At 38.2% G+C, this 131,336-nt stretch overlaps 4 protein-coding genes and 1 long non-coding RNA gene across 7 annotated transcripts in view; all 5 read right to left on the bottom strand.

The window, feature by feature from the left end:
• Positions 1-13,491: 13,491 nt before the first annotated feature.
• Positions 13,492-41,350, bottom strand: slc6a2 (solute carrier family 6 member 2). 3 transcript variants are annotated; one of them, XM_040011151.1, is made up of 15 exons: positions 41,141-41,350; positions 40,251-40,728; positions 39,049-39,180; positions 36,456-36,684; positions 29,732-29,870; positions 29,421-29,555; positions 28,701-28,804; positions 23,319-23,443; positions 23,019-23,131; positions 20,511-20,639; positions 19,763-19,862; positions 18,779-18,879; positions 15,936-16,100; positions 14,816-14,887; positions 13,492-14,532 (listed from the first exon to the last, which is right to left on the bottom strand). In XM_040011151.1, exons 2-15 carry the CDS (start codon positions 40,546-40,548, stop codon positions 14,509-14,511), a joined length of 1,866 nt encoding a protein of 621 aa, XP_039867085.1. In that variant the 5' UTR covers positions 40,549-40,728; positions 41,141-41,350; the 3' UTR covers positions 13,492-14,508. The 3 variants fall into 3 exon arrangements, with proteins under 3 accessions (XP_039867085.1, XP_039867087.1, XP_039867086.1); XM_040011153.1 differs by lacking the exon at positions 41,141-41,350 and adding an exon at positions 40,866-41,111; XM_040011152.1 differs by lacking the exon at positions 41,141-41,350 and having other exon boundaries at positions 40,251-41,111.
• A 5,749-nt stretch (positions 41,351-47,099) lies between these two features.
• Positions 47,100-56,382, bottom strand: lpcat2 (lysophosphatidylcholine acyltransferase 2). The gene is made up of 14 exons (XM_040011150.1): positions 56,098-56,382; positions 55,580-55,722; positions 53,610-53,827; positions 52,980-53,092; positions 52,749-52,809; positions 52,290-52,348; positions 51,779-51,813; positions 51,503-51,557; positions 51,209-51,291; positions 50,685-50,810; positions 50,402-50,555; positions 49,630-49,728; positions 48,683-48,824; positions 47,100-48,331 (listed from the first exon to the last, which is right to left on the bottom strand). The coding sequence occupies exons 1-14, from the start codon at positions 56,206-56,208 to the stop codon at positions 48,153-48,155; spliced, it is 1,578 nt and encodes a 525-aa protein (XP_039867084.1). The 5' UTR covers positions 56,209-56,382; the 3' UTR covers positions 47,100-48,152.
• An 846-nt stretch (positions 56,383-57,228) lies between these two features.
• On the bottom strand, positions 57,229-71,112 carry mmp2 (matrix metallopeptidase 2). Its single transcript, XM_040011149.1, has 13 exons — positions 70,766-71,112; positions 70,339-70,565; positions 69,400-69,548; positions 68,616-68,744; positions 67,666-67,839; positions 66,745-66,918; positions 65,722-65,895; positions 65,420-65,575; positions 65,173-65,299; positions 61,556-61,689; positions 60,792-60,951; positions 59,744-59,853; positions 57,229-58,312 (listed from the first exon to the last, which is right to left on the bottom strand). Exons 1-13 carry the CDS (start codon positions 70,916-70,918, stop codon positions 58,209-58,211), a joined length of 1,971 nt encoding a protein of 656 aa, XP_039867083.1. The 5' UTR covers positions 70,919-71,112; the 3' UTR covers positions 57,229-58,208.
• Positions 71,113-116,146: 45,034 nt separating this feature from the next.
• Positions 116,147-121,927, bottom strand: irx6a (iroquois homeobox 6a). The gene is made up of 7 exons (XM_040012125.1): positions 121,417-121,927; positions 120,047-120,322; positions 119,186-119,295; positions 118,671-118,963; positions 117,860-118,537; positions 117,516-117,627; positions 116,147-117,196 (listed from the first exon to the last, which is right to left on the bottom strand). The coding sequence occupies exons 1-6, from the start codon at positions 121,480-121,482 to the stop codon at positions 117,521-117,523; spliced, it is 1,530 nt and encodes a 509-aa protein (XP_039868059.1). The 5' UTR covers positions 121,483-121,927; the 3' UTR covers positions 116,147-117,196; positions 117,516-117,520.
• Positions 121,928-130,158: 8,231 nt separating this feature from the next.
• LOC120721123 overlaps positions 130,159-131,336 on the bottom strand; it is a 7,131-nt gene continuing 5,953 nt past the window's right edge. The window contains exon 3 of the long non-coding RNA XR_005693116.1: positions 130,159-131,336. This exon is cut by the window's right edge and continues 815 nt beyond it. This is a non-coding gene — a long non-coding RNA (uncharacterized LOC120721123).

Below are 131,336 nucleotides of genomic sequence, written 5' to 3'. Positions count from 1 at the left end.
ATGCAGGAATCAGTCATGCAAAAGGTTCAGGAATGATGTCACATATTGGAAACCTTTAGGTTTACTTGTCAGGTTTTATCACAGCCACTTTTTTCCCATGATTCTACCTTCCAAAATTTCTTGAGAAAAAGAAAGCATTTTAAAGCCAAATGTCTGAACAAAGTGATTTCTCTGCATTTTTAACAAATGACTCCAATGGCTAACTGTAATTGATTTTGAAAGCAAAGCACCCCTTGTCTTTCTACCAATGACACTGATTACAATTTTCTAATACTGGGCCTGTTGGGACTTAAGTCAATCCAATTACCTTTGGCTGCCATGATTAGCTTGACGTGGCTGCAGGGTCCTTCCACTTTGTCTCCAGCACTGAAAATCTGGATCTGCGGACAATGAATGTCATGAGGCCTGGCTGGGATTGTGACTAAATACTGGCATAATCTTCAAAGCACATATGCCTGTCTTCTAATTGACAGCAATTTGTGATGATTTCAGTCAGTTTGGCTCTGCAGAAGATCCTGCTCTTATGTGGAAATAAGATTGTAACAAAAAAAACAAAATAACAAAAGTAAAGTATTTGGTTCAAAACTCACTGGGTTTAGAGGAGGAGAAGCCACCCATCGAATCACAGCTTGTTTTCTTTTCATATATTTATGAAAGGGGAAATGCCTACAACAACAACAACAATAATAATAATAGTGATAATAATAATATTGATAAGTACAAGTAACTTGGTCAGGAACACCATGCATTTAGCTGCCTGCTGACCTGAGATCAATTACGTACAATAGAATATATTTTAAAATAGACTCAAAGCCTTTTGTATTCAAGTCTACACTAGGTGTTAGGCTTTTTATTGTTTTATTTTGTTGTTTTGTAATATTTTGATATAATATGATGCCATTACTTTAATATTATAATTGATTAAATTGCCATTGCCTTAAGGCATTTTGTACAAACATGTGTTGTTATATTTTTATGTTTTGTGTTAAGCACATTGAGTTTTTATGTAATGAAATATGTACAAAAAGGGCCATTGTAATTGTCATATTAGGCTTGCAACATGTATTATTCTTTTAAATTGTCAATATTCATTCTTGTTTAATACAACATTCTATTTTTTTTATGAATGACGGGGCCATATGGAGTCAAAAAGAGCATAACAATTGGCATGTTTTACAATGTGACTGCTTTTGATTGGTTACTACTGTATGAGCATGATGTGGGCTATTTTTGTTGTTGTTGCTTTTTTGTCTGTTCAGTGAAGTGAAGAATTCCCAACAGCACAATTCTGGGGGATTATTACTAAAAGAGCAAGTTTGTTTTTATATGTTTGTTTTTGTAACAGACAATCAACTATTTTTTGTTTTGTTTTGGCTACAGCCACATTCATACATATACATATCTGTACAGCACTTTTATTCTGTTTTCCAGCTATCACAAGTTCAGCATTTTGCTTAATGACACTTTGACATACAGAGTGGAGGAGCAGGGGTCTGATTCCCAAACCTTGGTAGACAACCCGCTCTGCCTCCTGGTATCAAACACTCATTTCCATTAGTATGACACTGACACTTCTTTGTCTGGTTCAGTTATCATATACAGTTTCTGGTAAATTGTGTAGGAATTAAATGTTTATATTAAACAATTCAAATGTTTATTAGATGACACAGCGCAAAATTACCATATAATATTACTTCCTTAACACATAATATGGCATTAAATGCAAGTCCGCATTAAATTTTTAGAAATTACAGCCATTTTTAAACACCCTCTGTATTCAAGCTCAAACATAGCTAGACTATTGATAAGCATATAACAGATTATATAAAAAGCTGCAAACTACTGGTAACAAAACTGATCTGGCAGTGCTCCCCAGTGCCGGTGTTTAATGATTAAAAGCATATTGCAAAAGCAAACCAGGAGTTTCTCAAGACAAATAAACTTAAATTTATATTCGTTTGTACCTTTTGAGCCTCTGAAATGAGGCAGTATAAATGTCTTTCATTCCAGAACAGTTATTGCAATGCTTTTTTTATATACCACTTGAAAAGTAAAGTCTACACTTCAGTCGCATCTTATTGTTTCATTTACATTTCACTATGGGGTGATACGACACAAAATTAGAAAAACTGTGTCTCAGTGACATGACACTAGTTCTGAATATTGGTTTCAAGATTGCTGGTGTACCTGGAAAAGAGCTCCAGCCACATTTCTGATAGTGATGAAGAGGCCAGAAGACACAAAGCAAATAGGGGAAAGAACCAGTGTTCCCTTCCCCTGAGTCATATACACATTTTAAATACCTTTATATGTTCCAGGATATTTGTATTTCCCTTTATGTGCCACCTTGTTTCTTTGTAGTTTCTGTGGATTGCATCTTCCACATGCCCTGGATGAGACTATAAATGTGTCTGATGAGAAAACATCTCAGATAATTTATATTGTTTTGTTTTTTGTTGATGAGTGAGTATAGGGGTGGGATTTAATAAGTTTTCTTCGTCCCACTCCTTTTTCAGGCAATTTTTGTTTTTTGTTTTGTGCATTTTATGTTCAATATAGGTATTTGTTGTGCCTGGAAATGAACAAATAAATGAATGAATGAATGAATGAATGAAATTTAGTCAAACGTCTCATCTCACACATGCACATGCTTAGTCTTATCGCAAGGAAAGGGTGGCAAAGCAGGATACCACACACTGATATATTATAGACAGTGCCCAATCAAATTTGTAAAGGAGATTTTAGTGCCAGATATAAGTTATTGCAAAAGTTTCATATACAGTGGCTCGCAAAAGTATTCGTGAACTTTTCCAAATTTTGTCACATTACAGCCACAAATATGAATCAATTTTATTGGAATTCCATGTGAAAGACCAATACAAAGTTGTGTACACGTGAGAAGTGGAACGAAAATCATACATAATTCCAAACATTTTTTTTTTTTTTATTAAACAAATAAATAACTGAAAAGTGGGATGTGCGTAATTATTCAGCCCCCTGAGTCAATACTTTGTAGAACCACCTTTTGCTGCAATTACAGCTGCCAGTCTTTTAGGGTATGTCTCTACCAGCTTTGCACATCTAGAGACTGAAATTCTTGCCCATTCTTCTTTGAAAAACAGCTCCAGCTCAGTCAGATTAGATGGACAGTGTTTGTGAACAGCAGTTTTCAGATCTTGCCACAGATTCTCGATTGGATTTAGATCTGGACTTTGACTGGGCCATTCTGACACATGGATATGTTTTGTTTTAAACCGTTCCATTGTTGCCCTGGCTTTATGTTTAGGGTCATTGTCCTGCTGGAAGGTGAACCTCCACCCCAGTCTCAAGTCTTTTGCAGACTCCTAGAGGTTTTCTTCCAAGATTGCCCTGTATTTGGCTCCATCCATCTTCCCATCAACTCTGACCAGCTTCCCTGTCCCTGCTGAAGAGAAGCACCTCCAGAGGATGATGCTGCCACCACCATATTTGACAGTGGGGATGGTGTGTTCAGAGTGATGTGCAGTGTTAGTTTTCCACCACACATAGCGTTTTACATTTTGGCCAAAAAGTTCCATTTTGGTCTCATCTGACCAGAGCACCTTCTTCCCCATGTTTGCTGTGTCCCCACATGGCTTGTGGCAAACTGCAAACGGGACTTCTTATGGTTTTCTGTTAACAATGGCTTTCTTCTTGCCACTCTTCCATAAAGGCCAACTTTGTGCAGTGCACGACTAATAGTTGTCCTATGGACAGATTCCCCCACCTGAGCTGTAGATCTCTGCAGCTCGTCCAGAGTCACCATGGGCCTCTTGGCTGCATTTCTGATCAGCGCTCTCCTTGTTCGGCCTGTGAGTTTAGGTGGACGGCCTTGTCTTGGTAGGTTTACAGTTGTGCCATACTCCTTCCATTTCTGAATGATCGCTTGAACAGTGCTCCGTGGGATGTTCAAGGCTTGGGAAATCTTTTTGTAGCCTAAGCCTGCTTTAAATTTCTCAATAACTTTATCTCTGACCTGTCTGTGTGTTCTTTGGACTTCATGGTGTTGTTGCTCCCAATATTCTGTTAGACAACCTCTGAGGCCATCACAGAGCAGCTGTATTTGTACTGACATTAGATTACACACAGGTGCACTCTATTTAGTCATTGGCACAGATCAGGCAATGTCTATGGGCAACTGACTGCACTCAGACCAAAGGGGGCTGAATAATTACGCACACCCCACTTTGCAGTTATTTATTTGTAAAAAAATGTTTGGAATCATGTATGATTTTCGTTCCACTTCTCACGTGTGCACCACTTTGTATTGGTCTTTCACGTGGAATTCCAATAAAATTGATTCATATTTGTGGCTGTAATGTGACAAAATGTGGGAAAGTTCAAGGGGCCCGAATACTTTTGCAAGCCACTGTAAGTAGAAATAAATGTACTTTTCACCTTTTAAAAAAGTTAACAGTTGTATCCATGCATACGGGGTGTTTTAACAGCTTGTTATTTTTGTTTTACATGATAATTCTGTTTACCGGTAGTTTATATAGTTTATGTATCTTACGAAAGATTGGGGCTTAACGCTTAAACTTTTGTCCAGGACAGATACACACCCACACATACACCATAACACACACCATCCTCCCAGGAAATGTATTGCTGATGGGTATGATAACATGAGGACCATATTCCTTCTTTGACAGATTGCAGACTATGAATCAACTCAAACAGGATTTCAAATGAGAGAATAAAGGAGACACAGTGAGGAGGAGAGATAAAATGGAGAACATAAAGAAGCAGAAAATAGAATGTAGAAGAGAGAGAAAGAAAACTGAAAAAGAGCCATGGACTGGAGATCTGGAGTGATAGAGACATTAAGCCAGGGTTAGGTGAAAACAAACATTCTGTTCTCAATCACAACAGGACGTTTTTGTTTGTCCTCCTCTTTTCTGCTTTGTCATTGTACACATCCTTTGCACGTCATCCAGTTTCTGAACCGCTTAACACTGTGTAATGATAAAGAACATTGAGCAGCAAAGGCTGCCAGAGCTTCTCAAGCTGCTTGTAGGTTTGGAATTCTTCTCCTTCTTCTTCTTCTTCTTTCATGCACTTATTTTTACCAAATTACCCTTCCATCTATTTACACAGCATTCCTTTCCACGAATACACATTGTTACACTTTGTTCTGCTTTGAAGAGTTTAACTCTTGGCAAATTACATTACAATTTACCACTCCATTAGATGCAGCCTTCCCTAGGTAACTTACTATGTCTTTGCAACATTTAATTTTCCAGTAAGTATTAAGCCAGATATCATTTTTTTGATAGCAATTGAGCTATTTTTGACTACTTAAGTACAGTAAGACTTTTGGATAACCAAATCTACACCAGCTGGCTTAACAAGGTCCATGTCAAGTGTAGGGAACCAGGATATACTAATGAGAAATAATCTAATGGAGCAAGCTATACATAGACAAGGACTAACAATTGATGGAATAGTACTGTCCTGACCAACCCAACCCAAGGAGAGAATTATGGAACACATGTGGGAATTATGGATGAGCAGAAAGCCAACATCTACCCTGACATGATGACCCAACCCTGGTAGAAAAGAGCAATGTAACTGAACTAGATCATGCTCAGCCACCTCCAATCACAGATGCATCTACTGAGCTGATGATGGAGATTCTAGCCAAACTCCCTCAGCTCACTGACAAAGTCCCATCAGCGAAGATGCTTGCAAATGTGAACACTGCTCTGTGCACAATCCCCACAACCCGTATCACTGAATTCAGTGAGTGCATATACAACACTACCACAGTAATACTAGAACCACTTGGGTATAATTTCAAGGATGCATGCAGAAGAAGGCCACCACAGAGAAGAAGCCTAAACAACAAAATCAGGGAATCCTGGAAGGATCTTTGCTGGTTAACTAAGATACAGAAGAGCATCATGGCATTCATGTGTTACAAAGAACACCAGTCCATCAGTTACTTAAGTATTACTTAAGTTACTTAAATACTTTCTATCTCTATCTTACAGAGTGTTTTGTGGATTTACTAAGGTTCTGAAATATTAAGTATTGCAGAAATTTGCTGAAAACGTTAAGTTTTCAATGTAGTGGTCCTAGACCAATTCACATGCAGTTACTTACACAACATACATAATGTTGCAAAGATAAGTAAATGTAACTTTACCCGAAATGTGTCTGTTTAAGTTTATAACTTGCTTTCAGTGTTAATTTGGTTCCTTTAAAAAAAAACATCTGGGGCTAGTCGAGTTTAGATTGGCATAAAATGCCAGTCACTGGTGTAAAGGTCCTTAGCAAATGTAAACTATATTGTACAAACATACTTACACACTCACATGCCTGAATGAATCCATTTGTGTACACTCCTGCCACATTTACATCCAACGTAAATATGCACACAAACAAACAGAGCTGCACTGTTACCCCTTGAGGAGAACCTCATACTATATTATAAGTCACATGCAAAGGATATATTGGAATCACTCCTTTTATTATTATTTACACCAGTTAATCTTTTCAAAGGCAAAATCATGAAAAACTCAAGTGGGAGAAACATTTTATGGGTCTTGCCCCACTTCTATGTTTCTGGCTCATATGTGAAATTAGATACGCCCAGTTGAATTTCAAGACAAGACAAAAGAGCCTCTTGAAGCCATGTCCTAAACCCAGTCCAACCTAAGTCGAAGAATTTCATCTTGAGACATCATTTGGTTCAGTTTTGGATTTAAATCAATGTCATATGTGAGGAGTCTTTGCCAAAAATCTTGTTGATATTAAATTGCAAAGCTTAGGTTTTCTATGTTTCCATGTTTTCTTTATTTAGCCATGATATTTTAGGCTTGAATGTTTGGATATACGTTCATATCTGAACACATCTCAATCCCAATATTATTACCTGATGAGCATGTGCAGGCTGATTGACCATAGCCATCTAAAATGTGTTAAGGACGGTCTTAATTGATTTTGATGCTGCTTTGAAAATCATGAAAATCATGAATTTACATCAAGTCAGGCTTACAAATCACTGAATTCAGTGAAGCTGAAATATGAGATTTTTGCAACCACATTCCGCATATCAGGACACATGAGGTGATGTAACTTGTTTGTGCCAAATAGATGTGCCAGATGTCAAATAAGGTCCAGGCCTTAAAACCACCACATGGTTGCAGGAAATGCCTTGGCCTAATCTTTGCTGTTTGGATCATTAATACATTTTGAGTTACTTCATCAGTCTTGTAAAATGCCTTCTCTCTGGTCTTTTGTTCCTGGTTTGATTCACTTACATTTCTTTGTAAAGCGAATGCAGATACTTCGTGAAATACTCGTAGCATCAGTGTGAATGTAGTAAGAATATAAACTGACATTTGAGCTCAGTATTACTGAGCTCAGACTTCAAACTCACTTTGCTCACTATGTTTTCCGTATGTCTATAACATTAATGTGAATATAGGAACAGTGATAGGAGTGCACACACCTTTGGTGAAAATTTAAGAACAAACAAAGAACAAATATTGGCTAAATTGCATGTAAATGTCATAAAATACAGACATAGAAATATACCGAATGGAAAGAATTGTTGTCCTGTCCCATAGGTGCAGACCAGTGTACCTCAGTTTAAGTGATTTTCCAGCTTACGTTCAAAAGTTACTTCACGTGTAGACCAACACTGTGCCTATTTTTAAACATGAACTCCCAGAAGGATTTATATCAGATTTTTATGGTCTGCATGTCTGGAAGTATGTGCACATGCTTGTCTGCTTGTGTACAGTATGTGTATGTTTCTTTGCTCTTGAGATTTTTTAAAAATTAAAACAAGACATATACTTAAGAAAGTAAAGAAATTAAGAAAATTTATTTCTTGTTCTCAAGGTATACAGAAAGTATGGATGACTTTAAGAGCTACTTAACCCAAGGCAAAACAACCCAAAAACCTAATTTTAAGCTGAAAGCTATTTGTCTTCTATTTGATAACTGGTTTATCACACAGCCGGAAGGCCACAGATCAGTTATGAATTAACATTCTATTAGATAGAATATATATTCTATTGAACATTTACTCTTTTGTTGGTTTTAAACCTGGACTATCAGAAATGTTTACTGTACCAGGAATTTTGAAAAGTAACTATATGTAACCATATCTTAAGTGGGAATCAGATTTTGATGTCTATTAGATTTATGTCTCCTTTTTCTTGGAAGACAGGAAACAGGCACTACTCATTTTAATGGAAAATTTTGCTTCTAAGAATAATAAAAATGGATGGGCTTAAACTACAAAAGTGGAGGAGAGGGTCACATAAATTTTAGAGTTATCTCATTCTTTGGAAAGCAATTTCGATATAGTCCAGGGTTTTGGGGGGGTTTTTGGTACAAAGCTGATGGGGGGGCCCAAGAAATAAACAGGAAATACATCATCCAGAGAAGTGTGCCCTTGGGAGGAGAGGAGTTTCCTGAGGTATGCTGCCCATTGTGCTATGCCCATGCTTGCTCTGCGATTTCTGAATCTCCAAGTCAGCTGTGTGATTAAAGACTTCCAAGCACTTAAGTGACTATTACTGTCTGTCATTTTTGTTACAGACACAATATTACAAGTGTTGGACAGAACTAAAAAAACAAAAAAGGTTTAAATTAATGTAATAATCAAATTTGGCACCCAGCAATGGAAAATACCTAATGGGGCATTCTTTTCATTAAAAAAAAAAAAAAAAATGCCACACGCTAAAGAACCGGGAAATGTTGTTAAAGCTCAAACAGTAAAAGATTATTTTCCTCACAGCTGGAGGTCATGATGGAAAAGTTCATTGCTTGGTGAGTTTCCTTTATATTTCCAAGAAAAACAAGGCATTTTTGCTGCACTAAGGGGAGGAACTGATGTCTGGCATTCTGTTTAACCTTCAACGTCCACAGTAACTGTTAACCTAAGACTTTATCCATCAACACAAATGAGGTTTTCTTCAAACTGTATGCATCAAACATGTGTGAACAAAGAAGAACTCTTAACTTTAAATAAGTTTCTGCATGATTGCCAAGCTAATGTGACACAAAAAAGGGTTGACATTATTAACACTATCTGAAGTCAGACATATTACTGTTTCTGTATTATTATTAATTTAATATTAGCACTTCTTAGCTGTAGAAAACAAAGGTTTTATAATCTGAACCGATGATCTTATAGTGTTTTTGTAGCAGCACAGTCAATGCTCTACTTGTGTCTTCCTTTTTTGAGCTGTCTCCAAGAAACAGAACACTTTCCCTCCAACCAAAAAAGGATTTTACTGCTCAGTCATATGGATTATTTCAAGACAATTGGATTGTGAACATAGAACAAGTCCTCTGTTTGAAGAGCTGGATTAAAAAATGACCCTCCTTTGCTCAAATCCTATTAGTGCTGTACACAGCTGACAATTAAGAAGCAGTCTATGTTGGTCTGGCCTGACTTTTATTAGCTTAACAAATTTGATGAAAGTTTGTGGTTTTGACCTTTTTGCTGCATTAAGGTAGAACTAAAACTATTCAAGCCCATCATCAAAAAATGATCAACTATAAAATGTTCATCATTAAATTATGTCATTCTGAAGCAGAAAACAGTATTTTCTTAGTCGGTGGAATTATGTAATTTCCAAGTATGTTTTCCATTAATCACTACAGTCAAACAAATCCAGAAATTGTATGCACCTTCTAAATGTGTTTGTGAAGTAATTTTTGTTAACATAAACATTGCCATACTGTTGATGCCATTTATTGAATTATCACTGTTAGCCTAAGTATGCAAAAGTAAGCCTTTTGTTGTTGTTCTTGTTGGGGGAGGGGAAGGGGGTTGTTTTTTTTTTTTACTGCACTACAACCCCAAATTCATTCATCTATTAAAAAAAAATCCTTTCATTTTTTTTTCATAACATTGAAATAATAATAAGAAAACAAAACAGTGATCTTTTCTATGTGACCCAGCAGCTTTTGCATAGTTTTGTTACTGAAAAGGCCTTTATAACATATAATCAGACAGCATGTCAAAGAAAAGCATTAAGGACTTTAAAGATCCATTAAATGAAATAAAATATTTTGCAACTCCATTTTAACCTTTTGATGTTCCTTTAATCTTTTTATTCTAGATGTTTAATGTCTCGTCTGGTTATGGAAATGTAGAAATGTATCCCAGGGCATGTCAGTACGCTGTGCAGACAACAGATGGGTTGCATTCAGACTTCATGCAAATGGAAGGTAGAACAGACTCTTGCAGTTCTTAGCCAGAGAGATCAGTGAAAGACTGCTTTTCAGCCTGATGTTAATGGTTATGAGTTCCAGCTTACGCACAGTGCTGTGTCGCTTGTTTAAAATAATACTTAAAGAAAAAAAAAAGTTCCAATTTTTATTTTAAAAATCTGCATTCTACTAGAACTTTTCTATGAGCACTTTTTACACAACTCATTCACACAATGAAGCTAAGCCTTTTAAAATCTCAATGTAGCTGATGATCTCCTGAAGAGCAATATATTCCAGCTAGTGAAAAGATGAATCACTGTTTGATGAATAACAGTCACTTCCAAATGGAGAGTGAGGTTAGTATCATCTTTTCTCTTGATACCACACAAATCAAACCAAACAATATAAACAAACTCACCATGGATATTATGTAATGGATATTAATTTGGGATCATAAATTGCCCTTTGAAGGTTTTGGTTTCTTTGCTTTTATTGAAAATGCACTATTTAGTTTGGTACCTACATTTGCATCTCTGTTGCTGCGTTCTCATTCCTGCCACCTGCCTCCATGACTAGTTGGAACAGTGGCACCCCAGTGCTGTGATCCAGTTCAATTCAACTTAAATTTAATTAAATTCAGTTTTATATTTATAGTGCCAAATCACCGCAATAGTTGCTTCAAGGCTATTTATATTGTAAGGTAAAGACCCTGCAATGTAGAAAACAGAGAAAATCTAATCCAGATGCCATCACTGTACCTGCTATAAACACATAGTGGTTATTTTGTCATATATTGAACACTTAGCACTGTTTCTATTTGTTCTGCGTTCACTTATCAGTGTTGTTAATAGTTTGTAACAAGTCTTGTGTTTGTAAAATTGGCAATCGTTTGTTTGGTATACGTTGGTTCTTTGTGATTGGACTTGCACATGTAAGTAGTAGCTTCTTTATGTAATGAACTGCAGTTACCTTTAGCTTTGCTGCAATATGTGAACCTTGCACCATGAGACTAGGTCAGACTCTAGATTACTGCGTCTTGGCACATTGCATACATTCTTTAAATAAAAGTGTTTTTATTCATTTTGTCTGCTTCATTTACATATAATGTTATGACTGATAGCATTCCTGTCAAGTCAGAGCTGATGTTGGATATTCATAAATGAATAACAAAATAACCACATATTTTATTTAACCATTTATTTTATTTAATCTTTATTTATTGTCTATATAATAATAACATTAGTTTTTCTTTGCATATTTCATGTTAGGAGATGTAAAACATTTTCCTTAAAGATTTATAAGCCTGAATGGATTCACATGAAAATATATACAATTCTTCCATCCATCTGGCTATGAATCACTGTGACTGACTAAATCATGTAGACTCTCCTTACATCACCCTAGCCTTTCACCCAGGTCCTTTTGGTTGATTCTAAATTGTTTGGAGACCTCATGCTCATGTGACATTCAAATAGTACTCCTTAAGACAAAAAAAGGCGACTATTACCGTATCTGCCAATACATGCTGCCCCCCAAGCTCTATACAGCAATTAAGAGCTAAACAATATTAGAACCTTCTGTTTCACCGTGATTCTCATTAACCTATGTGCTACTGAGCCTGTGAATTATCTTAGTGGCCTGCAAGATAATAGGGTAAGGGTGCTGGATGTCCTCCAGCCATGCTTTTACCTATGAATTGAAACTGGTCAAGTTAAGGAGTTCCTTAAAAGTAAGGTATCTTTATGCCTGTCTCCATATCAACTTTGGAACAAGTGGGTGCCAGTCACAGGGTTAATGTATAGACAGAACCAATTATAGCTATGGACTCTATGGTGTTGCAGTCCAAACACACGAGTAAAGGTAAAGGTAAATGTGCCTTATTCATGTCTACAAATAAAAAAAAAAATCAGCCATGTATTTCTGCTAATTATCTTGTGCAGCTGATTGAAAGGGTATGTACTATTCAGCCCAGTTATGTGTGTGACACAATGGCCAAAGAGGTTTGTTTTTTTTAATTTACCTCTATGTACCTCTGTGTACTATGTACTATTATTTATTCAGGTATTTTTAGTGACCTGAAAAAGATTACTGGCCTGATACCTCCTGTGCAGACACAATTAGACCAGTATCAGGCTCATTAGAGCATCCTTATTCATACATGGTGTATGTTTGGTGGGCAATGAAATACTGAAAATAGTAGTTATGGAAGTGATGGCTTGCTTACTCTCTGGAATCTTTCTTAAGCTTTGTAAAATTTAGCATCACCTTTCCATCAAATTAAATAAGGTTAAAGGTAAACCTTGTCATTTGCAGTATGATTGTGCTAGTATTGGAAACTCAAACCTAGAGTACTGTCGTACTGCTGGATGCAATATTATCCTTTAAATACTCTGGTTGATTTTACTTAAAGCACTCATAGTGACATGACAAACAGATGAAGTTAGCAATAGCTGAATGCTTAAAAACTAAAACAAAATGAAATAAAGAAAGAAAAAGCAATGTTAAACTGTATAGAAGAAATTCTTTATTATCATCGTGTTGATACTTCAGAATTCTTCATAGACATTTGTCACTCACGATCAATAGGACATTGGTGTTGTACATAGCATTACTCTAAACGTAGTCCAGTAAAGCCAGGGTGGGTTTTTTTTCACATTCATATGTGACAAAGTAGCCCAAGGTTACATGGAATATAATTTTTTTTCTTAGCTATACATCAAACACTATATTATGACTATGGACAGTTACGTTTAAAATACTTTACATTCACGGTGTGCTATAAACAAGTTGATAAATACAATATTAGATATAACAAAAGAATATATTCATATATTTCTATATCTTCTTATATATTCCACATATATTTGTTTTTTTCTTTGTGGCTTTATTCCTTTTTCTGTTATGATTCAAGGTTAGACTCCTTCAACTTCATCCCAATAAAAAAACCAAAAAAAAAAAACACAACAACAAAAAAAAAACAAACAGGAGAAGATAAAAAATATCACTAATACAAATTGTTGGCACTTCTATGATGATGAAAACAGGAACACTACAAGTCATGTTTCAAATGAAAATATAAGTGTTATAATCAAATAACATAATCATTAATATACAGCACAAGAAAGCGAGGCATTTGATTGTTGTATTCTGTGTAATGTGCGCTAACAGCATATAGCATGGTTTGCAACATAATCCCAATACACAACTCACACACACACACCCTCACACACACACACACACACACACATGCTCTCACTGTCCTTTCTCTCATTGTCTCCTTGAAGGAAAAGCCACAGAGATTCTTTAGAAGCACTAAACAGACAAAAAATGGAAGATAAAAGTCACACAACACAAATACAAAGCTGTTTGTAACAGTTACGCCATTTGTTTTGGTGAATTTTTTCCCCTGCACCTTAAGTGAGCAGCCAGAGACTAACCAGGTTATAAATTAGCCATTCTTTGAGGCTAAGATTTAATTATAAGTTTTTCTTATGCTTCTCAAAGCGTAAGAGCTGAACGAAGCCTGCCACTGTTCTTTGAAGCTTTGGAGTGATACATGCATTATTCCCTTTACTATAACACAGTGTGACACAAAAGGATTGTTTCGTCTTGGTTTTTCATTTGATAAGGAGCTTGACCTTGATGCACTGTTGACTCCCAGCTCTTTGAAATTTGTGTCAAAGGACTAGGAGATTGCCATCCACAAAGCGGTTGGATTTTAGTGGGTTCCTGAGTTGACACAGTGTATTTTATTTCTTTGTCTGTGAACTGTAAGAAACATAGAGTGTCTTGCTTGATAAGGCACTGACATAGATAAGTCACTGTGCACACAGAATGGTAAGAATGAAGACTTTCTTCCAATAACAACGCAATAATAAAGAATCTTTAAAACAAGTTTAAAAGTTATAACATTTTTAGTCCCCTGTTTAGTAGTATACAGGGAAATGGGATTGCTTCTGTTTTAGGATTTATACCTTCCAAGAGATAATGAAAAGTGTACAAAATGAAAACTAAGGTGTATAAAAATCATGAGCAAATAACTGTAAATTTTTCCCACAGTGTGATCCTCCCTTGGTAGTGGAAGCTGTAGAATGATTTCCAAATGTTAGCAGGCAGGCTCTTGAATCAAAATGCTTGAAGCCACTGTTGACAACAAAGGCCTTGGGTGGTAAATGCAGAGAGAAGAGGGAGGCTGCTGAGAGAGGTTGGAGCCTACTGTTCTTCTTGTCTGTCTGACCACAGGTGGCACACAGGAACTTCAGACACCAGATGTGAGGATGGATGATAGTATTCTGGGTACTGTATTTGTGATCAGATGGCCAACCAGTGTCTGAGCTGTAACACAATAGATATACTCATCCATACTTTATTTCTTACTCACAAGGGTCTGTTTTATCAACATGCTCAAAGTACCTTATTATATTTTGATATTGTTCTCTGTTCAGTAAAATGACATTACATTACATTTGTAAGTCTACCATACATTTTGTTTGCCTCTCATGCACACTTTGAGACAACAGTCAATAGTCAATAGTTAGTAGACACACCTGTGTTGAAATCCAAATTAATTACAGCCATTTAGCCAGTTCATATTTAAACAAAAAAATGTGAGCCTTACTCTGAACTGCCGGACTTTTCCTTCAGCAACCAAGTGATGTTCATATTCTGGAGTGATGCAGTAAGCTATCCTCTGCAAAACAAGTAATTACGACAAATCAGTTCTAACAGAAGCATGTCCTCTATTAAGTACACACACACAGATAGATAGATAGATAGATAGATAGATAGATAGATAGATAGATAGATAGATAGATAGATAGATAGATAGATTGATTGATTTTTTGAATGACTTCTTCTAAAGAACATGCAAAATACTTTATCATGAGGAAACTTCTGCCAAAAAAATAAATAGGCATCATAATAGTTTTCAGCACATGCCCTGAGAAACCTGAGAATAATATTTATCACTGAGGATCAATGGGAAATGCCAGAAGGATGAAGGAATTGTTACAATGGAGTGGCGTTAACAGTAGTTAACTGCTAAGTGTTAAATATAGGTCTCAGGAGTTTAACAAAAGCAAATTCACACAGCATTAGTGTACACCAATGGAAGTGACTGAATCTAGCTACTGTTATTTAAGGTTAATTTTCACTGTGTTTGATGCTCTATTTTATGTGTATTGTATACGTATGAAGAGTGATACTTTTTTCACTTTAACCAACTACTTATTTATACTTCTAGTTGCTCTTTGCACTAAAAAAGAAATAATAATTCTGAGCGATGATCCTTCAAATCAAAAACAGGTTAATCTAAGCAAAAAATGATGTTTGCTTTGTGTGCGAGATTGAGGTCCATGGTGAAATATTGGACTAGCAAATGATCAGAAAGATTTTTTTTTTCCAGTGACAGATGAGACCCATGAGAAAATATCCATCAAAGAATATAGATAAATTAGATTTTTGTTTTAAAATGTTTCTAACAAAGTGCTTCCTACAGTGAAAACGTCTTTTATATTTGCTTCTTTTCAATGATCAGCCTGCTGAAAACCTGAGTCAATATATATATGTCTTGATACACACTTAATCATCCAGGTGAGGAAATTCAAGAAAGTTGAACCTGTTTATCTGGAAATTGTGTTTTCAGTGGGAGAGACAAACTGAAGAAGTCACTTGGATGAGTCACGAAATTAATACAGTTACTTTTAAACGTTGTGTGCTGAACATATCTTGATACAAACCTCTCGGAAGGTTCCTGATAGACTGCAGAACTTATACATCGCATAAGAAGGAACCATCAGCATGGAGGACAATGCCACACCCCAGCCGATTTGGTTGGCCCATTCAGGGAAGACGTAGTTATCATAGCTCAGGTCTGATGATGTCAGACTGGCTATTACCACAAACTGTTGAAAATAGAACAGAAAAGAGAAGAAAAAGAGAATAATAGACACAATATAAAGGTAAGATCTATTTGGAGTGATAATGGTCTTGATGTCTGAAATAAAACATGCATAGAATTGTAAAACATGCAACAAAGGCAAAAAAAAAAGGAAAAGAATAAAAGGCAGGAATGTAAACAGAAGAGCAAAATAAAAGCTCAGCCACCAATAGGGATGGGAATTGAGAATTGATCTGATCAGTTCTTCAAAATTGTTAAATTGCTTGCCTGTTGATTCCCCTTTTCATTTCCACTTAGCACTTGCACTGCTACAATCAGCTGATTTCATTTCTTGTGGAGTGTAGAGTGTGGATATGACCATTACTTTTAAAAGGACGAGAGCACGATGGTAAAGTGAAAACCAGGACAGAAACAACTGCATTATGTTGTTAACCCTAGCTTTTTGCAACCATCTGCACAGACACTGTGCTAATGCTAAGCTAGCCAAAAACCCAGACTGATGTTAAAGCTGAGTGCTCAAAGCTGGCAGCCCAGCAGCCAGACCCAAAATTTCAAAAGGTAGCAAACAGATGAGCAATCAGGCTGCAGCCTCCACTTATACCTGTCCATGTTTCTAAAGTAGAATCACTGCAGCAATCACTTTAAAGTCTCTTTGTGTCCATCTTTGCTTTGTGTTGTTGGGTTTGTGGTCATATCTCAATACTACGATAAAGATCATATACTGTATGTGTCATTAGGATAGAGATTTGTGTTGGTGTATGGGACTATAGCCCATAGATTTACATTGTTAAATTGTAATTTAAGACAATGTGTTTTGGGTCATTTTACAGAGAAATGCAAAAGTAATGTAACAAGTAATATAATTAATTACTTTCTCCTCAAATTAATTATGCAAAATACTCCATTACACATATTACACATATTACACAAATTTGTAATTTGTGTAATAAATAACTTTTTTTGAGTAACAACCCCAATACTGATTACAGTAAAAACAGTAAAGTTCTCCCACATGCACAAACATTTGCCCACACAATAGGCAATTAATTTGCATTAGTGGAATGCCTTTGAAATGTTGCCTAGTGATGGTGGTGACACCAACAGAGCCAATAACAACCCAGTGAAAAACAAAAAGAAAATCAGTAAGGAATTAAAGCAATAAGACATTGATAATAGAATTGGAATCACTAACTCCTTATCAATTCTTATCCCTAACAAGCAACACACTTCTATGAAACCACACACCGCAAAATATGTGCAGAACATGATTGAAAAATGATATTTATGAAACTAATTTAATCTGTTTAACTGTTTATGCTTCAATAAACTGTTCTCCATCTCTCGTGTACTAATATATGAGAGGAAGGCATGTGATTGATCCCAAATTCTTTCAGCATTCATTGAGACAGTATTTTCCCAAGTCTTGTGAATGAATGAATGCATTCAGATTCTTTAATGAAGTTGGCTGTAAAAAAACAGCAATGCTTCTAATGGCCACAAGAGTTTGTTGCCTTGTAAGACATTTTTGCCTGTAAATCTAAGTTATAGTCCAGAACAAATTATTACTTCACACAGAGAAACACATGGACACTTAAGTGTATTCACTGACTTAAAAAGTAAACACTGAATTCACTGCCATATCGCTGCCATATTACTTATCTCCTAGTTTACTAACAAATTAAACTTTTTAGTTTTCAGGAAGGATATGTATTCTGTTGGTGTACAAAAGCGTGTAACCCGGGGAATTCCCTGTATACGAAAATGTATACATAAACAATGGTAACTTGTTATTATTCATTACAATATGTAATTTTACTAATTTCTGCAAACCACCACGCATATATATTAAAGGAAGCACATGGCTGTCTACACCCACTTTTGCATAACAGTGAATCGAGTAATGCGCTTCCTCTAATGCACGTGGAATAGCGCACTGCTAAATCCACCTGCCAGTGAGGAACTCGCCAGGAGGCACGCTAAGGTTCAAACAATTCTCCCTTATCCCACCCTCCTTCTGTGCTTATGTGCATATGTGCTCTCTCTGGTGTAGTAAATGTTTTTGTTTTTTTTAAGTTCTCTATTCTTTCTCTGTTTTTTATTATTTCTCATGTTACATCTTGCATGAGCTAACCAGTACTGTATCACTGAGAAGGAAACTTAATGCTGGAATGAAATGGACCTGCTGGATTATCGTAGGGTCTTTACCTAGCAATATAAAGCACCTTGAGGCAGCTATTGTTGTGCTTTGGTGCTATATGGCAGCCTCGCCTCTGTCAGTGCGCCCCAGGGCAGCTGTAGCTACAATGTAGCTTGCCATCGCCAGTGTGTGAATGTGTGTGTGAATGGGTGGATGACTGGTTGTGTAAAGCGCTTTGGGGTCCTTAGGGACTAGTAAAAGCGCTATACAAATACAGGCCATCTATATAAATAAAACTGAATTTAATTAAATTGAATTGAACTGGACCTCAATGCAGCTTTCAAACATTAAGAATGCAAGATATTCAAATAAATTAAATAAATAAATACATAAAGTAAATAATAATTCCAAGAAATCCAGTCGCTGATTCTTGAAACATTTTAGTTTTATCTGGCCTTGCTGAGTTTGTGTCTTGGTCTGAGCTCAGATACTATGCCTGTTCCAGAGTATCGGACTACAATCTTTCTTGTTGTTGCCGCTCTCACCAACAGAAAAGCAGGGCTGACATATTTCCAGCACAGCCTCCAGTAGAGTCCTGGCTTGAAGCCCATCATTCGCTCAATATCTTCACTGAAGCGATCCACACCTGGGGCGAGCATAAAAAGTTAAACAGCGAAGGTTACTAATCAGTGTAGGCTTCAGCCAGCTCTTTGTGCCAAGCATGTAGTCTCACTGGACACAAGGAGAAAATGCAACATGGTTTACACCCTCGTAGTCCACTATTATTTTTCATGAGTGACCTGAGATAATCTAAACCTGACATAACCCATCAAGCATCTTATTCATATCATTATTTCAAAGAAATGACCATTTTGTTATCAACATTTCTTTCTGCCTCCTAGATATTTTAATCTATCTATATCTATCCAGTTTTGCTTGTCTACAGATGACTTAAAAGATTAGATAGGTGTGATGTGCCAAAAAGTATTCTATCTTGGACTTGGTTTATTCACTTTTCTCTCTCTCTCTCTGCCTCTGTATATCTCTCTTAATGACACTTTTAAGTCAAGTATGTTATCTTGTTCATCCCTGTGCTGCAATAGTGCAAAATACAAACAAATGCAAACTGGATATGTGTTCCACTAAGGCAAAACTCATCACTAAATTTAATTTTCTGCTTGTTGGTCTTCCCTTGCTTAACCTATGACAGACTGTCTGCTTTTTTCCACCATTTAAATTTCTGTCTTATCTATCCATTTTCTTCTGCTAATCCAATTCAGGTTCACATAGACACACACATAGACAGAGAACAACTAAGTTTTGCACTGATTTGCAGAGATCTTTCCCTCAAAGGAGACAAGTGGACCAATTCCATACCAGTAAAATCCTAACAGGATTTTAATGGGATAAATGTTCATCCTCTCACTTTAATTGGATACCTATCTGTATAATATAGATACATATACAGATATACAGATAAATAACTTAACAGAATATTAAATAATAAAGAACACCATGGGCATACCTACCATAAAACCACGACACTCCAATGGCCTCGATCAACACACCAAAGAGTATTGAAGTCCCTGCTGCATGCCTATCTAACAAGGTCAGGACATACATTCCACCCTACAAAGCAGGAAAGAACCATCATTTAGTGTGTGTGCCATATATAACTGTTTTACTTTGAAGATAATGCAGCTGGTGAAATCAACCAACAAGTCTCTCTCAATGTAAACGAACTAATAGACGGCATATACAAATTTTGTTCTAAAAGATTATTTAAAAAATTGAGTTTGTGGAGTTGGCATCTCAGGATGATATGCCATGCACATTTGACGTAAGTAAATCTTTGATTTGGTCTGTTTCCTTTCTCAAGGATACGCCAAAAGAAAGGCATCATTCACTTTACTAATAATTTTACTGATCTGATAAAGGGAATAAACCATGTGATTCACTAACACAATTTCATCCTGTCTCCAAAGTTTATATTTCCACAGTCAGCATGAATTTTACCTTGCTGGTGATACCATGTGAATGAAAACTGAATATTGGCTTTAATTAAATTATGATTTGTTATCAGAGCTGGTCTTTTCCTTTGAAAGAGTTTGTTTCGTGATGGCATCAAGTCATGAGACTGAGTCCCTTGCATTTTAAATGTCAGCTGTGTTTTACACAGCAAAAGTATATTACAAAAGTAAAATATTTAAAACAATATTCACTATTTAGATATTCATGAATAAGTAAATAAGCAGATAAACATCCAGTCATACTGACGTTGGTAACGCAGAGCAGAGCAAACAGGAAGGTTCCAAAAGCTGTAGCGAAGGTGAAAAGCTTTCGGTTTCTTTTGAGAATCTTAAAGTCATCTGACAGGCCTGTGATGACTGCCTCCATGCCACCCATCTGGGAGGGGACACACAAAAAGACACAAGACACTCAGAACTGAATCTGAGCCATAAGTGAACTCCAATGGCAATCATACAACTGCAACTTTGCAATTTCAGTCAATACTGTTATGGCAGTGTTTTAGCTACAAGAGGTGGCTTCAGAGGAGAAAAACCTTAGTGAAATATCTACATATCACACAAAATGGCCATAGATATGGTATATTATAAAATATTTGGAAATCCTCAAATCTGTACAATATTTTGTGAAATAATAATAATTGTGAAATAGTTATTACTCTGTCCTAAGATTAGAGTGGGATACAGGGATGCAGATCATCTTTAAATATGTTAATAATATCCAAAATACAAACTTTAGGTATTTGGCATGACTGACAGTCTAGATGACTTATGATATAAGAGCTTTTTCATGCAAAAATTCATTTGGTTATAGTGTAACAATATTTCTATTAATATTTATGTTTGTAGTTATGTTAGTTAGTCAATTATCTGTTTATTTTATTCATTCATTTTATTATTATTACATTTCTGTTCTTTTACTGGCATGTTGTTCGCTAATCATTTGATGACACCTGAAGCCACACATACACTATGCTAGTTTCCTTTTGTTTAAATGTACCAACATTTTTCATGTTTTGTGCCAATAAAGAGTCTAATGAAATAAATAAAAATACCGTTATACTGTTTAATATTTTTATTACACACCCCAATCTGTTCTATGCAATAAGTGATTGGATCGATAAGTTAATTTTTTATCTATCTATCTTATCTATCCTGTTGTTGTAGTTTAACTTGACAATGTTAACTTAACTGTCAAGTCGACAATACTGCCAAGCAACATACGACATGTCACACTGAAAGAGAATTGTGTACACATTAAGGTCAAGCCATTGTGGACACTTTTTTGTGTACATAGTGCTAAAGGAACCATATGTGACCTCTGAGTATGGTGTGAGTGGAGCTCTATTGCTCCTCAATGTCTTTTTTTGCTGCATTTACAACAGTGCTTGGAGGTGTCTACTTTTGTTGCATCATTTGTGAACCACAGTAACACATTTTTCTCGGAGTGCATATTATTATTTACACTTTTTTCTCTCTTAATACAATTATTTCTTGTTGTGCATACATAATAATGTATTTCAGCTGTAACATTCACCACACAACTGCTGCCTTATTTTTGTCTTTGGGCTTTTATATATTGTTACAACTTGACATATTTATTTTCCACTTGCATAATGTGTGAGCAGTGTTGGGAAGGTTACTTTTAAAATGTATTCCACTACAGATTACAGAATACATGCCCCAAAATGTATTTTGTAACGTATTCCGTTACGTTACTCAATGAGAGTAACGTATTCTGAATACCTTGGACTACTTAATATATTTTCAAGCTTTATTTTCAAGAAACTACATGAATGTACTATTGCTGTGTGATTTATTACTATCACTGAAGGTTGTTCGCCATACCAATAACAACTAGATTTTTAAATCTTAATATAAAATGAGTAACAGTAGGGTGGACATTAGGTAAGGCTGCACTTTTTGCAGCGATCTCGTATAGAAAACTATTCCACGCGTATATAAAACAGGTCCACGGCTCCGAACCGTAAAGGCATAAAACCGTAAAGGGACCTCTGGCTAATACGTCGGGTTCGTGTTGGGCTCGTAGCTAACTAGCTACTAGCTTTACTTTGTTGTCTGGGTCAACTTTGCTAGCAAGAGACAGAGAGAGGTGTTGAAAGGCTGCTCCAAAGGAACTCATTGTTTCGGAGGAAAACACGAACACAGTGTACAGTTGAGTCTTAATAGCTTACTTACAACTCTAAAGTTGGGTTTTGGGCTCTAAAGAATGTAGCCCATGAGGCTACATTCTTTAGAGCTATGATTGTAAACACTCTGCCTATTGCCTTCATATTAAATAATTTTTTGAACAATAAGTTTTAATAATATTTCTTCACGTCATTATGCGGGCCGCAAGTAGAGGTGACATAGGCATTGAGACACAGGCATTAGAGCCTCTTAATGCGTGTTTTGTCTGGGCGTTGAAACCAAAAATAGAGAGGGCATAGTCTAACATATGAAACAGGAAAAGACCGCCATGTAATCCCTTTATTTCAGCAAAGTAACTGTATTATGAATACCACCTTTTTAAACGGTAACTGTAACGGAATACAGTTACTCATATTTTGTATTTTAAATACGTAATGGCGGTACATGTATCCCGTTACTCCCCAACAGTGTGTGTGAGTAATTATACATTTATATATAAAATATAGAGATAATTGGAAAATAACTGTTTATAAATAAGCGGTCCACTTTCAGTTGTAAGGATATGAGTTTAGTTTAAGGAGCTGCTGTAATAGTCCGTAGTACTTACTGCACTGTCAATGCCTAAAGTCAGCAACATGATGAAGAACACAATGGCCCAAAATGTTGAGCCCGGAAGTGTTGAAATTGCTTCAGGGTAGATTATAAACACCAGACCTGCACCTGTATATACAATGAACAATTCAGCATTCCTGTATGTATCTATGTGTATTCAGTATTAAGTACAGATGATCGAATACTGTATCATTCGTTCCAAAGTTAAAAATCACATATAAAATGCATTACAGCAACATAGGTTAGTGAGTGATGTCAGTCTTACTAATGCTTTTACTGCTATGTGAAAACTTACCCTCTGTTGCCACATTTTCTACTTTCACCCCATGTTTTTTAGCCATATATCCAAGCACAGAGAAGATGGCAAACCCTGAGAAGAAACTGGTAACGCAGTTCACAGTGCTGGTCAAGAGAGCATCCCTAGATTAAGAAAGCACATGCAAAAATAAAAAGTTAAGAAGGAACAGTTTTCTTTTTTTCTGTATACCTTCTATTTTTAAAAGTGCCAACTATCCGACCTTTTCGATCTTTATAGTACACAATAGTTCCAATGAGCTAGTATCATTCGTTCACATTCTATGGCATCAAACATTGTTAAATCACTGCTAATATAAGTGCTTCTCTTTTATGGTAATCTGCATCAAAGTTTGTACTGGGTCAAGAAGGGAAAGCTAAAATGAAGCTGAATGTTACTTGTTATCTTTCAAATGTTTCATGGATTGATTTACATATAATACATAATGAGAAACTTTTGTCCCTTGCTTCTAGTAGGTGGTTGGAAAGGCGATTATGGTGCTTGGTCACTAACTTGCTGCTGTTAGACCAAAAGAACAAATCCAACTTGACCTTGACATCTTTATAGGTTTAGTGAGTGAATCATCTCAACAACAAAAAAAATTTCTACCCCCTAACACCACCCCTTTCGACATTTATTTTTAGTTTATAGGCTGTGAAAAATGTATTTTTATTCAATTATTTGTATTCATTTCACCTCTGTAAATGTATTTAATGTCAGGATCCTGGGTCTCTCGACCCAGCGTTTTGAGTTCCTTGTGCCTTTGTGATTTTGCATTATGATTAATGTCTAAGGTTCTTTTTGTTAATCTTAGTTTATTCCATAGTGTCCAGTGTTCTAGTTTAGGTTGCAGGTTTTAGATATCACCCTGGGTGAACATTGGGCGATTGTGGCTCAAGAGTTGGCAGTTTGTCTTGTAGTTGGAAGGTTGCCGGTTCGAGCCCCGGCTCGGACAGTCGTTGTGTCCTTGGGCAAGACACTTCGCCCGTTGCCTACTGGTGGTGGTCAGAGGGCCCGGTGGCGCCAGTGTTCGGCAGCCTCGCCTCTGTCAGTGCGCCCCAGGGCAGCTGTGGCTACAATGTAGCTTGCCATCACCAGTGTGTGAATGGGTGGGTGATTAGTTTATTACCAGGCCTCTGGAGAACTTCAAGACATGTTGAGGAGGTAATTTAGCCATTTAAATCAGCTGTGTTGGATCAAGGACACATCTAAAACTAGCAGGACACCGGCCCTCGAGGCCTGGAGTTCGACACCTGTGCTGTATTCTCTGTTTAGTTCCCTGTGTATTCAGTAGGTTCCCCTCGTGTACTTGCCCTCTGTGTCTCCCTCTGTGTATCTGTGTTTACATTGTGGTGTTAGTTCTGGTGCCGTGTTCCCACTCCTTGTGTTCTGTGTCCTCATCCCGTCATGTGCTTCTTCATGTTCTCTTTCTCCCTCCAGGCTGTCTCTGTGTGCTTCCTGTTTTAATTTGAAGGTCTGTGTCTCATGTTAGTGTATTCTGCTTTGCTTCTTTGTCTTGTCAGCACTGATTTCTCCAAGCTTTGTTCCCCTCCTGTCTCCCATTGCCTGATATCTCCTGTGAGTATATAAGCCCTGTGTTTTCTCGTGCTTGTTGCTGGTTTGTCTGTGTTGTCTCCCTGAGTCTCCCTGTGTTCCTCTGCATGTCATCCTGTGAGTTTTGGCTTCAGTTTCATTTGTTAGGTTTTTCCAGTTTAGGTTATTTCTTAGTTCCTGTCCTCGACGCCTCCACTTTTGTCTGTAGTATCTCTACTTATAAATAAAAGCTCACTCATCTCATCAAAGTCAGTGCCCGCATTTGGGTCCTCTCTTATCACAATCCCGGGGAAATCATTTACATCTGTCTCGTTAAACAGGTCTCTGTATGTGATCCCCTGCAATTTTCATTTAATAAGACGAATTAACACAGTAATTTTAGACACATAGTTTATTAATAGTTTAATGATTACACAAACATGATTAGATTTTAACTGGAATCTGGTGTGTTTTGATATTAGACTTCCTGTTATTTTAAGCTGTTTTTCTTTGTCATAATAACTTCCTTTTCCATTTGTTAATTGAAAATTATTAGGCTAAGTTTTAGTTAGTAGGACTTTTATTTCATTATTTAATTATCATTATTTTCACTATTTAGCTGGTGTTCTGTCTCTGTTGGTATTCAAACAAAACTCTTTCCAACTTTGCTTGTTCTTCCAGGCTGCTGCCTTTCAAATAGTTCAAATCTGCTCATTTGCCACTAAGGACATAATGCAAATTCCACCTGCCAGCAGTCCACTCACATTTCTAAATGGGACATGAGACGAGGAAGGCAAAAGAGGCCTAGTTTGGGGTTTAGCAAATGTGAATAAATGAGAGAGGACAGGAGAGCAGGGTCCATAATGCATATATCAGAGTGTAGTTAAGATTTAGCTTGGAGGCCTCTGTCATGACTATTATTTATTATCTACTTATTTGAGAATATAAGCAGTTAATAATCATATTCACTTATTTAAGCTATTTTTAAGCAAGAGTTGTCTGCCTGTTGCACAAAGCAGACAACTTTCTCTCTTTCTCACTCTACACACACACACATGCACACACACACACACACACACACACACACACACACACACACACACACACACACATCTTAGGTTGGCCATTCTCTACCACCCTAGAGGGCGTCTCATATATATATATATATATATATATATATATATATATATATATATATATATATATATATAATATTATGGAATGCCCTTTAGGAAAATATTATATATATCCAACCAAAGTCTGAATATATAGAATGAAACTTGAATATACAATGATCTTTTGAATATACAATGAAACTTGATATATACAATGAAACTTGAATGAATGAACTTGAATAGAATGATCTTTGAATATATAGAATGAAACTTGAATATACAATGATCTTTTGAATATATAGAATGATTTGAATATATAGAATGATCTTTTGAATATATAGAATGAAACTTGAATATATACAATGAAACTTGAATATATAGAATGATCTTTTGAATATATAGAATGATCTTTGAATATATACAATGATCTTTTGAATATATAGAATGAAACTTGAATATGAATGAGCTTGAATAGATCTAATGAACTTGAATATATAGAATGAAACTTGAATATATAGAATGTTGAACCTCATTTTTAGAGATGATGTGTTTCTGAATTCTCTGCCTTTACAAAAATGGCATCAGCTGAACTATTTCAGTACTTTTTAGAGCTTGACAACTGTTTTGCGACAGCTGTTCAAATAGCAAATTTCCATAGTCCACTAAACCTAGTTGTATCCTGTGGTTGTACAGTGTTCGAACATTTACTGACAACATTTGAGATATGGCCATCCAACTAAACCCCAAGTCTCGCATGTCAGTCAGCTGAGTAGCTGGTATGTTGTACCTAAAAGAGTTAGAAACAAAAGAAGAAATATGTTAACTTCTTTCTTATTTCTTGCATTCATTATCTTGTTTGCCATCTCTTGACTCTTTCAAGTACCATACACATTATGAATGAATTTGTTTCCATTTTTATCACTTACCTTGGCCTTCTTCTTTGTGATGTAGAATGATATAATGAGCCCATAACATGTGCTTCAGCTTCTGCTCGAAGTGTTAGCTCAGTTGACATCTCCATCAGTGATTGATAAATTCCCTCAAGAAGTGTGCATAATCTTCTCCCAGAAACATTTTATTGAACATATTCATGCACTAGAAATGTTGCAATAATGAAAACGTGTTCTTCAAGGTGACGTAGTATAAATTCCAAATTATTTCTACCATTTGCAATTTGAACAGCTGTCGCAAACAGTTGTCAAGCTCTAAAAGTACTGAAATAGTTCAGCTGATGCCATTTTGTAAAGGCAGAGAATTCAGAAACACATCATCTCTAAAAATGAGGTTCATACATTCTATATATTCAAGTTTCATTCTATATATTCAAGTTTCATTAGATATATTCAAGCTTCATTCTATATATTCAAGTTTCATTCTATATATTCAAAGATCATTGTATATATTCAAAAGATCATTCTATATTCAAAGATCATTCTATATATTCAAGTTTCATTGTATATATTCAAGTTTCATTCTATATATTCAAAAGATCATTGTATATATTCAAAAGATCATTCTATATATTCAAAAGATCATTCTATATATTCAAGTTTCATTCTATATATTCAAAAGATCATTGTATATATTCAAAAGATCATTCTATGTATTCAAGTTTCATTCTATATATTCAAGTTTCATTCTATATATTCAAAAGATCATTGTATATATTCAAAAGATCATTCTATATATTCAAAAGCACTATTATTCAAGTTTCATTCATATATTCAAGTTTCATTCTATATATTCAAAAGATCATTCTATATATTCAAGTTTCATTCTATATATTCAAAAGAATTCTATATTATTCAAAAGATCATTCTATATATTCAAGTTTCATTCTATATAGTCAAGTTTCATTCTATATATTCAAAAGATCATTCTATATATTCAAAAGATCATTCTATATATTCAAGTGCATTCTATATATTCAAGTTTCATTCTATATATTCAAAAGATCATTCTATATATTCAAGTTTCATTCGATAGATCAAAAGATCATTCTATATATTCAAGTTGCATTCTATATATTCAAAAGATCATTATATATTCAAAAGATCATCTATATATTCAAGTTTCATTCTATATATTCAAGTTTCATTCTATATATTCAAAAGATCATTCTATAATTCAAAAGATCATTCTATATATTCAAGTGTTCTCTATATTCAAGTTTCATTCTATATATTCAAGTTTCATTCTATATTCCAAAAGATTCATATATATTCAAAAGATCATTCTATATATTCAGACTTTGGTTGGAATAGATATGTAATATTTCCTAAAGGGCATTCCATAATATATATATAATATATATATCTATATATTATATTATATATAATATTATATATATATAATACACACACAACTGTGATACCATAGGTCAAACTCAAAGTGTTTTGCCAACAACATTTCCCTGTAAGAGGACAACTGCAACCTAATTATGTGGAAAAGATTAGTCAAGTCTCCAACCACATTTCCTACTTTTCCTGAGGAAAAGCAGCATTTAAACAGACCAGTGAACATACAGCCTTTGGCTATTATTTGGCAGCTCTTCCTGGCCTGTACTTTATCTGCTCTGCTAACACCTGTTCATTGGGGTAAATTAGACAGATTAAGATCACCTCTGCAGCATAATCCAATTAAAAGCTGAAAAAACAGGGCAGCTTAAAAGCAGCAGGATAAATTTTGCAGTGGGCTTATTTCAGATTATCACAAATACAATGCAAACCCTTACCTGTAACAGTTGTTGTCAAATTTGTTGTAACTAGAAAATGCAATGAGCACACCAAATCCTGCACCCAGCGAGTAGAATATCTGTGTTGCAGCATCAGTCCACACCTATGCCAAAAGTAACAAGAAAATGTATCAATTCCTAAAGAGAGGGTTCCCACCTAAAATGCCACACAGCCATAGGCTGACGTGAATACACTAACTTTCATTACTTCCCTGAATATCATCTTTGAGAAAACAAATCATTGTCTACCTGCACCTTTTTTTAATCAGCCAGGAACACCAGGCTCTATTTTACAAAACATGTCAGGTATATTATTTATGGATGTTGTGCAAATGTTTTGCAAAACATGAATATCAACCCTTACACACATACATGAGCTCAGACAGTGGAAGATTGTGTCTCAAGATTGTGTGTATAGAGCACATTCATTCATATACTGTACATTCATTCAGTCTGGGAGGCACTAATGAAATCTAGCATTTAACCCTAAGCATGACATACTCCACCCACTACATAACAGTAACTCAGAAAGTGGGCTGTGTAAATCGACTTAGACACTGACATGACTGTTTTTTTGCAGCAGCAGGTTAAGTAATGCACCTGAGAGTTTCATGACCTAACTCCTAACAACAACTCAATAACAACTCAGCATCTGAAAAAAGCACAAAAGTGTAAATCTGCATAGCACTGAAACAGGGAATTTCATAGTCCTTCTCTGACCTCTAAAGTTTTTAGTCGCTTGAAGTCAATAGAGAGGTAAGCTTTGATGCCATCCATAGACCCATCTAAGGTTATGCCTCGGATCAGCAGCACAAAAAGGACCACATAGGGCATTGTAGCTGTAATGTACACCACCTGAGTAGGGAACAAACAGAAAACAAAAAGGAAATCATACTTTCCTTTTTTTCAGTGAACCGTTTTTTCAGTGAAAACATGCAATACAATGAACTGTGGATATGAACAATCATCCCACTTGGTATAAAACGATTCAGAAAAAACTAAGAAAACTGTTTGTTGATCCATGGCTGTACCTTGCCGGACGACTTGACACCTTTCCACAGGCTGAAGTACAGGATGAAGACTACCACGACCAGGCACAAAACCAACTGCCAGCGAGGCCAGCCCAGGTCCTCGATACCACTACTTTCATGAAGATTCAACACACCCCGTCTGCAAAAGATGATAAATAGCATTATATCATGACACCAAGAGGGTTTTTCTTGCCCTTTTCATGCAGTGTATACTTCCATTCAAACAATTTTTAGTATTTCACAAGCTATTTTTGAAGAATTACACAGCATTGTTGGTAAATAACAAAGCCATAAATCATATATCTATTAAAAATTATACAAAACACAAGTGCTATATATCAATATAAACTGTCGTGTAACACTGCTTTTAGCATAGGTTGTCACAGATAAGGCATCTTAAATTCATTTATGTATTTATTTTACACTGAAGCTATATCTTACCAGACATGCTTTTTGATGAATAAGCTCATTCATTTTCTACAACAGTTCGGGTAGTCTTAAAAATAGTAAGTTAACAAGTGTCCTGGGTAAAAACAACTTGTGGGACAAATGTGTCCCAACATTTCCAACTAGTAGCTGATGGTTTCCTTAGTTTGTCACTTAACATTGTTGGCTTGTAAATGTAAGGGGGCTTGATCTGTGTCCCAGCATTTTGAGTTTATTTTGTATTTTTGATTCAGATTCATTTGTGTCAGCTGCGTTTCCCCAGGTTTCCACTTCCCTCATTACCCTTCTGTGTATTTAAGTCCTCTGTCTCCCTCTGTTCAGCGTTGTTTCGTCTGTTCGCCTTAGATCATGTCACATCAGGTCCCAGGATTATTTTATGCTTCTGTTCAGTTTAATGTTAATGTTTTCTTGTCATAGTTTTCATTGTTAAACCTAGTTTATCCCAGTTTAGGTTTTAGTTTAATTTTTTCTAAGCTCTCTTTTCCTTGTTTTTTGTTTTGATAAAAACGGCTTGCTTTTTGTTATACTTAGTTTTTCTCTCCAGTCTCTGCTTTTGGGTCCACACCTCAAACACTTCGGCCTGCCCGGCTCTGACAGTAAATTTAAGGGATGAAAGTTGTTTGAAATTGGATGAAAAAGCATCTAGTTTCCAGGCTTTTGAAGTGAATTAACTGCTTTCCTTTGTCACCCAACTGCACACAAATGCTTTGAAACTGTCAATAAAGACCTATGGCATTGTTCTACTTTTATAAGGCTATTCCTCAAGCCAAATGCTACTGTAAGATTCAAGGTCTTGGTTCAAAGATTCAAGTGCAGTGTTATGACATAATGAAACAAAGAAAGACAAATGGTATCTCTTCCTTCCCTATCTACAGTAAATATTGTTTTCATCTGCTAGGCCATTCTTTGAATGTTTGCTCTAGAGTAATGGGAAGGAAGTTCACAGCGTCAAAAGCTTAGAAAAAACCTGTACACATATTGTATGGTGAAAAGTTCATCTTTCAGGTTACTTAATATGTCATCCTAAAATATTAGTATGTCTTCCAGCACATCAAAAAAATCACTTTTCTTTCATAACACATTTAGAAGCAATAAAAAAAATTGGCAAATTTAAGTTATAGAGGAATTAAATGAGATAACAATGTCTTCATGAGTGCATTTTCTTCTGAATCTTTACAGTGACTTTTCTTGATGTTGGTCAAATTAATTTTGGGCAAAGATTATAAGACTACACACTGGTCATAGATGGATAAACTCGTGAGATCTTTCTTTTATTGTTAACCAAATAGAAATCTTTACTTTTAAAAGTTTCAAAGTGCCACATAATGTTGGCTTGATTAAGAATGTCTTCTAAGGAGCTTGGAAAGAAAGTGAGTGAATTTTTTAAAGATCTTTAGGTAAAGAAGTCCAGTCGTTTTCTTCCAAGCTCCTTAGACTACCATGACCTGAATGAATGAGAACCAACACAGACATAATGAATATCTGTTTTTATACAGTTATTCATTACTATTACTAAGAAATATCTACAGTTTGGCTGAAGAGTATAGAAAATAGTATGATTTTCTCTTTAGATTAAGATAACAGATAAATGCAATGCTGGTTTTGCTGTTTTTAGGTGTGGTTGCAACATTTGGAATTTATTTAAAATAATAGTAATAATAATAATAATTTAAAAATCTTTAGATCTACTCAAAAGCACTGTGAAAGGAGGCGGTTGTTGGAATGCATGAAAAATGCTTTCCAAAGCATCAATTAAAGATTCTGCGTCCATGGACCCCAAGAGATCAGCCTGTCCCAATGAGTGCTTGTGATGGGCAACAACCCAAAAACAAGCCGGGTCATGATATTATAAATTGTTAGATGTTGCTCCAGAGCTGATAAGTACTGGGAGTTGGTTTGATTTTAATTGGATATCATTATCGTGCAGTTAAACATTTAAAAGCACTTTTGTTCCTTTCACATTTGCCCTAAGACTTTCCTCAAGAAAGATAAAATTCAATTGGCATGCAATGTTATGGGCTGATAAGCAGTGGAACTGGATTTGGATCTGATATTCAGGTTGCTTACACAACAGCCCGACACAAGTATCCTCAAGGACATGCAAACTGAAGACTGTTCAGAGACAGACATTTGCTGATCTTTTTCAGATAATGTATTCAAAGCTATATGGTCTTTGGGGAAGAAGATGCTCGTGTGAAGACATCAGTTTATTTGAGGAGAGGGGCTGAGAGTCTCTGCTCTGGCCTGTAGGCCTCGTCTTAGTGTTATGCTGTAATGCCCCAGAGCCTCCTTGCTCATCTGATAGCATTGCTAAAGCACTGCCAGTACATGCGCACTATAACATAAATCCAGGCCCCTTTGGCCGAGTTACTCTAAACACATTTAGTCTAATCGTCACTCACTAAGCCAGTTGTTCTGCTATCCCAACACTCACTGTTACCATTACTCATCTCTGTATATTTGAAGCTAGCACACTACTTTACATTCAGCCTGGTTTTCAAGTTGCTTAAAAAATTTGAAAAAGCACATGTAAAACTCAGGACCAAAGTCCTGAGTGTCAAGTTACACCGCTATGTAATTTTAATCTGCTTTCTTTAATAAATTACATGTGATTCTATCCTTGCTATTTTGGAACAATTATTTCAACAAATGTTAAATTCATGTGTGCGGCAGAAGCAAAGGCAGTTTCTTCAAGTGTCTGTGAAATTAGATATTTTAGTTCAAATGAGAGCTATTTATCAAGTCTAGTTATCCTTGACATAACATCAGATGTGATTGCTTTCAGGCTAGATCCGTAGAGAATAGATATTGTGTATGATAATGAAAGGAGTTAGCGTTGCTGACTTAAAAAAAATATTTCTAGTTGTAACTTTGGTTGATAAGCTCATCATTTATGTTAATAATATACTCTGACAGGAGTAAAACATGGAACATGTTTGTTTTTTTTACAGAATCTGTCTTTAATCAGGTCTAATGAATCATGTCTAATCATGTCTGATTACACTTGTCATCAGGGAGACTTAAAGATGGAGCCTAGTGTGTGCCCAAAGCTTTTGTACTAGGCCTGGGAACAACAAATCTAAGAAAAAAAACAAAAGTGGATTAAGAAGAAAACTGGATTGTGTGAAGTAGTGTAGACACACAACATACAATGTATCATTGGATGCTGGCTCTTATTTTAAATCAACTGAAATAATCCACTAATTTTTCAGCTCTGTTTCATTTTATTACTTTGGCTCACTTTTTACAGTTAGTATTATCTAGCTAGCGAAAAAGTATAGAATCACATCTAATGTGTCAGATATTTGTTTCAGGAGTTGGTAGAGACCGAAAACAGGGATAAAGAGAGAGACTTGTCATTGTGTTCCTCTTTCTGAAAAAAGAAATTGTTGTTATAAGAGGAATCATACTGCAATATCACTGAAAGCTTAAAAACCAACTTACAGCTAAGACCAGATGGAAAAGAGTTTTATATTTCTTACAAGTTTGTTTTTTGTAAACAAAGCCTAGTCATTATGTTATTTTATTAAGAAATTACATAAATTCTAATTTGGAATTGTGTAAGGAGAAAGTGTTTCCCAAAGCAGTTTAGCCATTTAAAAAGTACTTTGAAGCAAACTAGTAGACTAAATATTAAGTGAAAGCCGGTGGTTTTTTGACATGTATGGCTTTAAGCAATGAGACAGCAAAGATACTATGTTTTATGGTAATTGAAAGGATCTGGGTATTTAACATTTGGGAGGTTTCTTTGATCTGATACTGTAAAAGTTATCATATTAATCACAGAGGAATGCCCAGCAAATCTCTTTTTCCCAGGTCAGATTTTTTGGCAGAGATCATGTTTTTGGCTGTCCTTACGTGACTCCTGCAGCTGACGTCTTCCAAGCTAAACCCTTTTACATGATTTAAAATTTACTTTGATATCACCTATATAAGGCCAGGTCACATTGAGCCATACTGCATGTTTGCTGTATATGTAATGTAAAAGCTCTTCCTCTCAACTGACTTGATATAAAAGAAGTGGAAAAAGATTTTTTTTTAAAAGAACATCATCAGGGACATCATACGAGACATCATGCAAAATAATACAAATCTATGAGGAAACTGCAATCCATGCAACAGAATTGGTTGTCTCACCTCTATCTATAAAGAGTCAATCAAAAGCCAAAAGAGGAAATTCTTGTTGATCGACTGATGCAATAGAGGTTCACCACATTTTCAGTTATGTAGTTACAGAAACCTAGCTCTATTTTTTAACCTACTAAGAATGTACGCAAGTATACTTTCTTTTCTCCTTTTTTTTTGCCTTAGTAACATAACATGAATCACATGGTCTTAGTTCAATACTCTTATAAGCCAGATAGTGTAATTGTGTCCGCAATCTGATTTGAGCCATTGGCAAGATAGCTGTCAAGTGGAAAGACTTGGTTCTAGAAGAATTCAGTGGAATAAAATTCCATTGAATTTTATTCAAAATTAACAATAGTTAGAAATCATTATTTTATGCTATAATAAAATTCCATCAAATGTTTCCAGGAAAGGTAACAGTGAGGTGACAAACCTCAAATTAGTTATTATTAAACACTTTTTAGGTCTTTATCAGATATTTTAGTGTTACTCTGAGGGTACAAAGGCTGTATCAATAATCAGACTTTTTTTTAGTTGAAAATAACCAATAAACAAGCTGGTATAGGATCATTAGACCCTACACCAAAGAATAATCAACTGACAGCTACTTCCTAAAATATTTGTCATATCAGTTTAATTGGTTGACGATATGTGTACACGCTTTCTGTCTTCTGCCTATAATGTATTGCACTGAAATGCTGTATTTGGCACTTAGGTTGGTAAACCACGTAAAGTACAACCCGTTTTTTGAAGGCATTATATTTTACAGTTTGTTTTACTGTTGAACTTTGATACACACTAAGTTCGTGTTACAAACTAAGCTCAAAAGGTGAAGCAAGAGAACTGTTGACTCAGTTGGCCTTCCTCATGCTGTGCTTTGGCATTGCTCCTGTGTTCAAAGCTAGCTGTAAGCAGGAGGATTTATTGTCCCCTGCAGTGCGAGATCTGTCTTAAAGTACCCCATTGTTGTCTGTGAATGAAGTTCAATAATACATGAGGAATATATATTCTGAGATGTGGTTTTATGGATCCTGTCTATGCTTTAAGTAATATTGCATCACTTCTTTGAGGATCGGACGTAATCCAAAAGGTTAGAGCCTGCATGTGAATACTGACCTCTTTGTGTTAAATAAAAAGCATTTGATACCTAAAACAAATCAAGTTTAAGGGTTCCTGAAGTTTGAAAGATAACTATAGATACTGATTAAATAAACATACATGCTCAGCCGAATGGGAGTGAAAACTCTAGAAAAGCTCACTGGCTGTGGTGCACGGTCAATGTATTCTGTGCGTCATGCTTAGCATGTGTCCCTTGTATTGTCCAAATCATTTCACAGACTTCCTCTGGATTGCACAGTCAGTCTTCACAGAAGCTGGGGAAGAACTGGCTGTCTTTGAAGTATAAACAGATGGAGTGTTTTCATTCACTTCAAAGACTGCATTTCAACTTTTTATGTTTAAGCTTTTTACAGTGAAAACATTTATAGCTGGACAATTTTGAAGTCTTCTACTTCTGTTTCCATAACTGGTAGTTTCCCTCTATAAGTATTACTTGGGTTATTTTAGCCAGGTGTATATGTTATTCTAATGTTATTGTGAGAACAACTTCAAAACTAGAATGCTTCACTTCAGTATGTCATAGTTAAAATGTAAATTATTATACTGTATTCAGTTTACTGACTCAGGCTAATTGCATCTAATAAAGCAACAATACAAAAAAACCCCAAAAACAAATACTTGAGTTTTGAATGAACAAAACATTTAAACACTGTCTTATGAAGACAGTAAGTTCCTGTTTAAGCAGGCCAAAGCACTGTCATCAATTAAAAAAAAAACAAAACATTTATATACAATACTGTGATGAAGATCACTACATTTTTTACGTTTACTATTTACTGATTTACTATTTAATTTACACTATATACTCAATATACATTTAGCCTTCAGATTTTCAAAACAGTTTTACTAAAAAACAGATGTAGACATGCTTCTGGTTTTTAATCGAATGATTTTGTCACTCATCAAAAAAGCTAGATGCTAGGATGTTCCTTTGCTTTGAATTTAAAACGTCTGCCCGTTTTCATTTTTGTTAAAATCCAGTACTCTAAATAGTTTATTGTCTGACAAAATAATTTCAGAAATCACTTACTCATAGTATTCTGCTGCCGGTGTATTCTTGTTCTTGGCGTATGATGTGCTATTATCGGGAAGAGATCCATTGAATTCAGTGCAGTTCACACTATTCCAGCTGTTCCCACATTTGAGCCATGGCAGCTCAGAAGTCATGGAGGAGAACAGGTAGTGGAGTGACCAAGCAATGATGACATTGTAGTAGAAGCCAACATACAGGGCTATGAGAATCACAGTGTAGCCCACACCTAAGGAACATCGGGTTATTAATGAGAAAGAAATTACGGCTTATTCTCACAATATGGAATTCATGCAGTTGTCAAGTTCTTTTTAAAAAACACTCCAATGTGGTTTTTTTCAAGATAATTTGTAAAAATAAGTGTATAAAGCTGGAGGTATAATAAATAAACTATGGAAAATGAGGTGGAGTTCACTCATTACTCAAGAGAAAGCGATATAATCAACAAACAATGGGTAACACACGCAAATAAGCACTAGAGGTTGCAGACATATCCCTGGGAACAAGTTTTTGTTTTATCGTTTCGCCATTACCATGACCTGCACCTATATTTTTTCATTGGGACTGTAGTAAATGGTAAATACACATATCTGAAAATTTACCATTTTTTTGAAAACAGAAATACTGTCCACACACACACACACACACACACACACACACACACACACACACACACACACACAAATATATCCACTATATTTTCATGGATTCTGGGTGGGTTATTTTGCCTACTCTGGAATGTAATGTCCTTACATGAAAAAGAGAAGCCCATAAACCCATCACCCACTCATTCTACGCAGGAAAAAAAACAAATCCGCCTTAGCACAAAAGCCAACAAAAGCAGCGACTGGTGCTGTTTTAACAGTGGAGACAGAAGGACTTCTCTGGGATTTTTTTTTAAGATACACGTTGTAATACCTCCTTTATTGTTAAACTTTTCAAGTTTTTATACTAACTTTATTTGTACATTTTGTCAAATGAAGTTTAAACAGTTATTGGTTGCATAAGTCGTGATTAAAAAAAGATTAGGTTTCTTCTCAGTTGATTAGTTTTATTCTCCTACATATTTCATTGTCTAAGTCAGGGGTCCCCAATCTCAGTCCACGAGGGCCGGTGTCCCTGCAGGTTTTAGATCTCACCCTGGGTCAACACACCTGAATCACATGATTAGCTCATTACCAGGCCTCTGGAGAACTTCAAGACATGTTGAGAAGGTAATTTATCCATTTAAATCAGCTGTGATGGATCAAGGACACATCTAAAACCTGCAGGGACACCGGCCCTCGTGGACTGGGATTGGGGACCCCTGGTCTAAGTCATCAGGTGCACACTAGCCTACTAATATTTAAAGTCTGCTAGGAGCACAAGTGTAAGTCATGTGTATGAGTATTGTAAAACAAAGTTCTAAAGCTTCTGACACTAGAGTTACAACAATATACGAACATGGAGTAGCTTGTATAAACATTATATGAAAGCAACAACCTACCTCACTGAACAGTAAGATACATAATAACATGTGGCAGAGTAGCAACATGTTGCTACACTGAATTGTTGCTATGAAGATGCAGAAGATAATTTATTGATGCAGGTAATAGTGATGGACTTAGTCTAACAGTGGTTCTTTCACTGTTAGATTGCAAAAGAGAGCATACAAACTTTAGTACAAGGCCTATAATCTATGAAAATGTGTGGCCAAACAGTGTCCACTAGCTATTCAGACTATTTTTTTATTGTAGCATTCTATTGCACGCTGTAGATCTGTTTTGTTTTTAGGTAGTAACTATCCGCGTGTTTTCTGCACTCCTGCTGATTTTTTTTAACTGTGTTGTAATACCATTGCAGAATTTTGCTTTTGCTTTGCAAAGAGCTGTTGAAATCAGCATCTGAAGATTTTGGCACATATTGGCAGTCAGTTATCCTCATAAAGATAACAGTAGGGAATCAGTGCCAGTGAAAATATGGAGGGCAAGACTTTGGGAAAAAAAAATACAAGGAGAGAAAAACAATTCACTCTTACTCTGACAAAATATCTAAATATTTTGAGCGGCTACAGTTGGTTTACATAATATGAAAAGCACTTGTCATTTTGGTGGTAATAAATTAAAGGTTTTAAGCTAGCTGCAAACTCCAGTGAGGTGACTGTCCTTTTCTGTAAATCTAAAATAGACTGGGTTTTATTGGAGTTGTTTCAGTGTTCTTCTGTCGAATATGAGTGATTCAATTGTAATCATCTATTTTCCTTAGCGTACTGTTAACATTGGCCTAGTGTGGTTTTGTTTCACTCATGGAAAGTTGACATTTGCAGAAGGCTGCAAGGTTGGAAGTACAATAGGCGAGGGATTAAAGAAAATACAGAGAGATGAAAGAGCCAATGTGACAGACACTAGTTTAAAGTGACACTATGCACCTCTGAGGGCGAAAGGACAAGAACAGATGGACAAAATTAAAGGGCAAGACACTGAACAGAAGCAAAAACAACATGACCAAAGCAGGTACACAGATTAGGAGATCAGTGAAGGGTGAAGTATATAGACATACATGGCTGTGCAGGTAACTGTAGAGTGTCTCTGTGTTTGGGTGTGTCACAGTTCACCTTTAAAGACGGGGCATATTTTCCAAACCGTAGCTGCTCCTTCTCTGTTATATTGGCCTAAGGCAAGCTCCATGTAGAACAATGGCATCCCGGCAATGAACAGGAAAAGAATATAGGGAATCAAAAAGGCACCTGGAAGGAGAGAAATAATATCAATTAAATATTTTTTTAAAAAAACTAACAAGGGTGCCTGATAGTGAAATAAGTGCCAAACAAAACACAATATCCAAAAAAAAAAGGAGAAAGGAAGTGGTAGGGGGCCACAAACCATAACATACTTGTAAAAGCAGCACACTATAACATATTAGTGGGATGGCTCATGGCTATTTTCATGCTGTGCCTCAGTAGCACACCCACCAAAATGGAAACAACCTCTCACAATTGAATTGTTCTTGACATTGTCCATCACAACTGACACATTATTCACAGTAATGAATACATTTTGCTGAGGGCCTATATGATTGACAAGTCGGCGGTAGAGGTGACCACTGTCAACACAGACCACAACATGTTGATGTGAATGCATATGCAGACAAACATAGGACAGGGCGCACCTTCTAGTGAGCACTCTGTTGTCATTAGTGTTGAAAGTAAAACACCACTTTGTTTTAAATTCCTTTGTTTATTTAACCACACACTGTACTTTTTTTTCTCTCACCGTTGTATAGCATCAATGCAGTGTTTGGTAGTTTTGTAAACAATCCATAGTCCATTAAAGTCCAGTTTACATACATTGGCTAAAGCTATTAAGTACATTTGAAAAAATATATATTTTATGTTGATTATCTTGTCCCCAGAATTTATGACGAGCCACAAGCCACTTTAATTTTTCGTCACTTTCCATTATTTATCTGACAGTTTCAAATCATTAATTTCATGTCTTGTCATCAGCTCATTAAGTTAATTAAAGGATATTTATTTTATTTGCTTAGGAAATAAACATAAATAATAAAAAACAGATTCACACACACTTTACACACACGTCTCATCATCATCCTCATCATCCTCATCATCAATAAAGGAACACCAGTACAGAAGAAAATCTACTAAGGGCACCTAGGGTAATTTGTAGTTCATTTTCGCTGTCCGCTATCTTTGCCGTTACATTACGACTATTTAGTGACAGAATCAGTCTGGTAATTAAAAAAATAAATAAGCATCTTTATATTCACTCGTATTAGAAACAGAGCCCACATACTCACCCCCTCCATTTTTGTAGCACAAGTAAGGAAATCTCCAGACATTAGCCAGGTCCACCGCGAAGCCAATAACCGACAGGAGAAAGTCTATTTTCTTGCCCCAAGTTTCTCGGTTGTCCTCGGAGGAGGATCCGGGTGGACCTACGCGACGACCATTGGTGGGAATGATCGAGGAATTTGTGTACTGGACGCCGTTCTGATCCTTCACTAGAATCAGTTCTACCTCTTTTTTCTCCACATTGCACTGTTTCATTGGGGCAACCGATGAGAGCTTGTGCTCTGGCATAACCTGGATATTCATCTTCTCTGCAGTGAGTACGAAGCACACGCTGGCGCGGCGCTCTCACGGCCCCCTGCGGGTTCTGGTGGAGTTAATGGTCTGGGTCGGTGCGCTTGAATAAGGACCGCTATCCCGCCGGCAAAAAGCGGATACGCAAGTGTTCTCCGCCGACACTACAGGTGATACTCCCGTGTACATGGGCTGAAAAGAAGGGAAAAGAAAAACAGAGTTTAGAGAGATTTGGTGTTTGTGCGTAAAGTTTCAGTTACGCACAGCAGGAAACTTCTTAGAACTGCGAAGATGAAAAAGCGACGTTATTCGTCCTGTAGGAAACAGACCTACTGAATCCGAGTTACTATTATTAGTAAACCATTAAGGAAAATGCCTGTGGAATCTGATGTAGTGAGGAATACGAGGCGACAAGTGAAGCATACTTCAGAGTAAAATCCTCTCTACGTCACAGCGCGCACTGAGCGCATTGTGCGCTGAACAATCTACTTAACAATTACCTAAAACATTAATCATAAGGATAATTTAAAAAAAGATAAATGGTTGAATGCCATTGTTGCTAACGCAATTTAAAGTCCTGCAAATAAAAGGCTTCCCCCCATACTTGGTAAAGTTAAGGACACGACTCTATGACCCGATACTGTTGTTGTCCAGATGCTTCTGAGGGAAGACTGCCCATTCTGAAGGAACTTTAAGGCTCGCCTTCTCCAGCAGAGACGATATAAAATGCGAGCTTTTAAATCGCTTTCCCCTCTCCCTTCCACGTGATATTTCATAATTGAACGCTTTCTCTCCAATTTGATGTCGACTTTTTTTTTTTTTTTTTTTTGGCTTGTCATAGCTCAAGTTTCCATAAATCTGCACGCCTACATCCGACTGTACAGTCGTGGTAAGATTGTTCCACCTGGAACGAAACTTGTACGAACTTATACGAAGCATTGCTTTTTCTATAAATCAAGTATGTGAGAAAAACAAACACACAAAACGTACACAGCACAAACTTGTTAGAATATGTTGATTTATTTGATGTTTAAGTTTTCCGTGACAAGAATGGGGTAAAACGATAGCGCATGTATGTGCATTTCTACTTGGTGTTTGGATTTAACGTTGTCTAAGAGACATATGATCGCTTTACCTTCATGTTTTTATAGCACGTAAATTTCACATACACCAAAACTTTTTTTAATGTTTTCATTTGGACTTTATCTGTTTCTTCTCTGCACTAAACAGATTGAATTACAGTTTTCTAAGAAGCCATAAAAGCATTGTGTCCCATGTGTAATTCAATTCTAAAGCAGCTTTTGCCAGGGGCAATGATTTCTATTAGATATGGTTGATCAGTTCATCCCATTAAAGTCAATGAATGTCCTCTTTGCTCTCCAGTGCTTGTTTTAAAAAACCCTAACAGGGCTGGTTGGAGGCGTTTTGTTTGTGAAGATTGAATAACTGCAGTGATGGTAAGACAAAGGACCAGGTAACAAGGTAGGATAATGTGTTATTACTGCCCTTTTCTTCTGAATTACTTCTATTCTTTTGCACTTTATTTTGTGCCAGTTACATTTGAAAATGGCATCTCTAGGTAAGAATAAAATTGACCATAATCAGCTAAATTGCATGTACTGCGTTTTGTTATGATGTACCTTCAACAAGTGTGTTCCTTCAAATTTTCAGTCATCTTAAATATTATACAATAGCACATTTATTTTAAAGGTAATAGTCCTCACAGTTTTTTGCTGTGCAGGTGCATAATGCAGGTCAAATACTGGGAATGGGCAAATCAGTCTATAACCCTAATCATGCTGTATCCATGGAGTTTTTAAGTCCTCTTCTATCCTCCACTTTTTCCTCAGTCTTCTTTTTCTCTTAAGATTTGGATTCTTCCTGATTGACCTTAGGCTTAAACTGTAATAAATGGAGAGGCAATCTCTCAGCTGCCACAGCATGACCCTCTAGAATTAACCTGAACATTTAGTTAGGGGCAAAGCAAAGACTTTTCCCTTCTAATGCCCTTTAAAACCACACAAACATTTCTTTCCATACAATGCCATATGCACCTATTCTACTTAATAGTTTCAGTCTTGGTAATATTATAAATACTTTCTTAATGACAAATACAGTGGGGCAAAAAAGTATTTAGTCAGCCACCGATTGTGCAAGTTCCCCCACTTAAAATGATGACAGAGGTCAGTAATTTGCACCAGAGGTACACTTCAACTGTGAGAGACAGAATGTGAAAAAAAATCCATGAATCCACATGGTAGGATTTGTAAAGAATTTATTCGTAAATCAGGGTGGAAAATAAGTATTTGGTCAATAACAAAAATACAACTCCTACAAATCCTACCATGTGAATTCATGGATTTTTTTTTTTCACATTCTGTCTCTCACAGTTGAAGTGTACCTCTGGTGCAAATTACTGACCTCTGTCATCATTTTAAGTGGGGGAACTTGCACAATCGGTGGCTGACTAAATACTTTTTTGCCCCACTGTATATACCTTTCTGTCTTACCTTATAATTAAGTTCAAAACAGACACATATGACACAGCTTAAATGAGACTTTCAGGCTATTCTGTAAATCCATAGGCCACAATTTTAACATAAAGGACCTTTGCCCTTACACATAAAAACAAAAATGCAATTCTTACGTGGTCATTCCGCAGACTTAACTTACCAGGTCTTTACTATATGGCAATCAGTTCATGGTATTAGTACTGAGTGGGTTTGTTTTGTTCTGCTCCCCCTTTAAAGCTCTCTGTTTTAAATCTCTCCAGGCCTCACTAAGGGAGGAGTGTCATTAAATTTTCCCCTCTAGGCTTTAGTAGTATCTGCAAAGATTTAACTACTTCAGCAATGTTAAGTCTTTTTCCCTTCTTGCTGTATACATTTGGTAAGTGAAACAGCAGTTTGAGTCAGATGTTTGGGGACAGAGAGCCATGTTCCGAGCAGCACACAGCACATCCTTAAAATATGTCTAAGACAATCCAAACTTGCAGACTAGTAAAGAGAGCTTCAGCCAACACATACACACAAAAGAAAATCTGTAAGAATGCCATTGTCTCTAAAAAGTCCTCCATCAGTCCTCATCAGTATATCAAAAAGACTTTTATCTTTCAGTTGGTCACATCCTTTCAACCCTTCAGTTGTGGGTAGTAATCATTGGCCTGAAAGGGGAAGCCTAATAGCATGCTGATTGACATGATTATGGTTTGAAAAAAGGCTACAGTTGATCAGGAAGTCTTACATAAAATTTCAAATTATAGATTAGAATCAGACTGTACTAACATCTCCTCTAAGAGACACATTTCAATTTCCATCCTCCAACTTCTACTTTTCTATGATGTAACCATAAATACATATTGTGAAACTGTTGTAAACACTGTAACGCATGATCAAGTTTTGTTGGCAATAGGAATCAAGTAGGAAAAAGAGGAAGAAAATGAGTGTCTAGGCCAGTGGTTCTTAACCTTGTTGGAGGCACCGAACCCCACCAGTTTCATATGCGCATTCACTGAACCCCTCTTTAGTGAAAAATAAAAAAAGATTTTTTTCTAATTCAAGACATAGATATGTTTTTTATTGGTGCACAAAATGAGCCGTGCATGTCACGGTGGAGGCTCTGCTGAACCCCTGAGACTGACTCGCCGAACCCCTAGGGTTCGATCGAATCCAGGTTAAGAACCACTGATCTAGGCATTATTTGGGGTTTGTTTGAAAAATAGAAACACTTTCACACCTTTGTTGGCCAGTCTCACTGGCAAATAAAAGACACATTTCTTTATTTCAACCTCATGCTGACCCATCCTCGACTATTACGCAGGAAAAGTTGTTGCCCTTCATTCACAGAACCATCTGGAAATCAGACAGAGATGTGAAACACCCTAAACACTGAGCAAGAAAACAAACTTTCACTGCAGATACTGGTGCAGATACTGGCGCTGGATAACTGATGTTTTATAAGGTTCCCCGAACCTTGCCCTCACCGAGACCTTCACTGTTTCTATAAACCACTACACAGGAAATGAGGCGCAATCACTTTTCTGAGAGAATAATAGGAGAATGAAAATCAACAAGGTGTCATCTGGTGTGATAAGGAAATGTAACAATGAAATTTGGAGGAACTCCCTGAAGAGCTGAAGGAGAAAGACTGCTAAGCTTAAGCTAGCAAAAGTCAAGGGTGGTCCAACATGTGAGCTGTGAAGGTGTGTACTAATGAGTGCACCGATCGCAGTAAAAATGTATTAAATCAAAATACCAGCGTCTAGAGAGGAAACCATCCAAAAGAATTAAATTAAACATTTACACTGAGCTACAGTTGAACCCAGCACCTGTATCACGTTCAGCCTTTCCAGCTGGCTTTAGTACAGCTGAACTGACAGCAGATTAAACAGTGGGTTCATCTTTACAGAGGCCCATAATGCTGCCAAACATTCATAGACTGTTTTTTTTTTTTTTGTAAACTATGCAGCACATCTCAAAGTGAAATCCCATTATGCCATGCCAAATCAGTGGAAAAGATCTCCACTTTACAATTGATACAACCAGGAAGAACAAAGCATTTGTAGTGGACCAGAGATCAAAGCCTTTATCATTTTTCCTACATGTTATCTTTTTAAGGCCTAATTTCAAGCTTGGGTGGGGTAAAAGCGTTAATACCTTTTACGTACTTTCATCCAAACATTTCCAGCATTTCAGCTTGCCAACCTCTTCTTGCCAGAACTTTTGTGCACTCCTCTGACCTGTAAGCTAACGTTAATACTGTGTTTTTGAAACCTTATGTCCATGTTCGTCACTCATAGGAAGGAGGGTCAGACGACTATGTATACACACACCCAGGTATCCTGTTTTTATAATCAGGAAAGTCGATTCTATAGGAACATGAAGTTATTTTGATTTCTTCCTCTTATGTAAGATTCCTAAAACATCCTTGCAATAACAAAGCTGGGGACTTTTCATGTTTGTTTGTTTTTTTTATTAAGACTTCTTAAAGAAGTCCAGACGCTTTTCTTTGCAAGCTCCTTTGACTACGATGACCTGGATGACTGAGAACCTTCACAGACATATTTTTTTTATTAATATTACATAAAAGCAGATGAATTAGACTATTCTGTTGTTTCTGGAGTTACATGAGCAAAATGTGGATTTGGATATGGTGAGCATTTGTAGATGTTAAAACATGATATTTGGGATTGCTTGGACTAGAGTGTTTGCCTTGTATACTGAAAGTCAAACCTGTCAGTGCAACATAAAAATCATCCTTAAACTTTTTGAAATACACTAAATGGATTTCCGATGGATTTCAGTTTGCAGAGTGGAACTCCGCCAAGACTGATTCCTGGTTCTGATTTTGCCTGAGAAGGCAGCTCGGTTAAATTGAGGCCCAAAGTTGAGTCACATTAATTTAGGAGTGAGGCCTGTCGGGTTTGACCTTTCCTTCCAGCTTGGCACGGTGAGTCCCCAATCCGTATGAGGCCTGTGTCCAGCTCGCATCCACAGAGGCTGATCACTCACTCAGGTCCTGAGGAGACCAAATCAGATTACCAACACATCTCTCCCACAATCTACTGCGACAGGATTGCCCTGCAGGCATGGCTCAAATGGATACAGCAATATACAAGAACCATCCAGAGGAAAGTGTGAGGATGGAGGGAGATGGGGCCAAAGAGAAGAGCAGAAGCTGGGGGTAGGGAGGGAGTCACACTGTTGTAAGCGCGGCGACAATGTGATTTAATTGATTCCATGCCACCTCATCAATTTTGATTAAAATTAAATGAGCGTCTGTATGTTTGAAAAGGTTAAAACAAATTGAAGGTGGAAATCACAGCTGGTAATCACAGTTTGTGTAACAGCGGGCTTTCAATGAAGAGGCCGCTCTCCATCGCTCATTTCTGCCTTGTCTGTGCATATAAAGCAAGACTGTGCGTTTTTGTGTTTCTGTAGATGTGAGAACAAAGTAACCAAAATTGTATTAAGACTAAAGTTGCATTTAGTGGTTGTTCTCTGCTGAGATTAGGTGAGGAGGATCACACAGTTGTGCTAAGACGTAAGGTAAACGTAAAAGCAACAGTTTCACCAATCAGTTGACAGATCAATATGTACCAAATGATAAGTGATTATAATCTTTTTTTTTTTTTTAGAAATTGAAAATTCCACAAATTCTTAAATGATAAAAGTGGACACATTCTTTCAAGACATGTAAGGATTTTATTTTATTTGCATAAATATTTCTCTGATTCAAATAATTTTAACATTTAAATCCATAGCAAGTGTAATCAGAAAAAAACCGTGAATCATACTATAGATATCCATAGCTTAAAAAAAATCATCCATGTTGGCCAGTAATGAAGTAAATCTTGCAAACATGCACAACAACATTTATCCAATTTTATCAGTACATGCCTGCCTTTAATTCCTCCCCTAGTTTAAACCTCATTGTCTAGCGCCAACATCAAAGTAAGGTACAGTCAAAATAGACACAAGGTATTTTAACTCACATTGGCAAGTGGGTGAAGAAAAAAGGCACACACAACAGAACTGTAATGGGTAACTACTGACACCTTGTGGTGATTTTGGAAAAACAGCAGTTCAGCTGTAGCCTGTTTATTGCACTTATGCCTTAATAGAAACAAAGTCTATGAAAGTCATTACAAGTTTCCTCTGTGATGAATTTAAAAAAAAATGGCAAAGAGGATTGTGTTCTTGTTTTATTTTAAAAATAACATTTTGCAGTGTTAACAAAAAGCAAAACATAATTGCAATACAACCCACTAAATAAATAACAATGCCTCTAGTTAATCGGGTCTGAAAGCATACCCCACTGGAATATGCTGTTGTGTAGAAGCACCGTTGCCTTTTTGCTCACAAATTGCCCTATTTTCAGTGGTTGATTTGCTTTAGTAAACTTAAAGCTGCACAGACGTGGTGCTGTCTCAGCAACAACAATCTTCAGTAGAAATGCAAATAGATACACATGCAAAGCAAACTTCTGGCTAATTATACAGCTGAGTTACAAGTTCTGTGTCCCTGAGCACCGAGGGTGGGAAAAGTGTAATGCACAGCATCTATGCTCACTGTAGACAAAATTTTAAAACAGAACATATCTGGGTTGCTTACAGTATTCTAATTATACTGTAATAAAGAAGCACAAGGACTCTTTGCTTACATTTAAAATTTGTGTTGATTTGGCAAGATTTCCCACTCTGTTAAAGAAAAATTACAAAGACAAAGGATAAGGTGCACAAGGCTGTGCTCATCTCCGTCAGTAAAAACCCAGCAAAAACCACAGTGATGACTGAAGAATAGGTGTAAACCTTATTTAAAACAATGACCAGTTTTCAGACATATTGTCCTGCTATGACGCACCCCATCTGTGTTTCGTGTCATAGCAAAGCATACACAAAAATACACTGACAGAAAAAATTTGGGGGTAAGTTGCTTTTTATCTATAAGGCACTAAAATCGAAAATTAAAGCTTTCTAAAACTATAAAAATGCAAGTGCTTCACCATATATGACCATTGCTGTTGCAGTGACTTGAATATGCTGACAAGACTGCAACAGCCTTGTATTCATTCCTCTTTTCAGTGAAGTCAAATAAAAGTCACAGTTATGATCTGTCTCAGTCATCTTTTTTGTCAGATGTGCTCTCCTCTGGTTCTTCCCCTGAACTGGGCTGACCAGCAAGTTCCAGATCACCTGGGTTTGCTTCTTGGATAGCTTGATATCTCTGAAGTTCCAGATAGGTGGTGAAGAGCTTGGCATACTCAGGATGGGTTGCAGCAAATTCTTGAAATTCATCTAAAGAATCAGAACAGAGATAAATTACAGGGTGCTGTACACACAATAATAATGAACTATTTTTTGAACAATTTAGTGAGTCTGACCCAGGGCGGCTGTGGCTACAACTGTGGCTACAACTGTAGCTTGCCTCCACCAGTGTGTGAATGTGAGAGTGAATGAATAGTGGAATTGTAAAGCGCTTTGAGGGTCTCGAAAAGTGCTATATAAATGCAATCCATTATTATTGTTATTATTATTTTAGTTATTTAACATTTTCTTGACAAAATATCACAAGGAATCAAATAAGAGGCCTCGAGACATAACGGGAGTTTTGCATTAGGCTTTTCTCTTCAATTCGATTCTACTTACTGAAGGTAATGAAACCAGAGCCATCGGCATCAATCGCTTCAAAAAGTTTGGTCATGTCTACATCTGACACACCCAAAGCAGAGCACAGCAGAGCAGTAAACTCATCATGGGTGACTTTCTCATCTTCATCTGTGTCAAAAAGCTGCATGAAAGATAATAAAAAGTGAGAAATGAGTAACGACTTTCAAGAAAAAGGTTTCAAAATGATCTTGGACGTTACGCGAAGCAGGAGAAAGTAAGTTTTGATTAGTAAGTTCAAATTGCATCTGACTTTATGGCCAGCAAAATGTTCACAGCAGACACACATTGTTAGCCTGACATTATGCAACCTTCTGTGAATTGTATGCTGCCTTTGTTCTTGCTATACTAAAGCTGCTGCTGTGCACAGACAGTAAGGGCTGGGCTGGTTGATTTTGTCTTAACATTGGTCATTTTTTGCATTTAGCTTATTCCTTTTGCAAAGTGTATATGCTTTTCATATTTTGGGGTATATATTTCATATATAAACATCATATATATTCATATTCATAACAGTTGCACTGTTTATACTTCTCACAAATTGTCACAGATTACAGTTTAAGCATCTCAGATATATCCTTCATAGAATAGAATAGAATAGAATTCAACTTTATTGCCATTGCACATGCACAGGTACAGGGCAACGAAATGCAGAATAGCTACTAGTTTATCATGATAGAGTGATAAAACTACTATCAGCAGGAAATGCATGATGCAATAGAAGTAACATATTAGGTGTACAGAAGGGTATTTATACAGAAATGTATAAATACCCTTGAAGGTAATTTGCCTTGCAAAAACCATAGTAGTGCTACCTTGGGCGAGTCAATAAAGGAGCTGTTGTAATTTTTCTTGCTTCACTCCAAGAGATTTGCATAATATTCAGCCCCTAATATGAACACATCAGTATGAGAAATGTATGGTCTCACCTGGAAAGCCATTTTGAGAACATCCTCAGTGTTAGATGGCCTACACAGGATATTCACACCGATAACATATTCTCTGAAGTCTATAGTGCCATCTCCATTCTAGAGAGAGAGAGGTCAATTAGAACAGATGAGCTGTTAAATGTAAAGATTATTATGATGGACAGCATTTAATCATTTATGGTGCAAGCGCTTGTTGTCTGCTGTTATTTGGTGTCTGGTAATAGTGATAATACTATTTGATTAAGTCTTTACTACTATAGTGATTTGATAACAAGTTTATGAACTGCATATGATACAAGGTAACATTCAGTTTTTAGTAAACACATGCTCTCTGACTCATGTTGAAAGTGATGAACACAGATAAGAGAACAGAAAGTATCAAACTCAGTAGCTTTCCCCCTCCAACTGGTGCAGCACTGTGACACAGAAATGTATTGGATTTTCACTTCATTTCACATACCCTATTAGAGCTTTATAAAAATAAATATAAAAAGGTGTTTTATTTTTTAAGGGTTTGCAAGCGAAGTTTTTCTAAAGTGCCTAAACTTACATGAATACTACAGCTATCAGTAAAATGAACTTCACTATTTTACTGATCATTCACATTCAAATGTGTCCATCTAATAAATGTCATTCGCTTGGCCAGGCCAAATACTGGCTGTTTTAAAACCTTGTGAAGTGGTGCCACGCCACGGCGATATTTGAAAAGGGTAATGTTCAGTTGATTTCAACATATAATGTTTAACAAATATTTAACATACAAGTTTCTCACCCTGTCAAACAGTCTAAACAGATCCTCGAGGACTGGGCTGACAGGAAGCTTTAAGAAACTGGCAAATTCCTCAATAGTTATGCGTCCCCCCTTACAGGCGCTGGCCATGGTTGCAAAACCGTCAAGTTCCTTCCTTATATTGTCCCACTTCAGACTAGTTGAGCCAAACATAATGGTGACAGGTTATATCATAATCAACATTAACAACAATAAGAACCCTTTGAAGCTGCATTGGTCAGTACTAACTGCAATTTTTGGTAACGCTCATATTACATGTTCTTACTTGAGTTTGCGACTAATTTTAGTGAACTCAACCAAGCCAGCCTCCATCGGAAGTGTGAGTTCACCAGCTGAGATCATTAAGCGGCAATCTTCATATGTGTGGTCTGTCACAGGAACGCCCAAAGCCCTAAAAATAGAAGGTTTGCAGACATTTAATCAACTCACTATAGTAGTCAAAGGAGGCACCCAAAGATTATAGCAAAGCAATAGCCAGATTCACTGTGCATGGATATAGACCTAAAGACAGTAAAAAATGCAAATTTAGTTTGACAAATTGCACTCACTCTCCAATACTGACCACTTGTTTATTTTCTTATCAGCTTAGTAGCCTTGCATGTGCATAACACTATATTTATGACTTATTTAAACATTTATACAGTACTTTTACTTTCTATAGCAAATTGTTCCACTTTGCATTTGAGCAATATGCAGTGCAATGTGGTTTTGCACAGAACCTCTTTACGAAAAGGCAACATAAATTGCTTTACATAATACATTATACGCTTAAGACTAATGAACACTTACTTGGCCATAGTTTCTCGTACTCTGCTGGCAAACAGAGCGGGGCTTTTCTTCTCTTCCTCTGTGGGGATATGAGGTGGGAGGAACTGGGAAGCATGTAAACAGATGAGAAGTGTATGAGAACAGTCAAACAAAAAGTACACTTAAACCAAAAAGGAAAATAAAAACTCCTGCTAGCCTTAGTTTAAAAGAGTCCTTTTGAGTAAATCATATATCCAAAACAACTAAAACTCTTTAAACGTCTTCATGAGATTATGTTATTATACAAACACTACGAGAAATCAGAAAATCTCTTACCTCAATTTCTACTGTTGTGTAGAGCTGGCACAGTGTCAAAAGCAGAAGTGTTTTCCTGCATAATCAAAAAAACTGTTATACATTCTCATTCATTAGAACTACAGTGTTGTAAAAATAAGGGCAGCCATATAATTGTGCAATAATTATGTTTATTTTCTGGGAAAAAGTGACAGTTTACAAATGCATGCAATTTATAAATATGCATATTTAGACATTCATACTTATAGATCGAGTGATGTATACTGGAAGAGGCAAAACTCTATAAAGCATACTCACGACTTGAATCCTTGCCATGTCCAAGTCACTGTATCCTACAGAGAAAAAACACAAGTATATTATTCATTCATTCCTGAATCTTTAACATTGGTATAAGACAGTCTGCACATAGGACTGTGTCATATTATATTATCCACTATAACACTGGTATAAATTTTAAAATCATTTACAAATATATAGGAATGTCATGCTTTTAGATTTCCTAGTGAACACAATGATGAGACAAGCCCACAATCCTCACGAAAATCTGGAGGGAATTGAAGCTGTGAACTGCCGAGCCACAACCAAAAAAAGGTAAAAGATTTAGAAAGTAAGTCGTTCTCCAATAAAATGAAACTATCATAAAAAATACGACTGTTCATTTGTTTGTGAGCAAATCTACAAATCCAACAGGGAATCCAATATATACACTATTCCTATAGTTTTGCACTACATCACTGAACAGATATTACTGGCTGTGTATGTATATGTACGAAAAATAAAAATCTATTACTGTCACAACCCTACTTACCAGTTTGTTAGGATACCTCAGAAGCACAGGCTGCACAGGAACACCAGGAATGAAGGCACCTAAAAGTGGAACAACAGGTATTAAAATAAAAAACCACACAGCGTGTAGTTAAACATGAAGTGCATAGCTGTAAAACTATATGATTTTACTCTGACTTCTCCATTCTCTCACCACATACAGAACCACTCTTATAGGCATCAGTTAACAAAAAGTTAAAACACAAACCACATCAAATATTGATTAAATGGAATAACGTACGAAGAAGCACTCTCTGTTATGAAATCGATGTATTAAATGGATTTGATTTATGTTAAGAGAAAATACTAAATGTTCTATAATACAGTAGCAGATCTAAGTTTTGTATAGTAAAATGTTGTTATCTTTTTTATTTGCATTTGACATGCTGATAGAAATTAAACTAATGATTACACTACACAAAATGTACATTTTATATCTTACCTTGTTTGAACGTGATAAGACATGAGCGATTTGTACATGTTCCTTCTGGAAATATAAGAACCTGAAAAAAAAAAAGCATCCTTGCTGAATGGTAAAATAATACCCCTCAAAATTGCAAAGATTGCTTTTAAAATAATCTGAGTCAACACTGAATACAGTTTTGCTCCTTTGGAAACAAAGAATAAATTCATATAAAAGTCATTTTTATTGAGAATGACTGCAGTGCCAGACCTGTGGCCACTGGCCTTCTGACTTGGCTCTCTTGTTAATCTCGTTGATTGTGTTCTTCCGGGAGTCTGGGTCTGTTCTAGATACCAGCACTGGCTGGAGACTCCGAAGGAACCCTAAAGAGAGAACAAAAGATTAATGGTAATGAATATACAAAAGAATATAGTAATCTTGATGATATTTTCCACTAATCTGGTGCACAGGCTTTGGTTATTTGCATTCGTTTGTAAGTATTAAATAAGACAGAGTGATATCACTGTTTAACAAATCACATGTGACAGATATGAAATGAAACAAGTTACGTGTTGTTATTACTTTTAAAAAGATGGATGAAAAGGCTTATATTAATCAATGTCTTAGCTCGTGTTTACTTCATAGAGTGCATTTGTAAATTTTACTTATAATAACAAGGATTTATGTCAATGACAACTCCAAAGTACTGGACTAATTGATACCCAGTACAGGCAGCAAGTAAGGTAATGACATTCCATTGTATATATATTACAAGCTCTCCCACGTTTCATAGAGAGTGGGAAACTGTGCATTCAGATGAAGGCAGATGGAAATGGACTATAACAAACACAGTTTGTTCCTACTTTCCTGTTCGAAACAATCATGCAAAAAGTATCTTACTGCCAAAGATGGGTGTGGCGAGGTTCTCGACACGGGAGACAGTGGAGGGCAGGCCAGCTACAACGCAGACAATCCCATCAAAAAAAGTGGAGTGGGGGGCCACAGCCAGGATGGGTGCGTCATGGCTGCTGGCCTGCTTACCCTTGACCACCACTCGAAAACCCATGCTGAAGAAGTAAGCCCTCCCCAAGGCAGCCATCACTCTTTGACACAAAAATCTGGAGATAAAAAAAAAAAAAAAATTTAAATTGCTGAATTTTTGTGAATGAAAAAAAATGTGAATGGGAAGTGACTGTCTATTCTACACAACAGTGCAAGAATCTTCGCATGAGAAAATCCTAAATTCTTTACATAAAAAGGGCTGGTATAATATTTTTAATGGGTTTATTTAGACCTTCTTTGTTTATCAGTTCATTATATTGACTGATGTGTTGTGGGAACAGGATGCGTTTCACAATTTCGTGCTTTTCTTTAACCTTAAAGCGCAAAGTATGTTACTGTTGTCGATTGCTTCCTCAAAAACTGTAGAAAGGAAGGAAGGGGTGTTGCTATGGAGTCAGAGATACAAAATGATGAATGACATTATGAACTTAGTTTCACATACTTAATATGAAACAAATTAAGAGAATACAAACATGAATATTTAAAGATACATTAATCAATCGGCTCTTACAGTAAAACGTTTTAACGTATGCTATCAGTCAAGTTATTATGGTTACGTTTCACTTCCTTCATTATGCAGTGTGGGCTTATGCCCTGCTTTAAACTATCATGTCACACTTTCTGTGCTTCTGAGCAATTTGTCACAGGCTCCGAAAATAGTATACAGCCTGTAAGCTGAAGGATGGTTCATCATTTTACTAATGCAAACAAACTATCAAGACGTGGTCAGTGGTTAAAAAACCTGTGGTTCGACAAAGCAGGGTGGTGTTTTTCACTGGTATCTGCAATACAACATAAATTCACTGATATAAAGCTTTGTAGTAACAGCCTAACCTGTCTGTCAAAAAAAAAAGACAAGATACAAGATTACAAGATTTCAATAGTTTAAACTTATATATTTTTTTTTTCAGTCAGTCATCTGCAATGACTGTATGAAAAATGTTGTAGTCTAAGATCACAAGAACGGTTTACACTTTGAACAAGTGTGAAGGAGTCAACACACACCCACGTAAAATATAGACTACAAAACTAATTGTCATTTTCAGACTATATGTACAGACATACTGTTTAATAAGTCCAGTGGAATGAGTCCTTTTCATACAAGATATAAACAGATATATAAAATTATTATAATTATAATGTCTGTTATTACTTTTAGACATCAGAGGTGAACAAAGTGGCTAAAACATCATTTTCAGTTCCCCTTAACCCCCCACCGACTAGTTCCTTTCTGAAGGAAACTGAGGTGAGGTATTGCTTGTGAAAAGGAATATGATCTAGAAAAGCATGAGTTGACATGAACACAAGTAGCTGCTAATTCATTATTACAGGAACTATTATTTTTTTGGCACGTTTTGCTTCTGTAAAGCATATGAGCGAAAACTGACTTTTTATTCTTCTTCTCACCTCAGTACAATTCATTACTTTTGCAAAACGTAAAGCTCAATATGTTTATTGTTTGATAGATATGTTCAAAGCGTTTAGTAGTAGTAGTTCAATTCACTTTGATAGATGGTGATAAGATGGCGTGCGAGGTGAATGCAGTTGCTTAGCAAACAAAATGTCTGCAGTAAAAAAGGCAAATGGGTTATTGATGTCCCAGATTAGCCAAACAGTAGGCCAAACTCACTTTTTCTGGACAACCAAGTTTTAAAAAAATAAATAAGCAAAAGTAAACAAAAAAAATTGCAAGTAAACAAAACTGATGTCAAGAATAAGCTAAATATATTATTATTGTTTTGCTTTAGGTGTGATAAAGTTGTGGCCAACTCTGAGAAAGACTGGATGTTACTGGTATCCATAGTTACCTTCTCCATCCTGTGCTTGGCTCCACGGCTCCTTTCAGAGGTAGCTTGAAGGTGACAATGACAGACACTGGCCATAACACCATCAGAACCAGGGTTATAAAGATAGCTCGAAGAGGGACCAAGAAAATTCCCAACAAGACACACTGCAGGCAGAGGAGTACATTTATGCACATTAATTACAGGCCCAAACCTCCCTGGTGTTCAAGTCACTTGCTGCCTGGCTGAAAACTGACCTCCCACCTAGCAGAAATATGCACGAGCCTAGAAATCCACATTGCTGGAAAGCATTCTAGAAAGCTCCCAATGGCTCAGTCTGTTGTGCTGCATAGGAGGCTTTACAAGCTGATTGTCAAAGCCGTGTTGGAGAAGATTACAGGCCCTGGATACAGCAGCCTGAGTGCACTATGTCACACTATGAAACACCGTTACCAAACGAGCATTCTTCAAAATCCTGCCTTTGTGCAATCTCTTAAAAAAGCAGAAGAAGAAGAAAAAGAAAAAGAAGAAGAAATACTCACTTTAATTATAGCAGCGTTGCTTAGTTTGGTGTCTTGGACAAACGGGTTGATGACCGCAGGCAAAAGCAGAGATTGTTGCCTCGGCAAGGCACCTACTCGCTGCGGTGGCATCGTAGTCCAGTGAGCGAAATGACAGGCGGCTGATGTTCTAATTTGTAGCCCCGTGATGTTACCATCTCACTTCCTCAACAGAGAACCTGTTCTCATTTGTTGCTGAGTCAAACGGTATCAAGCGCGAGTTACGACGAGTACAAAACTCAAGCACGCGAGAGCAAAACCGGTAGCGTCAAGCTCCACCTCCGCTGTGCGTGCTGTGCAGTGGGGAATTAAGACTATTAAGTGGATGTTTGTACACTGTCACTACATTTGCAAGGTAATGACTTTAGACAGTACCCTTTCGACAGTATCTAAAATATAGTGGTATCCCATTTAGATGCCTCGAAAAAAATTGGTTCAGATAGGAAAAGATTAATGAATTTACACCACAATTAAACAAAAAAAGTAAAAAAAAAAATTCTTTGACAAATTTGGCTTTAATCCACTCAACACAGTGAAAATGGTTTAAAACTAAAAATTCAAAAGACAATAAATGTCCTTAAGACCCTCCAGGGGTTAAAATTGTCTCGTAGGCTGTGTGCTTTGATAAAATAACACTGGTTAGGACTCCCGGGGGAGTAAATGCTAAAGAAAGTTAGAAAGTTATTTGCTCGCGGTGTCACGAGCAAATAACTGATTTTATGCAAAGGCTATACATTTATCATAAATGTCCACAAGATGGCACAGTTTCATAACAAATTATAGTCTTTGCAGGGGTTTAGATAAAGTCCGTTTGCTCTATTCAATGAATTTTATATCTGATTATTTTAAAGTTAGTTAAAAGTTCTATAAGTTGTTACTTATAGAACCTTAAAATTTAAAGAAGTGCCAGCATTACTATATATCATAAAGATGAACTCTATGACAAAGCAACACTGGTGTAAGTTCATAACACAAGCATTATAGATCTACTTTTACCACTAATGTGTTGCAAGAGTATGTATACAGTGCACTAAGGTATATGATCTCCCACTTTTCTTTTTTGGTACCTAGCGGATAAGGATCACATATCATGGCTAATCATTCACAATTTTGTAGATTTATTATATTGACCATCTTTATTGATGACAGTGCAAAAAGCATAAACAAACCATCACAAGGAAAAAACATGTAAAAAAAGATAATTAAGCAATACTACTGCGGTACTCTTGTCATGGTTCCATTATGCATGAAACCTATACAGCCTCTAGAGGCAACCTGTGCCATTAATCTTTCTGTACCATTAGTGTAGGGAAATGTAACATGGAGTTGACACGGGAATAATTTGGTCTTCCTATTGTGCCACTCCCTTGTATAGTCCTAAACAAAGTGCTAATCAAATGAAGGATAATGTGTCTGGGAATACTACTTTTATACATCCAGAGGATACTAAGTAGTCCGATCAGACATAGTTATACAGAATATAATGTATATAGGACTATATGCAAAAAGCGATCTCTAAAAGCACCATTTTCGGTCACATTGTGCAAATTCATTCTTTCAAATGTAGTGCACAACAATGAGAAACGTAATTAAACAGATACAATTATAAAACTGCACTTATTACACTGAAATAATTCTAAGCCAACATGATTTCCTCATATGGTGTTAAAGAAATCAAATTTGTATAAAAAGGCAATATTGACCAGCACAGTATAGCACTGCATTTAAAGCAGTGTGGACATACCTGATGTCTGACTTGGAAAAAAAAAATCTATAAAATAATAAAAGATGGGGTGCATATTGTAATAAATCTGCATAACAGCATAACAAATAAAATGTCAAAGTCACACAGAAATGTAGCAAATATCCAGTTGCATATGTTCAGCCTACGAAGAAGGTTCAGGGGTGGCGTTCTACAAATCTGGAGACCGGTTATACAGGCTGCAGGAAAGCGTGCAGAGTTGCCATGATAGAAAAATTACAACAGTTTTCACTGCAGCGACCTTAAGTTGTGTTCAATACTACAATAATGTCCTCATGAGGCTCAAGAGGTCACCATTACACAAGTTAGTTGTGAGACATTTTGGAAATGTTCAACATCCGAGCCAGTCCTTTGTGATTTCACCCAACTTCACGATCTTCAAGCTGCTGTCTTCTAGTTTGAAATAGTGGTTGCCTTTGAAGAAGTAGCTGTAGTCTGTGAAAGACAAGCAGAATACACATTGTGTTTATAACATTTACTAAGCTGAGAATTTTCTTTATTAAATTTGCTCGAGTCAAACAAACTACCACGCAATAACAGTGAAATAAACAAGCTTCTGTACAAGCGTACAAGAATTAAAATACCCAATCACAAGCCAAAGTCAAGCCTCGCGTTCTCTGAATTATGCTAAGGAGGAGGTACACAGAGGCGCCTCTGTAGAGGGTGAAAGACCTTCTTTATATAAATATGTTTGTTTACGGTGTGGGGAAGGGGCTATGTGACACTTACAGCACTGTCTGTATGTTAGGAGAGAAGCAATGAAAAAATCCCTGGTCGCTTGCCATAGGCAAAAATTTGCTAACCACCTCTGACCTCAAGTATACATGGCTGACAGTGAGAATCTCAAAAGATATTTACTGGTGGTCTCACATTAAAAATTCACCATTTACTTCTCACAGTGGCTGCAATGCACTTTGCACCAGCAGTAAAAGTAAGTGTCAACTAACCTGTGATATTCACTCACAAAAAATGCAACAATTCTGTCATTATAAAACCACTGATCACTCCCTGACTTCAGAAATACTCCCTATGGTCTATTTGCCTTCCTGACATTCTTTGTGTAGCCAACTCCTCTAAACGCTTTTTTTTTTGCCTAGAAGGCGTCACTGTTTGCTCAATTCTGGTATATGAGGAGTTTTACTGACAAAGGCAGAGTGCCAGACTCACTGATAGAGCTGACTGGATTTTCCTGCAATTTTACCAGAAGGAATGCTGCTGTGCAGACAGTAATCACACACACATAAAAACACTAGTGTCGTTATCAGAGCGTAGCAACAGTTGTGTGGCATATTCTTGGCATATTGGAGCCATGGCTCTAGAAGCGGTAGAGTCAGGAAGTTCCCCATTTGCTCAGGACTCCAATATTTCAACAGCTTTCTATATTATCTGGTACAAACATTCACAATTCCCAGAAAATAAGACCTTTTGGGGAACCTGTGACTTTTCCTACCATAGTGAGGTTGATTCATATTTTCCAGTCAAATGTCTTGACATTCCTTTGGCATGGGCTGCCATGAAATGTGGCAGAATCAAACTTCTCCTGCTTAGTTTGAGCTGTTCTTTTTGTTTAGTACTAATTAAAATATGACAGTGTTCTAAAATGATATACCTATGAAACCTTATACTCATATATTGTTTTCAGTGGAAAGAACTACAATGCTCTGTAACTAACAAAGTTGCAGGTGTAGCTTTTTATCCTTTTTCCCTAAATACTGCCATATCTTGAAAGCTTGAAATCAGTTTTGCTTGGAAAATAGAGTACAGCAATGGCACAATGGTATGAATCGTGCAACAAATTCATTCACATACTAATAACTGTTCCTGCCATATTTTGGTCAAATTTACTTGTTAAAAGTATTATTTTACCAATGCCATTAAGACTGAAGGCAGAGTCAATGCCATCTGGGATGCCATTCCAGGAATCCGCAATAAGTTTTGGGAAGCCAGAGTCCATTGTCTTGCTGGTCTCATCATATCTGTAAACACACAACAATGAAATCACATCTGAGGTTTTACATATGACATGTATTACATTAATAGCATTAATTTAGCACCGAACAACTCTATGCTGTGCCAAAAATATGGAGTGTATTGACATTTTTGTCAGAGGATGCCTTCAGAGCTTTAGTAGCTAATCTGACCATCAGTTTCATAAACTGTTGTTCCTTTCTTGCATCATTTAGAGAATAAAAGTAAAAGAAGTAGAGTAACAATCCAGACTGTTAACTAGGTCGCTCCCATACCCAAAGAATTTAAAATGTTTTTTATAATGCACAGTCCTTTTATCAAAGTACAGCTGCTGCTTTGCTTTGCCTCTGTTTTAGCCTGTTAAAAATTGGGTGTGTGCACATCAGCCAGATAATGACTAATATCATTGCTATTTAATAACATAGGACGTTAGTTAGGGCAAACTGTTCTGGCTGCATTGTTATTATGATTTACTCTCAGTTACTCAAGGTTTGTGGCTGTAAATGCACTAAAAAGTCGATTTACAATTGGACAGGGACTGTGGACATGGCCAGCATGCTGTACCTGTTTGTTTAGGTCAAAGAGCCTGCAGACCAGTGCAATATGCACAATAGAAGTGAGATAGCCATGATTTCAATTTTTTTTTTTTTTTTTTTTAAAGACCCTCTGTTGTTGAATGACATTCGTTGGTTTGCATCTTATAAAGTGCATCAGAAACACATGATGGCACTTTCCCAGATAAAACAAACACTACGGCTTCATATGTGCAAAAACTACAAGCTGTTGAGTTACTGTACCGTTTAGGTCACACCAAACACTAACTCAGTTCAGATATAGCACACAACTGCAACAGTTTATGACCTCAATTGCAAGAGCTAGGTCGAGTCACACAGGGCTTTTAATTACATTAAATGCAAATCTTTGCACAAAGTTTAACTCTCCTTACCTCCAGAATTTGTCTCCAGCAAAGAAGTAAGTCTTCCTGTTCTTCCTAAAGTTGAAGGCAGCATCGATTTGCTGCAGGTCAGTGGGGAGGCCAAGGCTGGACAACCTTTTCGGGTAGCCTGTCTCCAACTGATCAGCTCTATAAATCCAAATTTCATTGCCTGGGAGAGAAGAGTAAGTTAAAAAGAGAACTCACTTTTAGGATACATACAATATGTTATTCTAATGAAAATCACTAAACTTTTAAATCAACATTTAATCATTTATTCTTGTGTTGTCCTCGGGATTCCCATATACTTGTTTGCCATTCACCTAGGGGTCAATTTTGACCCAAGGACAACACAAGGGTTAACTCTATGAACCAATTTTGCAGTGAGATAATAAGTCGAACATTTACCAAACCATCTTAATGTCTTTAGAGTTGATGGATATATCATGTAAGTCTCATCAGTATTCAGGAAAGTTGTCATATTTGTAAAATGCTGTGAATATTTCATAAACCACTAATAAGTATGCTGGAAGAGTCCACACTGCATTTAGGAATGTTTGGCCTACATTCTGGTGCCTCCTAAAGTTTCAGGTAATAGAAATGGCTGACCATTAGGGGAAATGCATCCAAGTGGTAAAATGGGGAAGACACATCTTCATTACTCATTAAAAGTAATGCATCTGTTTCCTTCATCACCTTATAAGTGCGGGGTTGTGTCAATATTAAAGCAGATCTAAATGTGCATTTTTCAAAGTCTCTTGCTTTCCTCAGAATACCTGCAAAGAAGACTGTTTTTTCCTCTGGATTTTCATAAGCAGCATCTATCTTGGCGGGCAGGTCGGGCCAGTAGGTGGCCACTAGCATTGGTCCATTGGGTTTGCTTCTAAAGTTGACTGACCTGAACAGGAACCTGCAGAGAGAGTGGGTGGATGAGCAATCATGAGTTAGACAGGCTAGGGAAGAAATAAGAGTGAAGAAGTAAGAGTGAAAGGAACAGAGAGGGCTGATGAGGAGGTGGGGAGCGAAAGAGAGAGAAAAAGCATGTGTGTCTGTGTGTATAAGAGATCAGGGTTTTAGTGCAAGTGCTTCGCTGGCCGAGCCAGCCACAATGGTCTGATTCATGAGCATCTGGTTCTCGTTAGGACTAAGGCTGCAGACGCCAGCGGAACAAGACCCATCTTGCCCGGATTTCCAATACACAGCTGCACAACAATAGCAGCTTACCATACTCTTTTCCACTGACCTATTTTTTAGACAGACAAAGATTTGCCAAAAACAAAGATCAGTTGTCATAATGATAAAGTGAAGATGAGAATAAAACTTTACAAACAAGCATAAATAGAAGTGCGCATACATAACACTTGCCCAAAGTTACATTTGTCAGGATGAAAGATGAGACATATTCCAGTCTGAACCAACCATCTACGAATGTCATTATTTTATTTGTGTTCTTGCAGATCAGTTTGCTGTTCGTGCACTAACAATATCCAGAGGGTTTTCAGTCTGTAGCAGAGCTTTAATTTTATCCTTTCCTCCCTCTCTTTTCTTCCAGTATGCACTCAATAAAAGGAAAAACAAGATCTGCCTAGGGGTGGTAAGGGGAATACGCGTACAGAAAATATTCAAGTGATTTTTCTAAAGCACTCCTGTTGTTTTAGATCTCTGAGTCTGTTTTATTCTTTTTTATTTACCCATATTTTCATACAGGTAATTACTAATAACCCTAACATCTGAAGTAGATAATCCATTGATCTTGGATTTGTTCTTAACAAAGTCCTGTTTGAACTGTGTAAAAATACAGGTTGATGATTATGACAATGCAACTGAGCTTTGTGAGAAATATAAGTTTTTAACACATTGATTTAAATGGCTCAATGTACTGACCCACATTATAAGTTTGCCTAAAATGCATTGTGGAAAAGGCACTAAAATTGTATAACAGAGCAAAAACAAAAAAGAAGATAGAAAGAATTTCACAACTGAAGAAAGAGTAACAATAGTTTCTGTCAGGGAAGCTGGAAAAGGTACACCAAAGTATTTCTTTGAGAGTTATGATGGTAAAACAAAAAGTTTGGTTTGTGGGGTTTAATGCTACATCCTCTCAGACATGGATTGTGGTGTACATAAAAAAGGAAAACATTCGACATTCACAAACCAGAAGAAAAAGAATAAAGTAGATGGAGAACAGATCTTTATCATTTTTGAGTCTAAATATGTTTAAAGTGCACCAAAAAAGTCAGAAAATAATGAAACATTCAAATGCAAAGTTCAGTCACAGGTATTTGGCAGTGTTTGTGAGGCCTATTGTATTTTTATACTGTCATTATTTTTAACTACTACCATTCAACAAAAGTGCTTCTATAAAACAGCAGTCTTTCTTAACAGTTTTTCACCAGCCTCTGCACAACAGTCACAACAATCTCCACTGGTTTTACGCTTCAGAACAGACCTAACCAGCAGGTTGGCCAAACATTTTCTATAAGTCAGACTTTCTAAGTACCTTCTCCTTAAGCCTCGAGACAGACAGACCCACTTATATGCTGAGCTCAGGGAGTGCTGCAAGTATTACTCATTGCATCACGTTAAGATTTGTCTCACAACATAAATATGCTGAGCTAACAGAATGAGAGATTCCACTTTTACAGTGGGCGAGTCAAGTGAGCTTAGCCCCAGAGCCCAGAGGGTACAACTCTTTCTGTAAAGCTATAAAACTTAGCATGTACCAGAACTCTGCAGCATACAACTCTGACATGCCCTTCAGGCAGCTTATGAAGTTGGACCAACAGGCCTGTACTAAAACTTTACCGATCCCAGATTTCAGTGAGATATACTGTTTGTTCACTACAGTAACTTCATAATACTATGTCCTCATTTTCCCACCCTGATCTTCAGAATAACTTTTAAACTTTGCTTGATTAAATTTTCACATAGCAACCTAAAATTCACATCATATTGAATTAAATGTGTTTGAAAACATCACACAACAGCTTAGATTAGTGCAAACAGGAAAAAGTCTAAATATGCTACAGCTCAGCTAAATTTCAGCGTAACATATGTATATGGAACTTTTAGCCACCTTAAACTGAACCAGTTTGCTCTGAATACCATCTCTCTGCAAAATGACAGTTTAATCATCTGTTACATTCTACCCAGGTAGGTGATGCTTAGCACTGCTGTCATCCTATCATTTAGACACAATGTCATTTCTTTTTTAAGATATTATTTTTCCATGGCTTTATTTAAACAACGGTGACCTGAGGGCCAAGGTATGTCGGAAACGTGTTCTTGCCTTTACATTAATGTGACTGTGTGCATTTTCAGACTTCAACAATGCTTAAAGTGAAAATAAAATTTTCACTTTAAAAAAAAATTGTCCCAACAGTTAAATAAGATATATAATGTTTCAGATGGAAGAAAAAGATCATTTCAGCTGACTTGATGACCAACAACTGATCCAAAGTTTCATGGTTCGCTGCACACTCTCTGCTAGAGCCACAGCAAGGTGAAAAATATTGTAACTCCAAAAGCCAAGCTAACTGACTCTTGAGTATTTTGCTGATGCATCTACTCTTAGCTGATTTCCAAATGATTGTGACAGGATATGCAGCTCTTAACGTTGAAATTATAGTGTTTGTGTCAACAATGTCAACAGCTAACCCATCATTTGTTTGTCCTAACAGCTCCTTTTTGTAACATGCCACTGGGGTAAGCTCTTTGTAACAAACTTCAGCTGTTGCAATGAAACTGTTCATCTTTCTACGGGAAGTACCCTGACTCACGAAGACTGTTGACCGAACCACAGGACTTTATGCAACTTCTTTTCTACAGAGTCAGCCAGCAGACACATAGTAAACCTACATGACTTTGGATTCACTGGCGCCGGTGGAGAAGAGGAGTGTAGACTGTTTATGAATGATGACTACTTTGGTTGTCACTGCGTGAGTAGAGGGATAGCTTGTTTTCAACTCTTACTAATTGTCATATCACAAAACAACAATATGCTCACAATCTTCAAGTGGCACAAGACTGTAAAAAGAGAAACCATAATTAACAAGAAACCTCATGTCAAACTGCTCATTGTTTGCAGTGATGTGATTGTGAAATCCAGTTGGTGCAGGCTGCTCTGTTTCAGTCACGCGATACAGCCTGAAGCAGGCAATTTTGTTTTCTTTATCGCTCTTCGCACAGATCACAGACAGGAAATTTAACAGGACTTTGGCAGTGCTTTCAGTGTTCACAAACTCAGCCTTTACATCACATTTAAGACTCAAAAGAGCAACTGGGAACATTACAGCTTGCATATCTAGAACACTTTGCCTGGGCTTCAGACTTTTCTTACATTGAAGTCTTTTTTTTTTTAAAGATACATCAAGTTGCTAACTGAGATGATTACCTGTCTTTGAAGAAGAATGTTTCTCCTCTGATCTGTGCTACAGCATCAAAGATCACTGGCTCATTACAGATATCCATTGGAGTGACAGGACCCTGGGTTGGAGGCAAAGGCTTGTCTGTTGGCACACCTGTTGTCAGATTTACCACAGTATTTATTATTTAAAGGGGTCTGCAAATTATCCACTGACAACACAATCATTTTCCCAAGCACTTATTGGTATTAGACTCTATGTGGCATTTTCTCTCACCATACAACTCCTGGATGCCTTTGATGTCATCATTGGAGAGCCTGAAGTCTTTAGTAAAAGTGTAAACAGGGGCCATCAGTGCACCGGGGTCCTGAGAGTGCTCCAAACCAAGAGCATGACCAAATTCATGGGCTGCTACCAGGAAAAGGCTGTAGCCTAGAAACAAGTTAGTTTAGACAAATATCTATTATCTTTCCACAGTAAAAAAAAAAAAAGAAAAAAGAAAAAGATAGATTCAGTGTCTTCCAATCCACTGGCTCTTGGGAAAAATATCCCCAAATACCACTGGCAAATTCTTTTACCTTGATCAGGACAGAAACCCCATTTGCGGTCATCATCGTAACTCTTGGTGGTAGCGCACCACATTTTGCCATCGCTGCGTCCAGAGGTGGTGCAAGATTCATAAGTGTCTCCCAGGAAGGTGAAAGGGAAGGCACAGGGGCTTCCATCTGCATTGCCTCCCACTGTTGACATTGCTGGTAACAGCAACAAAATGCAAAACAGTAAATGCAAAATAAGCACTGAATTCAGTTGCTTAATTATCTTATAAATTCACTATGCAAAGTGATTTTTTTTTTCTTTCTGGAAAAGTTTGGGTTATTATGAAATGAGTGCAGATGATGTTCAGAAATAGCATGATGAAAGCAGCTGGCACAACACACACGACATCAATAACTAATCCATTAGGCACACAACCAAAATGCACCCATCCAAATTGATTTTCTTTCAAAGAGAGATCATTTTCAGTCTGGCAAGAGTGGTTTTGTGTTAAAAGAAAGAAAGAAAGAAAGAAAGAAAGAAAGAAAGAAAGAAAGAAAGAAAGAAAGAAAGAAAGAAAGAAAGAAAGAAAGGAGTAAAACAAAAAAACAGTATAATTTCTTATTCGGTACAAGTTCTCACACAGTATTCTACAGCAAAGCTTCATCCCTAATCCAATAAAATCAGATGAAAGCACCAACGGTAGTACCTCTCCCTGTATGCCTTTCTCCCTACCCCAGTACCTCAACCCTAAAACAAGCCCCACTGACAGAATGGAAAATAGGCCCTGCTACTGCACATTAAAATACTTTTATAGCTATTCAGCCCACCACGAGCATAACCAAAAACCGCAGCTGCAGAATGCCTGTAGTCCAACATATGGCAAGGCACTATGCACTGCTCATCAAAAAAAGCACCGCTAGTGAAATATTTATTTATTTAAGTGTTATTGCATAATGAAGACCGTGACCACTATGCACACCTAAGTGGACATCAACTTGATGTGATTATCTTTCATTTTGCTATATGTTATGTGAATAAGAGACAACACATGACACACCACTTACCAGTTTCAGGACAAAAGCCATACGTTTTGTCGCGGTCATAATCCTCAGTAGTGGCACACCAGCGGTAACCATCATCTCTGCCCTGAGTGGTGCATCCATCATACTTTTCCCCCTGAAAGTTGAAGGGGAATTTACATGGAGCCCCTTCTGCATTTCCACCCAGGGTGAAAAGTACTGCAAATCACAAACCAAATGAAGTTACAGATGGCCTAATAAATTTAAAAACAGTATTTGTTTTTACATTCTTCTAACTAAAATAAGAAATTCAATTGTAATACAAAACGCTTGATCACTAAGTAGTGATATAACACAAGGGAACACAATAAACTTGAATTAACAAAATAGGTACATTGGAACTGTTTGGTTTTTTTATTACTTCAAAACTAAAGTTTAACAAAATAGAAAACTCCGGTGCAAACAGGCCTTACTCGTGTTTTTATCACATAAAATGACTTTGAACATGTGTATTTTGGCAGTTAGTTGTAATAGCATCTGATCATGTTAGTACCATGGACAGCAACATAACAGAGATAAACAAAATGTTTGACAAAGCCTCACGTTGTAAAGTGGGGCAGTAACTTGGAGAAGAAATGTTCCATAATTCACTCCAAATAAAACAAATTTAAAAAAAAAAAAAAAGCATTTTCCTGGCCAACCTACTTTCTTCATGTTCAAAAACAACAGAACAGCTTTGAGTATAGCTATGATGTGATATTAAGTATTGCTTTACCAGTACTGAAAGACTAATTAAATGTTTTGTCTGGTTCAATAAGATCCAAGTAGGGCACATCACGCCTAAGGTCATGTGGGGCCACAAAAATCACAAGTTTCAAAAGCAAAATGTGCAAACAGACATCACAGCTGCATGTCAAACATATAGTATATGCTTTAACAAAAAAGGGACCCACTGGGTAAGCTTACATTCATGAGGGCAGAAGCCATATTTGCCATCTTCATCAAAGTTGTAAGTGGTGGAACACCATAGGAAACCATCATCACGACCCTGAGCTGTGCAGCTGTTGTACTCAGTGCCCATGAACAGGAAAGGGAATTTACAAAACTCGCCATCAGCATTGCCAAATTTCACCTTCACCACTGTAAAACAAAGAATGCATACATAGAAAGGGGTGAAGATATATGAATATTTGCTCTATGGTGTTTGATTTCATATGATGGTTTCTCAATTCACTATAAAACTTTGTAGCATTAGTTTCACACATGTTTAGAAGGTAACTTTTGTTACAATAATAGCAAGCAAGCTAACATAACATAGCAAGCTTCAACTTCCTGGGAGTTAAAGCAAATATTGTTGTCTAGAATTTGGAAAGCAGTTTCAAAGTAGGCTTTGAAAAATGTCCAACCAAACTGTATAATGCAGGGTACAAATGATTTGTATGTAACAGTATGAACAACAAACACATATTGAGAAAATAAAAGTTCATCCAAGAGATCCTCATCTGTTCATCTGTTTAAGACTAGCACCAAGAGAAATGGAAAATAGGTTTATAGATTATTTCCACACAAATTAAATATCCAGACATAAGGATGTTAAAAAGGGGAAGTACTTGGGAGTAAAACTATCTGGGTCAATGGATGCGAATACAAATGTGTGCAATAGAGATTTTTTTTTTTTTAATTTAGCTTCCAGATGGCTGTAGTTTGATATGTTGTCAGGTGCCAGAAAAAGATGCTTGGAAAATAGCATCTGAAAGTTATATTAGTTTCTACAATTTCAAATTCTCACCTGACAAAGTTTTAAATTAACTTTACATAACAGTCTAAGCAAAAAAAATGAAGAACTAAATAAATTAAGAAATCATCACTGGTGGTTTTGCTGCATACACTTTTTGTAACTAGCATTCTTGCATTACCTTGCCCCTCTCCAAGTGTCCACTGCTCATCATCATCAAAGTGAGAGTCTCCACCAATTCCTGGGCCTGGAGCAAAGGCATGAGCCAGGAGGCCATCCTTGCCATCAAAGGGGTAACCATCTCCATGCTCTATTGATGACATCATTAACCAATCAAAACATGTATACTGACTGCTTAAGACATGATGTGACATTTGTCCATGTATTCAAAGATTTCTATTTCCGAAACAACAATTCCATGTCTTCTTCAGCGGCCGATTTTCGGTTGCGTTTCCCTATAATTACTAGATTCTTTCTGAATATAGTCAGCTGTGACCAGACAGAATGTGGGTAAATATCAAGTGGTTATTTTAGCTGGAATGTTTGGAATGAACTGGGTTAATACCATAATCCCCACTGTCTTTAAAGAATTCCTAAAATACAGGATGGCGGGATGTAGAGTCACTTTGAAAAGAATGTTACTTTAAAAAGATGTATGTTTTTGCTCCTTCAGCATTAGTCTAGAACTCGGTGAGCTTCTGTTTAAATATTGACTTGTGCTAATTATTATAGGCACATTCTTAGAATTTTATCCTGCGGTACAATCTCTTTATTCTATTACAAAGATGTGGCAGATCCAATAAAAGGAGTATTTTGAGGGCTTACAATCGTATTATTATAAAACAAACTGATACATTTCTTTATTAATTGTGATTCTCGTAAACCCACCTGAGTACACATGTACAATAGTTTTCAAATAACAAATGGAATATCTATATAGTGTGATGTTTATACACATAGTATACCATTGCGGCCAAAATTAATCATGATGTCAGCTTCTCCATCCATGATGCGAGTAAAAGTGAGTGGCGTGACATCACTCCATACTTTGAAGGCCCTGAAGAAAGCATCACTTATGACTTCTTCATCCAGATCGGGAGTGTAACCCAGGATTCTACAAATTGAGTAGAACAAAAAAAAACAAGCATGACTTGAATTGTCCAATCAGGACAATCTGTGAGTGTTGCAAATTCTCCTTTCTTTACTAAAGATCCTGGAAAATAAAGAGGCCAATATGAGTAATCTGTAAAAGCACCTCCTGAAACAATGTTCAGCCGCAAACCCATTTGTATGCCTGTCTACACAGTCCTTTTCCTGAAAACAGTCTAAGATCTCATAGTTGTTATTGTCTTTGGCTTCCAGTCTTTCTTATAAACACACAGACAGAGAGGCTGGAATGATCAGAACATGCAAAACCGCTGATATAAATAAACTACATCCACATCATAGTAAACCTCAAACAGAATGAAAACAAAGGACCTGACACATACTGTGTAGGAATGCTGGTGTTAGCGAGACATAAAGATGCAAGCACTTCAAGACTGTGTGGATGGGGGTAGTGTGGAATGGAGGCTGTGGAGAGGGTGGGGTCGGTTTTAGAGGGTCAGACAGGGGCAAATATGTCTCAGTACAACAACTTTGATTTATGGGCAATTGTTAAAGCAACAGATTTTTAAAATAGTGCTGTGCAGTAAACGGTTTCCTAAAGTGCAGCATGCCAAGTAACTCAAAAACTATTAGATCACACCCAGTGGTAATGCCATAACCATTTTGCAGGCAAAGCTGATTAAAACCTCCGCAATTGTTTGAGAACTAATTTGAAGTCACAGTGGATTGGCACTCACTCCCATTATAACATAATCCATAGCCTCTCTAATCATGTGTGTTATTGTTAATTCTCTGACCTGTAGGTGACGTCCTTGTTCTGCCATTTGGGTTTTCTGTGGAAGAAGTTATAATTGGCCACATCTGGGACACCGCAGCGGGGTTTTTTCATGATCTCTACAGTTTTGGCATCAATCTCTCCAGTTTCTTGCAGAGAAAAAAACTTTTGCATTTTCTTCAGGGTATCCTTGAGCACCATAAGATTACATCTGTCTTGTGGGCATCCATAAAACTTGTTTAGATAATGCTAAAGTTTGGATAAAAACATAAAATAATAGGTTAGGGTTCTTAGGGTATCTTTATAAAAAATTAGAGCAATAAGAACTAAATCATGTGAAAACTACTCCTGTTCATTTCTGGTACTCCAGGGGTAAAAACAGTTCATTGCTGCCTGACCTACTTAGACATATCCTGAGGAAGGAAGAAAAAAAAAAGACAGAAACTTACCAAAGCAACTTCTTTGTCTGTTCTGGGGGTATCGTCTCCAGGAAACCTGATAATAGGAGAAGGACGAGCATTTACTGTTTGGAACGCGATGAACTGAAGCAAAAACAATTTGAGAAGACTCCGACGACAACTGAATATCGTCGGAAAGCCCATTTTCTCTGGTTAACAGTATATCTTGTGCGGTAAGTGCCGTTCGCAGTCCTTTCAGCCCGTCAGCTTGTGTTGCTTCTGCTCCTCAGCAGGATTTTTTTTTTCTCCTTAACGGGACATCCTGCACTTCGGGTCTGCGAACTTTCTTAGTTCTGCTTGCACATGCACTTTTCCCCCGACGCCTTCTGCGCAGTCTCCAGGTTGGGAAAGAAATGGGGACGAACCAGCAAATCAAATGCTGAATGATTCACCGACTACAGTTCTTAGTCACTCGCTTTTACCAGAAAACGTCTACAAACAAATAAAAATGTTCTTTTTTTATTGTTTCTTTTATCTTTTTTTTTTTAAAGAGTAGGATAATCATCTAGAGGCGAAATTAACCAATTTTGGGCCAAGCTGACCAATTAAACCAATGAAGACCTGCTTTTTAAGTGTGTATTTCTTAAATTAATATGTGCAGATTCCAAGATAAACTATAACCTGCATGCCAAGAGGTTTCAGCATGTTGTTTGACTTTTTTGTTTGTTTGGGAATGATCTTTATGATTTTTCTTTCCAGACTTAAAATCACCTATTTGTTTACTAAAGTAAGTTCTGCCAACCAATTCAGCCAATAACTTTATAACTGGTAGAAGTGGGCGACTTTTTTGGTACTTTTTTGCACTGTTCACTGCTGTCTGAGAGCATCACCACACCTCCCTTCTAACTTTCTGACTTCCAGCGACCGATTCTCTATCCCTATTCATGAATTTCTAAATAATCATTCGCGATGCGGTGGGTAGGGGGAGAGGGAGGAAATCATTATACTGGATTAATTTGGAATTCATTGACGCAAAGCTGCTGAGCGTCACCACACAATATATTACCTCGCCAGGAGAGAAAAACAGCGACACCCAGTTGCAGAAAGGCCAGAAGTTATTCAAAGTGGTAGATTGACATCTACTGGTAGGATGCGAAACTGGTCTCAATATTTGGAAGCTAGAAAGAGCCAAGTGAACCATATGTATTGTACCCATGAAAACTAATAAGGGTGAGAGTGTGTGTGTGCCGGGGGGGAATCGCTAATGCTGACTTATCCCAGTATACATGTTATAGAAAATAAATACACGGTAAAAAAACAAAAAAAACAACAATAAATAAATACACTGCTGCTTACCATGAATTGACTTCAAACCTCATGAGACATTTTACTTAACGACAACAATCTGCAGATGAAACATGTATATAATACCAGGCCTTGTGTATATATACATCGCCGTAACTTTGTGCTGAAATAAATCTGGGTAAATTCCCAGATGATTAAACATTATACTATTTTGCTGGTAATACCTGAAATTTTATTGGGGGGATTATATTGGTTGGGTCTAATTATTGGGGGCATAACCCCCTTAAACCCCCTGGAAATCACGCCCCTGGATAAATAAAGGTTTACAAAATATTTCTTGTGCACTGGAAAATGTATCCTTTACAATGGCTTTACAATGTAGTTTGGTGTATAACACTTCGCTTCCCAAAGCCAACAGTTATAGACTATAATGTACACTAAGTGAACTAACCTACTTTAACTACTGAATAGTTACAGTGGTGATTGGTGCCCTCTAGTGGTTCACATATAACAAGTACCTGGTCTGTTTTGTGGCCCTTGGAGCCAGTGTTCTTTCCTGATTTGTAATCTACAGCACAGATTTAGGATTTACTCTAACTCTCTTTGACATCTCTTTGTTTCCGCTCTCATACTGGATTACTCTGAACAGCATATGAGAGCAGACTCTTTAATAGAGAGAGCTGAAGGACTTTTTTTGCAAAGAGATCTGACAGATGGATAGCTCACAAACAGGATTTTGTGGTATATCTAGCAAAGCAATTTCCCTTCCCTTTAGCCAGAGTACAGTTAATTTTTCATAGCCAGGGCTGCTGTTGGTGGTTGCAGAGTGAATTTAACATCCATTTGCCAACAATATCCAGGACCTGTCACTTTGGAGCATGAGCTTTATTTCATGCACTGATACATGCTGCCATCTCCTCTAACTGACACACTGGCAGTGATCTCTCACAGAGCCGGGGAACAGAATGGCTACCTATTAAATGTACATGGGCCTGCCTCTCCAAATAGAAAATGCTGGTATGTGAAAAGTTGAGCCACAGCTACAGTAATTGAATGCCTTTGTGCATATGAATGCAATTTTGTCGGCAAAAGTGGCATAAAGAGATGGAGATGATAAGGTTTGATTTGCATGTAAATTGTTTTTCTCTCTCCCTCATTCTCTGCTGGATGCTTAAGCCTTTTCTAGATTTAAGCACCGCATATGTGTGTTTTGATGAAATGGAGTTGTTTTTATTTAAAGTGGGTATCTTGTTGCAGTTGATTGCAAGTGCATCTGTCCCATTTGTATTTGTTTGTGGCTGAGACAACTGATTTAACCATAATCACATTGGTAGGGCTTGCTTTACACTAACACAGATGATTTGTACTTCATTGTTTATATATATATATGTGTGTGTGTGTGTTTTCTGTCTTTCTAGCAATCGAATGCAAAACCGTAATATGCTTGTGCTGGTCCTACACCATACAAACTCATGCAATTAATTATGAGTATGAGCAGCCTTCTCCAACGTGCCAGTGAGGCCTCCTCTTGCTTCTGGGAATGGGACACTCTGGACATGAAGGCCAGTCAAATCATGGCTCTCCAGCTGGCTTTGGATCTTCAGCCCCACTGATTGACCCCCGTCCAGCTGAACAGACCGCAGACCTGGATGTCACCCTGGTCCTCTGGCTCTTGCAAGGACCCAGACAGATTCTCTGATGGGTCATCAAACCAAACTGCCTGTATGGCTGGCTAGCACCAAGGTCATAAATGACAAATATCACAGTCCCACTGCTCTCCTCTCACTCTAACTCAGAGCCACTCAAAGTGTTTGAGCGAGTTGTAATGTTTGGTACTTTTTGGTCCGGACTCGAATGCACGGTGTGTAGTTAATAATGACACTGAGTGGTTTAGAATCAGTCCATTGGCATTGTTTGTTTTATGTGTTTTGCAGGGGTAATTAAGAAATGGTTGCTGAGTAAATGAAAACAGCAGTAGCCCTGTCAATAAATCTGTTTCAAGATAACTTAATTTGGCTAAGCGCTGTGTTACAGAATACTGCGACACATATCACTTGGTTTGAAACATTCTGATGATGAATTATTGAGCATAAATCCATTATCTTGAACATATTTTATTTATGAAAGCACCAAGACACTGGAGGACTTTAACACTGCGGGGTAATTATTGTTCCACATTGTGTCACCGCTCTTCTCTCAGATGCAACTGCCAGCGCAAACTGCAATGAATCAAAGAATTGCGACTTTTGATTGGCATTTTGTGTGTGCACAAGGCCCAAAGCGACATTAGCTGAATTGCTTTATTTAATGCTTTCTCCCTCATTCTGTCTCTCTTTTAGCACGCCTTGTAAACACTGATGCAATAATGCATTCCATTATACAGCGGAGAGGAGATGAGTGTCTCGCGTGGCTCTTCTCCATCTCAATAATAGGTCAACAGCTGTATTTAAAAAATTAATCACATTCTTGGCAGTTGCAAAGGTTAGCCGCAACGCTCTGAGATGCAATATTGGAAGCTCAGATCAGCAGCAAATCTCTGCGGAGATGAGGAAGAGTTGCCTTTGATGAGTACAGCATGTAAATGATTTGTGTGTGTTTATGGGACACGGGGCTGGCCCTGCCTCACTCCAAGACAGCAGCGTCTGCACCACTCTGTGGCAGAAACTGGCAACAGCAGATGGAAACAAGCAAGTGAAGAGATGGCTGACCGTGCCACAACATTTCACAATTTGTTCTCTCTTTTGCAGCAGAAAAGCTATCTCTGGAGCTTAATATCTATATGTTAACAAGTACATATAAATTATGTCTATCTATAGTATATATAAAAGTTTAGGTTATAAGTTTCAAATAACAAACCTTACACCAACTAAAAAGCTTGTTGTTAATCCAGTTTCTTGGGCTTGACCTTGATCCAGTGTGATTTTTTAAGAAATTCAAATATTGATGCCTCGCCTACATCAAAGACAAATTACTCTCAAAGATATTGTGAGGTACAAGGACATGCATATGAAATATAAATGTCTACCTTGGATTGCTTTTAGTTATTCTAAAATATTCACCGTGGTATTTTGGAGCGCCGTGCCGATTGCTTGTTGTGCGCAGGCTGACATTTGGGGATGAATTTTTCAGTAAGGATCTGATTTGGCCGTCACAGTAAATGGATAGCCTTGAAAAGTCAGGAACATTGCTACCTGGATTGTTGGATGAAAATGAAATAGTGCATGATGCAAGTAACTGAAAGGAGTGTTGAAATGCTGCCATCTGTCTGGTGCTCTTGACAGTTCTGAGAGCTGTGCGGCACATTAGCTATTATGTAGTTTGCAAATGTCAGCTTTGGAAGCTTCTGCCTCTCTTAACATATAAATTAGTAAACGCTTTAGACAATTATAACTTTACTACAGGATTCCAGCCTCCAGAAACCATTTACCTGTGAATATTTCTGCCTATAATTCGAGTTCATAGATGAACACCACTTTTTATGCAAATGGTGATTTTTTTCTTTCCCTTGGAGTATAATTAGAAACGGAAAAAAACAATCCTATGTTAAGTAATTGTCCATTAGAACAAAATGAAAATAGTGTTTCCAAAACAACATCGCCCCTTTGGGAAATCAATTACTTCCTTTAACTCATTAAAGAAAGAATGCCACGAGACCTGGCAACATCTTTCCTGGTTTCTGAGCATCTTTTTAGTGTATTGAATTGTCACACTGTATCATTAATTGCCAAACAAGAACAGATTCGGTTTAATATTTTGTTTTATTGGGGAAATTTGACAGGAAAGTTGACAGGCCTTTATTTCAAGAAAGTGCAGTATGCTCTAGTAAGCAGCTTTAATCTAATTAGATGGCACACACAAAAACAGAGTGTGTGAATTTAATTTGATGTGTATCTTGCAGCATGCTTCAACAACTGGACTTAATTTAACTTTTTTTTTTTTTGCTTTTTGTTTCTCCAAATTCAGTCATCAGTCACATGTAAAGCCGAAATAAATCCGAACAGTTAACTCACCAAACCTGCTTCCTGGAAGATAAGCGTAATTCCTTTAAAGCTCAATGGGTCATACGTTATTATTGTTTGGCTGTACCATCGCAAATTCCAGACAAAACTGAATTTCCTTTTCTGTGTCAATAACAAACCCAATGTCACCTCTGAAGTCAGGGGGGTGCGTGATTTGATTAAGGTTTTTTTTGTGCTTTTCCAGTTTGACCTCTCTCACCTTGTTAGGAAGAAAAGGTTGAAGTACTCTTTTCCCCTGTGGCAAGTACAAAAAAAGCTGAGTATCCTGTATGAACACAGTTTAACAAACACAGCTTTTTTTAAATGTATGGTTTTAGGTGTGTGCACTTTTGACAGATATCTGTAGATGTAGATGGTCAATACGTTCATTTTTAAAAGGCAAAAGATGTTGAAAGCCTGAGAGTTTTCTGTTATAAGGTGAGTCAGTTTCTGATGTTATCCTTGACATAATTTGGATTTATTATGAGTATTGCAAAAGGCCTTTTCTATCCTGACATTAGATTCCATATCTATCAACAGGGATGGCTTGTTTTACCATAAGGCCAGAGTGTAGCATGTATTGCATGAAAACAGCTTTGTTCTGAGATGTAGCTGTAGACTTGGGTGGATGTATGAGTCAGTGTTCCACCCGTGGAAGTCATGCCTCCTTCTATTGCTGCTACCTGTGATCTGAGTCACTTTTAGGACTGCGTCTGCAACCCACAGCCCCCCTGTGTTTTAACTACAGGATAGCATGCAAAGCACCATGTTTGTAGGATATTGAAAAAGACCTTTGACAGGAAGTGGAGCCCCACTGACCATTGGGGATCTGTGACCGTGGTTCTCTAAACTGGCATATCATATTTCTGTCTACATCCTCTTAAACAACAAACTCAGTAGTGTAATAACTAAAATCTCCACAGGCAGTTTATTTATTTATTTTTTAACAACAACAACAACAAATTAGCAGCAGAAATCCAGTAATTCCTCAGTATATCCTGAGTGCATTGTGTTTGCAGCAATGAAATGTAAGTACAAATTAATCATGCAAACCAGAAAGATGGCTTGCAATCAATTTATATAATACTCCCACAAAAAAGATTTTTATTACAGGAAATCTTGGTAGGATTATTTGGCCTATAAAGAAATTAACTTTGTCTCTATGCTAAGTATACCAATGCATCAAGCCATTATCTCTGTGATAGATGAATCTTATTTGATATTACACAAGACAAATGTATTCATATGGCATATTTTTCTAATTTTTTCTTTCTGACCATCTGTGTGTGTTACATCTTACCGAGATTAATCTGCTGATCCTAGTGTGATAGAGGGCAGGTGGGTTTTTTTCTTTCTTCTTTTTTCCCTAATGCACAATAGTAAGTAAGAGCTGATATATATATATAAAAAAAATCCACAACATCATATATTACACATTATATTTCTGATATTTGCAATTTCTTAGAGACAGTAATGTTCACATCTGGGCATAGTGAGACCTTATTTCACTTCTCTGTATTTCATTTGTTTATGTGAATATGAGCATTGAGACTACGCAAAAATGGATAGACTGTGACCAGAAAGTTGATATGTCAATATCAGTGCAATATAAATTAGTACTTTCTGTTCCTGGATCAGTATACTTAGTTTTCCTTGATTCCTTTGATGCAATTCTCACATTAATGTCATTCTAATCACTCAGTAGTCAGAATACTCAAAACAGTTAAGATATTTTTCCTAACAAAAGCTCCTAAAAAAAGACTTTGTGCAAAAGTCTTTATTCACATATGTCAAAACACTCAAAGTCAGTCAATCACTTGAACTCTGAACCAGTGAATAAAAACCTTTTAACCACAGTTTTAAGACTTTGACACCAAGTGGTTATAAGGTTTTATCAAAACCTTTCTGATTTGGAAAGAGAACTGAAAAATGTAGGCCTAATGTAGGGTAAAACATGTACAGACGCAGAAATGGAAGATTATTTGAAACAATACAAAATTGCTGGAATCCAGAAAAGGCCAATGATACATGTGAAACTGCTGCACAAAATAGACAAAGCCACCCCGCTGGGGATCGCTCCTGTCAGCTAAGAACAGGAAACTGAGGCCACAATTCATACAGAAAAGCAAAATGATACATGTGTAACTATGTGATACTATCTCCTTTTTCTTTCAGCTGCTCCCTTTAGGTGTCGCTACAGCGCGTCAGCCTCCATCTCACCCTATCCCTAACTCTTCTGTCACACCAACACTCTTCATGTCTTCCATCACTACGTCTGTGAACTTTTTCTGTAGTCTTGCTCTTTTCCCCCTGGCAGCTCCATCTTCAACAGCCTTTGTACAACATCCCTCCTCTGCACATATCCAAACCATCTCAGCCTTGTCTCGCTAACTTTGTCTTCAAACTGCTCAACTTGAGCTGTCACTTTGATATGATTTCTAATGTTTTTCTAATTTCTGATGCTATCCCTCCTGGTCACTCTTGGTGAAAATCTAAGCAGCTTTAGTTCTGTCTTCTCCAGCTTGGTCTTTTGTCTTTTTGTGAATGCCACTGTCTCCAAAGCATAAATTACAGCAGGTCTCACTACTTTCACTCTTCCTGTTATCCTTGTATTGCAAATGACCCTTGTAGTATCAAAAAACGGAGAACAAAAAATATATATAACCTCAGAGCATAGCCTAGACTCCTGTATAGTACAGCACACTTACAACACGGTACAATATATGATTATGTGTAATTAACAGTGCCATGACATGTACGTGCGATACAAGGCTGGGAGTATGTGTTTCTATTTCTTTCATCTGAACTTTTCTATTTGCTTTCAAATAAGTGGCCATTTCACTACTGCCACAGAGCATGTGTGACTGACCTTACTATTTCATACCTACTTGATAACAGTTTTAAATGATTTAACTGAAAACACATATGCAGTGTTGGACAGCATTAAGGTAATTGAAAAGAGCTAATGTGGATGGGGAAATGTGCTCTTAACTACATTAAGAGTGGTGAGAACGATGCTCCTGATGTGAGAACTGCATCAAAGCAACTGAGAAAAACTGTAAATTAGTTAAGTGTAATGACTGAAAGCAGAAAGATGGAAGTTTAAGGCAACTTCTAGATTTATAGGCAAAGATGCTAATTTCACTTACCCTCTTTTTTCAACTCATATGCTTTTGACCAAACTAGCTTGAAGTCAGGCAATGATTTACACCTAGCTCACCATTCAGCTTGTTACAGCCACTGTCTTACATGTGCCCTCCTAAATTCACTTATGTAGAACACTTGTCTTTCCCAAGTCGTTAGACAGGACGAGCGGATACACACACAGATTGCAAACTAGTGTTAATGATCGGCCTGTCAGGGAGAATCTGTATTACTTAATCTTGCGGTCCTGCTGTACATGATCAAAGCAATGCAAATGCAATGCTATATTGATTTCTACAGCATCCCTATTCTCATGCTTATATCACTCCTTTTACTGCTACTCAGTTTCCATTCACATCTCTAATCCCTGGACTGCTGTCATTAAAACGACCTGGAACACCAAAGATGGACTTTTCCATGTTTCTGATTTCTTGTTATTATTGAAGGCAGTTTGTTATCCTAATGTTTTTTTTTAAATGCATGTGATGATATTTGCTTTTTTTTTTGCGTTTTAATTCTGGAAGAATGATGAGCTAACAATCTCTATAATATATAACATTTGTGCGCAATCAGATTTTTTCCTTTTAAATCTGTATATCTCATTGCAGATTTGAAAGATGTCAATTGAAGATCAGGGGATTAAAGAGGATGCAGAGCTGTAGCAGATGGTTTTTCTATGATGTGTCCTATATGCCAGTCCCATCACAATATCCATTGACATATCTAATTTATCATGAAAAAGAAAGAAAGAAAGAATATGCAATTACAGTCAAATAATGCTAATGATGCAGTTTTGGTCAAGAAAATTTAATTTGGTTACATTTCACTGTTACTACTGCTTGACAGCACTGAAACCAATTTAAGGTCCTATTCTTGATATGTGATCAGCCTGTGTAAACTCTCTGTCACAGTGAGACATGGTGATTAGGACAGCCGGTGGGAAATGAAAATGAATTCCTTCAGCTCTGGAGAGGCATTGTATGGAATTTTCACAGGTCACGCTCCAGGCGCTTTGTGTTTGCAAAGTAATTCATCCAACACATTATACCACTAATGATATATATCAAGAATTATGAATTGGGATGTTTCCTCATACTAGACTTTGAATGATATTTAGGTAAAAGACCAAAGGATAATTTTCCCTTTTAAAATTTACCACATGCTGTTGTTGTATACTTGAAATTCAGTCTTTGCTTTGCATGGCATAGAGAGGTATAGTGTAAAACATGGTGAACTTAAACAGCTGTGTTTTTTATGTGGTCTTTGAGTTTTTTGTTTACATATTGCAATTTACAATCTTTTAAAAACTGGTTTAAAATTTTCTAATAAGATATGGAAAAATATTAAATCCTTCTAAAACCAACAAAAAAACCCATGAATATTACCATAAGTATCACTATCATTAGTCTGATATGGTAAAGTTGTTTGCAGAAGGACGCTTGCTTGCCTCTCAAGCAGATATGCAGCAACACTGCAGTTCATTTATAATCAAGTGTATAGCTTTTTGGCCACCAAGTCACAAATCACCCGATAGATAGAGCCCTGCTGTGGCTGAAAGTACTGCAAAGACAATAAATCAAAAATATTTTAACTTTCCATAAAACCAAAACAGCCAAATAACTTAAATCACTTTAGCAGTTATGGGGTTGGGTAACAATTGATCGCTATTAGGAACTCCTCCAAAAGTTTTCCAACTAAATACTAATTTAAAAAATGACAGATGTGTGTAAACAAAACTAAAACTTGCAAACAATAGAAAAGTTTAGGTTGCACAGCATTTACCATTTATGTCTTAAAGTCAGGTTTATTTCATCCTCTTTACTGCTGGTGGGGAAATTAGATTAATTCTCTTTAAAAGAGAACGAATTTATTTTATCAGAGGTTTCAAACAAAACAGAAGAGAATAATGCAGCACAAGGTATTATGGAATATTGTTCTTTATTGGACCTGTGTGACTAGAGGCCTGGAATTTTCAGAACAGTTATCTACTCTACTAACACTCAAACAGTGGCTGTACTATAGTGTGTGGATGGCACCCTTCAGTTTTCTAATTGATGACCACTGGGTACAGTCTGACGGAAACAGTGTGCTGGAAAATACACAAGAGGAAACCACTGCCAAGACAGATTTTCTATCAAATTGCTCTTTGAACTTCAAGCTTGAGAGATGCTGACAAACTTAGACTCGGCAAGGCAGCGTAGCACAGCGCCCCTCACCTTCCTTCCTCTATCCAATCTCTAAGACCTTGTGGAATACACAAAGTCAACACTGGAATCTAACGAAAGGAAATATCCTGCTGTTTTTCCTCACAAATGTGCGCAATCTCTGGCACACTGTGATTCAGTCTTAACACTAAATGGAAACAGTGTTGTTTCTTTTCTTTCACGCCACCATCTAGCAGCAAAACAGCATGTCAGACCACTTTCCTCTGGATAATTTCAGACATGAGAGGCCCATTTCAGCCCATGTTTTGCCCCTTTTGCCTGTGCAGCCTGGCCTTCATTAGGCCACCTTATTGGTTGCACATGGTCAAAGTGGACTGTGTGTTATCCACATGCAAGAGGTGCTGAGGAAATTGCTGAGTCTTCCGTCACGAGACAGGTCCTGAAGGTGATTTCCTTGGCTTGCTTTGTACGCGTGGCTTGGCGTCAGACCGGTGGCGTGGGGAATAATGGGGCTTAGATTGAGCAGGATCTTAAGCCTAGCAGGTCCACATGCCGAACAGAAAACCGATATCTACATTGGGCCAGAAATGTAACCCCAAGGGATCTCTGATGCCATCCTATGGGAGATTAGCTTTGTCTTGTAGGCTTCCTTTCTTAATTCACTAAACTAATAATATTCTCACACAGAGAGAGAGAAGAAAAAAAAAAACAAGATTACAGTCTGAGACACTGGCTACTGTAAAGATTACATGTGGCGGGGTAATTCACACTTACAGGAATGCAGAGTTTTGGCTTTCATCTTGAAATAGAAGCTAAAAAAGTAGAAACAGGACAAAACTTTTTAGTCACTGTTTCCAATGTTGTTTAAGATTTCATAAAATAATATATATGTTTACTGAAATATCACCTTTTTGAGTAAAATAAATAAAATTGTATAGTGGTTTGGCACTTAATTGTAGTGTAAAACCAATGCAGTAACCATCTCTGTTATGATAAGTAACCAATGTTACCAAAGTGTCCATGTAGTGCAAGGTTAGTGGAAAGAATGCACAATAGGTCAGATGTAGATTAGTATGGTTTACGTGTTACTGACTGACCTTCTGGTTTACAGTAGTAGTTGCACTGACAGTCCAGTTTTCAGCCGTTCACCTTAGTGTTAAGATTATTTTTTCCCCATTATGTATGCTGATCACAATAACACTTGAAAAAAGCCATACCACAATGCACATAACAAGTCATCTCAAGGCACAGATTTAACCACACATGTACACAGGCTATATTATTATATATTTAGATGTCTTTCTGCGTGTGTGCTCTTGTGCCCTGGGTAAAGATGAAAACTTTTTTTGGACTTGTAACCCCACTTCCCCTGCCGGTAATCACCCTGGAGCCCTGTAATCCCTGGCGCATGCAGATGCCGCCAGGGGAATATTACTGTTCATAATATTAATCTTCTCTCAAATTCCTTTCTGTTACCAAGATGAGGGGCCTCATGCACCATGTTCTTACGGGTATTAAGTGTGCTACAAGAGATTCATCGAGAGGTAGATTCTGACTCGTCAGGGATCAAGCCCAGCCTGAGGTCGTATCGCTGCTTTAAGGAACACCCACGAGCACGCAAAACCCATCTCCATATTCTCATAAACAGCCTGACATGAAAGACGCTGTGCCACAGCAGGGACTCAAATCCACACCCAACCTACATGAATCATGTCAGCCTGATCCAGAGCAGGGTTAAAGCCTCTTTAAGGTGCTGGGTCCCTGGGTGTGATACCTGACTTAGCGGCAGGTAAACCCCCGTGCCACAGAGCTGAGGAGAGTTCATTGTTTCCATCAGCTGATCAAAGGCAATGCACCGCCACCGCACACTTCTAAAACCACAGGAACAGAAATGAATAGGAAGCTGCCAGATGGATTTGAACCACTTTCCCATTCAGCTGCTGTTCATCATCCTGTACCTGGAATTTGGCATTGTAACATTTGTTGTACATAGCTTAGCACCAGGGTGGATTTGTGGCTTTTCAAATTGCCTCAGCACAACAATGCAATCATACTAAGCCTGAGGGAATTTATTATTTAAAAAAATGCAAGGCTAATGACGACAATTACTTTAATTACAGAGTTGCTGTCTTTGAGGTGTGCATACAGATAATATTTAGCTAGTATGAGCTATTAGGCACTCTGATGACCCTTTTCCCAAATGATTAATTTGCTTCCCTCATTTCTATGCTGATGATGTGCATCATCACATGATGATATATTTTTAAGAAGCACACAGGAGTTGAGAAGCCAGTCTTGCATACGAAAGCTTCGTAGTGCACTTTGTGTTGATTAGCGAATGCTTCTCTTTAAACTCTCCCTGTGATGTCTGAGAAGGTGTGGAATTGGATGCAGCCCACTGTGTCACCGGGAGTATTTATGCAATCAAGAAGCAAGCAGGCAGAGGTGCGGTGGTGCCAGTGGCGTGTGAAATCTGCAGGCAAGATTGACACTTGGATGACGGATACCTGTAAAATACATTCACGCCTCGGAGAAGGGAGGATTATTTGTCTAGAGTTCTACAAAACACTCAGTGACACTACTGAGGATTCCATCCTCCCCCTACAGTATAAGACAAGAAACTGTCTGAAGCTAGAATGAGTTAAAATGAAGAGAAAGCCTTCCACCACGCCATTGAGATCTTTTTGATGTCTGCGAAATGCACATTCAATTGTAAAGGCAGCGCTGCATGTAAAACTGTTTGCTCAGTTCCCTGAGCAGAACAGTCAAACTGAAAACTTGTAATGGAAAGTCATTCTCTTGAAACACTGAGCCTTTGCATGCCAGGTGTTTATGCACTGCCTTTACAGGAGATTGGATGGAAATCTACATTATTTCTACATTAGGTATCTTGATGGCTGTCCTGTAGAGAAGAGAAAACAAAGATGGAGGACTTTGTAATGCAGCATATTGATCAGTGTTAGCTGTGTTTCTGTATCGTTCTCCTGTCAGTGTTGTTGGGTGTTATGACCCTCAGCTTCCCTCTACAGGATAATTAGTCGCCATAAACTGTTCTAAGGTCACCTTGCGATGGGCTGGCTATCCCTGTGGAGGTGACACTGTCAGGGTGTTACCTGGCAAATGCAGACTCGTATCTTAACCTTGACCAAAGAAAATGTATTTTCTAGTATTTAAAGATTTCCAATGAGGCCTGAGGCTATAAGGCCTCTGGGATTTTACAGTCCAACCCCCCCTTCCACCCTGCTTATAGTGCTGCCTGCCCTGTTAACTATCAGTATAAATGCAGACCACCAGCCATGCATTAAGTGCATAATTATTCCATTTCCAAGATAAATCTGGTGTATAGTGTCATATCCATCACTGCTGTCACATCGTACATGGAGAGTAGGGCTCTAAATGAAAGTCTTTTTTGCTCATATGCACTTCTATATAGTCATCAATTTTGAGCAGTCTATTCATTGTTTGGTGTGACAGACATGAGCTAATAATGAATGATCAAGCTATGCCCCTCAAACAAGAACAGCCACTATAAGTATCCACAGGCACTAAGCAAAAAAAAAGGGTGTTGAGGGGTGTCATTCCACAACACAAACAGAGCTAGATAGGCAATGCTCTTCCACATTAGCTCTTATTTTTTTCAAGGTTGCTGTTCTGGCAATGAGGACATTGTCAGAAATTTGTAGCGATCAATATTTGTATGTCTGATCAAGAGAAGGACCAATATACAAGTGTTAACAAAGGGCCTAGGCCATTGCAACGTGGGTTTACAGCTTGTATACACTCGGATATGATGCGAAAACAGTGGTTCAGTCTTCAGATGGGTGCTCAAAGAAGAGCTCTGATCCTTGTCCCTGCCTTGTTTCACACTAAATAACATTGCTTGTTCACTCAGGACGGACATGGAAAAGAGATTTAGGGCTTGACCATGGATTGATGTTTTTTTTCCCGTTTATTATGTGTCATCGCGTTTAACACGGGATTAGACATGTAACTGCTGAAATAAAGCTGAAGGAAGGATTCAACGCTGATTGGAAGCAAAGAAGGTTATGTGATGTACATAACAAGAATATTTGGGCAATATTGGGGTTATTTTGAAATGCTTAGTTGCTAACAGCAATCCAAAAGCCACTGAAATCACATTACTTTTCACTGGGAGCTTTGATGTGGACATACTCCGAACAGTCTGGCATTCAAGGGTGGAGAATGAAAATAATCACTGTTGCTTACAATCTATAAAAAATGCAAAGAAAATAAACTGCTAGCCTTTATAAATATGATTTTAGGATATCTGGAATTTCAGTAAAACCCGCTATGATTTAACAACAGCTGAACACATCATCATATCTGATATAACAAATGTGAAACAACCTTTGGTTAGTGGGTATTAGTCTTTCTCAAAATGCGTATTTGAAGTATCCAACATAGCTGAGGGGGTGTATGTACCATGTATTATGGATATTAGTTTAGAATAATGTTGGCTCCCCTACAGAATTTCACAATAGATAGTCCAAATGCTATTTCTGGCTCCCCAAAGATATGTCAAGTGTTACATGCCTGACTGCCCGTGTTGCATTTTCGGTAATTGATTCTTTTCAGTGATTTTAAAATTCTGTGGCGCCTACTGGCATTGCATGTTTAAAAGGGGTGCAGGCATGTCACGCATGACTTCCTTCCACAGATATGCTGCTTTCTTGCAATTCAATCCAGCCTTTCTCCACCTACATACTCGTTCTCACCTTTTGAAATATGAAAGGTTTTTTCTTTTGGTTTTGGTTTTGTTTGTTTGTCCTACAGTTAGAAAAGTCCTTTGTAATATATTTTAAATATTAAAAATAAATATTTGATAATAAAATTATGAATAAAAAAATAACTGGAGATAAAGAATGACTGCATTCTGACTCTGTATGCAGCTCCAGACACACTGACTGCACTCACTTCACTGTTATATCTATGTAACTCTTGTCTGTATATAAAACTGAAAATTTTTCAAGATAATAACGTTTATTTTAGTTTCACCTGATTTTATACTTTGGCTTGTCTTGAATCAATTCAATTTTACATATGGACAGGCAGTTACAAAATGCATACATACAAATTTAATCTGTGGACTGCATAAAACAAACAGAGTGTTTCAAATGTATAACAAAGCAGAAATAACATATAATCTTTTGCTATAGCAATCATGAAATACTTGAAAAAAAGGTTCCAAATATGTTTTAATGTGAAATAATTTATGTGTGTTTATTTTTGTTTCCAGTGGTTCTGCCAGTATACCCTAATCCACATTACACTCTATTCAGATGTGGTCTGTGATTTTTAGATAAACCCATTGCAGACCAAATATTGGAATAATATACACATAATAATATACCAACAAAAAAAAAAAAAAGACACATCAAATGTGGTACAGCCCCGCTATACACAGCCTGTATCTGTAGTGCGTTGGTAAACAACAGAAAAGTTATTTTAGAAATGAAGCAATTAAGCACATCCAAAATGAACACAACCCCCTTGTAAATCAGCACATGGCAATGTCATTTGCATGTCTTTGAATAACTAATCTCTGAGGGGAGTTCCCTCAGATGGAATTCTCAATGCCATGCGCTCTTTGTTTTAAACAAAGCAAACAAACAAACAAAAGCGTCCTGGCTCCAGAGTTACTTCAACTGCCCTCCCATTCGCCATCCCACCTCTAACTCTCTTCCTATCTCCTTATCTCTCTCTCTCTGTTTCCAGATGACCAACCATCAAGGAAAAAAGCAACCAAAAACAAACTTTGTGAATTATAGTTCAAAAAAGAAGAAAGAAGCATTTTAAGCTGAGGCAGACTTCTCTTTTTTGGGATGGGGTGAGGGGTGCTTAATGAGACTCGCCATCTATCATGGTCACAGCATTTCTATTCATCCAGCTGATTGGGGACATGACAAATGAATGTGGGAATAAACGGAGTGTCAGGCTGAGGAGGGAGATGGATGTTCCCTCAGTAGGGAGGAGCAGGACAAGTACAGTTAACACTGGCAAGTGGCCAAAGCTTCTGGGCTCTATGTCCCTCCACTCATCACCCCAGGGGCAATAATCAGGAATTTCCTTCTTCTGGTCCTTCTGTCACCCTTCTTTTCCCTATTTATTAGTAAATGAACACCATGTCACACTGACACCTTCATACTTACCACCACATGTCTCAAATATCCAACCTCACCTTCTTGACCTGAAGTATCTGGATGTCAGTCAAATTAAAATCTGAATGCATTCAAACATGCATAAAGGCTTATTTTAAGAGATTTCTTTCTATAGATTTCGTGGAGCGATGGTGCAATGTAGCAAGAATGTACAATGAATGTTAGGAGTTGTACTAGTTGTTGTCTGGATGTAATTATAAAACGGACACAGCGAACATAAGCCGAGCCCTAACAGTGAATTGATTAAAGACAGTTTAGCACAATGCTGTGTTTTATTCTGCCCCACTGTGCTCTCGGCAGGAGCTGGAGGGGCACTGTGCCCATTGATGTGTAAAGCAGAATGAGCAGTGCGAAGGGTTGTTGAGTTCACACTGAATTAGACACCATTAGAAAGTGTTTGACTGACATACAGTAAGCCCCTGCGTCTTCAGACATTATTAGCAAATTCACTTTGATCCTATTATACTGCAGACAATTGTTATTCTAGAAATGAAGAAAAAATAATAACGTTATAAAGATTAATTCACCTCTACACCTCATTCTTCCATTAGCCCATTTTTGCATAGACCCAGCTCTCATATAAATTTGAATTAGTTTTTCAGTGATTGGAGTGCCTCATCTCGCTGGCTAAACAAAGAATTTCCACCGGATCCATTGAGATGAAGTTAGATTATGCATTACTGTGATATCCAATTTAATAACTCTGATTTCCTTTTATTGTTTTTTCTGTTTGCATTGTATTCCTTTAAGTGACTTAACCAGACTGGATGACGGGCTGGCTCAGACAGGAGCTGTGCAGCTTTGCCTACCAAAGACATACACATAGTTCACAGCATTGACTGAGAGCATTAATAAATGCTGGCTCTCTTCAGTGAGGGTAACAAAAAGTTGAATTCATGGTTAAGCTGACTTAGACGAACAGAATAAATGTGATTAAATTAATTACAGAGATGATCACTATCTGTCTTGGCGCAAATGGATTCAACAATTCTGAAGATTATAGTCAGTTTACTTTCTGTTAATCATATTTAATACCATTCCATCTCAGAGCTGTCACTCCGTATTGCCTTTTTTCTGCATTGTGAAAAATAGAGAGTTTAAATATATATAAAAGTATTTTGCAATACACACTGTATGTATGCATGCTTGTTGGTTTTTGTTTTTTTTTTTTTGAAATGACAAGTGGGTAATCTTTGCACATGAAGATCTCACAGCTCCACTTTTCTCAAAGCAAACATGTCAATTGTGTCATTTCGAATATGAAGAATTATAGTGATTGAGCTGCATAAACAACCTGCAGAGGAAGTTAGATTCACTGTCACATCCAGACACTTTAGTTTGGGAAACAAAGAGAGTGGAAAAAGGGATTGTGATCGCAGCTCCGTGGCATATTGGAACAAAAGCCCAACCTGAATGATTTATCTTTTCCCCCTCTTTGAAGCAGAGAAATGCTGTCTCCCCACTGCCTCTGTTTGAGTTGCGCTGGTGGAGTACCTGGGGAGGGCAGCACTATGCAAGACAGTAGTCTGTGAAGCTCTTGTCCCCATATTTAGTCTATGCACAGAAAGTACATCCAAAAGGGAAAGGGAGTACAGCAGTTTTGGCCTGAGGCTATCTTGTGTTGGGCTCCCTGAGCGTGAACAAAGTGCGTGAGACATTTTCGAAACACAGATGCATTTTGTTACAGAAGAAAAGAATAGATGAGAAGTAATGGCAAGTCATGAAAATTAAAAAAAAGGAGAGCTCTGATACATACCGTGTTACAGCAAGCTCCCAAGGTGATTACACTCTCATGGAAAAAAAACAACACGATGCTCGTTTTGGCTTGCAAGCATTAAAGCCAAAAGGCAGCATTGAATAAGGCCATTTGATATAAATCTGTCAGTTGACACCCCCTCTGGTACCTTACAATGCATGATGTAAGTAAAGGGTTCTTGAGTACTTAGATTCCACCCTTGTAATCCTGCCTGTATCCACATCTAAAGTTTGTATTTATTTATTTAATAGCAAAAGACTAAAAAAAATAATGTTCCTTAATTATTATTATTATTATTATCATTATTATTGTTATTATTCTTTTTTTATTTTACAAGGGATATGATATTCTGAAGACATCTGTTATGTTATTAATTTCACATAAATCTTAAGCTTCTCTGTGCTTGAAATGAGGCTTCATTCAAGCTGAATTAATGAAACATGATTGTAAGTCCCTCACGTAGAAGAGGCTGTCATACAATATTGAGCTGCTTATAATCACTGTGTAATCTCACTGTCTGCCAAGGGAGGGCGGCGCAAAATCCTGCCATAAAACAATATCTTGAGGAGATCAGAAGCCTTTTTTTGTATCTGGCAGTGGAGGCAAGGGGTTTGCAGTGAAGGAGAAAAGATGACTCACTTGTCCTTAGCTGAGAAAAACTGTCGCTTTATGGCAAAACCACTTTGCTATACACTTTTCTAAATGTTTGGATCACACTTCTGCATGGTGTCTTAAATTTATGCAACACTGTAAGCATTTGTGCACCTGCAACTGAGTGTTCTTGGCAATGCAAAGAAAGGATCTCCCTCCTCATGCATGGAACAGACATAAAGATGACCACTTAGACTGACAGCACAAGTAAATTTCGTGCTAGCTGGTGCATGCCACAAATCATATTTACCATGAGAAAAAGCAATGGTAGGTTCTTGCTTTTTTGCTGTGTTAGTGTCTGCATCTCTGTCAGAACCCTTTTCCTGCTTTAAGGGTGTTACTTTGTCTGTGTCACACGTTATCGCTCGAGTACAGGCGTTTGGGGAAGAATGCTTTACTGATGATTTCAGGTGTTTTGGTGTTTCTAACGTCAGGTGTGAGGAGAGTAACAGCCATAGCACTCTATCAGACAGACAGCCCCTGTTGCCAGGGGTCATCAAGCAAGTCACACTGGATGACTGGTCTTTCACTGGGACATTTTTGTCACATCGTGTAGTGTTTGTCACACTTCTGCTACAGTGCCATTGCACTACTTGGCAAGAAGAACTTGTTACACACCTGCCCTGCAACTGACAAGCTTCCAAAATAGAGTCATTTTGTAAACCGTTTTGCTGTGCCAAAACCAAACATGGCGTTCATACTGAGTTAATACCCAGTGACGTATAATGTACTTCATCAAGTACATCAGTCGAGGGAATGCTGGGCTTTATCTGCAAGCTCAATCTAACACTGCTGCTCCAAACCAGCCTAATTATTTTATATGCAAAGCTACACAAGAGGAGTGAGTGACACAAAAACACAGTTGAAATTGGGATAGACCTCATCATTGTTTGGCTGCGCCCACGACTTAATTAAAATTCGCAAGGAGCCTGGCTCCTTTGTTCCCTCTGTATTGCAGCATTGTTCATCAGGAGTGAGCAGGAGTACAAATAATCGAGTGCAAACACTTCCTCCGGTGAAGCTAGCCCTTTCTCTAGAGGTTTACCCTACTTTACTTTTCAAACTGACAGAAATGGGTTGTCTCAAATCTGCCATGGCATCACTTCATTAAAGAAGTAGCCTGATTTAAAACAAACAAACAATACACCCGCCCGCCCCAGCCCCTAAAATTAGGCACATGCACACTTGCCACCCCAACCATCCAAAATGTGTCACATCCCAAGCAATCTGTAATTTTGGACTCCAGGGGTTAATTGCCTGCCATGGCATCAAAGGAGAGTTTTGATGTGCTTTTTGAGGCCTGTCTTTAGCCAAGCTAGGGAGTAGAAGTGAGAGAGGAGGGAAAAGAGGAAGGGATGTGGTGAGAGCAGAAGGAGAGGAGGGCACATGAGATTTCACTCGCGGCATAGCAGCGCAGGCGTCTCCTCAGGTAATCCTGCCTCTCAAAGGCATTATTGAATTTTCTTGTTTTTCTTCTTCTCTTTGTCAAGGCAGGGAGGAGAGAATGTGTGCACAGGGAGAAATGGGGAGGGGGGTTAAACAGAGTGAGCCTGACTTCTGAAGGGTCTGCAGCGGGTGCTTGATTCTCATTCACCTCTGCAGATCCACGTCAAAACACAGCCAGACCTTTTAAGGCGCCTGGCTTTGAAGTGAGAGGAGAGCCTCAAATCCACGCTCACCGCCACATATGCCCAGTCTGAAAAATTAGCAGCCATGTGCCTCCCCCTGCCCCTTTGAAGTTTGGTGGACCGCTCTTCTATCCATGTTCTAACAGAGAAATCAGAAGGTATGCAGCCTGACTCCCAGATTAAGGATAATGATCGTGCTGGATGGTAGCACAGGCAAAGTGCCTCGTCTCAGGCTTTTGTTCAGTCAGACCATGAAACCCTCTACCTTGTTAACACTGTTTACCTAACTCTTCAGAAAAGCTGTGCAAAGTTGAAACAACTAGTAAAACAATCAGTTGTGACAAAACTCTTTTGTGATCTGCTTGACAAGGATTTAAAGAGGTGCAAGCGAATCAAACCATCAGCTGTGCACAACTGAGAAGTTCACCAATTTTCTCCTCTTTATTAATAAAGCCTGTAAGGAACGGATCCTGCCTGATAGCCAGATGTTATTTATAAGCAGTAAATAAGAATTAGCCATGACTAACCTGAATGATATAAAGTTACTTCAAATTGAATCAAACATGCTGCACAAGGCCAGCATAAAAGGGCAGAGTATTTGCCCTGAGGGACAGTAGTGTAAAAAAAAAAAAAGAGCAAGGGTGTAAAGAGACTGGAGAAAGCTCCTGTAAGCCCTTTGAAAAAAAGATGTAACACAAAAAAGGATTTAAGGCAGTTCTACACATAAATCATAGTCCCCAAAACAGAATTTCTAGATGTTGCTTCATCGTGGTTAACCTACTTTGTAAAAAGTAATTACAAAAACAATATGCATTCTCTTTACATAATGCAGACCTTCTCTTGTTGCAAGGAGACCCTTCAAGAGAGCAGTATTAACCACACAATGTGCTGAACCTGCTTATCCTATTGTAATCTGACCTGATTGGAAGGGTTTGATTAAAAGTGAAGGGGGCCACACGCCTCCTAATCCCCACTGAGCAACGCTGCATGACCCTGTCTAACCTCCTCAATTGCCATAAGGCTCCCTCCTGTCAAGACAGCTCAATGCACAGTACCAGACGGTGGAGTATGCTGTGAAGGAGTTTAGGGCAATAATCCCCAAGCTTGTCTTGTCCCTTTCCCCTCTTGGGCTCATCCATGAGACTTTCTCTCCTCACGAGAAGATTTGCGCGATTACTGCTATTTTGGTTCTGGAAAGTGAAATAGCCCACCGGGGCTGTGTAAACACTACGGCTTAGTGCTAACCATCATAAGAGAGGCTTCGAGAACAGTCCCTATACTTCTAAAGCAAGCATATGGGAATAGGCTGTGCTAAAGCCTTGCTTAGTGACACATCTTGTTGTCAGAGGGTTTGTCTAAACAGGTATCACAGCTGTAAGCTGTCGTATCATTGCACATCATCAGCATCCTCTGAACTTACTGTCATCGCATCATCCACCCCGTTCGTGAGGAAGCGTCGGTATCAGGGTTTTTAGAGAGAAACATCATTTTCGTGTCAGTCACAGACGAATAACATTTGGGTTTTACTGCAACTGTGTGTGTTCAAACAAATGTGCTTTTAGGTAAAACCCTATCCTCAAAGGCATTTTAAGGTGCCTCGATTGCAGTGAGCATCCAAAGTCATTCCTAAAACCTCTGTAACTCGTCTCAGTTTGGCATCTGACTGTAGTGATTGAAATTTTCAGGTAAAGATGTTTTTGTGTGTATACAAGCTGAGGGGATCAGCTTGCTGTCAGTGTCAGTCACACAGGGTTTACTGTAGGTGAGCTGAAAAAAAAATTATGTGCATGTATATATGGTATTACTTGGTGTGTGTGTGTGTGTGTTTGGAGGTAGCATAACGGTGCTGGTTTTCTGTAGGCAGCTTGCCACATGGCTCTGATCAGAGACTGTTGTGAAGTGGCTGGCTGCTGGGTAGATCTGGTTCAGGTGTCAAAAAGAGAAGGGAAGAAAGATTAATGGCCTCTCTTAAATGAAGGCCTTCTTCCAGTTGCTTCAGTCCTGCCTATCAGGGGGAAGACTGCTAACTGACAGGTGATTGATTGTTTGGGACAGGTAGAGTGATTTTTTTTAAGGGCGCTCCACCGATTGGTTTGGTGTGTCCAATGCAGGGGTCACATCGTGATGGAGTGGCAAGGATGGCAACCTCCTGTTGGCTGGCCTCTTTCAACAGCTCCCTCATTCATAGCCATCTCAAGAGGCCAGCTGCAGATGAAAAAAGCTTGGTAGATGGATCTGTGGGTCTCAACACTCAGTAGCTCTCTTTGTCAAATGAGAATATGAAAAAAAAGTTCTTTTTTTTTAATTGAAGAAATTTTTTTTAACAAAGCTAGTTTTGAAAAATCTGAAAAATATTAAGAAAATACTTTTTTCTTACATTTGAAGGTATATATATACATCCATGATGTATACACTCTAAACTTCCTGGTAGGTCACACTAGAAACATAAACTATTACCTTATTTAGGAGTGTAATAATGCATCTTATGTAGGCCACTGTAATCTTGTCAAATTTACTCATTTGCAAGCTTATTTCTTTTTTCTTTTTTAAATCCTGTTCTCAGGAGAGTGCTTATTAGGAGGTAAAATGTGAAAGTTTTCCAGGTTTGGGAGTGCACCTTTGGCAAATAAATGAAAAAATAAATAACGCCGTTTAAAGCTAAATTAATGTATTATTTTGTGCCTGCCCATGCCCCTTGGGTGTATAAGGAGGCAACAATGGAAAAAAAAAAAAACAAGCATTGCCAGACACCTAAATGAATATTCAGTGTGTTTTAGTTAGATTTAATTAGAGAAAGCTACTCTGGGACATTTTCTTTTTCATTGCTTTTGGTGTCAGGTAGACATGTCCGACTTTCATAGGAATATGTGAGATTCACATGCATTGTTTTACCCCAAAAAAACCAAATAGCCATATTACCTTACAAATTGGTACTGAATTAAGCACTCAAGTAGTCTTTTGTGCTGCTCGATCCAAGCACAACCGGTCTCCACCAAGGTTGTTTAGTGTCACGCCAACTATCTTCCTCTCCCCAATGGGCTGACTTTCTTTTAAAGTCTTTTAGCCTGTCATCACCATAGTTATAGAGCTTTATTGCAGAAACATGTTGACAAATGGTCCTTTGTGAACTTTGATATTAGCAACATTTATTCAGTAACAAAGCAGTTACTTGAGCTGGCTCTCTGGGCTTGCTTTCTATTCAGACTAGTGATCAGTTGTCTGGAAGCCAATGGCCCCTGGGCTGCTAGCCCACCCATGACGGGAGCTCCTTCAAGGAACTTATTTATAATTGCAACTGAGAAAAGGTTTCCTAAAAGCATTTTTCGCTTTAATGAAGTTTACTGGCATCGGTAGGCTGGTGGCTTGCCAAAAGGTTTTAGTATTCTTTAGTAATGTGTTAATATGATTTGTCTTGGCAACAAGCAAAAAAGTGAAATTGGCACATAGAGTAGCCATGAGCCAGAATCCCAATGCCAAATTTGTCATCCATGTTTTTACTTTGAGGTGGGGTTGGAGGAAAAAATGTAATTAAGGCCATTGTTGCGGTTCTCTGTGGGGGAGCATTTGCTTTGGCTAAGCCTTGTAATAATAAATGATATCCTCTTTGGCCTGGTTTACTCTCTGTCCTTGCTGTCAAAATTGGATTTGTTCCCCACACACCTGCATGATGCAAAATAATCTTTGACCTGAATTGTCGTTACCTGCATTTGCTGCTCAGAGCAATGCTTTTCCCGTTCATTTAGCCCATTTACTTAAAAGCCTGCCATCTCATAAGTGACCGTGCTAACACGATGATCACAAAAAATGACCGCCCTGCCTGCAGAGAGGCTGAGCGATCCCATCAGCATTGAGTTACCTGGCTGCCTCCCACTCACTGTACCTGTTGAAAAAGACATTACTTCAGCTGTATACTGAGGCTGAGGAGGGTGGGATGATCCCTGAGGATTCGGTCGATGGTGTGAAGGCTCCTCCAGGCCTGAGTGCTCTCTCTCAGTGCGTGTCTTGCCTGACCTGGCCAGTTGGGCCCAACACAGACCAGGCTTTCATGACGCCCAGCCCTGCTGCTCGAGCTCCTAATAAAGCTAACATTTGATCCCCTTGAATTTCTAAATCGTTCTCCTTTCGAATCCCTTTTAACTCTGCCTGTGTTTTTCCACTTTGTTCTGAATGGAGAGTCAGGTTTCCACTCTGATGCACTGTTTTGTGAACTGTGTATCGCCATATATGTGCTTAGTACTCTGTCAACAAGAATTATAGTTCAGAGATTTAATCATTTTAAATTGTTACTGTAAAGATGATATTCTTTCAAGTTGGTTATGAACGTGATTGGGGACTAAATGTCAGACAGCAAGATAGGTAAATATCTAACTGGACATATACAATCAGAGAGGTTTACTTTTCAAAAATTTGCAATGTTCAAAATGACAAAAGGGTGAAAACAGATATATATGGACTTCATCAGCCAATAAAATTATAAGGTTATTTTTCAAAACCTAATTATTTTCTGATGTAATTGGGAAAGTAAACCTATAAATTTTCCCGGCTGCTTCAGGGCAGGGTCTTCTCCCTACAATCCCTCTTTAACTCCTAAAGATGGTGTTTAGGGAAATTACACCCCAGGCAGCAGGCGTTCCCAGGCTTTGTTAATTGAGAGCCCCTCATTGCTGCCATGTGCAAGGTTTCTACTGTGAACTTTATTTTAGTAATTATTGCTTTAAATATTCAACTTAGCACTAAATTATTGTAACAGCAGTCTGTAATCAAGCAGACTGAAATAAATAGTATCAACCCAGTGTTTTAAATTATAGCTCTTAGATTCAGTAGAGTTTAACTTAGATTATGTTCAAACATTCACACCTTGGTGCCACAGAACCTGAGTATAATGTTCATGTCGCTACTACTCAAATATCCACTGATCTGTCACTATAGTGCAAAGAATATGTGGAGACATTTAGATGACAAAATTTGACTGGATATTGATATTTTGTTATACCATTTCCTTTTGTATTATGTATTGCATCATCAGAGTATGTCTGCTGATAGTTTTACTAATTTACTGCACACCACAATATCTTCTCTTCGTATCATAATGAATGATACAGCATCAAAATCTCCCAAGAAGAATAACAGCAAGATATGTTTATGATGCAATAACAAAGCATCAGTGATTGTGAGGGATAAAAGGAGGATGTGTAGACAGGTGGTGATGTTAGGGTGGTGGGATGCAGTGGAATAAAGGGTTGTGGCGAATCACTATGTTAAAAAAAAAACTTAAAAATGAAATGATTGTGGGTAAACAGCAAAATTGAATTATTATTAACCTTTATTTTACCAGGAAAAGTCCCATTGAGATTAAAAACCTCTTTTTCAAGGGAGTCCTGGCCAAGAGGCGACAACATGTTAAAATTACAAAGTTACATACATGTTATAAGTAACAATTACATTTTAAAAAACATTTTTCTCTGGCTCTCTCAATTTGGACTTAAAAGCATTTAATGAAATAAGATCTGCTGTCTTCCAGTCTTTTTGCATCATGTTCCATGTAAAAGGGGCAGCATAAGTAAAAGCCCTCTTTCCCAGTTCAGTTCTGGCAAATGGAACATTGAGCAGAAGAAGATCGCTTGAACGCAGGCTATAAGAAACAGTACTCCTCCATGTGAGCAGATCGCAAATATAGGTGGGCATTTGTCCAAGCAGGGCCTTGTAAATAAAGATGCACCAGTGATCAAACCTCCTGGAGGACAACGAAGGCCATCCCACTCGAGCATACAGATCACAACAATGGGTCAAAGCCGTAATGAGGCATGATATACTGAGTCAATCTTATGAAGACACTGGGTGGAAGCATTCATGTACAGCAGATCACCATAATCTAAAACAGATAAAAATGTGGCATTTACAAGACGCTTTTTTGTCTCAAAAGAAAAGCAAAATTTGTTTCGAAAGAAAAATCCTAATTTTAATTGCATCTGTCCAAAGTAGTTGTCAACCTAACCATGTGTTGTATGATGATAGATATAGTGCATGTATGGGTATAGAACATGGTTGTCGGTATCACATCAAATCATATTATATACATCGACATAATGGGAATAATGGAAAAAACATAGTGGAAAAACAAATTTTGCTTCTTAAAACGCAGTTCAAAATGTGTTTTAATGTCAGAAAAGGGAACTTGGATTTAGATAAAGTGCAAATCAACTAATTCAAATAATTGATGCTTGAGTGAATCTAGCACTCACAATCAACTTATTTACAATGGATGTTAGTGTTTTAAAAGAGTAAAATTATTGGCCTTCCATTGTGTTTTCTGCATGGTCCTTTGCTTTTTTTACATTTTCTGCAGCTTTTACTCTGCTGTCCAAACGTCAGGGGAGCATTAACTTGGGCCCTGCTCACTCAGATCACAGAGAAAGTATTTCCTGACATGTGTTGGTGCCCTGGCCTGTAGCAGCGCCTGGCTTTGTGTGTGTGCCCATGGCACTCATCAGAACAGGGGGAAATGAAAGAGCTCTTATGCTGGTGCCAGTCACAGATGCCCTGCACCACCACCCGCCCACGTCACCGCCTGCTCTGTCTGCATTCCCCTCTGACACTGTCCGGACTGGGCCCTGTGCAGACCTGCAGGTGGCCCCATTAGCAGGGAAAGTATGTCAGTGGAACTGCCCAGAGAGTGTGAATGGAGCCGGCTGTTCCCAGATTCTGGCTTCTTCAGAAAACTGATAGGAAGTAGGGCCTGAGGGTTCATTGCAAAAAACATGGACATATCAGATTCTACAATTGGTTAATTATTGCAGCAATCTTAAGGTGTAGGTTATAAAAATCACCAGCACAAGCTTTTTGCACAGATATGAAAATGTGATATCACAAGTGCCACACTGAGGAAAATATTGTGTATTTTAATTTGTACTTTTTTGGTCAGTTTTTGGTCAAATGGAGTGCATGTTGTAGTAAGTAAGGGAGGAAGAGGGCTCATGGGAAAGGGCCTCCTGTGTATGCACTGTGCAGCAAACCATCCAGACTCCAGCCTAGCCAGATTCAGGCCCAGCCTCACAGCTATCTGTTCCACAAGCTGAGATCAAAGTGTTGTTGCTGGCAAATACACCCGGGCTCCGGCACAGCCTCACTCCAGCAGCTGCTGAGCAGGAACAGCCCCAGCATGCCTTGTTGAAGTTGGGGGAAAGGAGCTGAAAGATTCATGGGCTGGATGTGTCATTAACTCACTGCATGATTGATGTACCACATGACTAATAATGTCACAATTCAAAAGGAGACAAGAAAAAGGCAAATATTTTCAAACACACTTTCTTGTACATTTTCACTCTGCCAGACAAACTGCAAGAGAGCCCTCTGCCCGTCACTCTTCTGCAACTCTTTCTTTTCTTGAGAGCTCTCGATTACTTGTTTGGCACTGGGGAAGGGAGAGGGTGATGAAATTATTGACATAATTTTAGATCCCAGTGTGACTGTGTGGGTGGCCTCATAGCTACTGTAGCATTTCAAAATTAGAATTTATATAATTATCCATCAGTCTTTGGTAGAAACATGTTCTGTCCAGGATCTAGACTCTAGCCTTTCAAAGCATGTAGAAAAAAATCTTTACAGTGTTATAGATATTGAAAGCAATTCTAGAGTAAACAAAGAAACACTTCATCTGTTCAGGTTTTAAAGACAATCACAAACCATTGACAGTCAGCAACTTCAGTGTAAAAGGGCATAATTGCCTTTCAAAAACTGTGTGTGACATTTCATGCTGCTGGCTGGTACATTCTGTCCAGTTGATCTAATTTATTTCCCTTTTCAATAAAGGGCCTCCTGAGGCAAGGAGGTGCACAGAGACAGACATGTGAGCCTTTGGCCGTCTGTGAGTGTCTGCTCATTAATTAGGCCAGGGAATTCCACCGGCCCATGTTCTTAGGGGGAGCAAAAGGTACCAGATGGACTGTGGGAGGGGTGTTAAGATAAGAAAAACAAAATGGACAGAAAAGGGGAGAGGTAGGCAAGCCTGAGTAAGAGAAACAACACACATTCACACCCACACACAAACAATTACTACCATGTCATTATTGTCATCCCCAACCTCCCCCAGACTTGCACCATTCTGACTCCTGAAGCATTTGGACCATATGACCTAAAATAATTACGAATTAAATGCGGTAAAGTGTTATCAAACAACTATCGAACCGAATTTGTGCTCCCTTTAGGGGAAAAAAGGGTATAATCTGCCATAAAGCCAGCTAGGCTGTGTTTGACCCATAAATACCCTGTTTGCATTTTGCCACAGTAAATCCTCCACCCTCTCCTTGTAAAAGCCAAGTCAAAGAAGCTTAAGAAAAGATAGAGTAATGAATTTGTCGCTCATGAATACAGTTAATGTTGTTTTTTCACGTTTCATATGTTACTTGATTTGATTTTCTGTTGTTGTTATTTCAGCACTTAATCTTTTGAGATTGGTACTCTCCAGGGAGAGTGCATCTCATCCAGGCTGATAGACAATGAAATCACCCCTGGACTTGTCTCTTTGAGCAAATACAAATATGTTTACTATTTTGCTATGTGAGATTTTAACCCTTCTAGTTGTTTTCGAAAACATATGAACGTCCAAAAGACAAAACAGAATTCACTATCTAAGAATAATATTTTGAAACTTGAATGAAAAGCTACTCAACAATTTACTAAACCTCCATTTCATTAAAAAAAAAACAAAAAAAAACCAAAACATTACGTAGATGAGCGAGCTCAATAGCTGGGGATCCAGGGAGATCCAGACCAATAGTGAGCAAGCCCAAAAAAGTTGAAGCTGTTCAGATGAACAGCATCAACTTTTGGGGATTTCCTTACCCGGATGACTGAGCATGCATCAAGACAATAGTGTGCAATACTGACATAATGAGCTGACCGTATTAGACGTGAGCAGTGTAACTGAACTACATGATGCCCAACCACCTGCAACAACAGGTCCCTCTACTCAGCTGAGGATAAAGATTGCAGCCAGACTCAAGATAGTCACACAACTGGAGTTCGCTGATAATCAGACCACTACCACTAAAATCCTCAGTATCACTGAAACCAATGAGCCCATAAATGACACTGCCACTGTAATCTTAGATACACATATAAAAAAAAACTGTTGGCTAACAGGTGCAAAACGATGTCAGAGAAGGAGATGAGTCCTGGGAGGATAAGAAGTACAACATAATGTTCATAATTGAGGCTCTAGAAACTACAAAACAAAGGCTCACAGTATTAGGCTTAAGTGATATACCAGAGAAGTGGAGGCGAAGAGAACTAATGGCCTGTTCTCTGATGGCCCATACATAGTGTACTCTCAGATGCTAGGGAACAATAGTATGAGAGCAGACCCACATAAAGGTGAGACTGGGCAATACTCGGAAAACATCTGGGAGAAAGAGGTGTTGCACAACACCAAGTGCCTGGTGGACCCAAAAGTAGATTACAGAAACCTCCTAGAACAAGAACCCATTAACATCACAAAGGCAGACATCATAATAACATAAGTCGCAAGAATGAAGAGCTGGACAGCACTAGCACCTGATATAATCTATGCTTACTGGCTAAAGAAGCTAACAGTACCTGCTAACTGGCTAACATAGGACAAAATAATTCTGATCATGAGGGATCTCCACAAGGTTATGGCATCATCTTACTACTGGCCAATTATCTTCCTCTCAGAAATACAGAAACTTGTCTTAGCAAACATAATAACCTACCAACCAGCCTGATTAGGCACATGTGTAAACAAATGACAGCTGTTCAAATTGCAACTGAAAATAATGGCAGATGGTGGAAGCACTAGCTTTTGGTTGACAGAGCAGTATACCGAAACTCTGAGACCAGTCAGATAAACCTGGGCACCACCTGAATTGACTATAAGTAAGCCTGCAACTCAGTCCCCCCATAAATGGATACTTGAGTATTTGGCACTATACAAAGCTAATAATATATGAATAACATTCATCAGGAACTCAGTGGGACTATGATGGACAACACTAGGGGCCAACTCCATGTCACAATCAATTACAATCTATGCTGTTCTGCATAGACCTCAAGCCACAAGCCAGCTATCACTAAGAGCTGATGCGTATATATTTCAGGAGTGTATTGACCATCATTCTTCTCCTGCACATGGATAACATCAAGCAGTGTGCCAGAAGTAAGCAAGATAATGTGTTACTGATCCACATCAACAGAATTTGTGATGTAGACAAATAAGTGTAGACAAATGGTTACAAAGGAAGGAAGGTCAGAAGCAAGATAGCTGGCATACAGGATAGCTAGTAGTGTCTGGTGTCCTAGTATCTGAGATTCCAAGAGGAAAATGTAAACCATGATGATGATGGAAGGCCCTTGGACAGCCAAGGAAAATACCTGGAGAAGGTAAGCCAGCTGATGAGAAGATTTCAGCATTAGGAATAAAATCTGAGCTATCAATACATACATTCTACTGGTCATCGGATACCCAGCTGGCCACAGGAGGTGATAGATCCCATTGCTGTCAAGACATGAAAACTCCTCACAGTTCATGGAGGTCTCCACCCAAAGTCCAACACCCTGAAGCAACTGAAAGATGCAGGGCAAGAATTAGTGAGTCAGGAAGAAATACAGAACATCCATGAATACATCAGGAAGATTCCACTTGAGATGAGCTGCTCCAAGAGTGCCTGAAGCAGACAAAGATAGTCGGTGATGAGGAACAGGTTAAGGAACTATAACAAAAGACCAAGTCCCTGCAAAGGGTGTACCACTGACAGACAGATGAAATGACTGACATCAATGCATTCTACCAACAGCTAGAAAAGGTTGGCTTTATCGCCTTTATGTATGTTTTTATAGAGAAATGGGTTGTTATGAAAATGTGGAGGACCAAAATATTCAAATTTGAAAAATGGAGAGGCTGAGGATGATGGCTGAGAGTCAACAAAAGACAGAGGGAGAGCCAGGAAAAAAATGCGGATAGATAAGAGTCACACTGAGCACATGGAGGAGAGTTGTGATAGATAGATAAAGAGGGGGAGTGAGAAAGGGAAAACGCTTCTTGATTGCTGGTCTCAGGCAGTTTGACTGGTCGTTGACAGCATGCTCCTGATCCGACCATACGGCCTGTCTCCTTAGCTAACAGCCCAGCTGCACAGGGAATGTCCCCGGGCCTGACATTTTGACACAGGCGCCACGTTGACAAATAGCTAGAGTTTTCACCTCCTGCTACACTGTCTGCTTACTAGCTGTATGAAGTGGGGAGGGGGGGTCTAACAGATCAGCTGTCAGGCCAAAGCTGCTGATCAAGTTCTCTTTGGGTGGCAGACTCCTAAGAGTGAGGATTGGGGTGGCACTAGCCATCGACACAGCATTTGAGACGGTTTTAGGGGTTCGTTGCACATTGGTAACTGCAGTTATCTAGCAACATGCCCCACTATTCCAGCTTGGTGTGGCAAGGAAATGGTGTAATTACAGCACAGTGTGGCATTCTAGGTCTTGTGCCCACCCCTAAGATGAGGTAAGATTATGAAATGAAATTCTGTATGTGAAGTAGCTTCTGCTCCAATGAAGAATTTTCAGTTAGGTTTTCATTTAGGGGTGGCTGTAGCTCAGGAGGTAGAGCAGGTCATCGACTAATTGGAAGATTGGTGGTTTGCTCTCTAGCTGCTCCACTTTGCATGCCAAATGTCCTTGGGCAAGATACTAACCCCAAGTTGCTCTCCAATGCATCCATCGGAGAATGAATGTGTGAGAATGTGAGATAGAAAACACTTATGCAGAAAAAGCATAAATAGAAGTGCACGTGTGAATGAGGCAAGTTTTATAGAGTGCTCAGGGAGAGTGGAAAATCACTATATAAGAACCAGTCTATTAACCATTTTTTTATCGCTCAAACAGTTTTAGTTTAGTTACAGAAAAGATGTTAAGGTGGTGTATGTAATAGTTAAGTCAGTTACGTTAACTTTTGTTCTCTATATGGACATATATCGCACACTTCCTGACAAGTGGTCAGAAATGGCGTTGAGTTGTCTAAATGTTCTTGAATGCACATGAAGCTGCTTAGAGCTCTAACTTTGAATGCATTTTACACGTTATTGGATGGGAAATATACAGGTGTGCGTGAGTGCTTCTGCTTCCATGTATCTGTGAGCGAGTGTATGAACAAGCCGGCCAGGGTGACTGTGTTGTACCTTGGTACCATTGGGGCTTTAAGTGCTTGGGCTGTATTGATTAATCCCCTCGCCTGTATAACCTCCAGCTCACTTTGAGGTGTCCCCAGTGTGCCTGTGCTCTCAGCAGAGCACACGCTGTGATTAATGCCCATCTCCTGAGTCTACCCGCTACAGAGCACTGTGTCAGGCCAGATTTGTCAGCTCACAACCATAGATTTGTCTATGCCTCCTCCTCAGCTTTAGAGCCACTAGTGCCCTGTAGTGTAAATCTGTCCCCCCTCTCCCCTCTCACTCTGCACTCTTCCCTAGGGTGAGAAGATGGCAGATGCATTAAACAATTCACTTAATAGATAAGCTACAATATGTTTGACTTTCTTTTCTCATTTCTCTCCTCTTTCCCCCACGTCCTTCCTCTTTCTCTCCCCTCGTATCTCCCGCTGCTGAAATGGAATTGGATCAAAGAAGGAAAGTAGGGGGTTGGGAGGAGGGAGGGGTCCTCATTGGGTTTTGTTGAAATATTTATAGGTCAGGGTTGACTGGTTAAATTGAATATCTATGCTGATCTCACTTGCCTGTTTAACTTGCGCCTAGGCAAATATGTTTCCTAGGTGATAACCTTTTATGTACCAGTCTGACTTCATTGAAATGCATAGAGATAAAAATGTGTCACACTTCACAGTCAAGCCAGGCAGCCACTGGTGCTCGATTATTCAAATGATAATTGACCCACACCTGTAGCTTGCTTATATTCAGTAGTCAATCATTCCATCCGCTGTTAAGATATGGAGAAAATACGTTCTGTCATTTACATTACAAACCACTGTTGAATGTCAAGTACCCCAGGCGAGTCATTTGTGTGGAGAAGAATGCGAAAAATATATGGCCAATTATGATTTCCAATCTTTTTAATAATTTAAATGCTGTTGATGTGTGAATTACTGGCAGCATAGCTCTCAATTCTGGGCCCTGTTTATTTCCAGCGGTATTATTTTCTCCCTAACAAATGACTTGATGTTAATCTTCATATATAATTTTCATTTGTTTGATATAATGGCTTCTAGTGGCTTGCTGTCAAAGGCTGATAAATTGACAAGCAGTATCATAGCACTAGAATCAACAATGCAGAAATGTTTGTTGCCCAAGACAGGGGCGTTTTACTACCATAGGGTGGTCATAGTAATGAATGAATGCATATTCATGTATGCACACATGTATGCGAATATATTCAGTCATCTGATACTTTGGAAGCTTTGATCCTCATTGTGCAGAACATCATACCTGTGCAGGGTATTTCCTTCAAACCGCTGCTGGCTTGCTTGTCAGTTCCTTCTCACCATTACTCTCTGTCTGATCTTTGCGAGCATGAGCAATGTGTCTTTATGTTGTCAGTTTCTTCTAGGAAAACACATGATATGGCTACAATTTGCATAAATTTCCAAATGGAAGATGTGAAAGCATGCTCGGCAACTGGGCCTGTTTGTTTAAAGTCTGCCAAAGCTCTATAATTAGCAGTGTTTAATTATGGAAATGGCTGCTGAGAAGAATTTCAAACACACTTCTTCCCTGGATCATTAGTCACAGGGGCAAAAAAAAATGAAATGCTTTCAGCAATGAAGGGTTCATATTTCAAGCTTATAGCTGCTAAAAGGGTGTACTCAGAAAATCAATTTTATGAAAGTCCGTTCAGCACTAAAGGGAGTTCCATGCAACTAAGCAATTTTGAAATAATGTTGGTGGGGGCCTGATTCATGGACGGTAACAGGACTTTGCTCTCCTTGCCTGGGACATTATCCTCTAAGCTAAGGTCAGAGGTCAACCTCTGGTTTAAATCAACCTCTATTTAGCATAACTCGATTCTTAAAGGGCTTCTGGCAACTCTACACTGAATAGATAAGTAGTCTTCTGCAGGCAGAGAGCATGTGGTGTGGCAGATCAAAGCTTCTGAAAGCTGCCTGAAGACTTAAGAGCAAAGGGGGGAAGTTCAGGTAAACTACGGCACCAAACCTAACCTTGACCCCATGAAGTGCTAGTTATATTGTACCACAACAATGATGTCTTAATCTTGGCCACAACCTCACACGTTGACAGTAAACATTCTATTTGTGTATCTCCTAGGACACAAGCAACCTCCTTGCTATAAATCCAGTCCCTGTTGCTTCTTTGATTACTCCCTCCCCCACATCAAGCTGGGTGTCATACGCTGCTAGAAAGGATATGGACAACACATGCAGGAGACTATTGGAGATGAATGAAAACATCAAGTCTAGGAAAACCACATCACCGCACACATACTCTGTGGGAGGCCCTTTTGCTAATAGCTTGTTGTGGGGCCTTGTGCCTTTTGGTGTGTGTCCCGTGCTCTTCAGTGGTGGTGGCAACGACAGCAGTGGGGACATTTTGGTGGGTCGTTTAAGTTGGGAGGTCACATATAAAATCGGCTACAGCTGCACTGGGACCGCTGGTCCAGCCTCCTCACAGGGGATTCCCATTAGGCAGATTGATTGTTTCCTCTCCTCTCCTCCTTTGATTCATGTCTTCCATCTGAGCTCTAATGAGCCATCGGCCGTATGGCACCACTCAGGGCATCTGTGCATCGGCCCCTTGCTATACTGTACATTGCTAATGGGAAACACATACTGCACTGTTAATACACACACAAGAACAGTACTGAACACAGTCACACCTGGGATATATATATTGTCTAGCTTTCTACTATGTTAATTTATATTCCATCTCTCACATAAGGATTTTCTTTGATATAAAAATTGAGACTTTAAAAAATTTGATTACTCTTAAGCTGCAGTAAAGACAAATAAACATCTTAGTGTCATCGTACCTACTGACCTCACAGAAGAAAGAAGATTTTCGATAAATGCAAATGCACATGCAGCACATGCATGTTATTTATTCTACCACAGAAGAGAAGGGACAGCTTTACAGCCCTCCACCACAACTGTTATTTGCAGCCTCAACCATCCATATATTCTCCATCATCCGGTTTTATGGTACACACAGAATGATAATTATAATAACAATAATAACTACCCATATAAAATATGTTTACTGCACTTGGTGGTGTGAATGTGTTCTATTCTGTACTAGATACTCTATGTTGACCAGCCTACAGTTAAAGTAAGCGCTGGTTTTCCTCAAATGAAAGTCAGCCTGCATCTGATATTGATTCACATCCATGTTTTGGAACATTTTATTCAGGATAATTTTATACCTTGGGAATTTGGGGGGTGTAAAGTCTCCGTAGCGAATCGTTCAGCGTGTCTGAAGACGCCGTAAAATTGTTTTTTAAAGCTAGAGTCCTTCTACTTTCATAGTGCAACTGAAGGTTACACTCTGTCTCTTGGCGTGGCGCTTTTGCACATCAAAATGAGCTTGGAAATGTGTATGTCTTCATCTGCTTCCTTATCAAAACATTTTCTATTTGCTAAAAGGAAGCGTAAAATGCAGTTTTGCTTTTCTCCTACCGCAGTGGTGGTGTCAAAGATTTTAACTCACAGATGTATACGGACACATTTCTTCTGAAAACATAGCAGCATACCCCAAAATCTGCGAGAGAAAGAAAAGTGATAAACTGATCATTGACTGAAGCACGCAAGAGAGCAGAGCAGTGTTTAAGCTTGGATGAACTGCAGATGAACTGAGTGAGTTAAAGCAGAGTCATAAACACATGGTGCTCTGTGTTATTGATTGGGGAGAATAAATGGATGTTTGCTAAACATATTAGATCAGAGAAGACGTGGCTCCCACACTGATCAGGATGATCTGCAGGGTGGCCCAGGCTCTTGTCATTTTCTGTTTGTTTAACTGTGAGTGCTCAAATGAACTTTTAATGTGTACGCATGTTAGTCTTAACCTGTGCACGTGTATTTAACAGCGCATCTAGACTTGGCCCTCGAGCAGTCTGCATCTGGTCTGTGATCTCGCTCTCTCCCTCTCGCTCTGTCACATACCCCTGCACACATCTACGTACACAGAAACACATTCCTACCTCACTTAATTTTTGCCAAAACACTTCAGGTTGCCGTCACACTGTATGTGGTGGGAACTGTCTCTAGAGGTCACTGCAGTTCCATGGGTGACAGATGCAGCAGGGCCCAGCAACAACATCCTGTTTAACAGAGTGACTTTAGTCACCACCCGTGAACTAAAAGGGGGAAGAAACAGCTGAAAGAAACCAGAGAATATCACCAGGAGTTTCACACTGTCAAGTAGCTCACACAGACTGACATAAACCTATGAAATAAAAGTTGCTTGCTTGTCACAAAAATCTGAAGCTGCAAATCCAAATCAAAGCAAAGTTTGCACATCTATGTAATAGCATTGATTTTTCACTGACACACGCGGCGTGTTTGCAGCTTATATGTTGTGCTGGACAAGGTAAGAAATGTATACAAATCATTTCACTTTTGCCAAACGTTCACAGGCACTATCTATTGCTTTACTCGCAGCCATGGGCAGCTGTAGCATGCACAGTGAAATAGGTTATCAAAGTTGGATTTTCAGAGTTCTGTTTTCAGCAGCGCTTTCTTGGTAACAGCTGAAATCGGTATGTTGCCAGGCGCCCCTCTTGCACTAATTCTATTACACCGGGTTATTTTTAAAAGTTCTTTTTCTAAACATTTACTGTCAGTAATACACTGGAAGCTGCTGTTCCATATGCTTTGTTTGTATTGTGGTTGTGGTCGCAGTGGGGCTGACCCCGCCTGCTTCCAGTGAGCTAGTGGCAGCTTCGTAGTCCACTATGCCAAGTTTAAAATTAGCAACATATTTAACATGTACTCTACTGGCATCCAGTGTTTTTTCAGAGGGTCTCTTTGGAAGACCACAACCAGGCCCAATATAGAAACCTAACTGGAAGACAGTGGTAAAAAATAAAGGCAAAATCCAGAGCAGATGCTGACAACATCTACAGTGATCAGCCTAAGAAAGCTAAAGCACTAACGCAGGACCACCAAGACAAACTCAGCTTTAGCAATGCGTCCCTCTTGCTGGCAAATGGGAACATATGTTGCTTCATGGCCACAACCTCAAGCCCAAACTATTAGCATGAACTAAACGACAAAACCATGCTCCTGTTAATGGTATAATCACAGGGGGAAGTGATTTATGGCTTTCATTTTTAAGGATCCCTCTCCCCATAACTCCTAATATGGAGGAAAATATCTGTTTTCACTATGGGAGCCCTCCCATATTGCCTTATAGGCTGTTAAAGCATGGAAAAGAACATATTGGTGTCATAAATCTAGGTTTCAAACTAGACAGCACAGAACATTGTATGATGTCATGTGAGGACAATAGTGAAAAAAGTTAAACCATAGGATTACAGCCTCGACTGGCTTGGATATGAACTCGGGGAGTTTGAGGTAATCTCTATTAATAGTACTTCATCAGCATATCTGCTCTTGGATTCTTTTGCCATACATCATATCTCAAGCTGCTTCCAAGTTATATAGAGAAACATATTTTGAAAAGTGAATAGGACCTGTCTTAAAGTTTAAGTAAAATTATCTTAGCGTTTTAAAGGTTTTGGGAACATTTGTCTGTAATTTCTATTTTAAACAAAATAGAAAATTTTCCTAATTCAGTGTGTGACTTGTTTGGGGTGTTTTGTTGTTTTTTAACAAAACAAAATTTCAAAACGCATACAACAAAATGCAATATTTTAAATAGTTGTCCAAATCAGACATTAGCAAAAATGATAACGTCTGATTTATGTTAGCATGATATATCAGTGACAACCTCTGGCTCACCTTTCCTGTGTTTTCCTCATCTCTTCTTGAAAACAGACAGTCAGAGGGCTGGTAATTCACTCTACTGTAGTTTGGCCTCTGACCAGTAGAGGGAGGTCATTGATTTATTTCTGCCATGTTACAGCAGGAATTTGCATTTGCCTCCTCGGGGTTCGTGATTATGAGTGATTCTAAAGAAATGTGTCAGTTATTATTTTTAGACAACCACATAATGCAAGCACAGTGGGTCCTCTGAAGGATCATTTATTCTGGAGTAGATAAGCATGTTGCAGCAGCCACATTCCTAAGGAACGGGTCACCAACTCTGATTAAAAGTGACTTCGCATAAGGCCATAAATATTTGTCAAGTCTACCTTTGAAACGCAGGCGAGCTGTGGCTTCTCTGCTCGTTTGCCACATGAAAGTGCAAATGGAAACACTTTAGGGTTCTGAGCTACATCAGTCATAGCTGGAATAAGATGGCCAATAAAAAGGGCATAATTATGATGCTCCATCATTTGACACAGCTCGAGGGTTTGGCTTGTTTACCTGCTTGCTATAAGCGAGAGAATTCCTGCTGTGAATAATGGAACTCGTGCTTTTATGATCATACTGTGTTTAAGAGTGAACTTTGAAAATGTGTGGTCTGAGTGGCACCTTCTTCCCCTCCCCTTTTCTTTTACTCTTTTTCTTTCACTCTGCCTTCAGCTGTTTATCTTTTTGCATGCTGAGCATTTTCCAATAGCCCCTTTGATGCCTCTTATTGCTCCAGTGTATGAAACCACGTCACGACCGGCATGCCACAGCACCAACAATGCCTTGTTTTGAACCGCTGCACTCACTTGTTGTGTGACGTTTCACAGTCTACTCATTGATGACTCTTGATGACAGTCCATTCACTTTGTTTTATGATAAATAAAAACATTTTTTCACATTTCATATAGCACATATTTATAGGACATAATTTGATTTATAGCCTATATGGCTCTGTCTAGTGTCATAAATTGCTTTTTTTTTTTTAATCAGAAGCCTTCCTGTAGGTATTCAGCATGGCTTTCTGTCATTTTTATCCACTTTGCATGCATAGCTTTTTGAGGTCAGCATTGTCACAGTAATGATACATTCTGTAATCATGGAGATACTTTTCTTGGAAATGCCTCTGCATTCCTTCGTTTGTCTGCTTGATATATGAGCGCTATGAGTAACAGTAAGCAGAGCCGATGTAGACATCAAGCAGGTGTGGAGACTCCATTAGCTAGGAACCATTTGACTTGCACACCAGTGTCTAATCCTACACAGGAGCTTCACACAGAGAGGCAGGCCCCCAAGCAGAGCCCAATGGAGAAGTGTGCTGTCGACACCATACTGTTACACAGCCCTGCTGTGAGTTTTCCTCCTGCCCGCATGATGCCAATGAAACTAATGTAGTGGAAATACTCTGTGTTCAGGTGGAGGAAGCTGTTCATTATAGGTGCTACTGCGACTCATTGTACTGAATATCTCTGAAAAAGAAAAAGAAAAAAAGTGTCAATTGCTGTAAGAGAGACAAGCTGCTGGCTTTACATGCTGGACTTCATCTGTCAGTTCTACAGTGGTGTTGGCACAGGCTGAACTCAGGAAATTGGAGACATAAATTGAAGAAAATTGATAGTGCTGCTGCTTTGCAGAATACTGTTGCTGAACACTGTTTTGGTCTGCAGTCCAAATGAACACCTCTGCAGTCTGTCACCTACATAGCGCAGCAAAAAAAACATATTGTGACTTTCTACAGCGTATCCTGCTTTATCCTAAAAAAAAAGTTTGACAAGGTGTGTAGTTTGTGTTCATGTAATGAAAACTTGAAAACATGTCTCTGTATAGGTTGTTCTAGAGTTGTTGTTTTTTTAAAGAAACAAAACAGATTTTTATTATAGTGAAATCTCATCTAAAAGACGGATTACTTCTGGCACCAGGAGTGTAATTTAAAACTTTTTTTCTCGCTGTGTTAATATAACTTTATGTATATTTGACCCTAGCTTCACAAAAGGTTAAAGGTTACAGTTGCTTTACTTTTTGCACAGGTAGAGCAACTAACAAAACACTTTCACTATCTAAACACTATCTAAAAGGTAGAAAAAAACATTACAGTCAAATACAAAGACAACACCATATGCACAAGCTAATAAATTCTCATTGTCTCTTCAGGTTAATTGTCAGAGATCACTCACCTAATTTAATGTTGAATAACTTAATGTCAATTTTTTATTCATTCATTGTTTGCTGTCATGTTTCTGTCTAGCTAGTAAAATTAAGTTTAATATTTAGCATATTAGGCCATCCAAGAACTGGGGAAATCTTTTTTTTTATCCATTTGGTCATAAACTTTAAGCCCTTCTGCAAGTGATACTGAGCAGTTTGTCACATTGTGTCTGCTGGAAAATGATGCATGAAGGAGCTAATTACATTCACTCAAAATCAAACATGAATATGTACCTTAAAAGTGTGACTGTTATGATTTTTCTTTACCTTTTTTATAGGAGATCAAAGCTCATATAGGCTATTGCAGAAAGATGTTATGGGGTATAATATAAACCTAGAGTGATGAAGACTCCATGAGCATCTGTCAGCCTACCAAAGGCTCCCTAAATATTCTTTCATGTACTTCAACGAAATGTACACCTATATTGTGATTCCTATCTAAAATTAATGTTAAATTTGCTGCTATTACATGGCTTTTATAGACTTTTGAATTAGGAACCTTGTTTAAAAGTCAACAGCAGGCACAAAAGGCCAACAGATGCCAAACATAAAGAGGAAGAAAAACAGAAGGAGAGCATGAGATTAAAAAAAATGAGATGTGGAGGATTATTAAAGGGCATTAAAATGGCACAGAAGATTATTCTAATGTTGGTGATGCTGACCTAAGGTCAGAAAAAGAAAACTGACAGGCCAGCAGACAAACATAAAACAACAATGAAGATAACAGGAACAAGGACACACAGGTTTTGCATTCTATAGGTGCAATACACATGCATACACACTAAAGCACTTCTTCTACCAGAATTTAATAAAGTTGATTTCATTTTTTTCCCACCTCATGGTATCTGAATTGGCTTCTTAGCTCATATTATTCCCTCAGTACCACTTGCACTCTTTCCTGTATTACTAGTGGATCATGGGTATTAGACTGACCTTGCCCATTGGTTTAGCAGTGTAACCGACACCAAGGGAGAATCACTAGACAAGCAGGAGAAGCCATGAAAGCAAAGATGTAAAGCTTTGTTACTGTGAGACTCTTACCTTCATAGTGTAGTATCACTTGAGCTGGGGGGGGGGGCAACCTCACTATTCCACACTATTCAATTAAGCAGTAACAGATTGTCAGTGAACTGAGATAAGAGATGAAACAGAAACTATTGCCTCTCATCAGCTTTCCCACACTCAACAACCCAGAGTAGACTTGAAGACCCCTCTTTGGAAAAGTGAAATGAGGTCTACAAAAGAATCACGGCCCTGGGAAATGGCAGCACTAATATCAGTTTGTGCCATGCTCCATATCTAGTCTGGTACATTGGGATCCTGTTGGGAACACTTTTGAAAAGGGAAAAGAGAGCTGAAGCAGATCACATTGCCTCAAGTATGGCACTGATGATGCAACAGAGGCCTGGATTTCTTTCTTTTTTCTTTTTTTCTCTGTTTTTGGACGTGAAGCACAGGTCAACCACAGGGTACCGAAAGAATCAGGGGTCGCAATGCAACATCTACCCAAACTGCACAAAGCCAGCTTTTCATCCCCTCACTGGCCATTCCACCAAGTCTTTAATTGTCTTTGACAAAGCTCATTAGCAGAGACCTTGTAGCGACATCGGCAATCTGAAATTCCATGGAGGGAGACATGCACAGAAACAATGTCCCACACACATTTCATTGCGCCTTTTGACGAAATGTAATGAAGTGTGTATATTGTCCCCCTCGTATGAACTCTGAGCCATTGCTACAAAGACTTTGTTTTATGAGCCCTAGCTGCCCAGCGTGGGACACATCAAATGGCACCTCCATGCTGGCTCTTTTGTCAGACTAGAGGGCAAATTATTGTTTGTAATGTTGTTGTTGTTGTTAATGTTATGGCTCCTATTTATACAAAGAGGCCATTGATATAGTGTCAAAATAATTCATGCTCTCTTACATCGCATGCAGAGCCATGTTCATTAGTAGTGCCCTGAATGTAAAGTGCACATGTGATGGATGTTCCTGACGGTGCTTTGTCAGAAATTAACCCACATTGACCTGTAGCTTAATTTTGTAGAACATACAACAGTCATTGTTAAAATACTCTCAGGTTTTTATGGGCTTTGCTGAGTAAAAAAAAATAAAATAAAATAAAAAAGTAAATTAAATAGTTATTAAAATTAGTGATGTTTTTCTGGTTTGCTCAAAATGAGAATTTTACATGTCACTGTCAATACTGGAGTGAAATGGATTATCACTAGGCTGGAGCAGACTTTACCTTAAAAATGCTTGTTCTTCTCCTTTTTCTCCACATACTAACTTACCAACTTCACACAATATTTGCCCATTAATGTGAGTCATCTAGCCTGCTGACTTGAAAAGAGCATAGGACGCAAGCAGAAACTTGGCATAGAAAAGACCAATGTGGGGCTGGGGTGGGGTTATTAAGGTCAGTGTAAAAACTTGTGGAAGTGTTTGATAGCAAAAGCCAAATGATTATAATGAAGCACTCTGACAAGTATGGTCACAGATTGATATTTTCAAACCTATTTAAGGGTTCATGTTTAGCTTAGCTTGTTTTTCTATTTTGCATATTTGTGCCTCTTTCACAGATTATCTAAAATCTGTTTTGGATTATGCAAACATGTTCTCATAGCCACATACCATTTCGCCCCTCCCGGATGAAAAATGTAATTTACCAGGAGGAGCGCGTGTATTAGGGAGATTTATATGTGCATATATCCCACCTAAAGAACTTATTATTCTGTATCACTGTAGTTTGCCACAGATTTCATGTCTCGCCTCAGATTAATAGATGTCAGACAAACAAAAAGAAAATCTTGTCGGTCCCCTCCCCCTTGCAACAAAAACAAAAAATATGATAAATGCCTATTTACTCATCCTTACTGCCAGTGTGGCTCGTTGTTATTATTATTAGTAGTATTAATAATCATAATAATTAGCTCCCTCTTCACGCACACAGATACAAGTAGACCTACCCCAACCATTACCATGTAATAGATGTCAATAGCAGTAATGAAGTTTCTGTCATCCAGATCAGCTTCCATTTACAGCTGGCTGATGTATGCCTTGACTGCCTCTCCTCTGTGCAGCTGCTTTCACCATATGTAAAACTCTATGTATAGGACAGACTAATTGACCTGTTAGCTGCTTCAGGCATATGCTGCTATATAAACCCATAATGGCCATTATCTATCCCCACCAGGTAGATTGCCATGCTGTTAATCCAACCACACATGTATCATTACCTTCAGTAGAATAAGGCCACTTTCCTTTACGGCCTATGGTTGAATTAAAAGTGATTGTAAATATTTGATGTCATACCCTACATTCTGAATGTAAATGCAATCCATCGCGAGCATCGTCCTGTTACTGTTACTGTTGAGAAGTTGTTAGCAGCTTGACACGTCTTGTATTACAGTTGTCAGCCTAAAGAAGTGATCTATACATGCAACTTGGCTCAAAAAACTTTACATAAAGTTTACACTGAATTTCATATAGCTCCTACGGGATGCATATGTAATCTATTATATGTGACCATTAGTAGAAAGTATGTGATGTTCAGTTTTTAAGGATGTCAGTGGTTAGTTTCATGCTTCCCCTTTATTTCTCTTTTTTGGTGGGTCAGCTGTAGTGGTCTCAGATCTTTAAGGAGCTTTGTCTGTATTTAAAATCTTCTAGAAATATTAAAGCCTATAGAAATATATTTGTTTTTGGCTTTCACTCCAGCCAAATCATTTATTGGCTGTCAGATTAACACGGAGCAGGGAAATTGAACTGGAAAAAAAACTTTAAATAGGCCTAAGTTATTATTCCTGACCTTCCTCATCCTCATCATGTAGACTTTCCTGGATTTACAGACAGCTACGCCATTGGCCAAGGACAAATGGGGTGACCACAGCGCCTATGAACTGAGCCCGAATTGCCTTAATACGGAAAAGACTTTTATTACAAGCATAATCCGACAAGTACTACCTCAAATGACGGGACTGTAGGCTATTTGGTCTACAGGTATTATTTCGCTGGTGGTATAGAATTAAATTCAGTCATATCTAAATCTCTTCCTGCTCATGTAATAACGATTTTCAGGAATTAAGACAGGAGATTAACTCAGAAACAAAACAAAATAAAACTTCTTTCACGTCGCTGAAGGAAATTGCAACGTAATATTACAGATAAACGCGTTTCGCAAATTTGAAACAACTATATGAATCATTTAAAATGCGTTTTCTCCTTAATTTCAGACTATTCTAGAGTGGTCTCCATAGAAAAAACACGTTTTCGAATTGTAACGCTGAATATTTCTTAACATTGTTCGGAAGAGTAACGCGCAAAATAAATACGCACAGCACCTTACGTCTTTTACTACAGAAGTATTTGATTTTAAAAGTTTGAAATAGGAAGATTAAAAAAAACAAAAACAAAAAAAAACTTTTTTCGGACCGTCAACACGGATCATACACTACAGTGATCATCTTAATACCGCTGTCTGTACAAGAGGCAGAAGAGTTAAGCCATAACGAGACGGTCTATAGGCAAAACATCCAAATCAAAGGGACTTTGAGGGACCATGTGAATTTCTCTGCCGGGTTTGATCCTACAAATGACCTTTTAATTAACACAATGGTAAGTTAGTGCAGAGGCTCGCTTCACAAGGGACAAAGCAGCATTCATTCTATGTTCCTCCCTCGTTGCTTAGCCTGAACAGTAACAAAGTGTTTGATGCCACTTCTGATTAGATGCTGACAATAGAGAGATGATGTCCCCTTTCTTCCACAACTTGTGGATTTCACTCACGTCCTCCTCTGAATTATGACCTTCCATCAGCGCAGCGGCTTTATACATCGAGTCAAGATGATAAACTTTGATCAAACCCGCACACGCAAATGTTTTTTAATTGCCTGATTGGATGTTAAGCTGTATAAATAATCACGGCACAGAAAACGAAAGCTCTTGGGAAAAAATGTATTGTTAGAAAAGATGTCATGAATGGCAAACACAGGAGAAGCTCACATTTTAACACAGGGACAAAACATATTTCCAAGTCCACAGCGGATCCAGTCGTTCATAGCCAGCTTTGAGTCCGACAAGCTTTTCTCTTTTTACATCTGGCAAAATGACACGAAGCCACAGAAAATTGTAACAAAATATTCAAAAGAGATACAAAGTCAATCAATAAACACGGTAAATAATTAGCCAACAGACGACATAACAAAATAATAAATACGTAAAGAAATAAATAAGTTTGCTACACTACACGATTGCCATACACAAATTCGGCCGTTTTTTTATTCGGCCAGTCTCACACATTTGCATCTAGATTTTTTGCATAAAGTCTTTAACACCATAAAAACAATGTTGTGCAAAATGATAGCCACGTCCACAGTTTGACAGCTCACACTGCAGCAGCGCCAGGTAGTTCCCATGTGTCATACTGAGGCCGCTAGTTGGCCGGTGTGTCATTTAGTGCATAATAAATGTCCCAATAGTTACTGTGGTATATTTCCAGCGATCTAGGAGGAAGAACAGCAGGGATTGAAATAAACGCACAAAATAGAAGGAAAAAAACTTTATGGTATGAAACATTTCCAAAGAGAAGTTGAGCATAAGAAGAACTGAAATACTTTTGACCAAGTTTATGAATGATATTTGACACTAATCTGATAGAAAAAATAAAATAAAAATAAGCAACATATAAACAAAAAGAGAAAGAGTAAGTGCATTCTTGTGAGTGTTTGATGTTTTTCCTTGCCTCTTCTCTTTCTGTGTGAAAAGCTGTATGTGTGTGTCATGACTTCACTGATTTTTTTCCACTTCAGTGCAGACTCTCACCTGCTTCACCTCTTCATCACTGGTCTGAAAGCAGTGACCTTGTCACCCTGCACGGTCCCACAGGTTTCACTGAGGTCAGATGACTGTGTCTCGACTTTGCCACTGGAGAATCCTGCACACCCAAGTGAAAACAAATCTAAGAAGCTTACTTCAAGCACAAGTTGGCAGAAAGTCCCTCACCACTTTGTAACTCATAAATTGTGTTTGTGAACACAAAAATGGAAAGTTTTGCTTTATTTGTGTACATTAATGTGTTCAAAACAGTATGCTTGTGGCTCATTATGAAAAGACAAACATCAATGTTATCTGTTATGTGAAACTCAGCAGGTAAAAGATAGACATACCTTCAATGGTGGAGTACTGACATGTGTCTGGGAGTGCAGCATAGGATGAACAGTGAAGTTGGAGGCTCTTGGGACCATAGCTGCTAGTGCCATAGACCTTTGAGTGCAAGGACGAGCCCTCTGAAAAGGGGCTCTCAACATTGGTGACACTGCTAGATTCATGAAGGCCTCTAATGCCTGCACATTGTCCAGTGGGAGCCCCGATAAGTCTGGTGCTCTGTAGCTGGCAGTCCCCGGTTGAGTTTCCTGTCCTCAGCTCAGAGCCATGCTGCTGAGGGCTCAGAATGACCCCCGAAGCTGCCGTCCGAGCCAGAGACCAAATCCGTGGCTTATCTGAAGCTTCATAGTGCGACAGGGACACAGTTCCTGCGGCTGGGCTGGTTGAGGAGGGTGCTTTGGACACTACAGGATCCAGGAAGTCAGCCGGGAGAGGAGGAAGGGTGGTGACATTCTTGATGGCACAAGGGAAAGAGTGAAAGCTGTTAGTTAAACTCAGGTGTAGTTCGGAGCTGCAGTCTCTTTTTTGAGGTGCTCCAGATCCTGCCATGGTCCTCTGGAGGTCGTGCTCATCCGATGCCACCTTTTCACAGTCACTGTCCAGCTTGTCACAGTCATCGTCATCCATATCCTCCAGATCACTCAGATGTAAATCCTTTTCATCCTTGCAATCATTAGAATCTACATGAAAGAACAGGTTTTATTTTCTTAATATGCTGTTTGTCATGGAAAAATAATAAATACATTCAATTAAATAATTTTTAAACTTTGAAAATCATTTTTTACCAACAAGAAAAAAAATGCAAATCATTACCTTTGGTAACACCGTCTTGCTCACTCTTAAGGTCATCCTTCCTGTCATCATTCGCCTTATTCTTTGGTGACCAGGTCATCTTGTTTTCCTTTTTAAGCCTTCTCCTGGCATTGGCGAACCAGGTGGATACTTGAGTGAGTGTCATTTTGGTGATGATGGCCAACATGATCTTCTCCCCCTTGGTGGGGTAGGGGTTTTTGCGGTGCTCATACAACCATGTTTTCAGAGTGCTGGTGGTTTCACGTGTAGCGTTCTTTCTTCTGGCTGTGCCATTAAAATCTACTGTCCCGTACCTGGAAATACACACACACGCATTCAGCCAGGGAAAGAGTCACCATTAGTGCAGAGGGTAAATTATATAGTAGACTACTAATTCAGGTATCCTCTATTGTTACTCTCTGTTGTTTGAAATGTATACAGTTTCACTAGATCCAGGTTCCACTATAGAGTTAGACTCAGACCTCAGATCTAAATGTGTCACCACTGAATTATTGTTTTTAATGATGCAAACTTACCTGTCATATTGATACTGTCCCAGTGAGTGATCATAAGGATAGTACGCAGCAGTTTGAGTAATGCCAGAGTGTAAAGTGCCTGTGCTGTCCTTAATGTCATACTGTGGATTCTGTAAAAGAGAAGGCGGTTGTTATACATTATAAACATTCTGAAAGTTTAGATTAAATATGTTAGCATTCTGAAGATATCTGAAAGTTATTTCATGTATAAAGTATCTTAGTTCCATGATAATAAATAACAAGCAAATGATTCAAACTATGAGTTATTAGAGGCAGAAAAGATTTCCCATACATGACATCGATTTGTCACATGTGTATTTTCATTGTGTTTGAAGTATGATGTGATGTCCAAAAACATGTGTTGTTAACATTTTTTAATAATATTAGTTCAATATTGTTTTAGACATAATGCAAAATACTTAAATAGACAGTCAACTTTAATTATTTTTTTTAAATATAGACGGAAATAGAAAGAAAAGTTTCAGCTGCACTGCAACAACTCAAACTTCTACTTTTTTAAAGTAAACAATTTGCTCTACTAGTTGAAGAATCTGATGCCCCCTACCCCCAAAATTACAGAAACGAGTGGCAATATTTTAAAACAAAACACAAAAAGGGGGTTTAACTTTAAATTAACAGTAAATTTTGTTCAAATCAATCGTTTTTGACTCTTTGACTCGTTCACCTGTCTCTTTTTCCTCGTTCTTTTGCTGCTTTGAAGGGGAAGTGCGATAAGAGCTGCCGTTGGATTAAAAGACTTATCGAGACGGATATGTTTGCAGTGTGAGATAAATTGATAAACCTAGCTGATCGATCAGCCTGAGACCCCCCCTCCCCCTTTTGCGCATCAAATGAGCCCACCAGAGTGGAGTAGATAGCGGATGGGTCGGTGCTGTAGGGGAAGTAGTTGGCGTAGTTCTGGCTGGCTGCGGCCGCTGCGGCGTAGGGAGAACTGTACATCCCCAGCGCTGCGTTCAGCTCCGTCCGGCTGCTTGCCAAGAGCCGGTTCTCGTAGGACGGGCAGCAAAAGGAGGCAGCGGCGGCGGCAGCGGCAGTCTGGGAGCTGCCTGTCCCGTCAGAGACCGACCTGGAAATCGAATCGCAGCAAGTCGTACTGGGGTTTGCCGACACGAAAAACTGCATGAAGAGAATTGTGGATAGACATGGTCACTGGCTGTTTCATCTCTCATGTGGATGTCTGTGACAACTCTGAAGTGACTGGGCTATGCTCTGCAAAAATCTTAGCCTTAGTCTAGTTGCTTTAGTATCTTAAAATGTTAAAGCAACCGGTAAATGTGAGCTGATTTCGTTTGCTGCTCTTGAATGATCACGATTCAGGTGTCATTGCCTTTACTTGTGACCTGCCTTAATTCAAGGTAAGTCACTTTTCAGAGAATCCGTGAAATGATAGAAAGTAGATCGCAGGGAAAAATAAAACGATAAGATATAAAATGTCATTGTCTTCTTTTTTTTCTCCCCACAATTTAATAACAGTTTTAATCCACTACTTTAAACTGCGTGCGAATGTAAAAGACATAAATAGTTGCTTTCGGATATGAAGATGAACAAGAAAAGGTGACCTGCTTCATTTTATCACCGAATTTAAAAAAAAAATGTTTCCGTATAAATAAACAAAATGCAATTGCAGCAAAGTCCCAATTTCAGTGTTAATGCAACGATCTGACGTTTACGTTCTGCCAAAAGTCAAAATGTTGTCCTCGGAGAAGTTGTCTGTTAACTTTTTCAGGAGAGTAACTTCTGTCCCCTCATCGACCTGAACTTCTTCGAACTTGTCATTTGGAGCAATAAGAATTTATTAAAAAGGTAAATAAAGCGGTTTAATAAAGATTTAAGCCTTTGAAAATACTCCAATCTTACATGTCAAAACAACTCCATCAGAAAGTTTGCTTATGTGTACAGCATGCTTAACAGCCCAATTACACCTCGTAGTGTGCGATAGGTGACATTCATCTCTATTGTCATCAGAAAAACACGTGAGTTCATTCATAATTCAGTGTAATTGGACACGGGTGTGTGTATATCGATATTTGGTTCAACAACAAAAGCTCCACGCGAAAATAGCTGTCAATACTGTCAAAGCAGTCACTCTTTCGTTTATGTTTCTCAAAAAACTAAACGCCTTCTTATTGGTGAAATAAAGGAAAAATATGAATTTAGTCTTGTTTCTGTATACACTATATTTAGGGTAAATGAAAAGCAAAGTGTCTTACCTGTGAAGTTGCATTGTAGGGATATCCAAATTGCGAGAAAGACATAGCTGCTTCTTTTGTTACCATCAGGAATATTCTTCACCCTTGATCGATTGCAACCAATTCTACTTCAAATCCACCGTCTTACACACATTTCCACGCACGGCCTTTCGCTCAATAATAGATGACTTCACTCATAGGAGGGAGACTTTAGGCTGACACCAGCTGCAGATTGTTTTATATGAATGAATAATCCCCCCAAGGACCCAATAAGAAATGAAATTAAGCGTCATTAAGTGCAAAAAAAAATGTTGTTGTGTTAGCTGAAGGAGGCTTAAAGGATAACGTAAGTCTTCCAAGATATGGACTCTGCTTGTGCTATTATTTGTGGCTCTATAGTTCTTTAGCATTCATCCATGCAAGGGTATCAGCGTGACGTCACTGTAATCCCGGAACGGCAGGGTACCAAGGATAGAATAATGTCTTTGCCAATCACGTCCAACACAGGGTTTTCTTAAGGTGCACTGTACACAGCCTTGTTCCGCTTTTGTAATAGAATTCTTTACCGATTTTCTGAGGTAAAGTCTCGGAAAATTGCACCACTGTTCATTATTATTGAATTGTAACAATGCAATATGGAAACCCTTTGTGAAGTTAAATAAACTAGAAAAGAGAGAGAGAGAGAAACACTGGGGATGTTTAGGGTGTCTTGTGAGATATTTCATTACTTTTTTACTTTATCTAGACAAATAGAAATAACACATGTTGCCTAAACTAGAAAAGTCTGCACTATTGTCTGCTTAGATAAAACTGATACCTAAAACGCTTTGTATTATTTACAGTGTATCACAGCAATAGATGGCTGGACCTCTAATACTTTTTTTTTTTTAAATCTCGACCTTTGTTCGCTTCTGGCTCTTTGGCCAGAGGTCCATCCCAGAGTTAATGACGATGATGTTTCTATCTTTCTCTATTAGAGAGAGGGGCAGTCCCAGTAGGAACGGTTAGAGGGGTTTTTGGCAGGTCAATAGACCAGTGATTGATGCGCGCCTGGAGACCTACGTGACCATTACGCGTAATGCGTAATTGTATCAATTAACAAATGGATACATGCCCTTGTTTAACCAACGAGTAACAGAGTGAAAATATGCCTTAGAGGTGAAATCCGAAGAGCTATGCTAGAAAAAAAGACATTGGAAGCCGTGCTCCCCAGTCTAATTAAATATCCGTGCATGGGGGCGACGAGAATTGCATTTTAATTGAATGATGCTCACTTGAAAGATGGGTAAGGAATGATGCTGCCTCACAGTGAATGAAACTAGAAATAATTTTAAGCCTTATTAGATTAGGAGCTCAGCCATTACCAGTTGCCTCACTCTCTCCCATAAACATAAACAAGCTTTACCCTCTTTTCGTGTGTTGAGATGTTACCGATAGGTAAGAGATCTGTTTATTTCTCATCTACACTCGCCACTTTTGCGTTGGCAGTGACAGAGGTGATCGGTCTAACTGAGTCATATGATCTGCCCATTTCTGCTTGTCTAGAGAAGTGTAAGTTTCCCGCTGTCACGACTGATACCTTGAGCCAAATTTTCCAGTGCCTTTAATTTCCCTGGCTGATGAATGGCTTTGACTCCCCAGGAGACGCATCTGCGATTACGGGCTTTCTCTCCAAGGGGCGCTAAAGAGCCACGTGCTGGAAATTAAGATCTCCTGTTAGAGATTCTTCATAGAGATAAAATGGTCGGAGTTGTCACGGTCCAGGCTTTGAGAAATGCCGTTTTAAACACCCACGGGCAACAGTAAGTCTTAGAAACGATGCCTTTTGTTCACACAAGTGCCCGTTTCTTCTGAAAGGCCACTAAGCTACAGCAAAAACTTATTGGATAACAAACCATAGTCCGCTATTATTTCCCCTGTTAAAATCATATTTTGCAAAATTTTATTTTATAATTATTTACATCAAATTCAGCATCATCTCACAGGGTCACTTGTGTTCATTTCTTTCTCTTGAGTCAAAATTCACAGAAAAGGGAACTGAACGAGCAATTTAAAAAAACAAATACATATACAAAAAAGCCTAGAGAACTTCACAATATCATAACACCATTTCCATTACGTTCTTGACATAAACACAAAGAAGATCAACTGCAGAGGAAGAAGAAAAAGGAAATGGCCATTATGACAGTGTTTTATTATTTTTGATGAAACAGTGAGGTATGAATCAGATGAGTGAGCAATGCTTATAGATCCAGACAACCTGCTTTTACAGAGATATGTAAAACAGCCATATTTTCAGCTTTTTGACAGTACAATTTTTAGATGTTTTGAAATGTTTTATTAAATGTTAGAAGGTTACATTAGGTTAGGTTTTCCCAACTTCTACAGGCAGCCAAAAAGTTGTTGCTACTCCACCGCCATCATTTTTATGTATTTATTTTTAATCAGTCATCATCAGGGATAGAGGAAGCAATTAAAAAAGGATACAAGTTACTCTGTAGTAGAGCACAAGTCAGTGCAATCGTACTTGCAGATTCTTGTTTATATTCCTTACTCTAACCATATTTATATATATACTTTTATCATGATCAGAAAACTACAGATCTAAAAGAATACTTAAGCCTTATGTTTGTCTGGGAAAAAAAAAAAAACCTCCTGAATACCAGGTTTTATTTGTAGATAGTTTTAACTGGACACTTATAAGGATTTGACTAACAGATGTTATCAATTTGTAAAATGTATAATTTTTACCTCACTGCTGACGAATATCACAATGTATATAAGGAGAATGCACAATTTTAGCCTGTACAACCAGAATGAGAAGAATGAGCACATATGAGAACGTGCACAAGTTAAATGTAATTGCATGCCAGTGGTCATTGCGTTTCTACAAGGGCATGCATGATGGCCTTAGTGCATATGGACAGTCTCATGCATAATGCATGCCTAGTAGTCAGTGTAGATCTCATTGAATAAAGCCAAAATGAATGCTAATTGCAATGGCAGACTGGCCACAGTGCCCTTCCTTCTAAATTGTGTGACAACCAAATGTTGGGCCATTTCTTTATACTCTTCTGTCTGGATTACCTAGCAATCGCATGGTAACAAGAGTTTTTTAGCAGTTAAAATGCTGTTATAGTAACAGTGTTTCTATCATTTATCATCTGTCATTTCTTAGATTTCATTCTTTTTTCCATAAATATATTTTAAGGTGAAGTGTTAAACCTATACTAGGGATACAAAAGCAACTTCTTACATCAAAAACCCGTTTTTCTTCGGCTTCTTTGTAAGCTGTCTATATGTTCAGTCCCCTGTCCTTGTCCACAAGCACTGGGTTTAATTCAGACCCAGAATGATGGTGTTAAAATTAACATAATCTATTCTGGAGTACAGTCGTGAGGGTCAAGAAACAACAGAACCAATACTCCCAATATAGTACAGAACGAATAAAATGCTTACCGGGTTTATGCATCATGCAGGTATAGATGTTTTTGTCAACAAAACAACAACAACAACAACAACAAAAAACAAAGTCACTTCTTGAAACAGTCTGGCAGTTGCAATTTGTAGACATACCATTTGACCTGACTGGTCATATAACAGGACATTTAACTACTAGCAGACAAAGGCATTCATGCTCATTCACTCACGTTATTTAACAATAAGCAAGCCCAAAGCTCCATTATATCTTGTTCTGACAGATCCAAGTGGTTACTAATGAGACTGAGTAATACACGCATTCTCCATTAGAAGCATCACCGACTGGAAGAAAAAAAAAAACTCTAAAGGTTAAGTCAACACTCAATAGCTCCCAGCCCTCTTCTCCTACTTAATACATTTCCTATGCTGACTTAATGAACCACACAAAGCCTTTCTGGTTTCATCAGATGAGGAGAAGGATGGAGGAGGGGCTGGGGGCTGTAGTGGCGGAGGTAGAGGGGTGTATGAAATGGTAATAAGGGCAGACAGACAGAGAGATGGAGGAAGAACCCCGAGTTAAGCACAGGATGAAGCAGCACCTACCTGGAGGTGTGTGATCTCATTAAAGCCAAATTGGTATATGCCAATAAATCCAAGGCACTTGTGATCTGGAATTATTGCATACACACACATATAGTGCATACACACAAATGTACCCCATGAAAACCATTATTAATATTGCTAAATTACCCAAATGGATGGAAAAGTAATAAATATTGTAATGAGAAATAATAGACCCATGGAGGATATGGTCACAGCAGTGGTCGGTTAACACTAAAACAAACATCTCCAGGGTTGACGAGTAATTACAGTGTGCACAGGGAGTCATTAAAGCGTCATCAAACAGAGAAAGAACGGCATAGGGTGAGTGTAGCATTATGACAATTGTCTCAATAAATCAATCTGGTCTAGAGAAGAAAAGGATAATTGCATGTGATGACAGTACAACGTTGATTACTGCATAAGTAGTGCCACTCACTGTGGTATGGTACAGTTTGATTGGTACCTTGGGTTTAAAAACAAAATATATTTTGAAAGATTATAATTACACATATAGTTGTTTGGGGTTTTTTAAGAATTTAAATCTGTACATGAATGGACAAGCATAATTTGTGTTGCATTTGTACCACTGCCACGCTGATCGCTTGTATTCAGATGTTTAAGTCAAACAAAACCTCTGAAATTTTTTGTTGGGAGCCCTGTGTCTCAGAGGCCCCTGAGGCTCACGGGATGCAATATGTGAGTGAGTGAGTGAGAGAGAAGGAGTGTGTGGATATGCAGGCATGTGTGTTGTTTGTGTGTGCTGGCTGGCAGAGTCCCCTTGAGGCTCTACTGTAAAGCTATCATCAGTGGTGGTGTCAGGGATTTGTTGCTTGTCACTGAGTGAGAGAGGGAGTCCTGGCAGTAACTCTGGGAAATAACTGCTTATGGAGAGAGAGCCTTGTTACACAGTTTGTGTGAGTCTAGATGTGTGCAAGAGAGAGAGAGAGAGATAGGCAGAGAGCGAGGGAGAGAGAAGGACAGAGAATAAGTGGGAAATATTTGTATCTATTTTCTCCACGTGGTATCAGGAGGTCTATGTTTGAGTATACAAGCAGGCTGTAGGTCAGTCATATGGTGTATGTTTCCTCGTGTCAGCTTTTATGTGGAGGCCTTAGGCTCTTTGTCCATGTGAACTCTTGTTCGCAAGTGTTGTGTATCCATGTTGCTGCATGCTATGGCAACAATATGACATCTGTGCTTTCTTGTGTATTAACTTTGAAATTTGAAAATAGTCATGATCAAAAATGTCACTTCAGCCACTGATAATATGGAGTATTTCTATGCTAACACCTTGCTATCATGCCCATGTGCGTGTATGTGTGGTCTTCGTTGAGATGGGCGCTGACTTCTAACCGAACCTTCCCTCAAGGCAGAGGGCCAGCAGCAGCAAAGTGCTGCTGCCGGGTAAATACATGTATCGTCAAAAAAAGAAGAAAAGGAAAGAAAAAGAAACTCTTCAGGAATGATGAATGGAGGGCTCATTTTCTCATTGACAATCGTGTATTTCTAAAATCGCATGTTGGCGTGTGACCAGGAATCAAGGGCCCAAGGGCCATGAAATTCACTCAACTCATAAATGATCATGTCAGCGTTCAAATGTAGGAAGAAAAGGGAAGACAGGGTAAACTGCTGTTACATGGTTTCCATCTGACTGCAGCTGCTAAATCCACAGCAGCATTGTGGCCTATTGCTAGGGCCCACGGAGACTGAAAGACAGTTCCTATTACTGTCAGTCCAATTACCGGCCGCAGTACAGCCACTGCTGTCAGCGCTGGACCAGTCATGCTATGTGTTGGCATCTTTTCTCTCATGTATGGCCATACATCCTCAGCAGGGAATCTTGTCCAAATTGATTTCAACATTATTGTATTATCTTGTTGTTGAAGTAGCCAAACACATATAAATCATGGTCTGGGTTAGGATGCATTCAATGTAAACAATTAAAATTTGTGAAAAAAAAATATTACGATACAATAGCAAAATGGCTGCAATATATTCATTATGGTTTTATCTGTCCGTGCTGTAATCCATCACATATATACATATACAGACCTAGAAGTGGGGGAAGTGATGAAACGTGGTATAAATATTGAAACACTCCTCAGTACAAAGACAGAGCTCTTCGTTGAGTGTGTCTGCTGAGCTAGTGTTGCACCACATGGAGACTAAAAAGGCCCAGCCCCATCTGGTCCTGGTTCAGTCTGGTTTACTGCAAAATGGTGCCAATACAAATAGCTGAGCTTGATGTTTGTTTGCATAAATTGTTTTGAAAGGCTTCACCAAGAGTTTTTTGGGTGGATTACGGGAGGGGAAGTTGGGGAGCCAGCCATGGTGAAATAATCCTCACTGAGCTGACAGTTAGATTTGCTCTTCTTTAAGAATAAAAAAAATAAATAAAGATTGTTTTGGATTTTTCTTTTCTGTTCCTGGCAGCGAGTTAGGGCTGTGAACTTTTCAGTGGCTGTGCGTGCATAAAACGTGGGTGTATGGTGATGGAGAATGCTGAGCTGCTCTCTTTTCTCTCGTAACATAGCGGTGTCAATTTTGATAACATCAGTGTTGCATTTAACACATGTTCGTAGTTCAGCTGGAAGTTCAGAAGCCCAGTGGAATGCAGGGAAATGTCTCTCTTCCTATAAGCCTCCTCTTTGATTTTACTCCCATAGGTCAATGAAACACCAATAGAAGGGTTAAAGCCAAAGAGCAAAGCTGTGTAGTGAGGTGAATTAGTCTTGTATTACAGTGTACAGATAAACACTGATTGATATATGTGTGTGCGCGCGCGTGTGTGTGTTTTGATTGCCCCGCTTGCCAAAGACACATAGTAATCAGCTGGTTACCATAATCAAGTAGCCTTTGCTTTTGCTAGAGGTATATGAAAATCTGCCTGATTGATTTCATGCCCAGGTAAGTGTGCCAAGTCAGCACTAACTGGTACCAGATTGATTTTTGTGTGGGTTGCATGGATGCCCAAGTCACAACAAGAGCTAAGGTGGAAATCACAGTTTTACCAATGAAAGTTCAGTTGTTTGAGCCCTCTCTTCTTAAATCGCTGCTTAGTCAGTGGTTGACTCCCAACTAAATCCAGATGCAGCTAAAATATTTTTTTTTCCTGTAGCATTTGTCTTTGTCTTCAGCCACAGTGTGTCAGGCCGCAGAGCTAATGATGCGTATTATTGCATTTGTGGACAGAAATCTGAAATCTTTTGAATGTGGTCTTGACAAACAGTGTTTCAGAAACTCCCAGTGTGATGCAGTATAAATACAAAAACTTCTACAAGAACAATATAAGATGTTCTACCCATAACTGAGGATGTTTTTTTTTTTCCCTTGGTGAATTTATTGCATCTGAAAGTTACACAAAATATTCCATGTTTCAATCTTAAGGTTATAAGAAAGCAGAGAAAATCAAATCCTGTTTATATTTAGTGGAAAACATAAGTTCACACAACCAAAATCCAGTATCATCCAGTATGATGTTATGCTTTTTGCTTCCTACAGTTTCAGCCTCATCAGTTGGATTTGCATTCTCATGTGGTTATTCCGATTTGTTTTCTGTCCCAATTTAAGCTCTGTGAGCAGAAGAAAGGAAAAAGAATGGGGCACCCCCAGCTTGACTCCATTCAACTTAAAGCAGATGTTACATGCTTGCCAACATGAAACGAGTCTTTTAACTGTGGAGAAGATGAAATCATATACCTTTGATTAGCCTTTTTGCTGGTCAAGTAAAATAGTTTGTACATGGTTGCTGAATCCACCCTGACCTTGGCCTCATTGCAAATGCGTCATCAGATTACAGCAAACAAGGGGGAAAAACAGCTACTCATGTTTCTATTTTAAGATGTTGAGGCTAATTTCTGATTTGCTGATTGTCAAGCTTACTTTGGAGAAAGCAAGAAGATTGGATCTGATCTCCACAGACCCCCATTTCCTGGATGAACTTGAACATGTCTTAGCAGGAGCCAGTATCCTTGAAATATAACTTGGCTCCTTTTTATACTCCTTTTTATATCCTCTTACCCTGCTCAGTTCAAGATGTTTTACATTTTGAAGTTGGGATGTCCACATTGTAGACATGCCTTCTACTTATTTCAAGGCTATTTATTCTGAGGACGATAAGGAGTAAAATATGGAAAAGAAAGTGGTGCAGGAGGCAAAGGTGGGGCGACAAGGTATTCCTTTTAAATATATGGTGAATGAGGGTCCTTCAACAAGTGTTGTGTTTACATTGCTTGTGGGAAAACAAATCGGCTCCGGCTGTGTCTAAGGGGGCTGTAACACAGCTCTTTGGTAGGGAGCGCAGCTTAAATTCCAAGCAGCAGCAGCAGCAAGCACAGTAATGTCACCCCAAGGTGTTGAGAGTAAATATACAGTGCTACCTCTAGGCTAAATAGGGGAAAGAACACAGAGAGATTGAAGTGTACATCAGTGACAAAGTAGAGCAACAGCTTTACCTAGCAGCAGCAAAAGTGAGAATAAATAATTTGCAATATTATTTTGTCATTATGCTTTTTATTATAAAGTTCACACATTACAAAAGTAACGGAACCTCTTGCACTTGATCATACTGTCACCAGAACAAGGCATAGAAGCTATAAAACTGAAGAAAAAGGAACTTGAGCCAGGGTTGTCAAGCTGGGGGTCAGCTGGGTTCTTTAGCACTTTTCAATCATGTGGTGGTGAAACAAAAATTGTTCTGTTAACACCGTGGATGTACTGAATGAAGAAAATAATATCTAACATTGTCTTATGTATCAAAAATAATTTTCAACTACACAGTATTATACACATTTTAAAGAAATGATTAAATCCTTTGGTTGAAACACAGGGCAATGTCTATCATCAGGGCTTAACTTGGGCAAGTTACAAGTATTTTGTCAGAAGCCGGCCAACACACATTTTGCATTGAAACCTTTAAATTCTTATGCTATTTTAATTGGTTTCTCATAATAATCTGTTTCCTCATAATGAGATAATAAGAATGGCATTACAACTATACCTTTACTCTGGTTTGTAAAATGCAAATGCACTGGGGCTGATAACAGCACAGATTTTATACCTGGTTTTGCAGAAGCAGCTATGTGAGCTGAGAATGTTAAAGGGGTCATTGAAACTACCCACTTTACAATATGCCACATTGCCATTTGTGTGTCAAGCATGAGCCTTTTTATTGGCTCAAATTGGTGATGTTATTTTCATTAACACTTTTTTGTCTGTAGTGACTGTGTGTACATACCTGCAGTATGTACACTGTGTGGCTGTAGTACGTGCTTGACCTTTGCCAGTAGGACAGAAAATGCAGTGGAAGAGTGATACCACTGTGCGGTCTCTCTAATCTGCTCACTTAGCCCTGGCTTTGGGGCTCACTTCGCTCCACTTCATCTGAAGCTTTCACATCACTAACGGTATTTTCACATACTGCAGCTTGTCTGCATTGCCCTTTCCCCCCCCCATTCTCCTTCTTTCTCTCAATCACTCTTACTTTTGTCTTCTTTTTTCTTATCGGACCTTTAAGTCCTTGACTTTACTTCAACTATCTTGTCTAAGTGCAATCTTGGTAGGCGGTGTGGCAACCACTGTTATACTGTATATAACATTCTCATTCTCTCTTCAACTATCGTGTCTCTGTACTTAGTTTTAAAGTAGCATACACACAGGGGCACTACAGCAGTCCAGATGAAGTGCAAACCTTGACTCACAAAGAGGGGATATACGGAGTACAGTATACTTGGTCTCTCTCTCTGCTTACCTTTATCCCCATCTTTGTCAGCACTAATGTAATCCAGTTGATGGTAGACATATAGACTATCAATGAATTCTCAAAAGGCTAAAGTACTGCCTTTCAGTTATTGTACTCATCACTAGATGAATACAAAGAGTAATACAAAGAAGACAGAACAGCATCAGTGAGAACAATA

This window comes from Simochromis diagramma, unplaced genomic scaffold (assembly GCF_900408965.1).
Source record: "Simochromis diagramma unplaced genomic scaffold, fSimDia1.1 OVJJ01000603.1, whole genome shotgun sequence".
Lineage (NCBI taxonomy): Eukaryota > Metazoa > Chordata > Actinopteri > Cichliformes > Cichlidae > Simochromis > Simochromis diagramma.
The sequence above is the reverse complement of the archived record's forward strand: the minus strand, read 5'-3'. Positions and strand labels throughout refer to the sequence as shown.

Excerpts from the sequence above, each read along its gene's own strand:
- slc6a2 (XM_040011151.1), bottom strand. The coding sequence starts at position 40,548 with ATGAATATCCAGGTTATGCCAGAGCACAAGCTCTCATCGGTTGCCCCA. Across the intron at positions 29,556-29,731 it reads GTGTCAAGTCGTCCGGCAAG|GTGGTGTACATTACAGCTAC; the intron begins GTACAGCCATGG and ends TTCCCTACTCAG. Across the intron at positions 28,805-29,420 it reads AGCGACTAAAAACTTTAGAG|GTGTGGACTGATGCTGCAAC; the intron begins GTCAGAGAAGGA and ends CTTTTGGCATAG.
- lpcat2 (XM_040011150.1), bottom strand. The coding sequence starts at position 56,208 with ATGCCACCGCAGCGAGTAGGTGCCTTGCCGAGGCAACAATCTCTGCTT. Across the intron at positions 52,810-52,979 it reads CAGAAGGCCAGTGGCCACAG|GTTCTTATATTTCCAGAAGG; the intron begins GTCTGGCACTGC and ends TTTTTTTTTCAG. Across the intron at positions 51,292-51,502 it reads ACACAACAGTAGAAATTGAG|TTCCTCCCACCTCATATCCC; the intron begins GTAAGAGATTTT and ends CATGCTTCCCAG.
- mmp2 (XM_040011149.1), bottom strand. The coding sequence starts at position 70,918 with ATGGGCTTTCCGACGATATTCAGTTGTCGTCGGAGTCTTCTCAAATTG. Across the intron at positions 65,896-66,744 it reads TGGCTTTTGTCCTGAAACTG|CAATGTCAACAGTGGGAGGC; the intron begins GTAAGTGGTGTG and ends TGCTGTTACCAG. Across the intron at positions 65,300-65,419 it reads AGGCATCCAGGAGTTGTATG|GTGTGCCAACAGACAAGCCT; the intron begins GTGAGAGAAAAT and ends ATCTGACAACAG.
- irx6a (XM_040012125.1), bottom strand. The coding sequence starts at position 121,482 with ATGGTAACAAAAGAAGCAGCTATGTCTTTCTCGCAATTTGGATATCCC. Across the intron at positions 120,323-121,416 it reads CCTACAATGCAACTTCACAG|TTTTTCGTGTCGGCAAACCC; the intron begins GTAAGACACTTT and ends CTCTTCATGCAG. Across the intron at positions 118,964-119,185 it reads GGACAGTATCAATATGACAG|GTACGGGACAGTAGATTTTA; the intron begins GTAAGTTTGCAT and ends GTGTATTTCCAG.